Raw genomic sequence first — 144,179 nt, forward strand, 5'->3', positions numbered from 1 at the left:
AAATTTAGGTGAAAAACTGCAGAAAAAATAACTTAATATCATTAAAAAGACAATTTATTAATTTTAAGATGATGTAAAAATGTATATTATATAATAATATTTTACAATAGTTAGCAATTTCTAATTCAAAGAATTTGCATAATTTTAATTAATTAAAATTTTTAAAAAGTCTAGAAAGAATACATTTCTCTGTAGAACTGCGTAAACACACACACACACACACACACGCACACACACACACTGATATCTTATTTCTTTACTTTTATCTCATTGTTATGTTGAGGATTCAAAAAAGTTTTAATAAGAAATTCTTACTTGACTTTCATTTAAAACTTCAAATCATTATATTCTCAAAATGATAAACTGAATTTTATTACGAGCATTTATGAATATTTCTACATCAAAATTTCATAATCATAGCTGATAAATCTACCGCATCTTTGAAAACAAGTGATATAACGTGTGCCATTTAATGATGGCCTACTTCTTGACTTTCCTTTAACTCCATATTGTTTACCTTGATTACGATGCAAAGTTATTGAGGAATTTGAAGTTACATTTCGATGAGGAACTGGGACTATCATAAAATAACATAAAAAAATTTGAAAACAAGCGATATAACATGTGTCATTTAATGATGGCATACTTATTCACTTTCCTTTAATTCCACTTTGTTTGCCTTGATTACGATGCAAAATTATTGAGAAATTTGTTGTTACATTTCGATGAGGAACTGTGACTATCATAAAATTTTCCGTATTATTTGAGGAATCATGTAGCGACAATTACTTACAGATCTTTCTTTGAAAATTGCACACCATCATCTTTAATCAAGAAAGGGGGAAAATTACATTGATGCATGATTTAAAAAAAGAAAACTTTTGGAAATTATAAAGTCGTGGAAGTTGGCTGCTTGTGTGTTATAAAACAAACATTTGTGTGAACTTCATATACTTTAGTGGATTAACGGTAAGTTTTCATGATTGAAAATCTTGTTCTTAATACGTAAATTAAGAGGACGTTGAATATTTAAAACTATTTTGTTAATTATTAATAATGAAAATTTGCGAATGCATATATATAAGAAAATAACTATTTTCGATATCACTAATTTTTTTTTATTTTTACATTTATTTATGATATAAAACTATAAATAAAAATTAAAAATACATGGACGTTTCATCGCTAACAGAGCAGTAAAGTTTTGAATGTATGTAAAATAGTGAAAATATGGGATTTTCTAAAATATTATTAATCATCTGTGAATTATTCATATTATGCGAGGTATGCAACTCACTGTAAAAGTTATAGATGAAACCAGCAGGAGTGCCCCCCCCCTCAATTTTTTTCTCGCATGCTTTCTAATAATCTTGTCATTCCAGAGAACACCTTGCACGGCATTAACGTGCAATAATAAAGGAATATTAAGAATTGGCATGAATTTAGCATTTTTATTGAATCTATCGTGCCCCCTTGGCGAATGTTTTGGCGATTAATCCCTGACGGGCGGTATATAGCATCCGGAAATATGTGTGAATATGTGCTTTGGAAGTGTTTTTCTCAACCGTTGAGAAAATATTTGTTATAGAAATACAATTGCAGTTATAAAATGCCATGCAAATTTGAAATATTTAAGTCATTGCGTTTTAGAATTATTGGGTTTGCGTGTTTCTGAAAGAACAGATGATCAACTCTTTGCTGGATTTCTCTCCAATTTGACAAGTATCTACACTAGAAATGTTAAATATGTGTACCAAATGTTATCTATCTAGGTCTCTTCGTTTTGTAAATATTGTGTTAACTTATATTGAAACAGCCGGATAGACAGTCTTCATCTGAACAGATTTTACTCAAAATTTGATAGAAATCTACAAGTGTGGCGTAAAGACCGCATACCAAATTTCAACCATCTAGCTTAAAGCGTCTTTTAATTCTCTTTGTCGCAGACAGACAGACAGACATTTTCTAGGAGTGGGTTTCTCGAACTCAGGGATTCTAATACGAGGAGATTCCACAAAATCTCGAGTCTTCATCTGAACAGATTTTACTCAAAATTTGATAGAAATCTACAAGTGTGGTGTAAAGACCGCATACCAAATTTCAACCATCTAGCTTAAAGCGTCTTTTAATTCTCTTTGTCGCAGACAGACAGACAGACATTTTCTAGGAATGGGTTTCTCGAACTCAGGGATTCTAATACGAGGAGATTCCACAAAATCTCGAGTTCGTATTGTTTAGCAAGCACTATACTTTCTGTGTACTATATTTGCGAGAAAGTAAAAATATTGTGTTAACTTATATTGAAACAGCCGGATAGACAGTCTTCATCTGAACAGATTTTACTCAAAATTTGATAGAAATCTACAAGTGTGGCGTAAAGACCGCATACCAAATTTCAACCAACTAGCTTAAAGCGTCTTTTAATTCTCTTTGTCGCAGACAGACAGACAGACATTTTCTAGGAATGGGTTTCTCGAACTCAGGGATTCTAATACGAGGAGATTCCACAAAATCTCGAGTTCGTATTGTTTAGCAAGCACTATACTTTCTGTGTACTATATTTGCGAGAAAGTAAAAATATTGTGTTAACTTATATTGAAACAGCCGGATAGACAGTCTTCATCTGAACAGATTTTACTCAAAATTTGATAGAAATCTACAAGTGTGGTGTAAAGACCGCATACCAAATTTCAACCATCTAGCTTAAAGCGTCTTTTAATTCTCTTTGTCGCAGACAGACAGACAGACATTTTCTAGGAATGGGTTTCTCGAACTCAGGGATTCTAATACGAGGAGATTCCACAAAATCTCGAGTTCGTATTGTTTAGCAAGCACTATACTTTCTGTGTACTATATTTGCGAGAAAGTAAAAATATTGTGTTAACTTATATTGAAACAGCCGGATAGACAGTCTTCATCTGAACAGATTTTACTCAAAATTTGATAGAAATCTACAAGTGTGGCGTAAAGACCGCATACCAAATTTCAACCAACTAGCTTAAAGCGTCTTTTAATTCTCTTTGTCGCAGACAGACAGACAGACATTTTCTAGGAATGGGTTTCTCGAACTCAGGGATTCTAATACGAGGAGATTCCACAAAATCTCGAGTTCGTATTGTTTAGCAAGCACTATACTTTCTGTGTACTATATTTGCGAGAAAGTAAAAATATTGTGTTAACTTATATTGAAACAGCCGGATAGACAGTCTTCATCTGAACAGATTTTACTCAAAATTTGATAGAAATCTACAAGTGTGGTGTAAAGACCGCATACCAAATTTCAACCATCTAGCTTAAAGCGTCTTTTAATTCTCTTTGTCGCAGACAGACAGACAGACATTTTCTAGGAATGGGTTTCTCGAACTCAGGGATTCTAATACGAGGAGATTCCACAAAATCTCGAGTTCGTATTGTTTAGCAAGCACTATACTTTCTGTGTACTATATTTGCGAGAAAGTAAAAATATTGTGTTAACTTATATTGAAACAGCCGGATAGACAGTCTTCATCTGAACAGATTTTACTCAAAATTTGATAGAAATCTACAAGTGTGGTGTAAAGACCGCATACCAAATTTCAACCATCTAGCTTAAAGCGTCTTTTAATTCTCTTTGTCGCAGACAGACAGACAGACATTTTCTAGGAATGGGTTTCTCGAACTCAGTCATTTCTAATACGAGGAGATTCCTCAAAATATCGAGTTCGTATTGTTTAGCAAGCACTATACTTTCTGTGTACTATATTTGCGAGAAAGTAAAAAAGACAGAGTTCTTATATTCAGAAGATTTTATTGAGGAAATGCATGCGAGACGCATTATTTTCTAAATGTGTGGAAGATATGACTAATTAAAAGAACGCATCAATTTATGATGGTAGAAAGAATCAATATACTATTTTATGAATGGCTCTAAACTGTAGGGACTTCTATAAATATACTGCAGTAAATACCCCAGAATTTAAAAAAAGGATGAAGTTAATTTGATAGAATTGATCATAACATTAATTTATGATAGAAACCCGTAATGTTTTATTACTGAAGGATATTATTTGACTTTTGTTGACATAAATGAATTTAACCATCAAATTTTAAAGGTAAAAATATAAAGATTATTATTGGAATAAATCAACAAAATGATTCGTCAAAATTTCCCATTTATGATTTATCGCATTTGAGTATGCAGTAGAACCTCATTTAATAACCATTATTCTCCCCCATATCTTACTAGTATTGTGAAACATTCGTTAAGAAAAACAATTTTTTTTCCATAGAAATCCTGATAAAATAAAACAATTCATTCTATTTAGAAAAGAATGCTCAAGTTTATAATTATGTAATTTATTAATTATAATGCATACTTCTTACTGCTTTGCAAGAATATAATGTAAGGGCATTTTCCTTTAACTTCAAATTTCCTTACGCTTCAAAATTTCACGAATATAATACACAGCATTATTGTGTGGTTAAGGAGAGGCTTTTCAATATATGACGCAATAATTTATTATAGTTCAGCTCTTATTTCATTGGCAGGTTACTGCACGTCCCCATCTTCTCATCCACAAATTTTAAACAGAGTACAGCTTAATTAAATTTTCAATAGTTCTGAATCTGTGATATCTTTGCTAACCGATTCCAACCCCCATCATTTTTGTCTGAGACATAGTCCAGTATATTAAGGCTTCAAAGGCACTTATTCAAATCCCTCGGAGTCGCATTCGACAACTCTATCCAGCCAAAGCGTTTTTATTTCAACAGAAATATGTATCCTCTTCAACCACGGACTGATACACTCGCTCAAAACAGACGGATACCCGAAATACTTACCAATCCTCCAAGTGAAATTGCAATATACTCTCATCACTTACTTAAATGAGTGGTTTTAAGAGAGTTATCACTATCTTAAGAAAATATTTTTGTAAACATTTATTTATTTATTTGCCCGTTACTTGAATTATTATGAGAAAAGTTCATTAAACGAAGTATGATCGTTCCTATAATAAACATCCCTTTTAAATAGTAGTCCCTCAGAGGCGTATTCGAAAATGCTATCCAGCCAAAGCTTCTCTTTATTTAACAGAAATATTTATCCTCTTCAAACAAGTGTCAACACAGACTCATACTTGAAATACGCGCCAATCCTCCAAGTGAGATCGCAATATATTCTCGCTACTCACTAGAGTGATCTCAAGCGAGTCGTCACTATCTTACGAAGATATTTTTGTCGACTTTTTTTTTTTTTTTTGCTCTTTATGCAAATTACCCGTTATGGAAGATTCTCATTAAACGAAGTTGATTCTTCTTATAATAATTATCGTTTTTAAATAGTGCTATTGAAGAGTCACATTATTATCATTATTATTACGCATTAAGAGTCGCAGAGGTTTTTGCTCGTTATGTGAATTACTCTTTATGGGAGATGCTTAGAGAAGTTTGATTCTTCTCATAATAAACATCTTTTTTAAATAGTGGCATTTCAAATATTCGACACCGTTATCGGTGAAAGCTTCCTTTTTTTCAGCAGAAATATGTATACACTTGAAACAAGCGCTTAACACGGACTGATATCCGAAATACATACCAATCCTCCAAGTGAGATCACAATATATTCTCTTCACTTAAGAGAGCCACTTTAAGAAAGTCATCGCCGTTTTAAAAACACATCTTTTTTTTCCTACATTAAAAATTTTTTTTGCTCATTATTTGAATTACTCATTATGGGAGATGCTCATTTAGCGAAAAGATTGTTCTCATAATAAGCATTTTTTTTAAATAGTCGCATTTAAGACAGTCGACACCGTTATCGGTGTAAGCTTCCTTTTTTTCAGCAGAAATATGTATACACTTCAAACAAGCGCTTAACATGGGCTGATACACGAAATACATACCAATCCTCCAAGTGAGATTACAATATATTCTCGTCACTTAAGGGAGCCCCTTTAAGAAAGTCATCGCCGCTTTAAAAAAGCATCTTTTTTTCCCCCTACATTAAAAATTTTATTTGTGCTCGTTATGTGAATTACTCTTTATGGGAGATGCTCATTTAGCGAAAAGATTGTTCTCATAATAAACATATTTTTTAAATAGTGACATTTAAGACATTCGACACCGTTATTGATGTAAGCTCCTTTTTTCAACAGAAATATGAATACTCTTCAAACAAGCGATCACAATATATTCTCGTCAGTTTAGAGAGTCCATTTCAGAGAGTAATTTCCGTCTTAAGGAATCATCTTTTTTTACATTTTAAAATTTTTTTGCTCGTTACGCGAATTACTCGTTATGGGAAAAGTTCGTTAAACAAGTGCGATTGTCTTATAACAAACATCTCTTTTAAATAGTGGCGACTCGACCATTAGGATTGTAGAACAGCAGCAGCATTTGCATTTATTTTTAGAAGTTGCATTTTTAAAATTTCAATTAGTTTGCTTTTGCATTATGGAAAGTCACTACTGTTTGAATTTTACTTACTTTTTGATTTTGAGTGTTTTATAGTCATTGAAAAATGGAAAAAATAATAAAGATATAAAATAATACGCAGAAAATGAATTAGCTAGAAGGAAAACACAGATCGGTGGCCTTTCAACGAGCAGGCAATACTGCACCCTGTCACTGCTCACAAAAGTGAGTGATTTATTTGAAAACCACAATCTTTTCTCCATTTGAATGCTAGAGTTACAAACAAATCAAATCCAGCTGAAGCACTTCCAATCAATACCTTTTTTATATTTCCTCGTACACAAACTATAGAAAGGAAAAGAAAGTATTGTAATTGTGCAAGAATACGATCTCGATATTTTGATGAATCTTCACATTTTTCAACTTCCTTGAATCTGGAAAACACAATTTTTAAAATTATGTCTGTCTTCGAGTATGTCTGTCTCGTGTCTGTGAACATGGTACATCAAAAAAGAAAGCACGTCGCAATTTTTAATTTTGTTGAATACGATGAAATCATTATCGTCTGACAATGAGTCATTGCTTTATTCACAATGTCATAATATACATAAATATTTGTAATTATGATTATTTCCTGAAAATCAAAATTCACTGATGATTGAAAATATATGGATTTATGCCATGAGAAAATAACAATCACATTATGTATTCAATATTCATTGTCAGATTTTCCTTAATAATTAAAAGTTTTATACTAAACAACAATTGGATTTTACCCTGAAATGCTTTCTAAAAAATTTCATATCCTGAAATGTATTGTTAAGGATCTTTATTACTTCCTAGTACAATTAGTTCCATCGTAGGAAAGATCGCTTTAAGACCAACTGTATTGGATGCTGATCGGATGCCGAATCAATAATCCCCCCCCGGGATTGACGACAAACGTGGCGACCATTTGGCGCCTTTGGCGAAAAAAAAAGTGTTACTAGAATCTTCAAGAATTTTGTTGATAGGACCAATAAGAGCCGAGTTATGCTTGATTGTTCGAGAACTTTCTCTGATTTTTATGGAAACTGCAAAAGGCCGGCAGTCCAGGCCGAAGACAGTTGTACAGAGTCGTCTAGTTAGGCAGTGACGAATTAGTTGGATTCAAAGTGCAAGCACCCATTGAAGCTCAAGCGATTAGAGAATTCAGCCGTGCGTTGAGTCTTGGAGACAAGTATTAAAGCAGCATCGAGTAGCCAGTCGTTTAGTAGTAGGTCGGCAGTGGAGAAAGCAGACAATTAGAGATACTCAGTGAATAGCTTCGTGGAATTCATCCTCTTGCTGACTACTGTTTGGCTGATTTGTTTGCTAAGGTTGCAGATTGCTACTAATTACTACTTGTGGATTGCTGTTTGTTCAAATGCGTTGCTATATATTGCTTGTGTACGTCTCGGCTGTGTTTTGTCTTCTGTGTATTCGTGCCTTCGTGTTTCCGTGTTAATAAACGTCGTTATTTGTTATTGAGATCTTCTGATTGTGTCACCATACACCCACTGCAAGCAAATCCGTCGAGTTTAACGGGTATAATTTTCCTAGCAGTATATATTTCTGGTCAAGTTAAAAAAAAAAATCTTAATATTTTTGCAGGGGCTATATAATAATAAAAAAACAGATTTATTTCATTCTGTTATTTATCCAGAGTGCAAGAAGTGAAAATATTCAAATCATCAAACGAATCGATCTCGAAATCTTGATGCATCTCCGCATTTCAAGGCTTCCTTTATCCGAAAAACACATTTTCGAATTTTAAAAATACATTACGTCTGTCTATGAGCATAAAAAACTCAAAATTATGTTGTGTCATATGGATGAAATTTTCTATTTGATTTTAAAACAAAAGTTTTAAATTTCTATCAAATTAAACGCAATCCATATGCAGAAAGTATGTCTGCCTTTATGTCTGAAGATAAGTGAATACGATAGTTATAGAATAGAGAGAATTTGATTGATAAAATTGGGTACGCAGTTTTAGAAAGTAAAATGGAGGTCCTTATCACACTTTGCGCCAAAAGTATAAAGATCTCATAAACTGGACTGCCAAACTAAAAATACGAGAATTCGTGGAATTTGTAATCTTGCTCAGGACCACAATGTTTTTGTGGTAACTGTGGGATTTAGCATTTTTTAAAGAAGTATGCAAAAAATTTTCTGGAAGATCACTTCCACTGTTTTTAATTCGTATTAGTAATGATTTCATATTCAAAATGGTGCGTTTTGTTGCACTTTTCGGTGACATTTCAACTGAAATAAGTTTTGATTCATTGCAGAGAAAACTGTACTTTTTATTAAAAAATTCGAAAAAGATTTTAAGGTATATTATTTTTGAAGTGGGAAGGGTTGGAAATAATACAATAATTCAATCTAGAAAAAAAAAAGATCTTGAAATGATTTCGAACATAACTAATACTTTCTTATTTCTTAATTGATCTTTTAGTTTTTCTCTAGAAAGATTAGGTTAACCTTTTAATTTAAACATTTACTCCACATAAATGTAACTTTTAACAATAAAATTATAATTTTTGCTTTATATGAGGAATTAGAAGACATAGAAATAAAATGGTGCATAGAGAAGACATACTGATAAAGAGCAGACTTCCCCGCCAGAGGGCGTGGAACCGAAACTAAAAACTGAGTAACTGTGAACTGTACTTAGTGTTAATGCGCAACATTTTATCTCTTTCTTCTAACTGGCTGTATGTTTTTGAAAAGTGCTTATTGTTCGTTTTTTGTGTGTCAATACATATTTCTTTAAAGAACACCGCTCAGCGTCTTTCTATGTAGTCGAGCGAATTATACTAATGGATTTTATTTGCAGCTGTATTTCCAAGAACTGAGCAGGCTATCTCCTCCGAAAAAGGTAGAAACTTTCGATTCAATTATTTGAATAATTTTTACCTACATATATTTTCAAAATCAAAAAAAAAAAAAAAAAAAAAAAAAAAAATTGAACTACGATGCTTTATCACTTTTCCCTTTCAAAATTTTAACGTTGGCTCTAACTGATAAGTAACACAAATCTTTTATCTTTCCAATTTTCCAATTATATTTTTCAACATTTATTCTTATAAATAATTATCTTTCCTATTATAGTTTTCAAAATTCATTTTTATAAATTTTCATCTTTCGTATTATTTTTTTTCATAATTCAGCTCAACAAATTTTTATTCTCATTTCATTATATTTTTCAAAATTCACTTTTATCGTTTTTATCATTTTTTTCCCTTCAAAATTCACTTTTATCGTTATCATATTTTTTTTTTTCAAAATTCATTTTTATCGTTTTTATCATATTTTTTTCAAAATTAATTTATATCATTTTTTATCCTTTCTGATTTTTCAAAATATAATTGATAAACTTTCCGTTATATTTTTCAAAAAAAAAAAAAAAAAAAAAAAAAAAAAAAAAATTCAAATATATTTGATTAGGAAAATTCCTTTTATTATACATTTCAAAATTCCCTTTTATTAACTTTTATCGTTCTTATCGTATTCTTCATAATTTATTTATATCAATTTTTTATCCTTCCAATTACATTTTTCCAAAATACATTTTTTATAAACTTTTATCTTTTCTATTATATTTTTCAAAATTCGTTTTTTTTTATTCAAATATTAATATTAGATTCGAAAACTGTCAAAATATCAGACAATGGGATCTTTTAAAAATCTATTTAAATTGAAAATAAAATGTTGTTGTTTCTAATGGCACTTGTTATAACCGACTTTAAAAGTCAGTGATTTTAAACCAAGGGTGCTTCTCTTGCTTTTCAGTAGCGCCATCTAGGGCCAAGAGTACGACTTAATTATACACACGTCAGAACCCTTTTCACTGGGTGGATTTCATTCATGCATTTCATTCACTGATCGCAATTTAGACCTGCCCTGAATCAGAGAACGATCACCCCTAATCCCGTACCTCAGTGGTATTATTCTTGACATGGAGGACTTTGCGACCATGACAGGTTTACACGTGCGCCAGCCAAGACAGACAAGGAGAGTTTTCAGTAGGCGCGGTTCGAACTCGCAACCAAAGGGACGCGAATCTAACGCCCTACCAACCAGGCTATACCGGCCTCAAATGAAATGTATGCAACCTTTCTTTCTAAGAGATTTATCTTTTCATTACGCATTTGTAATATCTTAAATTGGCTTGTAAAGCAAAGTATTATTAAAAGGCACTTTAAGATCATATATTGTAGCTACTCAAGATGAGTTAAGCTATGATGGATTTGCAACCCGATATTTTTATCAGGCAGTTCGTTGAAAATATTTATCTGATATTACAGTACCTGCAATACCCATAACTAAAAGTTTAAAAGATATTCATAGTTATTCGTTCAATTTTAAAATTCTTCATTGTTGGTATTATGTATAAAAGGAAAAAATTAATATTTATTCATATTTTTACATGATCTTAATTAAACTAGACTTCTTTCATATTTATTAAAATGAAATTTTTAATTTTTTTTTTTTCACTCATTTAAAATGAGTGAAAAAAACATGATGAAACCTTGTTAGAATTTTGAAATTCTATACATTTGTGCACTTTTGCACAATACACTATTATAATATATTTAGAATTTAATTATAATTAAATAGATTTATAAAAATTAACTTTAATTAAAAAAATGGTAACATTTTATAGTGAATTAAAAAATTTATATCAAGATTCCTTATTATTTCTAATAATCTATACTTATATAAAGCTCAATGTGTATGTGTGTGTGTTGGTGCTCTAATGCCCATACCGTTTGATATACAGCTACCAAATTTGGTACATGTATACCGAAGTCGGGAATGTGCACCTAGGGTCCCTTTTTTGAATTTTGAATTAGAATTTTAATTATTAATTAAAAACTAACTTTCCCGTCAAAAAAATCTTCCATTTTCTCCACCGAAAAATGAGTAAGGCTTCAGTTTTATTTCCCACTCTAATGAGGCTAGGTTTAAGATTTTTCGGCCGATTATTTCAAACGATTCTGTTTATTTTCTTCATGTGTGATGCATTTAAAATTAAACATTGTTAATTAATCGATCTTTCAGATTCATTCTGAAGTGCTTTTAAATTAAACTAAAACAGAATAAAGAGAATTAAAAATTTCTAACCTGCATAGCGTTACCCCAACTGGCTTAGAAAAATTCACGCATTTGCGTTACCATAACGCGCTGAAAATTCACGCATGCGCATTGTGTTCTGATTGTTGACAACTATTATCAACGGATGCGGACTTGATTTAAATTATTTTTAGGTTAGTTGCATGCTTTTGTAATTAAATTGTATTTATGTTAGTTATATATTTTTTGTATATGCTTATAGTTTTAAGTACATCGTTTTTTAAGTAGTTTTTTAAACCTGTTTTCGACCGATTATTTTAAACGATTCATTTTATTTTTTTAGTGTTTGATGCATTTAAAATGAAACATTGTTAATGAATCGATGAATCTGAGAAAATTTTGTTGACAAATTCTTGAGATTTTACATAAATTAAGAAAGATATTTTATAACGTTTAAAGATATTTTATAACGTTATTTTATAACGTTTAACCCATAAAGTTTAAACGCTCAGTGACTCTGTTTTCAGTAATTTTATTATAAAAAAATGCTTTGTTTCAGTGAAAAATATTATTATATTAATTGCAAATTAATCCTTTCCACTTTAATTTAAAGCATAAATTCTACGGAAACTAACAGAAAATGAGAGAGATACATATTACGTTATGATTGAAGGCCTTTATAATATTATGAGTGAATTATATGACTATCAAGATTTGAAGTTTTAAAATATTTTGATGAAGAATCTATTAAAGTAGCGATTGCGTAAAATATTAATTATTGATATTTAAAAGAAACATTAAGATTGGCTAACCGGCTGGTCGCCAAAGGCGGCTAGTAAATTACAAATTACAAATTAAGTGGGAGAAAGTAATTAAATTAAAAATTGTACTTTTAATATATACTAATAAAAGTGTGTTTTTTAAAACCGTTTTCATTAAATTTATTTGTTTCAGAGCTTTTGAAAGTATTAAGATTTTATAAATATACCACAGAGAGATTCTGGGAAAAAATGAGGGAAGACACGAAGAGTGCAGAGGACATACATCAATCGAAAACATATAATGATACTGAAATCAAAAGGGATTGCAACAATTCGAAGATGTCTTCTATATCGGATAATTTAAAGTGCTCGAATGCTTCAGCAGAAGAAATAATACAAAACCCAGGTGAGTTCTGATCTTTTGTATATTTTAAAATAATTTTTAATTACTATTATATTATATTTTTGCCCCGAACAAATTAGAAATCACCTATCAATTATTCAGTACACAGTATTTAATATTGCATATTATTTTAACCCATTCTAGGGCCGTGGGAAGTATGCTTCCCACCAAATTTATCAATCTTTGTATGAAGATTGAATTTATGAATGTTTTTTGATTTTATGAATCTTTGTTGGCATAAGTTCTGACAAATTTTTTTAGTGTCAGAAACTTAGATGCTTCAGTTCTTTATCTCAGACAAAACGATGTGCTTTGATTTGTTACTTAATTATTAATTAATTAATCAAATTAAATTTATCTAATAAGCTAAATGAATCCCTTTTCTTATTCTAATTTCAAGCCTAAAAATATTTTAACATAATATGACTAGAAGAAAATGGCCCTTTAAAGGGTTAAAGATGCAATTCTTAAATAGTCTGCAGAAATATATAATATTCTTATTAATATATTACTCTATAGTGAGTGTGTTGCGACTTTCTACTAAACAGCCCGGTTTTTAAATACAATATTTTTAATCGGCACAAACACAGCTACACTACGAAATTTACACACACACACACACACACACACACACACACACACACACACACACACACACACACACACACACACACACACACACACACACACACACACACACACACACACACACACACAAAGACAAGTTAAAGTAAACAGTATGGTGGAGGGATTCCACCGTTTCCAACCGAAAGCATTCGGTTTTAGCGCAAGGGTTGTGCATAGAAAAACCCGACCTCAGGATCCAGGTCTCCCGTTCAACTGCTTGTCTGTAAAAGCCACAAGGGGTTTCTGTAAAACGCCACGAGGGGGCGCTCTCTGCTCAAGAGGAAAAAGAGGTGCTACAACTCTATATTATATATATTATATAAATACTAGCTGACCCGGCAAACGTTGTTCTGCCTTATAAATTATTTCTATTGAATATTTTGGTTGTTAACGAATGTATTGTAAGTGTGTGGAGATGGGATCTATGACTGAAAGAGGAATGGAGCACTGTAGACGATGATCGCCGATGAAAACTAAAACACACCAACCATTCATTTTCTCAATACAATGTATTTCATTAACGTAATGAACATATACATTGTTTGATCTCTTAAAAGTTAAACGTAAAGTGAAAAAAGTAATATATTTTTTGTCCTAAAGTATAAAAATGAAATAAAGAAAATCAATATTCATTTCGAAAAGCAATGGAGTGTACGATATTTTTTCTCAGTCCGTCTTTAGCCAACACAAATAAGCTCGATGGTTTGCCCACACGAGAACATTCCACGTGTGAAAAACATGTTGTGCCCAAATCTAAGCCGCAAACAGACATCCTTTGGCCTTGCGTTGCGACTTATTGATTTTCACTGCGAATGCGAATCTAATAGGAAACTGAACGCATTTGAATTCGATTGCCACGTCTATCAGAATCATTGGAATTCTTGGCAGCAAAACATTTTCGGCTCGGAATTTACCATTCAAAATGGTGGCTTCGATAACGTTTTTCATCAATTTTTTAATGACCAATCGCGTGTTATTGCACAGCCATGGTGGGTTCAAATTTTGAAGAAGGTGTGGTGACATGCCTGGCAAATCCAGACTCTGTTGGTTCAAAAACTCCAATTCAAAAACTCTGTTGGATAATTTACAGCTTCGCAAACTGTATCGATCAATTTTTATGGTACCAAGTCGCCTGGCAACGACTGCTGTATCTTGAAGTTTAAATCGTCGACGTCCACATTTTTTGCTGCCAAAATGGCTCTTTCTGACAGCCATGAATGATTTATGTATTATGTGCGTATATCGGGAAATATGCGGTCAATGAGAGCATTTTGCGAATCAACGATAGTGCAGAAATGAGTGGGCAATTTTATTCATGCAGTATTTTCATAGACAGCAACTTTTCCATCACCGATATCTAACAATTGGTCCGAGAATGTGTCAGCAGATGGATCTTGTAGCATTGGACGCGACACAGTGGCGATGATTTCAAGCAAGCGTTGATCTCCTCAGTGTACGGTGAACGTGGATAGGAGCCCCCTGATTACCTAGCGTTGTGAAATATACTTTACGACCTATTCTCATACCTACCAAATACACATAAAAAATTTCATGGAAATCGGTCGAGCCGTTTCGGAGGAGTTCGAACACAAACACCGTGACATGAGATTTTCATAGCATTGCAATTTAAAATAATTTGCGACTACATGTAAAAAAAATACAAAAAAAATGCAAAAAAAAATAAATTGCAAACTGCTTAAAGATGAAGCCACTAATTAATCAAACTTTTACTTTATTATCTTAACACCTTTATTACCAAATTTTACTTTAAAACTTTAATATTTTTATGAAATAACTAGCAAAATAATGAAATAAATAGTAAAATACTCATAAAGTAAAAAAGTTTAATTTGTTATTATAAGTGTGTTATGTGTTCATTAACAACAAGATTTTTAATACCCAGATGACAGGTAAATTCGAGCCAAAATTTCTAAACATTATACTCTTTGGCCTTTTTTTATGGGTATTTGTTGAATCCCGTGTTAACTATGGGTCTCGATGTAGAGAAAATTATTTTTAATTACTCTCAATGTGTTACGTATAAAAATAATTAGCGATTACATGTAGGAAAAAGTTTCAAAAAGTGTAAACTGTTTAACGATTAAGTTGTTAATTAATTGAACTTTTAATTTATGATTTACAACCTTAACATTTTTATGAAATAACAAGAAAAATAATGAAATAAATAGTTCAATACTTATAAGGTAAAAAAGCTTTATTTATTATTATAAGTGCATTATGTGTTCAATACCAACAACACATTTAATATCCAATTGACAGGTAAATTCGAGTCAACATTTCTAAACATTATCCTCTTCGATATTTTTCTTGTGGGAATTTTTCAAATCCCATGTTAACTATGGGTCTTGATGTAGTGACATTTTTTTAAAAAACTGTTCTCATTATTTTACGTATAAAAATAATTAGCAATTACATGTAGGAGAAAGCTTCAAAAAATGAAAGTAGCTTAATGATTAAGTCGTTAATTAATAGAACTTTTAATTTATGATTAAAAACTTATGAAATATCTAATGAAATGATTTTATGAAATTATGAATTTATGATTTTATGAAATATCTAACACAAATAACGAAAAAAATTATTCAAAACTCGTAAAGCAAATATTTTATATATTATTAGAAGGATATTTTGTGTTCTTTGTTATTATAAGGGCATTTTGTGTTTTGTTAACAGCACTTTTAATATCCAGACAGTAAGCAAAGTGGAGCCTACATTTCCATCTATATGATTTTTTTTTTGTAAAAATTCGACGAATCCCGTGTTAATTATTATTCTTGATATTGTTCAAACCTGCGGGAGATGGTCTCCCCAAATCTTTCTCGCAAACACTCTAATAAACTTGTCATGCTAGAGAACGCTTTACATGGCATTGATGTACAACTGATGCGAAATATTAACTTTTGACGTGATTTTAACACTTTTACTGAATCCATCGGGTCATCCTTGATGAGTTTTTTTCCCTATTAATCACTGATATGAGGTTAAAAGTATTCGAAAATTGAACTTGCGTTTTAAATGAGTTTTTCTCAATCGATTGAAATAAAGATCTGACACAAAACTGCACTTGTAGTCACAAAATTCAATACCAAATTTGACATATTTAAGTACTACCAAATTTGATATATTTAACTACTAAGTATATACTACGTTTTTGAATGATCGCATTTACGTAATTCTGAAAGTAAAGACCGACAGACAGTCAACTCTTAGTAGATTTTCGCTCAAAATTTGATGGGTGTCGACTGTTGATGTTAAATCTGTGTGCCAAATTTTATCTCCCTAATTCTCTTCATTTTGTAGTTATTGCGTTATCTTTTAATCTATAAACTGGACAGACGGATTTCTTCTGAGCCGATTTTACTCAAAATTTCATAGAATTCTCTAACATTGGTGTAAAGACCGTATAGCAAATTTCAATTATATATCTCAAAAGTTATTGAGTTATTTTCATCGCAGAGAGACAGGCGGACATTTCCCAAAAATGTATTTCTCGAACCCAGGAAAGCCAAAAACGTGGAGATTCGTCAGAATCTCGAGTTCGAATTTTTTGACAATTATTATACTTTCTGTATTCTATGTATTCGGGAAAGTTAAAAGGGATATCAAAAGCATGGAATTCTTCTGATATAATGCTTTGACAAAAATGTAAGGACAATTTTGTCACCTTCTGTAATCTTACTTTTGTTACCTTCTGTGCTTAATCTCACTGCTGATGATGGATATATATATATATATATATATATATATATATATATATATATATATATATATATAGAACAATCAAAGTAATCTCATGATCATAATGTATTTATATTTCAACAAATTATTGACCAGATCAGTAATTTATTTCAGATAAGCATACAAGATAAACGAGCATACGATAAAAATATGAAAATGAAAAAATAGAAAATATCAAAAGGTGACCATACAATAAATACTTCAAATACAAACCATCCCATCCACTAAGAGTATGATTGGTTGAAATCTTCAGAAAGGGTACGTTGGAAGGGCTGTGGGGAAGTGATTTATTCACGCCATTTTTTGTGTTAAAAGAGTTTGTTCGCTGTAATTCAATACTTCGTGAGCCGTGAACAATTTGCTTCGTAAATTTATTTTTCAGTCTGTTTGAAATAGCATACGAGAAATATATAAAGAAGTTCAATTTTTCTTTTTCTAATTTTATTTCATACAGTAAGAAATCTAACTTTCAAATAGGTGGATTTACACTCGACCAATCATAAGACGGCCAGTAAGACAACGTATGCGCAGAAAGGGCCTCATTTATGTTTGCCACAATTTCATAAGAGATAATTTCATTTCAATCATTCCGATAGCATTCCATACTTGGCTATAAATTGCCGTTTTGGCGTCCCCGAATTTTTTTTTTTCATTGCGTATCGTATTAAAGTGATGGATATTTACACAAATAAAAATGGTAAAATGAAAAAAAAAAGTCAACATACTTAAATTTGGAAAACTGTAGATAAGAAATGGCAAATAAAATAGAAAAAGAACACAATCCACACCCCCAAAAAAAATAACCGCCAAATTCTACAAACGTATGCGCAGTATGAAAAAAAAAAAAATATATGCAATACAGCAGCAGTATGTTGTTGTCCTTTCGGGTCAAGTACTTGCCAGGAACCGAATGGCACTTTTCAGAATTTCTTGGCATTCGCTGCCTACTGGTCATCTTATAACTGGTCGAGTGTAAACCCACTTTAAACATATAGAGATATGAAACTAACTAAGGTGTTATTAAAATAATTGATAGACTTGGCTAGATGGAAATTCTAATGTTTTCACTTTCCAATATTCTGTACCAACAAGAATACAGAAAAACAAGTTTAGTTTAGTTTAGTTATATTAACGTCCTGTTGCAAAGCAACACTAGGGCTATTTTGGGACAGGCTTCGTAATTTTGAACCGCAGTCAGATGTCGAGGACGACACCTGAGTTGTCAACAAATTCGCCAAGGATAACACGATAGATTTAGTAAAAATACTAAATTCATGCCAAAGGTGAATATTTCGTAATTATATGTCAGTGCCATACAAGCGTTCACTGGGATAACATCTTTATTAGAATGTATGCGAGAAAATTTGGGGGAGACCACTCCTGCTGACTCCTGTTAAACTCCTCCTATTTTTATGCAAATGATACAAGCGTTCACTGGGATAACATCTTTATTAGAATGTATGCGAGAAAGTTTGGGGAGACCACGCCTGCTGACTCCTGCTAAACTCCTCCTATTTTTATGCAAATGATACAAGCGTTCACTGGGATAACATCTTTATTAGAATGTATGCGAGAAAGTTTGGGGAGAACACGCCTGCTGACTCCTGTTAAACTCCTCCTATTTTTATGCAAATGATATAAAGAGTCATTAGGCAGATCCATATCAAAGGTTGCTTCATTGATTTAATTTTAAATTCCTGTTTAGTGAACCCCTATTCCCCTATTCTATTTTTAGCTTAATCGAATGGAATGACCCTATAACTTCTTGTTTCGGGGAATTTACTACACTTGCACTTTTTCAACCGGTTAAAACTGCTTTTTAAAATATTTCAGCTATTTCTTTGCGCGACATCTATGAGACCGCACCTCCCTTTTTGTGTTACAGTATTATACAAGGCTTAGCAAACGGCTCTGAAATTTGGTCCTAGAAATATCATCCAATTTACTGATCCCCCTTATGAAGCAGAGCTCCAGAGACTTTTAAATGAAGCAAAAAGTGATTTTAGTGATGAGGATAATTGGACAGAAGATTTTTTTTTGGTGAAAGTTCTCATTCGACTGATTCTGATATAAATATTTTCAAATATAATTAACTTTTCTAGTGATAATGTATTTAAAAAATTCTAAAATATATTAATATACCAAGAGAAATACATTTTCAAATATAATTAATTATTCTAGTGATAATGTATTTAAAAAATTTCTAAAATATATTGATATACCAAGAGAAATATACTTTCAAATATAATTAATTTTTCTATTGATAATGTATTTAAAAAATTTCCAAAATATATTAATATACCTAGAGAAATATGTTTTCAAATATAAATAATTTTTCTAGTGATAATGTATTTAAAAAATTTCTTAAATATAATAATGTAATAAGAAAAATATCTACAGAATACACAGATTGACTTTTATACTAGTATTTAACCAATATGTTTAGAATGCTCATAAGTTTCTGCGTAGAAATAATGTTGATAAAAAAAAAGAATCAATTTTACCCATTGTCAATTTTTTAAATTTTTTTTTTATTTTTCCTATAATTGTTGAATTTTCTATTATATTGTTTTCTATATACTTTAGTGTACTGGAAAAATAAATATGATTTTATAAAGTAAAAAGAAATAAGTTTCTTCAAGAATATTAAAATTTTTTTCTGCATAATATATTGCCTCATTTTCATACTAAAACTTGCATTAGAAAAATTAATTTGAGTGTAAAGAAAATGCAGTCTCGTAGACGAGTTAAGTCCTTAATATTCGTCTCCGCAGTTAAGGGTAAACTTTAACGTATTCCTATTTAAGAAATTTAAATTAGTGAATAATTTAATTCAGAGGTATATTTTTCAAACCGATAATGAGCAATATTCCTTTCAGGTATTAGGAAGTCTTTTTTCCAGTACCGCTACATAGTGGCATTGCTGGGATTTTCTACGTTCTTCCAAATAAACTTTTATAGAATAGCAACAAGTATTAGTATTGTTGCTATGGTCAACAACTCAGCCATAAGCTATGAATCAAATTCTAGTACAAACGTTGCATCTTGCTTGTCAAATTCATCAGCCGGGGAAGAATTTATTGATTTCCAAGTAAGTAAGCCTTCAATATTTGAATAAATATGAATAAAATTTGTTCACTATTTAAAAAATTTAAAAAAGAAACAAACAATTACTTCTGATGCTGTAGAAACAAGATTGAGTGGTCTCTTTCACTTTCACAACACTTTCTTTCTGATAAACTTGTCATGCAAGAGAACGCCTTAAAAACATTTCAGGAAGAGAGGGCTCTATTACGGGACGGAGAGTACGCAAAAAAAAAAAAAAAAATCATCCCACACGACGTGTTTTTTTTTTTTTTTTTTTTTTTTTTTTTGCGTCGCTAAACCTAACTTTGAAAATAAAAATCACAGAAATAAAAGTTTGTCCTATCTTCGTAATTTTTGGTACCTATTTAAATTATTAGTTCAGCTGCCAAAGTCAAAATTAGCATTCAGTAATCTTTTCCTTTTAATTTACATTAAAATATATTACTAACAACTCATTTACGGTATGAAATAATTTTTAGAAGTCATGTTCAAATTATTCTGAAGTTTTAAAGGACAAAAATTTGATTGGACATTGTAATATCATTAATAAATTTTAAAATATATATTTAAAAATTCAAAAATACAATTCAAAATAAGGCAGTCATGCAGTGATTTCAGCTTCTGATAAAATATCCATATCAGAATCACACAAAATCTTGATTTCTTATTCTTTAGACCATGAATCTCTGACACTAATTGCCTTATCCATAATGCGAGACTTTCCTCCTCTCATAAATAACGTTTTCTCTCCGTAACAAATCGAATTCAAAGCATTCCGAAATAATGAAAAAAGGAAATACGGGGAACGCATATGATACTACGTTAAATGCTGCAGAGCTGACTATGAAAACCAAACAGACCTGCATAGTAGCAAAAATAAAATAAAAAGTAATAATAAATAAAATTTGGAGTGAGATTAGAAACGCGAGAACGTTTCTATCACGTGGAAAGTTAAAGAACACTGCTCTATTTATTTACTTTACGGTTACCCCTTCCCTTCCCAAACGAATGAAACCCCAAAGTGAAGCAGAGTATGTTCTATCTAACTGAAGCCCAGGATACTAAAACTATGTTCATTTCAAAAGTAATGGACACAGGGAGCCATCTTGTGGCCTTTAAAAAATGCTTCCAGTATAAAATGCACGTATGCATCACTTGTCTCCAGAGTTCAATTTACAGCGATGTGTAGATGGTATGCTGGACTGTGTGAGACGTTCGTAGGTGATGCATATATGACACGCCAATCCCAAAAGGGGTGAATAGGTGTAAACTGCAGGAATTTTTGAGGTACTAATAAAGATGGCAAAAGGTGGATGATTCCGCAGTAACTATTGTGCATGGCCCGTTTAGTCATTCTGAAAGGTGAAAATTACATCCACTCACACAAAATTTCTGGCAAAAGCTATACAAACTAATGATTGATTGTCAGACGTGGTAGAATCATATCTTGCAAATGGTGTTACGTTAAAGAAGTAATCCAATAGGAAAATAGAATGAATTATGGAAATTGTATGATGCAGACTTATGAATCTCCAGAATCAAATTCTCCTCAGGAAATGTGGTCAGGATGCCTATAGGAATACTAATACCCGTAATGGCATTTAGGCAGAATATTGGTTTTAATCTCTTTGCTAATACAATACATTTCGAAGGGTGCATAAGTTATTCTTTTCTCCTCAGAATGTCCCAATTATTTACAAATAAACAACGAATTTATACTAAAAATTGTATTCTAGCTACAATAGCCTCAGGATTGCAATACATCAATATTCATGCAAAGAATATATTTAGCAATCATTCATTTGAAATCCATTCTCCTTGATAGACATGTTAAACATTGTTGAATTTTAATTCACGGTATCCTGAAATAGACTGACGATTTCCAAAAATGCACAACAAGAAAACGGTTGAGGTTTAAAAAAAATTCTTGCAGCAAATTTATGCTACAGGGCATAAGTATTTCCTCGCACAGTTTCTGGTTTTAATCAAAAAAGTTGTCGATAAATGGCGCTGCTGATTGCAAATATCTATATAAAGAAATAATGAAAAGCCAAATTTCAATTTTTCGAAATGTTTTATTAAATGAAAATCACAATATAATAGTTTTGAAAGGTCTACCATCAGCAGCAATCAAATGCCGTAATCGGAGGACGAAAACGATATTAATTTTCTGGGAAGTGGCCAATGGAATGTCGGCACATTCGTCATTGATTATTTTTTCAAGTTCCTCAAGTGTTCGGGGTTTTGTCTGGCTCACCGCATCCTTCAAAGAACCCCATAGGAAGAAATCGAAACATTAACCCTATTTTTCTATTTGATGCCTATTTAGTATCAAATAGGGTTAATGCCTATTGCCTATTTTGCACCAAATAGGGTTAATGCCTATTGCCTATTTTGCAACAAATAGGATTAATGCTTATTGCCTATTTTAATGGTTTGCATGCGGGAAAAACGATGAAAAGGACTTGCGACGGCATCTCTCGACAACTTTTTGAACTAAACCAAAAAACTTTGGGAAGAAAAATTTATGCCATGTCACATGAATTTACTGCAAGAATTATTTTTTTTTAACTTTAACCGTTTTCCTGTTTGTACATTTTTGAAAATCATCAGGACATCACGTATGAAGTTAATGATTAACGATTACAATAGTTATTAATTAATAAAAATTTATTTTATATCTCTAAATTTGATGCTTCATTTGCCTAAAAAATCAAATTCGTATCTCTCAGTTATTTTATAAAATTATCAATTCAACGCTTTTTTCTTTACAGATGACAGGAGAATTTAATTGGAGTCCTGACACCCAAGGTTATATATTAAGTGCAGGTTTTTTAGGCTATGTAATAACTCCGATACCAGGAGGAATGTTGTCGGAAATCTACGGCGGAAAAATTATCATCGTCAGTGGACTTTTTATGTCCACCATAGCTCATATACTTTCGCCTCTTGCTGCCCAGCACAGTAGCCATTTGATGATTCTAGCGCAGATTATTAGAGGAGCTGGCCAGGTAATTATTATATATATTTTTAAATTTTAACAGATACCAGCAGGAATATTGTCGGCAACTTACGGCGGAAAAATATTAAGTGCAGGTTTTTTAGGCTATGTAATAACTCCGATACCAGGAGGAATGTTGTCGGAAATCTACGGCGGAAAAATTATCATCGTCAGTGGACTTTTTATGTCCACCATAGCTCATATACTTTTGCTTCTTGCTGTCGAGCACAACAGCCATTTGATGATTCTAGCGCAGATTAATAGAGGAGCTGGACAGGTAATTATTATATATATATATATATATATATATATATATATATATATATATATATATATATATATATATATATATTTAAATTTTAACATGATAATGTTTGGCATGTAAATTACATTGTATGATATTCAATATTCGCGCACAACGTTTTACATCGTCTCCTTCGAAGATCCTTCTCTTAATTTTTCTCTGGGAAAAAATGCATTTTATTTTCATCAGATCTCCGCCGCCGGCTTCTCATTGGTGATTTTGAGTTCCTTATCACCAATAGCAGCTCAGCAACCCTTCTTCATTGATCTAAGGTAGTGTCTGTTAAGGAACCATCTTTGTGGCCGACTGCCTCTTGAGCACATGTTAATTACAAGCAAACCCGGCTGAAGTGCACTTGGATTGGATATTTCTTTCATTGACATTAATGACAATGATTGCTGGTGATCGATCGGTTCTTTATGACTTGAGCAGTCTCTTCATAAAGGAAAAAAAAAGTTTAGCATCTAAATTTTTCGACGTTCCTCTCCCTTTAAGACATTATGGTTCTACAGTAGACTCCCGATTATCCGCGGGCGGGTTATCCGCGCCTGCCGCACTTAAGTTTTTTTTTTTTTTTTTACTTCTAAGCAAAGAGAAAATGCTTCCAAAGCAAGAAGCAAACACAAATGACTGATTTCTTCAGAAAGGTGTAGTTTTACAGTTATGCTTTTGTAATTACATAATACATTACAGTATTAAAACAGTACATATGTATTAATTTTTCTGTGCATTCTTGACGCCTCTCGTAAGTACAAAGCACTTTTCTGTTTTCATTAACAAAATGCATTTTAAGTTAGTTTTGAGTGATATACTAAAATATTGAGCGTTAGTTAAACATTTCCTACTGTTTATTTTACATTTTATTGTACATAAAACGATTTTTCAAAGTTGGAATGACTTTTTTCTCTTTTGCTCTACCCGTTTTTAGCTTTTTTCGGATTATCCGCGAGTTTTGTTATCCGTGGCAGCCGCGCCACCCAATTCCGTGGATAATCGGGAGTGTACTGTATTTAAATATCTCATCTGGTTATAGTAACAATTGACTAGTCATAATAACTCTCCTTGTGAAAAGTATCCAAATCTGGAGGCCCGTCTGCTCTTAACTATGTGAGGGGAAACGGGAGACTAATAACTGGTTTGGATGCCCTTAACCATGTGAGGGAAAACGGGGGACGTTTTATATATATTGCATTATTATAAGAACTTGTATGATTTTACAAAAACATAGTTGGTGGAAATGTGATTGTGCCTATCTCGGTTTCGATTAAGAAAGCAAAAATGGACAATATTAATATAACATCTAATTGAAATTGACATAAATTTTTATAAGCAATCTTAAAGTTTTAATAGAATGTGTCAAGTAATCTGCTTTTCAATAAGTGTTTCGAATAATCTTATCAATCAATAAATATAATTATTAATAAAATTTTTAATTATTTTCACAGGGCCTTTTGATGGCTCCATATTCGATTATTGCTTCCAACTGGTTCCCCAGTGTAGAAAGAGGTCTATTCAATTCCTTAATTTTGGCCGGTATCGCTGTAGGAGCCCTGATAAGTGCGTTTTCCGCTGGAACTTTGTGCGCATCATCAATTCTTGGAGGATGGCCGTCTGTATATTATATATACGGTAAATTATTATAATTTTGGCAATTAAAATATTAAAATTGAAAATTTTACTTCAGTTTTTTTATTTATAATATTTCAAAAAAATTGAAATAAGGTTTTTCTGAAATCAAACCGTTTAAATTTCTTGTGACAAATAAATGACAAAAATTCTTTTTTTCTTCAATTATTTTCGTGTCACAAAAGATAACCTTGAAGAAAACTATTAATAATGTCCATATAAATATTTAATTTTTTGTAACAAATAAATGACAAAAAAAAAATCATTTTTTCTTTTAATTATTTTTGTGTCATAAAAGATAGCCTTAAAAAAACTATTTATTATAGACTTAGAAATATTTAATTATATGTTTAACTATATGAAAAATATTTATTTTTTCCTTCAGTTATTCTTGTGTCACAAAAGATAACCTTGAAGAAAACCATTTGTAATATGCATAGAAATATTTAATTTCTTGTGAAAAATAAATATTTAATTTCTTGTGACAAATAAATATTTAATTTCTTGTGACAAATAAATGAGAAAAAAATCATCTTTTCCTTCCATTATTCTTGTGTCACAAAAGATAATCTTGAAAAACACTATTTATAACATATATATAAATATTTAATTTCTTGTGACAAATAAATGACAAATATTTATTTTTTCCTTCAATTATTCTTGCATCACAAAAGATAACCTTGAAAAAGCTATTTGCAATATACATATAAATGTTTAATTTCTTGTGACAAATAAATAACACAAATTTCATTTTTCCTACAACTATTCTTGTGTCATAAAGGACAACCTTGAAAAAACTATTTATAATATACATATAAGTTTTTAATTTTTTTTGTGAAAAATAAATATTTAATTTCTTGTGACAAATAAATGAAAAAAAATCCTTTTTTCCCTCCATTATTCTTATGTCACAAAAGATAATCTTGGAAAAATTAAGAATTATTAAGTTAATTAATTAAGTACAAAAAGTGGAATGGGATCAGGAAATAAGAGAATATTTTAGAATGTTTTGATATGGGCTAAATTAAACTGGAAATTAATTAAGTTTAAATTAGATTTTAAAATATCATTACATATATATAAATAATGTTATTCTTTGTGAAAAATAAATACTTAATTTCTGGTGACAAATAAATGACAAGAATACATTTTTCCTTTAATTATTTTTGTGCCACAAGAGATAACCTTGAAGAAAACTATTTATAATATACATATAAATTACAAACTCCTAAATTCTTTTTGAAACGTATTTAGTTTTAGAATGCGAACTGGAAAAAATATGAAATATATTCTCAGTCTGAAGGACGAAAGCTAGAAAGAAATTTCAGCATCAACAATGTTCAGCATTCAAAGTTTCTTACAACTCGAATTTTAAAGAAGAAAGATGGAATTCCTTTTTCTTTCTATTCTAACAATTTGAAAATTAGGAATTTGGTTTCTCTTCTCATCAAGTTTTCAAGTCCTTTTTTTATTTACTTTCATTGACATTTTTTTCCCAAAGACCGTGGCGAAAAGAATATATAGTTTAGAATATTATATCTGGTAACTTCTTTAATTCAGATGTGATTTGAAGATTCATCGTCCAATAAATCATTTTTCTCCTCATCTAGCATTCATTCACTCACTTGCTGTTGTCACCTCAGATTCATTCACTCTTGCGCTTTGCTTGATTATCCTCATAAGGACATTTTTTGCCAAAGACCGTGGCAAAAGGATTATGTTCTTTTGAATATTATATCTCATAGCGTCCATCATCTTTTACGTCAGATGCTAATTGTGGACTCTTCTTCTAAACTATTTGAGTTAACAACAATTAATAATCGTCCATTGTGTTGTTTTCATCAGTGCTTTATATATGTCCTCTAGCATTTCTTGTTTCTTTCCACCAGGATTTTTTTTTCAAAGACCCTGGCAAAAGGATTATGTTCATTTGAATATTATATCTCATATCGTTCATCATCTTTTAAGTCAGATGCCAATTGTGGACTCTTCTTCTAAACAATTTGAGTTTACAACTATCAAGCATTCGTCCACTGGATTGTTTCCACTACTGATTCATTCTCCCTTGAGCTTTGCTTGTTTATCCTCATAAGGAGTTTTTTTTGCCAATGCCCGTGGCAAGAGGAATATGTGATTTTGAATATTGTATCTGCTAGCTTCCATCATCTTTTAAGTCAGATGCAATTTGTGGAGCCATCTTCTAAACTATTTGAGTTATCAACAATTAATAATTGTCCTCTGCATTGTTTTCATCAGTGATTTATGTCTGTCCTCTAGCTTTTCTTGTTTTTTTCCACCAGAACTGTTTTTTTTTCAAACATCGTGGCAAGAGCAATAAGTTCTTTTGAATATTATGTCTGCTATCGTCTTTTAAGTCAGATGCAGTTTGAGAATTCATCGTCCAATTATTCATTTTGCCATCAACTAACATTCATTTGTCCACTTCGTCCACTGCGATGCCATCATTGATTCATATCTGTCAGCTATTTTTTTTTTTTTTTTTTTTTTACAATTTTATTTTACCCAAGATAAAGGCAAGGGGAATATTTTGTTTCCAATATTATATCTGATAGCGTCTTTTAAGTTAAATGCAGTTTGCGGATACATCGTCCAAGCATTCATTTTGTCTTCAACTGTAATTCATTCGTTCATTGTGTCGTTGAAATTCGGGGATTCATATCTGTCATCTAACTTTTTTTGCTTGTCTTATTTGATTTTTTTTATCAAAGATGGAGGCAAGAAGATTATTTTGATTTCAACATTACGTTTGAAAGCGTCTTTCAATTCAGATGTAATTTGTGGAATCATCGTCCAATCATTCATTTTGTCAATATCACTCATTTGTGGCGAATTTGCGATGGAACGGGGATAGAACCTGGGACTTTGTGGTTCGATGACCAGTAACATGACCAGACGAACGATATGACTATTGAATGGTGATATATTAGCTGTTGATTCTAATGCGCCTGTACCCATTTGAGAGCGCAAAGCGTTATGGCGAGCGTGTGTCGTTGCTGATGCTGTTGCTGCGTCGAGTCTGACAACTTTGGGTTGCTGAGGGTAGATGGCGCTACAACCGCTGTACGAAGGTTGAAGGTTCATCGTCCGAGGTCACCAATGTGGCTGATTGTGATGAGCGATGATAGACCCTGTTACATTGTGGTTCGCAGCCGAATAACATGGCCACAATGCAAAAGCAATCGCTCGGGTAGCGTAGCTGTTAACTGGTTTATAAGCTTTCACCACACATTCATCGCTGTGTTATTGTTACCAGTGTTGCATTGCCTATCTAGCCTCTTCTCACATACACGCAAATAAAGTTTAATCTCGCTTTATGGCATGTACATAATGAAGTTTTTAAAACTCAGTAAAAGTTTCTAGTTGTCCGCCATTTCTTCGTTTTCATTGGATTTTTTACATTCTTTGACTGCATCTTGCTCCTGTGTTTTTAAACAACAAATGCCTAGAAATTGCCATCCACTGCACTTTCACTGCAGGATTCAGTTAAAAATACATTAGGCATATAACCCGTATAGCATATCCCATTGCACAATATTGTAAAATTTTGTGAAATATTACATGATATTAATCAATATTCAATCAATATGTCATGCTATATTGTACAATATTCGTGTGCTACTATGGAACTTATTTCCTTTAGAAATAAACATAATGTATAAAAGTGCATTTTTTTAAATTTTATCGCTATAGCCACACATACAAGAGTTTAGTTTTTTCTGCTTATTCTCAAATGTGAAGAATATTGAATATTGCAGTTTCTAACAGCTCATATTAATTAAATTTGTTTTATAACTTTAATAAATAAATAAAATTTTAGATTAGTTTTTTCATAAATAATGTTAAATAAATAAATAATGTTTATAACTCATAAATAATGTTTTCTTATAAATAATTATCGTTCTTTATTATGCAATTATCGTTTATGTGCAATTTTCTCATTATTTTTCTCACTCAGGTAGCATAGGATTAGTACAATGCTTTTGCGTTCAACAATTTTTGTATGAGTCTCCCAAGATTCATCCTAAGATTACAGAAGAGGAGAAGAGCTATATTTTACATTACCAGGAGGCTGATTTAAATAAAAAAGTGAGTAAAATAGGAGACAGTTTCGTAATTATAGATAACATACAAAGCTATATAGTATTACCGATAAAGCTTGAAAAACAATAGAAATTAGTTATATATTATACAAGGTGCGTTTAATAAGTTAATAAATCTTAATTATAATTAAGATTTATTTTCGTGGCATGAACACTTAAGAGGAAAAGGGAAATATAAAAAAGGTAATTAATTTCTTGAAACGTGCAGTGCTGTATATAAACATATATAAATTACTATTACAGAGCCTTCTATTTTAACTCGACAAGTTACCGGCAACTGGTTCACCGGGCCGCGTTCACATTCTACGTGGCTTGAGATAAATGGAGGACTCAGTACTTATTAAGAAGTGTGAAAATATGTATTATAACAGTGAGCTTTGGTATAAAAACTTTGTCTTCTGGTACTGGTGGGTAAAGAAATGAGTTCATAGAACTCTGGCCTATCCGGCTTTTTTGTTATCCGGTCTACCCGTCCGCCGGAAAATCGGGAGTGTACTGTATTTGATTCAAAATAACGTTATGCTTTTGAATATGACACATGCACAAATTTCGATGTATATATTACAGTGTCTATAAAATGTATTAAAAAATGTATTAAAAGTATTCATTTTCACACAGAAATATTCACGAAAAAATGACAATATCCTGCAGATAAGTATAATTATGAAAAATAATTTATATCTGTAAGAATGACAGACATCAGCAAAAACACATTAAAAAGAATGAATTCGTTTTTTTTTTCGTTTGTTGTTGTTTCTTATGGCACTTTCCATAAACAAGCCAGCTGTTCGAAGACAGCCGATTTAAGTCTGAGGGGGAGCGCCTCTTGTTTCTATAGTAGCGCCATCTAGGGCTAAGAGAACGACTCAGCTGCACACACGTCACAACCCTTTTTACGGGGGGGACTTCATTCACGCATTTCATTCACTCAACCACAGATCGTAATTTAGACCTGAATCAGAGAACGATCACGCCTGATCCAGTACCCCCAGTGGTATTACTCTCGACATGGAGGACTTTAAGACCACGACAGATTTAACGCGCTTCAGCTACCAAGCGCTCGGGGAATCTTCGGCCGGCGGGGTTCGAACTCGCAACCTAACGCTCTACCAACCAGGCTATCCCGGCTTTTTGTCGTTTTTATAATGGAAACAGAAGGCGAAATCTAACTTTCTAATAAACGAAACTGTTCATATCGTTTTGTTAACTTAAGAAATTGTAATACTTCCACAATGTTGTTCGATATTCTGAATGTCTATTGTGAGGATATCGAAAAAATGAGTAATTTGTGCTAATAGAGTTGTCAATTCAAGAAGACAACGATGTTTTAACTTGCTTTCATGTTAAAGTCACTATTCACATTTATAGAGTAGAAATAATACCATTTTCATTTGTATCTGCTTTATAAACATTTTGCAAAACTGTACTTCTTTAAAAAGATATCTCTCATGACTGACCTGAAGTTAAATAAAATTCTTACAATATTTACCAAATTTTAGTTTCATTATTTGTATTTTCCAGTAAAGATTTAAGAATCAATAAAATCTTCAGATTTTATTTCATTCTTTAAAACTGTATTGAGATTTTCTACATATTCTACAGCATTTTTATCCAATTATGATATAGTTTTTACACCTTTTCAGATATAATATTTAGTTTTGGCTTAATTTATGATACTTATTTCAAAATTCGCTACTAATTTTAAACTAAAAAATTAAAACCCTCTTCAAAATCCTCTATAACATCAATGCATATAATGATGTGTTCTGGCATGTGCATTAATTTACTGAATTTTTAATTTAAAATTTGTAATCAGGTAAAAGCATTAAGCAATTTAAAATGCAAAAATGTCTTTGAAAAGTTCAGTATCTCCAACGCTTTTTATATTATTATAAAAATAACTATAAATATGTCAAATAGATCATCTAATTAGGAAGTTAAGTAAACTCTTACGCTTAAAGGATGTTTTTGACAAATTTAAAGTTTTGTATATGAAGAAAATAACGCCCTCCTAATGAACTTCATTTTATTCTTTTGGAAAAAAAAACTTTTGTCATTAAAATGAAGAAAATGCTTTACCTCTTTTACAAAAAATTAATTTCACTTTTAAATTTCCTTTTAATTAATTAATAAAAAAACTATCTGATATGGATTCAAATTGAAGCAGAGAATATGAAGAATAAACTGTTTTTTATCTTCATGTATCGTCAGAAACAATAAATGGTGTGAAGAAAATAACCCCTCCCAATAGACTTCTACATTTCACTTTACTCTTTTGGAAAAATTTCTAGACATTAAAAAAGAGATAATACTTTACCTCTTTTATTACAAATTAATTTCACTTTTAAATTTCCTTTTAATTAATTAATAAAAAAACTATCTGTTATGGATTCAAATTGAAGCAGAGAATATGAAGAATAAACTTTTTTTTATGTTCATGTATCGCCAGAAACAATAAATGGTGTGAAGAAAATAACCCCTCCCAATAGACTTCTACATTTCACTTTACTCTTTTGGAAAAATTTCTAGTCATTAAAAAAAAAGATAATACTTTACCTCTTTTATTACAAATTAATTTCACTTTTAAATTTCCTTTTAATTAATTAATAAAAAAACTATCTGATATGGATTCAAATTGAAGCAGAGAATATGAAGAATAAACTTTTTTTTATGTTCATGTATCGTCAGAAACAATAAATGGTGTGAAGAAAATAACCCCTCCCAATAGACTTCTACATTTCACTTTACTCTTTTGGAAAAATTTCTAGTCATTAAAAAAAAGATAATACTTTACCTCTTTTATTACAAATTAATTTCACTTTTAAATTTCTTTTTATTTCATTAATTAAAGAAAGACATCTAATATATATTTAAATTGAAAAAGGGAATATGAAAAGTAACTTATGTTCATATGTCATCATGCCTGATTTATACTCGGCCAGTTATAAGACGGCCAGTATGTAGCGCATGCGTAGAAAGGAATTGATTTATGTTTACCACAATTTTTTAAGATAGGTTCAGGTATTCCATGCTTGGCTATAAATTGCTGCTTTGGTGTCTCTGAGTTTATTTTCACAGAATTGATCAATATTGTTTTCTTAAAATGATAGATATTTACAAAAAGAAAATATTTATTAAAAAAATTGTCAACATACTTAAATTTAGAAAAAAATATAGAAAAGAAATGGCAAACGAAATAAAAAAAAAACACATCCATTTCGCATCAGAAAGAACAAAGAGCAAAAAATGTCGGAATTAATCTATGATAAGTAATCAATTTTTTCATGCCAAAAAACCCGCCAAATTCCACAAACGCATGCGCAGTAAAAAAAAAAAAAAAAAAATGCAGTGGCATGTTGTTGTCGCGTCGGAAAAATTACTTGCCAGGGACCGAACAGCATTTTTCAGAATTTCTTGGCATGCGCTACCTACTGGCCGACTTATAACTGGCCCAGTGTAAACCCGGCATCAGAATAACGAGAAAAATCTTACAGTTGGTATCCAAATCCAAAAAATAGATGTTGATTTAGATAGAAATAAAGAAAACTACATAAAAAACATTGACCAAATTTTTTATCGTCACAGTACCTTGAAACCATATCAATAAAATAAATACTCATTGATCGCCATATCGATAAACTTTACGCCAGAAATCTCTCTGATACTGTGGAATTTTGTGGGTTTCTTTTTAATAAGAATAGTAAAAGAAAATATATTATATAAATGTATTTTATTTTAATTTGAAATTTAGAGGCCTCCAACGCCTTGGAAAGATATCACAAGATCAATACCTGTTTATGCGATGACTTACGCTATGTTTGGAGCTTACTGGGCTGCAACACATTTACTTACCATACATCCAATATTTCTTACAACTATGTTGCATTTTTCCTTGGAAGAAGTAAGTTACGTGCATTTTAATCAACCAAAATTATCAAACTGTATACAAAATATAAAAAATTATGTGTTTGTGTTCATGATGTCTTTTGTATGGAGATTTGTAGTAAAAAACAATTAAATTTTTATACGCCCCCTTTGAGCAAAAGTGTCAATTAGTAAAAAGTTTCTCTTATATTCATTTATGCACAAACAGTTTTTTTATGTTTATATCTAAAAAAAAAAAAAAAAAAACTCACGGTGTATGCTTTTTAAAAATTTAGGCGAACTAATCATAAGTTTAGATAAAAATATTTATTTCAGAAATCCAAATTTGATGAAAAGAGGAAAAATGATCGCATGTATCATCCGTTTATCATGACTACAAAGAAATTTGTTAATGAAGCAAAATGTTTTGTACAATGACTTTTTATTTTAACTTTGATTGATCGACAACTGCAATTTCAATTTTATATGAAATTGGAGAAAAACTGGAGAAATTGAACATTTAAGATATCTAACAGAAGTTTTGAAATGCCGAGTGCAACAAAAAAAATATTCGCTCGCATTTGTGAGCTTTCTAAATAAATGTCACGTTATTAACAAGGAGTGCCCGGATATGCCGACAATTTTGGCTGAATGTAATCGTAATACTGGCCTTGCTGCGGAAGAATACAGATATGTTTTCCGAATTCCTGGCTTCTTTCTAGGAAGTGTGTTTATAGAAAGAAAACTACAGGATCCTTACTCTTCCGTAGAACAGCGGCAGTATCAGATGTTATGCATGTGATGCAAAAATTCGCATTTTGCAAGAATATAAAAAAATCAACCAGAGAGTTCATACAAGTATACAAAGAGTCAATCCAAAACTCAACATTCTTAGAAAACAGAGTAGAGAATATTATGATGTTCCTGACTTCGAAGCCGAATTCCTTGCTTCTTTCTAGGAAATGTGTTTATAGAAAGAAAACTACAGGATTTTTACTCTTCCGCAGAGGAACGGAAGGATGAGATATTATGCATGAGATGCAAAAACCGGCATTTTGCAAGTATACAAATGTCTTTTCCGAATTCCTTGCTTCCTTCTAGGAAGTGGGTTTGTATAACGAAAACTACAGGAGCCTTATTCTTCCGCAGTGGAGCGGAATGATGAGGTATTATGCATGTGATGCAAAAACTGACATTTTGCAAGAATATAAAGAATTAACCAGACAGTTCATGCAAGCATACAAAAAGAATATTAATCAATCCAAAACTCAACATTCTTAACATTTAAGAATGTTGTCAATTATATGAATCCATATAAATATGTTATCTTATTATATCAATCCAAAACTCAACATTCTTAGAAAACAGAGTAGAGAATATTATGATGTTCCTGACTTCGAAGCCGAATTCCTTGCTTCTTTCTAGGAAATGTGTTTATAGAAAGAAAACTACAGGATTTTTACTCTTCCGCAGAGGAACGGAAGGATGAGATATTATGCATGAGATGCAAAAACCGGCATTTTGCAAGTATACAAATGTCTTTTCCGAATTCCTTGCTTCCTTCTAGGAAGTGGGTTTGTATAACGAAAACTACAGGAGCCTTATTCTTCCGCAGTGGAGCGGAATGATGAGGTATTATGCATGTGATGCAAAAACTGACATTTTGCAAGAATATAAAGAATTAACCAGACAGTTCATGCAAGCATACAAAAAGAATATTAATCAATCCAAAACTCAACATTCTTAACATTTAAGAATGTTGTCAATTATATGAATCCATATAAATATGTTATCTTATTATATCAATCCAAAACTCAACATTCTTAAGAAACAGACTAGAGAATATTATGATGTTCCTGACTTCGAAGCCGAATTCCTTGCTTCTTTCTAGGAAATGTGTTTATAGAAAGAAAACTACAGGATTTTTACTCTTCCGCAGAGGAACGGAAGGATGAGATATTATGCATGAGATGCAAAAACCGGCATTTTGCAAGTATACAAATGTCTTTTCCGAATTCCTTGCTTCCTTCTAGGAAGTGGGTTTGTATAACGAAAACTACAGGAGCCTTATTCTTCCGCAGTGGAGCGGAATGATGAGGTATTATGCATGTGATGCAAAAACTGACATTTTGCAAGAATATAAAGAATTAACCAGACAGTTCATGCAAGCATACAAAAAGAATATTAATCAATCCAAAACTCAACATTCTTAACATTTAAGAATGTTGTCAATTATATGAATCCATATAAATATGTTATCTTATTATATCAATCCAAAACTCAACATTCTTAGAAAACAGAGTAGAGAATATTATGATGTTCCTGACTTCGAAGCCGAATTCCTTGCTTCTTTCTAGGAAATGTGTTTATAGAAAGAAAACTACAGGATTTTTACTCTTCCGCAGAGGAACGGAAGGATGAGATATTATGCATGAGATGCAAAAACCGGCATTTTGCAAGTATACAAATGTCTTTTCCGAATTCCTTGCTTCCTTCTAGGAAGTGGGTTTGTATAACGAAAACTACAGGAGCCTTATTCTTCCGCAGTGGAGCGGAATGATGAGGTATTATGCATGTGATGCAAAAACTGACATTTTGCAAGAATATAAAGAATTAACCAGACAGTTCATGCAAGCATACAAAAAGAATATTAATCAATCCAAAACTCAACATTCTTAACATTTAAGAATGTTGTCAATTATATGAATCCATATAAATATGTTATCTTATTATATCAATCCAAAACTCAACATTCTTAAGAAACAGAGTAGAGAATATTATGATGTTCCTGACTTCGAAGCCGAATTCCTTGCTTCTTTCTAGGAAATGTGTTTATAGAAAGAAAACTACAGGATTTTTACTCTTCCGCAGAGGAACGGAAGGATGAGATATTATGCATGAGATGCAAAAACCGGCATTTTGCAAGTATACAAATGTCTTTTCCGAATTCCTTGCTTCCTTCTAGGAAGTGGGTTTGTATAACGAAAACTACAGGAGCCTTATTCTTCCGCAGTGGAGCGGAATGATGAGGTATTATGCATGTGATGCAAAAACTGACATTTTGCAAGAATATAAAGAATTAACCAGACAGTTCATGCAAGCATACAAAAAGAATATTAATCAATCCAAAACTCAACATTCTTAACATTTAAGAATGTTGTCAATTATATGAATCCATATAAATATGTTATCTTATTATATCAATCCAAAACTCAACATTCTTAAGAAACAGAGTAGAGAATATTATGATGTTCCTGACTTCGAAGCCGAATTCCTTGCTTCTTTCTAGGAAATGTGTTTATAGAAAGAAAACTACAGGATTTTTACTCTTCCGCAGAGGAACGGAAGGATGAGATATTATGCATGAGATGCAAAAACCGGCATTTTGCAAGTATACAAATGTCTTTTCCGAATTCCTTGCTTCCTTCTAGGAAGTGGGTTTGTATAACGAAAACTACAGGAGCCTTATTCTTCCGCAGTGGAGCGGAATGATGAGGTATTATGCATGTGATGCAAAAACTGACATTTTGCAAGAATATAAAGAATTAACCAGACAGTTCATGCAAGCATACAAAAAGAATATTAATCAATCCAAAACTCAACATTCTTAACATTTAAGAATGTTGTCAATTATATGAATCCATATAAATATGTTATCTTATTATATCAATCCAAAACTCAACATTCTTAAGAAACAGAGTAGAGAATATTATGATGTTTCTGACATCGAAGCTAAATTCTTGGCGTCCTTCTAAGAAATGTGTTTATAGAACGAAAACTACAGGATTTTTACTCTTCCGCAGAGGAGCGGAAAGATGAGATATTATGTATGATATGCAAAAACCGGCATTTTGCAAGTATACAAATGTCTTTTCCGAATTCCGTACCTTCTTCTAGGAAGAACAAAAGGGCCGCGGTGGCCTGGTGGTAAGGTCTCGGCTTCGGAACCGCAGAGTTTCAGGTTCGAGACCTGATTCCACCGAATAACAGTTGTGTAAAGGGGTCTGTTACACGCTAAATCCGTCCTGACCAAACGCCCTGCCGCTGGTGTGGTGTGGAAAGGGGGTGCCAGCTCAGGTGTCGTCCTCGTCATCTGACCGCGGTTCAAAATTACGAGGTCCGCCCCCAAATAGCCCTAGTGTTGCTTCAAACGGGACGTTAATATAACTAAACTAAACTAAACTTATAGAACAAAAACAACAGGAACCTTACTCTTCCGACGCGGAGCGGAATGACGAGGTATTATGCATGTGATGCAAAAACCGACATTGTCCAAGTATACAAATGTCTTTTCCGAATTCCGTACCTTCTTTTAGGAAGTGTGTTTATAGAACAAAAACAACAGGATCCTTACTCTTCCGAAGAGGAGCGGAAGGATGAGGTATTATGCAAAAACCGACATTTTAGAAGTAAGCAATTAGATTGTTCATGCAAGTACGCAAAAAATCAATAAAAAATCAACATTCTTAAAAGACAGCATAGATAATATTATAATGTAATAAATGGCATCCATGGAATACTCGTGCAGTCCATGGATCAATATAATAGTTACATGGAGGAAATGCATAATGGATGTCTAGAATTTTAAAATTGGGCCCTTATTCAGGTAAAAACAAGTACAATTTTTCTGAGAAAAACAGTTTGGACAGTTGTATATCGCTTTAATCGAAACAAAACCATTAATCTTCAAGTGTATTGGTTTTTTCCTCAGCGATGCCTTTCGGAAATATGCGATACCTCTTTTATAAAATTTAGAAAAAAGTTTTTTCTTTTTGTTTTAATATTTTCAATTTCATTGCCTTGTAAACTTTTTCCTAAATTTCGACATTTTTAATGCATAACGCTTAAAAGGAGTTAGTTTATGGAATGAAATTCAAAACGTTTTCAGTCTTTCATAAAATATTTAATCACATGATTTAATTTCATTGCAGAAAATTAAAGAAGACAGATTTTACAAATTATTTCAACCATTTATTTGAAGAATCAGAATTTATATTATCGGAAAGGCAATGTGCAAATTCGAAATATACCGGTTGGGCAAAAAGTCCGTAAAAACTTTACAAATTTCTAAAACACGTAACATTAAGCAAAATAAAAAACGGTTTGCAGATGTAGAATCGATAAATCATGGGATTTTTTTTAGGTAAGGAAAAAAAATTAATTCAAAAAACAGCCGATAGGTGGCTTTTCGCACGTAAGTGAAAGAAAAGAGACGCAAAAAACAAAATTAATATTATCAAACCATTAATTATAGCAATAACACATTACAGATATGTCACAAATACAGCAACGACAGAGTGCAGCATGTCCTGCTGTATGCATGATAGCTATCGGCGTATTGCTTCTTTCAATTCCAACAGATTAGATGGACTTAGGATCGATACACCCGGGATTTTAAATTTCCCCATTGCCAAAAGTCTGCTGGTGTCAGATCTGGGGCCCTAGGAGGCAATGGAAACTTTTCATCTGCCAGCTTCCCGTATACTGCTAGTTCCTGCAGCCAATTCTGATACTATTGTTTCCATTTCGGCTGCAACGCGTACCGAGCGCGTTAGACCTCTTCGTTTGGACCTTGCATGATCCTCCAACGATCCAGTTTCCTAAATCGCTGAATAAGCTTTATGAGGCTTTTCACTGTTAAAGGTCCTTTCCCACATTTCTTGACATTTTTCTGAAGTCGGAATTTACGCAGTGCAACAATTACTGGTCCCGGTTCAGGTAAAGCAGCTTCAACGAAGCTTTATCTTTTCCACATAGCATCCTCCTTTACTTACATAGCATGCATGCAATGGAGAATTGATTCTGGATCAAGAGCATAAATATGTATAATCGCCTGTCTCATTTGCATTTTTTCAACTAAGTCGTTCATAACAGTGCCACCTTTCGGCTGATTTTTTATTAAAAATTTTTTCCGACCTAAAAACAATCCGTGATTTATCGATTGTTAAATCTGCGAACCGTTTTTTATTTTGCTTAATTTTACAGGCTATATAAATTTTTAAAGTTTTTACGGAGTTTTTTCCCACCCGGTACTATTCAGACATTGAGTTTTTAATGGCTCGAGACTCAATTCCTTGAGAAAAAAACATATAAAAATGTAACAAAAGGTATCATAAGATTGTTTAAAATAACAAGGATATATACTTCTATACAATAAAATGATAAGGACTTCATGACAAGGCTTTAATGTGTGACACAATTTAATGCATTAAATTCATTTTGTTAAAAAATCCTGTACATCATGTTACACATAAAAATAATCAAATTAATACGTAACGTTTTATTTCTTAGTTTGCCATGTTTTAATAATTTTCAATAAAATTCTTTGTTTCGATTGGGCAAAAGCAATTTTATTAGAATCAAAATGATTAGATTGAATGAAATGGATTGTTTGGATAATTATATCTCAAAATCTATGCCAAAAACGAAATAATTAAACAAATTATTGTTATACAGATTTTAAAGTAGTTCTTTTTTCATTTCGATTGATAAGATCTTTACATTAAGAATTACATATATCAGATGATAGCATATGTTTTTCAAACTTCTGTGATGAAAACGTGCTTAAATTAGTTAGAATAAAGAAAAGAAATTGTTTTAACTTTTTATATTTTGATTTTATTTATTTATTCGACAGAATGGATTTCTCGTTTCTCTGACTTTTGTAATTCAAATTATTCTCTCGTTTGGCACAAGTTTTGTATCTAATTGGCTGAATAGACACAATCTTGTTGGAGTGGATAAGCTTCGAAAAGGGATCAACTTCCTAGGTAACTATAACCGGCATTTTTTAATTTTAAAATTACAGCTTTATTTAAGCATTTCTATATTTAATAATGCGAACATATATTATGCGTAATTAATGGTGTGCATCTTTATTTTTGAAAAATGAAATTGAACATTAACTGGCGATAAATATCAATTGAATAGGTGTTAATTTGTTATTAAAAAGTCCACATATATATATATATATATATATATATATATGTGTGTGTGTGTGTGTGTGTGTGTGTGTGTGTGTGTGTGTGTGTGTGTGTGTGTACGTGTGCGTGTGTGTATTGATCATTATACATTCAGGCATTTCCTTTGTAAACAATGAAAAAGATTATTTGCAGATTAATGATTTGTTTTATTGTTTATCTTTTAATAATAATACACTGAGCTATAATTTTATTGTATAATATTATATTACTGTAATACGTAACTAAAACTTTTCTAATTTTTCTCATTTAACATAAATTATTATTTTCCTTAATTACTGATGGCTTTACTCGGGTTTTTTTCCTCTCTCTTATCAAATATTACTCGAATTATCATAAGCTTACTAATTTATTTATAGTTTCAGCTAAAATGACTAGATGGCGACACAATACGATATTATAGTCCAATCATAATAGTGATGGAATATGAATATATTTATTTAGTTTCCGTTTAGATACATTACCAGATAAACTTCCTGGATACGAATTGCTTTGGGTAATTTCTGAAGATTTAAGGGCGCCAAACTATTGCACCTATCCATAGAAAGAAATCTGAACTACTCATAAAAAAATAATAATTTACACGGTTGATAAATTAATGACATACTTTTATTGATATTATTTATTAAACACATATTTTTCTAAAGTTTCTTTATTAATTTTATGTCTAATTTTGAGAATATATGTTTTTTCTTTAATTTTGCTATCAATAGTTTCTGAAAGTCATAAGCAGCTAGAACAGTTGTTATGTAATCAAAATTTAATTTAATTAATAATCAATTGATAATTAAGATATGGAAATATTAAAATTGCGTATTTCCATTGAGAATACACAATTGTACAACATTTTAATCAACGAATACATTTTTTACAAATATTAATCTAGTCAAATTTAATAAATTTTTTAAAAATTGAGATCATATCAAATGTTTATCCTTACATATAAGACTTCAAAAATAGCAATGCGTGATATATTACTTAAAACTCAAAAGATGTTTTCTTTATTCTTATTCTGGTTTCGTGCATTTAAGAGAAAAAATGGACTGTATACTCAAAAACTATGTTCATTGCTTTGAATTGTATTTATCATTGCTAATTATGTGACTTTCTGATGGGCCGTGGTGGCCTGGTGGTAAGGTCTCGGCTTGTGCGCCGTAGGGTTTCAGGTTCGTGACCCGATTCCACCGAATAACCGTCGTGTAAGAGGGTCTGTTGCACGTTAAATCCGTCAAACCAAACGTCTTCCCGCTGATGTAGTTCGATGTGGAGAGGGGAGTGCTAGCTCAGGTGTCGTCCTCGTCATCTGACCGTGGTTCAAAATTACGAGGTCCGTCCCAAAATAACCCTAGTGTTGCTTCACAACGAGACGTTAATATAAATGAACTAAACTAAACTTGACTTTCTGATTGACTCTGAGGTGTTTCATTAAATTTTACTAAGAAACTTTAATGACGTTAATAAAAAGTCAGAAAAACAATCATAACTAGAGGAGAGGTATTCAATCTGTATGCTTCTTTCAAATTGCTAGCTTTTGTTGACCGAGATTACTTTTCCTCCTATTGCATAAGGTATCCGTGATTTTTCAACACATTACAAAATTATATAAGGGAAAAATTAAAAATAATAGCGTTTCTTCGATGATGAACACAAGGCTGTTATAATTAAAGTTCGCCTGTTCAGTAGGTTTTAGAGCCTGTTCAGTGCTTCTAATGAAATACAATTTAGTTTTTTATACGAATGAGGAGCACAGTGAAAAAAGAGTGTCAAATCATCAAGAAGTAACGCTGTGTCTTATCTAAGACAGTTTTTCCAGATTAAAAAAAGCAAACAAATCAAATAAACGGCTTTCATTGTTGCTAAATATTAAAATTCACTAATTTAGTGATCTATGGCTTCACTAATTTAATTTATGGTTCACTAATTTAGTGATCTAAAGCGTGATCTATGGCTTCAAACAATACAGGAAAAAAAGGAGATAATGTCACGGGATGTAATTTGTGCAAAGAAATCAAAGAATAAACACGTCGCTCTGCAGTAACAAATAAACAAAAACAGTTTGAAACATGCTTTATGATAGTTCCATTATTTTCAATCTCGCTTTCACCTTTGAGGACTGCATTTTCTGCTGCATAGAAAAAAGTGTGATTGAATGAATGTGAAGCGTAGTTGTCCTCCAAATCAGAGATCAACTTACATTTGTTTTTCGACAACCTTTCCGAATTCCCCATAGATGAAATCGCATGAAGGAAGATCAGACGATTGTGATCTCCATATTGTTTGAAAGTAAAGATTTATTACACGGTCTTGTGTGAAATGACGTTTTAAAAATGTTTGAGCTAGCCGAGTAATGTGAAGTCGAGCATCATTTTGCTTAAAAAGATTTTGAAGGCGACCTGGATATTGCAGCTTTGGAATAAAAATAAGAATTAACATTATATTGCATTATCTGACACTGCGATAAGAACCTTTACTTACAAAGCTAACATTTTTCACAAAGCGTAGTTTTATTACTTTTTAAAATTAAATTAATTCTGTATCAAACGAATCACATACGTGTTGACAGACAAGATGGATATTTAAAGCTTTCGAAATTGTGACATCAATATCGCTACTTATTTCATCAGAAATATGAATAAATGTGCACCGTTCATAGTGTAACTAAGAAAACTCAAATGAGCTACTCAATTTTGCGCAGTGGTAAACAATCTGGAGAAATCGTGTTAGATTTTGTTGCAATGCCATCTATTGAAGAAAAATGTAATTATTTTCTTTTTCTTTTCGATTTTCAAAGAGAACGTCATTCGTATTACACGCTAATGAAATTATGTACCGTTGAGAGCCATGATACCAGCTCTATGGACATAAATTGCAACTCTGTATTACTATCATGGTTCATTTTTTGTCTACATTATTATTTCTAAAAACCGAAAGATGGCAGTATGCATGGCTTGATGAGGCTTTAACAAGAAAGTTTCACGCAGTTAACATATCAAGCAAATTACTAAATTAAAGTTCCTACATTTTTTTTGTGTGTGTTCCTGCATTTTGTTTGAGAAGGAGGAGCTAGGGAAGGATTGAGAGCATCGGATGCCACGCAATAATTTGCAGTGTTAAAATTAGCGTAACGCTGATTTTATTTAATTTGAAATTCCTCAAGTATTAAGGAGGGAATACTATCTTCTATCAAAGGATAATACACTGAGAATTTATTTACTTAATCAATTTCTGGTATAAGCAATCAAAGACATTTTTTTTATATCATAGATTTTTTTTTATTTGACATAATTTTACAACCACCCCAAAATAAACATCAAAACTTTATATATTTTGATCTTCATATTCTTGAGTGTTTTTATTGAAGTTCACTTCTTCACTGTTTGTAAATAAGGAATATCGTCACCAATCTTTTATTCATTTTTGATGTATTAGAGCTATGGTACTTTGTAATATTTTGCATTCCCGATGATACCTTTTGGTATCATTGGTATCATCGGCTAATAATACCTTTGGAACTCGGTTATTAGTCGATTCATTAATATGAACTTGGAATCTGGATCTCAAACGATAAATATTAGTGAATTTCAGGAAACGTTTTTACAATAATATTTATAAAGATGGAATATTTACTAGTAAAAATGGCGAATGTACGTATGTGTGTGTAGATGTTCTATAGTTCACGTTGATAGAACAAATCCAACAAAATTTTGCACAATGATACAAATTTAGATGTCATCTAATTTTATGTCTAATTTCTATGGAAAAATGCACGTCCATGGAGTCAATGAATAGGACAGTTGCGAAACTTCTAAAGAAATATGAGTTAAATGTTTACTTAGTTAAAAATTATTTTATCAAGGGAACTATGAACACTAAATTATGCATGACAGGTTTAAATGTAGATAAAAAAAATCAGCACTTTTGGTGAACAAACTGGTCGCCGAAGATGACTATTATGAATCTGATCAAAAATCAAAAAGTAGAAAAAATAATGAAAAATAAAAATATTTTTAAAATATGCTTTTATTTGAGCTCTAAAAACATGCTTTAAAAAATTTTCAACTTTAAGAAATGACATTTAAAATGATTGTTCAAACCGAAATTGTAAGAGCCTGAGGTGAACAAACATTATTATAATAAAATAAATCAGCAACAAAAATTATAAAAAAAGGAATTTCTTAACATTTATTACAATTTAATTTTGTAATAAATCTGATCTGAATCTCAGTTTACTTTGTATACTTCTGATTCCCTTCAAACTTTTATAATTTCATTTTGACATTTATTTTTTCCGATAAAAATTATTTACTACTTGTTCCATTGTTAAAAACGTAGTTATTTTTAATTAACAGAAAATATTTTTTCTGTATCACAAAAGTCATCACTTTTTGTTTTTCATAACTTTTCCGTATTTCATTATTTTAAAATGGCGACAGAAGGTTTTATGAAAATGCTTGTATCCTTACACGCATGTGAAAAAAAGAACGTAATATCACAAAAGTCATCGCATCCCGTTTTTCTCATGTTTCTTTCTTTTGAAATTATGACAAAAGATTTCATTAAAATACATCTATTCTACTTACACATTCACAAAAAGAACAGGATTACTCTGTAGAATTTAGTGCAATACACCGCACAGAGGAAACAGAACTCTTTCAAAATAACAATTGAAGAAAGCAACCCAGACAAATTACCCCATTCCCTTAGAGGTCGAAACCAATTACCTTCAGTGTTCAAGATTCAATCATTCGTAGCTGAAACACTGCGCCAAGCGTCTCTTCAATCATAGCCAACTCTTGCCAAATGTCCCACCTCTTGTCTGTGGAGACTTCTAAGATAGTAAAAGTTGTTTGGGGATTTAAAAAAAAAATGTGATTTCATATGTGCATGGAGGTATCTCACTGTCTGTCTTTCTTACTTTTTTTTATTTCTCTTAAGTCCTGAATGAACAAGTGAGTGGGTAGACGTCGATGGTTAAAAGAAACCATAAATCTTATCTCCCAAAGACGTGAAAAAGAAATAAACATCTTTCCTGTTTCTTTGCTAACCCTAATTTCAAGATGGTTATGATTTCGTATAGCCCGCAAACTTAAGACGTCAATTATCTAAAGTGTATGGGTTAAATTGTTTTCCAAGCATACTTTATTTCTTTTTCTAGCAAGCCTTGGATATTCTCTCGGTTTGCTGGGCATATATTTTGCTGGTTGTGACGCAACAATGAGCAAATGGCTTGGAATTATTGGAATGAGTTTCAGCGGCTTTGTTTTTGGTGGCTGCATGATTGTCCCGCTTGATATGTCTCCTACTTTTGCAGGTAATAATTTGCGGATAATAGTTGTTTCTTCTTTTGCTGTTAAAGTGACTTCAGCTGGTATATTTCTCCTGAAAGTTTTTATTGTGTTGTCGATAATTTTTATAATATTAGTATTACATTTTTATTTCTATAGTTTTTTTTAAATAATATACTATGCAATGAATTTTATAACAGCTTAATAATGAAATATTTTTCTTTAAATTCATTATTACCGATTTTGTCTTTATGGTATTCGTATCAGATCCAAATATATTTGAAACCTTATTCAATATATGCTTCTTAATATATTTCCTGTGAGGGCAATAAGCAATCTGTACTCGCATAATTTTTAACTTTGTCACGAGGTGGTACACTTTTTGTATGAGAAAAGAGCTAAGGCATATTTCTCAATATTGAACTCTTTCTGGATAAATCTAACCTATTACGTAATAAGAACTTATTGCCGTAATAGATTAGAATCTCTTAAACGAATTATATTTCAGTTTTTATGATTTTTTTGTATCCCTGGTTGCTATCTGTAAAAAAATCTTAGAATAATACTTTCATATTAAAGCTCTTCAATTCAATATTTTTTTAATCGACTTATTTTGGCAATATTAATGCCCCTATTTGAAAAAAAAAGCGAGAGCTATTTAGAGGCGAATTTGTTTAATATGACTACGATTGGAAAGTTTATTTGAATGAGATAATTTAGAACACCGTCTCATAGCTAAGACGTATAACCAATATAAAGTTCAGAACAGTTAAATAGACATGAAAATCACCTTCATTAAGAATCACAAAAAATTACATATTTAACTAAATTTTCAAGAAATTACGAATGAAAAACTACATAAATACAGAAAAAAAAGACACACAAAAGCATAAGAATATTTACAGCATTTGAGCTGAAAATATAAAAGTAGAATTAAAAAAAATGAAATTAGATATACCTATATACATTAAGTTGAATTAAAATTATGATAGAAATAAAAATCTATAGTAACACTAAAGCATAATTGACAAGAAAGAGATTTAGAACTAGAGAGAATCACAACCACAAACTGGCTACACTGAACAGCACACGGTGACAAAAGGCACACGAAAACTCTGAATGACCGTCGCAAAAGCAGCACTAGCGGGAACTGTGATTAAGTCCTAAGAGCATTCACCGGCCACGGTACAACACTTCCCTAAGGAAGTACACCCCGTCATCGATGGGAGGAGCCAAACACTTCCTTTTCGTGTACCCACAAGGGTGGCGAGAACCAACCACCAAACCGGAAGCTTCTCATTACGGGATGACCCCCCCCCGTGGAACCATCATATAAGAAAAAAAGCAAACAAAAAGTATTCATTTCTGACCTTAAAGTTTCAAATGGATATAAAGGCACTCGGCTGTTGGAAATTTTCATTTTGTGTTGCAGAAAGTAGATTATTTTTAATAAATGAATTAACTCTTTTGGCTCAGGTGGATTAAAAACTGCCCCACTATTTGTTTAACTTTTTTTTAAGTTGGGATATATTTTAATCCGACTCAAGAAATTAAAGTTACTCCTAGTCATACAGTTTAATATGTTTAAAGATTTTCATTCAAATGGCAATGTTACACACCAACAGTAAATGAGTAAACAAGTAAAAAAAATTATACAAATCAAAACGCATCTGTAAGTATTTGTGCTGTTTTGATTAAGATTGGTGAATTGTGTGATGCAGTGAATTTTTATCGTTCATTGCAGTATGCGTTGTTTTAGTACGGTGAATAAATTGTTTTATCGTTAAAAAAAATGTTATTTGATGTTTTGTTTTATACTAATTCTGAAACCATGATGTGATATTATGATATATGTCCCATCTTATAAATAAAGATGTATTGAAATGTTATTATTTTTTCTTAAAGTGTGTAATATTTTATGTTAAACAATGGAAATAAATAGATTTTTATATTTTTTCCTAAATACTTAACACCACACCACACCTCCGTTTCTAGAGCTTATATGGCCCCTTTCTGTTTTGGTATAGATGTAGGGGTGAACTTTACCAAAAAGAAAATACACATCAATCAATTGTAAACAAACAAACAAAACAAAAAATATGAATACAAATAACATAACAAGAAATGATAAAAAACTAGAATGAAAAATATCTGGAGTACAATAGAATTGGTCGAATAATCATGATAATGCACAGTTTGAGTGAAAATATCATTTTTCTCTTGCAACTTGGATTTTCGTTTCCTTTAAAATCGATGTCTCAAAGAGGTAAGGATTAACAATTTGGTTTTAACGGCGACCAAAAAGAGCCAAGAAAATATTTCGCCAAAATATACCAATATACTTAAGTGCATAAATATAAGTATCAAATCGCGTGCAAATCACATTCTTTATAGTTTGATGATTGACATCGCCAAATTGGCGAAATTTTTTCTTGGCGCTTTTTGGTCTCCGTTACAATCGGCAAATGCCGTCTACCGTAGCTAAGAGAAAACAATTATTGGAAAAATGTTTTCTTTTGAAGAATGAAATTAACTATTGGTGGATTCTTTGTCAGAATAGGTTATTGGATGGAACTCTCTATTGAATAAAATTAGGTACGAGTTTTTTTAGATGCCAAAAAAATTGTGTGCAGTTTGTAGTAGCCGCTGTTTACAAATCCTTTGTGTCAAACAGAGAATGGGAATGTTCTATAACCGGCTACACCTACCCGCCTGCAGGCATAAAAATATCTGAATGACCGGACCACCGCGACAGCAACAGCTGGTGGGAACTATGGTTGAGTTCTAAGGGCTATCACAGGCCATAGGACAACATTTCCCGTGGGAAGTACGTACCGTCATCGGTAGAAAGCAGCCAACCCTTACCATTTCTGTAGCCTAAAAGTGGCGAGAAACAACCACCGTACCGGAAGCTTCTCATCTTCACTTCTGAGGAGCCCTCCCGTGTGGGGCAGGACACGTTCAAATGATCAAATTCTCTGGATGAAGACTGGATTTTGTATAATATTAAATACTGCTTTTCCACTGCTTATTCCACTTTTCTTCCAATTTATATACCAAAATCCATCATTCGTTTCTGTAGAAAAAGTGGTTAATAAAATCACTTGGAGTGGATGTATTTATAATCAATTTGTGTAATGAGAAGAAATTTACCGAAATAATTAGAAATGTTGTGCCGGCGTCCTGGTATAGGGGTAGCGCGTCTTCTCCGCGATCTGGGCGTCTTAGGTTCGAGTCCCGGTTTGGGCATAGTTGTTCTATCTGTGAGATGTGTGAATGCGCCCTCGTGTAAAAAGGGGTTGTGCAAGCGAATGAGTGATGCGTGAGTAGCTAAATCGTACTCTTGGCCCTAGTTGGCGCTACTTAAAAAAACAAAAAGACGCTTTAAAAGACGCTCCCAAACCGGCTTAAAATCGCTGTCTTCGTAACAGAAGGCTTGTCCATGGCAAATGCCATACGAAACAACAACAACAACAGAAATGTTGTTCAATAAATTCCCAATTATCCGAATCATTGTGAAAAAATATTGTTGAAATATTTCGGTCACAAATAAAAACGTGTTCGATTTGACACAAACGCACACGAGCATAAAGATCAAGTTTTATGTAAAAAAGGAAACGAAGCTAACTTATTTTTAAGTACAAAAATCTACAGTTTAATAAGCCGGCGTACTGGCATAGGGGTAGCGCGTCTTCCCCGTGATCTGGGCGTCCCGGGTTCTAGTCCCGGTTTGGGCATGGTTGTTCTATCTGTGAGATGTGTGAATGTGCCCTCCTGTAAAAAGGGGTTGTGCAAGCGAATGAGTGATGCGTGAGTAGCAAAGTCGTACTCTTGGCCCTAGTTGGCGCTGCTATAAAAAAATAAGAGACGTCCCCCTCAGGCTTAAATCGCTGTCTTCGTATCAGCGGGCTTGTCAGTGGCAAGTGCCATAAGAAACAAACAAACAGTTTAATAAATCAGTCTTTTCTTGGTATAGGTAAATAAAAATTGTTCAAATGCCATTTTTGCATTGATTTATGTCTTTTTATGGCAATCTTGCGGATTATTCGCCAAATTGCTTTCTATGACTGCCGTTCCTTTCAATTTTGATTTTTTTTCCTTTGTTTCTGAAAATGCAATTATGAAAGTGTATTTTCTAAACAAGGATTCGTTGCTATTTTACTGACCAGAGAATTTCAAATAGCTTTTGTCTATATTCATAAAATTATTATGAATGTGAGAAATTGCGTAATGGATATGCAATTTGATTTATGGCAATTTTGTAATTACCAGACTCTTACTAAAACATTCTTTGTCATTTCTTTCTTATATATATATATATATATATATATATATATATATATATATATATATTTATATATATATATATATATATATATATATATATATATATATATATATATATATATATATATATATATATATATATATATATTGTAGGAACATTAATGGGGTTGACTACCACTGCAGCAAGTTCTGCAGCATTCATTCTTCCTCTTATTTATGGAAAAATGATTCAGGAAGAGGTAAGTTGAATTATTTTTCCCTAGATTGAATTTTATTTTTCATTATAATTTTCAGTAAATAAAGGTTTTAACCATAGGAAACTCCTAATTTTCCAGTAAATATGGTGGTATGACTGCGCGTTATGTTTTTAATTTATAAAAAATGGCTTTTGAATAATTTTATTATTTAAGAAAAGGACCTAAACATGCAGTTGTGATGTAATAACAAAAGATTTCTGTATGAAATTAGTCGTTAAAATTTTTTTAGAAAAAAAAAAGAGCTTTTTTTTTGAAGGGGTGGGATATTTTTCTGTTAAAGAAATTTTTATTATTCATTAAAGATTTTTTTTTTTTTTTTTACATTTTAGGATTAATAACCGCGGATAAAAGAGTGTTTACTGTAGCTGATTTTCTTCCATTAATTTAATATAACGTAGTAAAAACATATTGACATACAAAATTTCTGCAGAAATTTTGAAAATTTGTACATAAATATAGTTAAGCATATATAATACATATGCGTGCTACTTCGACATTGAAGTAACAGTTTTTTTTAATGAATATTTTTCTTCTATAATGAAAAGACGAAGGCATTTCGCCTCAAGCCATCACCCATTTGATAATGGTGCCGGGGCGGAGGGAAGACAAAGTATTAATTTTTTCGCTTCTTCATTGCATTTTGAAATGGGGTATAACCTCATTAACCCTTTAGTATCTAAACTGCAGTAAAATGGCATGCACATTTAATTTGAATAATTTTTTTTGCGCAAATTTAATATAAACTTTTCTAATCAACTCCTACAATACTTATATATGCTGATCTTGACATGCAAGCATTTAATTCTGAATAACGTTTAACATAAAACATTTTGGCCAAAATCTGACAATTCAATCAATGATTTTTTTTCTTTCCAGAATACGAAGTGTGCAAAGGGAAAATATTGTTACAGTCAAAAAATTCGAACTCCAGATATTGATGAATTTTTGCGATTGAGATTTTCTTGGGTCCGGAAAACAAATCTTCGAAATTATGTCTTACTAAAATCGCTTTTATCTAGTAAATGGAATTTAGTATGTGGTCTTTAGACCAAATGTGTAGATTTCTATCATATCTAAAATACATTCTTAGAAAGTTTATTATCTGAACTTTTGAATGAATACAAGCAGAGTAACTATAAAATCTGAAGAGCCAAATAAATATTATTTAATATAGAGATTTAGCACGTAAAACGTTGATTCGTATCAAATGCTGAGTAGAATCCGTTTAAGTGTTGATCGTCTATGGAAATATATTTTCACATGGATATCAAGTGATGATTTAGCTTAACGAATTTTGACAAATGATCTTGTTATAAAAATGATATTTACTTTCTTAAAATTAGATTTCAATTGGTTGACAAAAAGCCTTCCAAAATTCCTGTTTGGATATCTTCATTATACCCCAAACCCCGCCTCATTTGCCTCATATGCCTCATAGCCTCATTTGCTAGCCTCTAAATAAATAAAAATCTGAGCACTGGTCAAGTTTATGACCTAGTGAAAGATTCGCTTTCATTATGGAATATAGCAAAACATTTTAGGGAGGTCGTTTTCGTTGGTTGGATATTAAAATTTCCTGCCTACCTTTTTTGCATCATAAAAACATTAGTTACCTTCCCTATAAAAATATTTTACGTTTTTTTTTTTTTTTTGCAGCAATCTTTGGCACAATGGAATAAGATTTATTTTATAAGCATCGCAGTTATCATGAGTGGAGGAATAATTTTTTGTCTCTTTGGATCAGCAGAGATTCAACCCTGGAATTACACTTCAGAAGACCAAAGAAGAAATAACTGCTCAAAAGACGGAAAGAAGAAAGACAAAATTAATGAAACCGTCACGGCAATTGAAGCCGTAGTTCACCTTTAAATGTATGCACCTTGTGTTATTTATCTGCCGAATCACATGTATAAAATGTAAGCAACTTGTGTTATTTATCTGCCGAATCACATGTATAAAATGTATGCACCTTGTGTTATTTATCTGCCGAATCACATGTATAAAATGAATGCACCTTGTGTTATTTATCTGCCGAATCACATGTATAAAATGTATGCACCTTGTGTTATTTATCTGCCGAATCACATGTATAAAATGTATTCACCTTGTGTTATTTATCTGCCGGATCACATGTATAAAATCAAATTCAGCAATTCAATCTATCTCAATTCAATAATAAAGTCAGTGATAGTAATTTTTCTTTGATTCCTTTCTAATTATTTAATTCAAAATAATGCTGTTTTCTCGTATTCTTTCACAATATGACCATTTGAGGAACATAGACATGCCTACCTGCACGTGGTCTTACCATGTTTTATGATGTCGCATTCTTTTCTGCATGAAGAGCAAGGAAATCTAAAATTTACGATACAGGCTGTCATGTCTTATTTAAGAAAATAAATTTTGTTGATTTTCTTCCATAAACTTGTATAACTGTTTTAATGAAGAATTGCGATTGACTGGCGATATATTCACACAGTGCATCGTCAATGATGTATTAACCTTCGCTTGTGGTTTGAAAGTCAAAACATACATCATTACTACTTTCAATGTCTACCAGTCGTTGTTTGAAAGTCAAAATATATGTTATCGGAATGCTGATGTGTCATGCAGGTTTGATGTTTGAAGAGCAATGAGTTCAATCGGTTATTTTCCTCGTCGTCTGATTCTGGCTAAAAATTATGATCCCTATTCTTAAAAATATATTTACTTTACAAACAGGATACTAATACATTGCGCTGAAATAACAAATATATGAAAAACATGTCTCCAGACTAATTAATACTGTGAATACTGATCCCATCATTATTGTGTCACCTGAAATATTCTTTGTGATTCCAGTGATTTTTGTGAAATATACAACTGATTTTCTGGCATAAACTATTAAAAAATAAATATATGAAAGTTATCCCTCTTCTTGTTACTACCGTGAATACTGATCGTGACATTTTGAAAAAATAAAGGCATCACCTGAAAAAATAGTTATATGAAAGTCCCCCCTCCTCTAGTTACTACCGTGAATACTGATCGCATCATTATTGTGTCACCTGAAAAATTCATTATGGCAAACGTTGTGCAGAAAATTCATCCAGTGATTTTCTATCATAAACTATAAAAAAAATTACCTCCATTTATCAGAAGATCCCTCTCATCCATTAATTTCTCAACCAAAACAAATAATTTTTTAGCTAACATTTTTGATGGAGGGCGACCATAACATAAAATTATCAGTCTGAGGACATCTGCAGCTAAAATTATTGAACAGATTAAAGCCAAATTACATATGCGAACTGCAAAAGGCGTAGTAACATGTATTCCACAAAAATAATTAACAAAATAAATGAATAAATAACATATCAGAATTTACTGATGCAACATCTTGTATATGTTACCGTTAAAGTCAAGATTACCTTGCTAATCTGCAGATTAACTTATTTATTCCGTTAAATCAATCAATCAATCAATTTCCGCATTTTCACTAGGTAATAAACACATTAGCAGTTAACTTATTGTTAAAGTTTAAAAGTTGGTTCTTCGCAATTCCTTTCCCCATTGCTTCCTCGTTTTCAAAAAGTGTGATTCCAAATCTAAAGAAACTACCACAAATAGGTGCGCTTGTTGCAAAAACAGATTGCTATGCGACTTAAAATGCCACCAATGTTTAGACTGCACCAATAAGTAAGCATAATTTTATCATGTGTTTCGCAAATTCATTCCCTTAATTTAAACTTTTTGATTCTTTGCATTATAGTTTTACCAATTGATTCGTAATTGATTCTATTAATGTTATTATTTGTTCGATTGTATTAAAATGATTCCTAAAATGTAAATAAGTAAATAAATAACGTTATGTCAATTTCCTTAATTAAATTAATATTTTAAACCATTTGATTCTTTGTTTTGAAGTTTTCAATTGATTCTATAAATCTGTGTCGATTGTTCGATTGTCTTAACTTAATTCTTTAGATATAAAAAATAAATAAACAACATTTAATTTAAGAGTACAGAAACGTTGCTGTTGTACCAGCAAAACTCTTATTTGCACTTTAACGAGTGCCAAATAGGTAATGAGCAGATTAACGAATATCTAATAGATATTGTGTAGATTATCCAGGTAATTTGAGAAATGAAACCATTTTTCGCACTTTAATGGATAACAGTTGTTAATGTACAGATAAGCTAGCTGATCTGCAGATTAGTTGATTTCTGCACTTTAGTGGTAGTATATGCAGATATGGTTGAATCAGTAGAAATATTGGACACAGAACAATGGAATTTAAATCAAATAATATAGGATCATTTTCTGTTAGTTTTATTTTGTATCTCATTCATTTCTTTTATACACTTATCTAACATTCGAACATAAATGAAATTTGGTATGATCCATTTTTTGTACTTTCATTACGATACATTTCCGTTTCGACATTGCTGAAATTGCTCATATAGACGATATTTGGTACTAAATACTTATGCAGAATTCATATCCTCATTCCTTTTACAATCTTTTAATGAAGTATGGTTTCATTCCGTTCATTAGTTTTAGCTGACGAAATCTTCCAACATCGAAAAGTTATTTTATAGCTCTTTAGATCAAATTACTTATTGCGGTAATATCAGTCAGAATGAAATGGTATGAAATAACGAAGTAGTCACCTCAAAATTTCTCGCTTACTACTTAGTAGGGGTAGGTAGGGGGGGGGTAGGTAGAGCGTCTTCCCCTTTGTCTGGGCGTTCTGCGCTCGATTCCCAGTTCGGGCATGGTTGTTCTTCATATGTTCTATCTGTGAGATGTGCGAATGTGCCCCCCTGTAAAAAGGGGCTGTGCAAGCTAATGTGATGCGTGAGTAGCAAAATCTTGGCCCTAGTTGGCGCTACTAAAACAAGAGACGCTCTCTCTCGGCTTAAAATTGCTGAATTCGGAATCAGCGGGTTTGTCCACTGCAAGTGCCATCAGAAACAACAATAACAACATTTAGTAAAGATGTTACCTCTATATGAACCTTGGGTAAGACAGAAAATACCTTGCATAATACTAAAGTACAATATTTAAAAAATATTAACCTTTAACGTTAATTTTGTATATTTACTAAATATGTGGTGTGACTTTTGGCGATTAATACCTGGCATGCAGCTAATAGTATCCAAAATTCGAATTTACGTTTTAGGTGAGTATTTCCTATCAAATTGAAACCAAAATTTGAAACATAACTACAATTGAAGTGACAAAATCGCATACCAAATTTGATATATTTAAGTCATTACATTTTTGAGTTATCGCGCTTTCATGTTTCCGAGTTTATAGACTGATAGACGGTTATCCGTTGTTGGATTTAACTCAAAATTTGGTAGGTGTCTATTTTAAACATACTAAATCGGTTTAGTAAATTTTATCTCTCTAGTTCTCTTCTTTTGTAGATACAGAATTAGATTATACGAACAGTTGAACAGCCAGTCTTCCTCTAAATGAACTTTTCTAAAAATTTGATACAAATATACAGATTTGTTTTTAAGACCATATACCAAATTTCATCCGTCTAGCTCAAAGCATTTTTGAATTTTCTTTGTCTCAGACCGGCGGCAAATAGACATTTTCCAAAAATGTGTTTTTCAAACTCAAGGAGGTCTAAAATATGGACATTCGTCAAAATCTCAAATTAGAATTTTCTGACAATTACAATATTTTCTTTGTACTTCATATAGAAGAAAATTAATAATACAGTTAATACAGTTAGGTGTACATTTTTTTTTTTTACTTTTATTGAAATTGATTAATGTTTTATTTTCCAAGACAAGTAATTTTTTAAATAATAGTTTATTATGAGAGACATTGCCTTTTTCTTCAAAATAATTTCAAAACTGAAACGAGCATATAATCTTTTAAAATTAATGCGTTATGTCATTTACCATATTATTCTGAATCCTCATTATTAATATTCATTTTTTAAAAATAAGCATTTTATTCGTAGTTTTATAGAAACTAGTTTTCAACAATGTGTAGAAAAATAAATAAAATGACTCATAAGACCAGAACCACGATGCATTAGTTTTGTAGCATAATTTTTTGAGCATTCATTAGAACAGTTCCGTTCGCATATTCCATAAATTATTTTTTGGTGGCAATATAAAGGTTTTGATTTTTTCCCGGCATTTAAGCTAAAAAATTATTCAATTTTTAAATATAAACAAACGTTCTGGAGTCAGTTTTTGAATAAAAGTTAAGATAAAGCACTTTCTTGTATATCAGTTTTAGATACCAAGCAGAGGAAAGCTAAAATATCAGGTTGAAAAATCTTCCGGGATAGTGATTGGTTCTCTCAATCCGGGTGGGTACAGAAAATATATGGTTCGATTACCACCTACCAATAATGTGACATGCTTTCTACGGGAAAGGTTGCACCGTGATTGATGATGACCCTTAGGACTCAATTTGATTCCTATCAATCCTCTAGCTTTGATAAGATAATTTTTTCCTTGTGTCTCAGGGTAAGTCAGAGAAGACAATGTATGATATTAGTCTTAACAATTAATTAAAATTATATTTAAGCTAATTAAAATTATAAAGCTAACTAAAATTATATTTAAGGATTTATATTATTTCGTCTTTATTGTAAAGTTATTTCAATTCAGCTAATTTCAAAACAAGCAGTTTTTTTTTATTCCGATAAAACTTTACATCTTACTTCAATATATTCATCACATATTCGTTTTTAAAACATAATGATGCAAAGGAAGCACTAACGAATCCAATCACTGCGGGTTAACATACGATCTACTAGTACGTGTTTAAAGGAAAATCCGTGAAGAAATCAGATGCTTCATTTTAAATATTCAGTTTTATTAAACTAAATATCAGTAGCTAGACTTCAAAATTAATTTCATTTCAATTAATTTTTAAATAATTTTGGCTCATGTTGCTCCTTTATTTCAAAGCTTTCACCTTTGAGGTCAATGTAAAAGGCTTGGAGGGAATTCCATTGATATCCAAGGAAGCAGATGATTACCAATTTATAAAAGTAATTATTGTTTGAAATAAATTGGTAAACATAATCCAAATTCTACATTAAAAATAAAATGAATCCGACCAATAATTAGGCAATAAAACATTTATTTAACAGCACCAACATTTATTTTACAAATGAAAATAAATTAATCGCATTCCTATACCAATACGATAAGTCATAACTATTTGAACTTCAGCAAATTTGAATTCTAGTTAAGAACTGTCTTTAATGGACGAGAGCCTTGCCAAGTCCCAAGCCATATCCGAGACCGAGTCCGTGCCCAAGACCAAGTGGAGCAGCAAGACCGAGTCCGTGTCCAAGACCAAGGGCTGCTCCGTGTCCGATGACACCTCCGTAAGCTACTGGGGCAGCGACGGCCAAGGGAGCAGCATAGGCAGCAGCATGTCCAACAACAGCAGGTGCAGCTGGGGCTACATGGTTGACGACTGGAGCGACGGGTCTGGCGTAGGGACTGGCGATGAGGGCGGCTGCTGGGGCGCTGGCGGCGGTTCCGGGTTCGTTGGTCTTGACGGTGGCTCGGAATCCATGTCCGTCAGCGACGTAGTCAACTCGTCGAGCCCGTCCGTCGATGTCGGCAATGGTGTAGGTTCCCTTCTTGTTTCCGTGGGCATCTCCTACTTCAGCTCGGGAGTTGCTGGCACCGAGACCGTCCTTGATTCCGTAGTTGAAGGCGTAGTTTCCGAAAGCCTAGTCGTTAAAAGACAATGTAGTATATGTTTGGAAATCCTTATTTGTGATATAATGGATTAAAAATGAAGAGCAAAATATGCACTTACATCTTGAGTTTGAGCTCTGTCGCTGACTCCAGTGCTGACCAAAGCACCGTGTCCGAGAAGGACGGATGCGTGGGTGGCTGCAAGGGCAGCGAAGAGGATGGTTATCTAAAAGTGAATTTTAGCATTAATTGATATGACATCCCAATAATTTTTAAATTATAATTTAAATTTTTTTTCTTCTGAAAGAAAATTATTAAACGATTGAAATTATGTAAATTTTCATTTCAGAAAAAATATAAGGAGATTTTTAGATTGATATTTGAAACTGAATGTTAAATTTCTTATTTTTATACATTTTCTATCATTGCCATATTTTGTAATAGAAAAGTGTAACATTTTTAAAATATTATTTTATTTTTATTAAGTGCATTAATTATAATTAGTGAACTTCGAAAAGATTTTTTTATAAAGTTTGATTTGCCTTATCTTTCTTTAAAACAACATAATTCCTCCATTTTTTTTTAATTCAATGTTGCGTAATTTTTGAGGATATTTTTTTCCAAAGTTCTTCATATAATTCTTCAATCTCATATTGAAAAGTCCATTTTTTTCAAAATTTATCATTTAAAATGAAGTTGCATTATAAATTAAATGATTGTATATTTTTTTCCTTATTAGACAAGATTAAAGCGTTATGGAATTCATTTGGAAGTTATTTAAATATGTAAAATTATTATAAAGGAAAAAAAGGAAAAAATTGAAAACTATGAAAAAGTTTTAAAAAAGCTTATTGGAAAATACCATGTTTTAATACTTTACTTATATATATATATATATAAATCTTTTAGTCAGAATTAAGATAAATAAACAACTTTATCGAATCTTAAGTTTCAATAATGTAAATGAAATTTTCTTCGCTTGTTTGTCTTTTAACAAGGGATATTTTTTTTTTAAAAAAAGGCTAAAGTTATAAAATTCGGAATCACTTCATAAAATTAATGAATATTTTAGAAACGCTAAATAGGATTTTGAAATTCTATGAAAACATTATCGATAATAGACTGAAATCTGGAACATAATATCATACATTTTTGATAACCGTAACAGAAAAACATTCAGCATTGTGCAGTTAAAAACGTTTTTAATATCTTGGTAATAAAATATTACAAAGCTAAATAAATTTAAAAAAACCTCTTATAATTCTATAATTGATTGGAAAAGCATTAAAAATGGTCAGTATTTATATAAATATGCATACAAAAAAGACTATCTGAAACAAATATATATAAAATAAACAATATATATATATATATATATATATATAAGAAAACAAGAATTCAAATTAAAGCAGAAGATTCTGTTCCACTATTAAAGATCTTTATAAATCTCCATAAATAATTTTGGTATAGTCAATACTTAATTATCTTCAAACACTTAAGATCCAGAGCTGATAATCAAATTATCAGAATCTTTAAAAATCAATGGAATATCAAAGAGTTTTAATGTAACGATTAATTATGTTTCATAGATAATTTAAAATGCAGAATTGTCATTCTTAAAAGTTCTTGAAAAAAAAAGAATAAGGCATTTATCAGATACAAAATGAATCTATTCTATGATATTCGGTATCAACTTACCTTAGCAATCATGATGGATATGGAAAAAGTATCCTGACTCTTGGAATACTGAGTACGAGTGACTAAGTGAACCACATAAAGTCTTTATATACCGGCACTCGGCAAGGCCAGTCGCGTTCGAATGTGTAATGTGCCAGTTTATGAAAAAACTATCAGTTTCTGATCTGGAATGTGCGTTGACAAGCCCACCCAAGGAAAACCGGAGCGTACATTCCCGATAGTTTAACCTTCACTAAAGTGCGAGTAGGTAAAAAAAATCAGTAGTTTTGATGTAACGGATTGGAAAAAATAATTAATTAAGCTAATCAGGAATGCCCGTTGACAACCGCACCCAGAGAAGTCCTTTACGTCAAATTCCACTGCATTGACCTTCAACGATTTTTTTCAATGTTATTGGAATGTTAAGCGTTAAGTAATATTACGGAATAATTATATGCGTATTTGTGATATATTCATATGACCGAAAATGATATTTCAATTAAAGCAACAGGATAAAAACGTTCAGTTGTATTAATTTTTTGTTGATTATTAATTTATCTCCGAATGATGGTCATTTTATGATTCACTATTCTTGTTTTGCTCTTTTTTATGAATTTATTTATAGGATCAAGCGAATAATTTTTTTTATCAAGATTATTTAATTACTGTTTTTCTGTGGCCAAAATCACAGCAATTACTCTACAGATACAAGTCCCGCTTTTATTATCTTAAAACTAGGTCACATGAAATCATTTCTTTAACTCTAGACTATCTTAACTAAATACATATGCAATTCATATTTCTGTAAAGTATTTCCTCAAATCAAATTTAAGAGGAAATATTATATTTTGGAAGAAAAAAAAATGATCGTTGTTACAATAATTGTATTACTAAGCAATGTACGTGAAAGAATCATGTCAATTGTTAATAAATTATATATCTCGATAAATGTAATTAAAAAAATTTTTATTTTTATTTTCAGTATTAAATACAGAATGTCCTTCATATTTTGATCAACTAGCAAATTTTTATAACTTTAGAAATATGCATACTCGTCAAACAAACAAAAAATTGGATCTAAAAAATTAGGATCTTGCTTCTTTTGAATCAATCAGTGAGCTTTTGAAAAATTTTATAATGCTCTAGATTCTTAATACTCACAATTATTACAATATTTTTGGCACATCAAATTTTAAATGAAAAAAGTTTCTTAATTTTCAGATTTAAACTGATGACATTATGAAGCTTTGAATATCCGATTTTAAACCATTTCAAGGGTCACCTCGATGAAGAACAGCCATTAATGCAGAACACTTCCTCGACACAATTTGCACAACATTATCATGAATATTCAATGCTACTTTTGAAAACAGAAAATCGGAACATTACTAAATGGCAATTTGAACGGGGCGATACAAAATTTAAAGAATCATAAAATTGTCAAAAGAACTTCTATTGAATGAAATATTATTACCAGTATTCTTATTATTATTATATGTTGTAATTATTTATATTATTTGAAGCTTTTTCCCATGGGAAGTAAATGCTTATATCTAATCATTTAGAAATTAGCTACTGAGCCAGGACTTGATTTAAAATCCTATAGATTACTCAGTACCAAACTATATTAAGTAACATGACTAAATAAAGGTTTTAAACTGTTTCGGCTTTAATGGGCATATACGTCCCAGACATCAGATTTTATTCCTTATTATAGAAATAGATCCTACTTTAATACAGAAAATCACAGAAAGAACTATCTATTTTTAATACGGAGTTCAAATTTTGATCAAGTAAAAGTCTGGTTGAAGGAATTAAGGCAATATTTTCACTTAAAAAAATTTTCATGGGTCTATTACAATAATATATCTCTTTCATTTGTATGTTTTAAATAATAATCATAGCAAAATATATAAACATCTTACAATTGAAGGAAAATTTAAGTGAAAGGAGAGTTTAGATGACGAATGTGTAATCTAATCGACAATTACGGAGAAATTAAATAAAATAATGAAAAATTCAACATAAAATTGATGTTTTGAAAGTATATGTGTAGAAACTCAAATGTATGCAGTTTCATGTTGATACCTACAGTTAAGGAGTATGAAGAGCTTGAAATAATTTTTTCATTTCATTTGTGAAAGTAATGAGTTTTTAAAAAAAACTTAGCATTAAAATATTTGTAAATTATTAAGTCATTTATCACATTTTTTTACATAATCATCAAAATATAAAAATATTAAATATCTAATAAAAATTTAAATAATAAAATACATTTTTTAAATGGAAGATTTAATTTAATATTTAAGAAATTCTTTTAGCTAAATGATATATTTTGATTTTTATTATTCATTTTTTTTAGTCACTGTCACTTAAAAAAATATTGAAAAAGTACAGTTTATACTTTAATGATTCATTTAAAGTTATAGTTTCGAAAAATAATTTTACGTGTAAGAACTGAATTAAATTTTTTTTTCAGAACGAGAACTGATTGATAATTATTTGATTGATGACTTATGTATACATGCTAATATCTTGTTATGACTATACTTTAAATGTTTGATTTATAACAATTTTAAAAAAAGGCAAAAAAATATATTTGTTTAATATGCAATATACTACAAATTAAAATAAATGTTAGTCGTCGTTTCTGTAAATGAAACAAATGGATTTAAAAATCTAAACATTTTAAGAAGAATCAAACTTATATTCTGAAACATGATAATATTTCGGGCTTGATTTATTTATTCTATTTCTAAAATTTACTCTAAATCATATAGCAGCGAGAGGATGCATAGAAAAATATATTAATCATCGTCATGATGCCGTTAATATAAATCCAGTAGCTGAAAAATAAAAAAAAGAAGTATTTTTTTAAGCATATTTAAATATTTCAAAAATCTATTCAACAAAAACTTGAATCTATTAAAATTAAAGAAAACTATTGTGTAGAAAAAAAACTTTTATTTATCATTCAAAAGATTATTTAAAAATAAATTTTAAGTGGTATAAAAATGCTTCGTGAGAATTATCCGTAGTTATCGAGAAAAAAAAAGTTACAACGCTTGCTCATTTTTTTTATTAAAAATGTAATTAAAATTTTGTAGAAAACCTTTTTCTTTATTAAGTGACTACTATCCAAGAAATAATAACATGCCGCATTTAGTAGCTCTACATCGAATAGTCTGATATATAGAGCGCTTACAATAAATTACTCCTGTCAGATGACACAGTTTGTAACTGCTGTCCCAGCCTTGATTGTTGCTTGTGACCTTGACCTTTTGACGTGTGACTCTAACCTTGGTGGTTAGTTGCTTGTGAAGACTGCTTGACAATGGTTATGCTTCGCTTAAACCCTTGTCGTATTAAAATTTTATTAAAGTTAATTGAACATGGCAAAAGATATAAGTACCCCTCTGAATTTGCAGCGATGTTTTCTGGTTCTCATTTTAGTTTTTCCTAAATATCTTTAAAACTCCCCAATTCCCACACTACACGCTTATATCAAATTATAGAATATAAAATTCCGTACATTTTCCAGCTTCTATTTTTTTCAAGTTTTATTATTTTTGCAAATATGGGCTATAAACTACTTTTTCGTTTTCATTAATTTAAGATCCCCTACATCATCAAATACGCATGTCACCAACTTGAAAAAAATATTTTAAGAATATGCTTTCATTTAAAAAAAAATTGTAGTTGAAACTCCATTTGTTATCTTTTTATTAATTTTTTACAGTTTCCAGCAATTTAAGACCCCCTAGATCATCAAATCCGCATGTTACCAACATGAAAAAAATATTTTAAGAATGTGCTTTCATTTAAAAGAAATTGTAGTCGAAACACCATTTGTTATCTTTTTATTAATTTTTTACAGTTTCTAGCAATTTAAGACCCCCTAGATCATCAAATCCGCATGTTACCAACATGAAAAAAATATTTTAAGAATATGCTTTCATTTAAAAAAAAAATTGTAGTCGAAACACCATTTGTTATTTTTTTATTAATTTTTTACAGTTTCCAGCAATTTAAGACCCCTTGATCATCAAATACGCATGTTACCAACATGAAAAAAATATTTTAAGAATATGCTTTCATTTAAAAAAAAATTGTAGTCGAAACACCATTTGTTATCTTTTTATTAATTTTTTACAGTTTCCAGCAATTTAAGACCCCCTAGATCATCAAATCCGCGTGTTACCAACATGAAAAAAATATTTTAAGAATATGCTTTCATTTTAAAAAAATTGTAGTCGAAAAACCATTTGTTATCTTTTTATTAATTTTTTACAGTTTCCAGCAATTTAAGACCCCCTAGATCATCAAATCCGCATGTTACCAACATGAAAAAAAATATTTTAAGAATATGCTTTCATTTAAAAAAAATTGTAGTCGAAACACCATTTGTTATCTTTTTATTAATTTTTTACAGTTTCCAGCAATTTAAGACCCCTTGATCATCAAATACGCATGTTACCAACATGAAAAAAATATTTTAAGAATATGCTTTCATTTAAAAAAAAATTGTAGTCGAAACACCATTTGTTATCTTTTTATTAATTTTTTACAGTTTCCAGCAATTTAAGACCCCCTAGATCATCAAATCCGCATGTTACCAACATGAAAAAAATATTTTAAGAATGTGCTTTCATTTAAAAGAAATTATAGTCGAAACACCATTTGTTATCTTTTTATTAATTTTTTACAGTTTCCAACAGTTCTCCGACTCTCTATATTTTTGCGATTTTTACCAATTATACGTCGTTTGGGGCCCCATGTTGTATGGTGATTCTTTATCTTCCTGATGCCTATTATCATCCCACTGAATTTATCGATCGAATTCGGCAACACCCTGTATAAGTCATAGAAGCAACTAAAATTCCTTTTCAGTGGATTGAACTTTTGTTTCTATGGAATGTATGTCGTCGACGATATTAAACTTCACGCTTTATACCTTAGAAGTGTGAATTCTCAATCAACGTTGAAGTAATTGTTTGCCTCTAAGCAATATTAATTCCCAGTCTCCTTCATAACACATGAGAAGCGTGTAAATATTTTTAAGTTGTTTATAAATCATCTACACAGAAGCGAAGTAAATTCATTATGCTTCTGATTAAATTGGTTAAATTGAAAAATTAATATACATAACTGTAATACTGATTGAGATTTAGAATTTATATATAATTATTGTTATTATTATATTATTCCGAAAATTTCATTTCATTTACACAATTCTTTTGCCTTTATTGACAGTTGCTACGACAATACTTCGGAATTGATCCTTTTGAAGAAATCAGCCTTCAGTCTTATTTCTTAAGAAACACGCATTGATGAATATCCACTATAGCAGATAAAAGTCAAGAAATGTGGCAACTGATTTGAAAATATGTCATTCAGGTTAAATATTTTATGAGCGAAAAGAATATTTAATATCTTTTTCATTACTACGACTCCATAAAATGAATTATGATTCATATCCTTAAAGAATCTAATTACCTTCAGAACAGGACACTAAATCAACTAATTAAAACATTAAAATGCGTGAAAACACTTTTCCGGGTTTCTTTATCCAACTCTAAAGTAGAGATACATTAGCAAAATTTAATCGATGTTTAAACAGTTACTTTTCAATAATATTGTTATCCTGTGATTTTCAATGATATTGTTATGTGATTTCGAAAATTAAAGTGTAGTGAAAATCGATGTTGATCAAACAGAGAGAATTTTAATCATTGTTTTGTCTTAAAATGAAATTAATTTTAAATAAAAAGAAAGGTTTCAATTTCTGTAAAATAATTTTATAAATAAATCAAATGTATAAAAAAATTAATGATTTTTTTTCGCAAAAAAGCTAACATCAAAATTTTATATTATAAATAATGCCATTGGAAATGCTTAGAAATATTAAATATACAATTAAAAATTATTTTATGCCATTTATTATGAATCATTGTTACAAATTTTCATTTTTGTAAAACAATCTGTCAATTTCAGCTTGCGGTTTTGCAGAAGTTAGAATTCTACTTAGGAGCAAAGGCAAGTGAAATGAGGGAAAGGGAAAGAGATTAGAAAAATTAATTTCTAGCTTTTTAAACATTGATTAGTACAATCCTCGGATATTTCGAATAATAAATTTTTTCACAACAGTGTGCAGCTTTTGCACTTTTCCACAGCATCTTGTTTCAAATAATTTTAAATTTATAAAAGCAAAAACAAATATTCAAGTAATAGATGTTAAAATAACGGCTACACATTTTGTCTCATTTCAGCTTCAAAATGTTAAATACATTTAAATCCAAAAAGTATGACATTTTATAAGGAAAAAGTTTCATTGAATTAAAAACGGTTATTTCATAACGCTAAATCTTATCATGTTGCTGCTTCAGTGAGAATCAATACATATCAATCAATACATGTATACAAAAAAAATGTCAAATTAATTTTGAATTAATTTCGGTTCATCTTTATCTTTTATCTCACTACTTTTTACTTTGATTTTAGTGTAATAAAACTTTGAATATCATTAGGCATCTGAGTCAGAAGATGGTTAATTATTTGTAACAGAAATTCTTGTTTTAAATAAAATCATAAATAAAACACTAATTCTACATTAACAATAAAGCAAATCAAACTAGGAAATAGGCAATAAAATATTTATTTCACAATACCAACATTTATTTCACAAATGAAAATAAATTAATCTCTTCGTCCGGGAGTATTCGCCAATTTCTGTATCAAAAAACCATAACTCTTTGAACTTCAGCAGATTTAAATTCTAGTTAAGAACTGTCTTTAGTGGATGAGAGCCTTGCCAAGTCCCAAGCCATATCCGAGACCGAGTCCGTGTCCAAGACCCAGTGGAGCAGCAAGACCGAGTCCGTGTCCATGGCCAAGTGGAGCAGCAAGACCGAGTCCGTGTCCGAGACCAAGGGCTGCTCCGTGTCCGATGACACCTCCGTAAGCTACTGGGGCAGCAATAGCCAAGGGAGCACCATAGGCAGCAGCATGTCCAACAACAGCGGGTGCTGCAGGGGCTACGTGGTTGACGACTGGAGCGACGGGTCCGGCGTAGGGACTGGCGATGAGGGCGGCTGCTGGGGCGCTGGCGGCGGTTCCGGGTTCGTTGGTCTTGACGGTGGCTCGGAATCCATGTCCGTCAGCGACGTAATCGACTCGTCGAGCCCGTCCGTCGATGTCGGCAATGGTGTAGGTTCCCTTCTTGTTTCCGTGGGCATCTCCTACTTCAGCTCGGGAGTTGCTGGCACCGAGACCGTCCTTGATTCCGTAGTTGAAGGCGTAGTTGCCGAAAGCCTAGTCGTTAAAAGACAATTTAGTATATGTTTGGAAATCCTTATTTGTGATATAATGGATTAGAAATGAAGAGCAAAATATGTGCTTACATCTTGAGTTTGAGCTCTGTTGCTGACTCCAGTGCTGACCAAAGCACCATGTCCGAGGAGGACGGATGCGTGGGTGGCTGCAAGGGCAGCGAAGAGGATGGTGATCTGAAAGAAAGGATGTCATTAATTAACACTTTATATATAGTATTTCTTTATAACGGAGGGTTGTTGTTGATTAACAGAAATAAAATAATATAAAACGTTGTGTACTTTCCGTAATTTTTCATTTTAAATAAAAACTAAATAAAAGTGATTTTATTGAAAATTTAGGATGATTTTTTTTTTTTTTTGCTTATTTATTACTTCTGGGTTGTTAGTGTTCCACATTAAAATTAAACGACACTAAAATATATTTTAAGGAACAATATTTTGAGTAAACTTTGGAAAAATGTTTATCATATAGTTTTTGTGTGTGTGAGTGTTTTATCGTTCTTTAGTCTAGAATAATAAATCTTCCCTTTTTAACTATTCTAAATAAATGGATTTTAGACTATACCTTTTTTAATAGTTACTAAATTTTCTTATTATTTCTCAGTTTTCACTTTAAAACATGATATTTTTTGAAAAAATGTCGACTTTTGAAATAATGTGAAACGAAGGAATTCGAAGCGTTATATATTTATTACAAATCTAATGTTTGGATCATAAGAATAAGGTTTGTACCTTAAAAAAATTATTTATCGTAGAGTCTGCTTTTTTAATATTTCATTAAAATAGTATAATAACTCTTCCCTTTATAATTATTCCAAGTTAATGAATTTTTGAATCTACTTTTCTTTTGATGCTTATTGAATGTTTACAATATTTCTTAGATTTCACATTTAAACATGAATTAAAACAATTTTTAATAATATTTAAAATAATATTTGAATAAAGGAATTCGAAGCATTATATATTTATTACAGATCTGATGATTGTATCATAAGAATAAGATTAAAATCTTATGAAATTTATTTAGATCGAATTTATGTATGGGAAAACATAAATTGGGAAAAAAATCATATCAAAATTTCAAATCATGTTCTTTACAAATTTTTATACTATTTTAAAATTTATTATTATGGAAAATCCATTTTATAGAAAATTCTAAAATATTTCGTGAATTTTAAAAAAATATATATAAATTTCTATCAAATGCATTTTGAAACCTAAAGATTGTAATTGAAAAAGTTTTTGATTGCTTGCCTAATAAATCTAATTCATTGAATAAAATTTTTAAAAATTGATTGATTGATTATGAAAGGAAAAATTACTTCATAATTTTTGAATTTTTAAAAATATTATTCATAAGTGTATAGAATTTTGAAACAAAATTTCTGATATTTCGAAACAATCATATTATAACACAAAATTGATCTTTACACCACTTTAAAATTTTCGAAATTGCAATCTTGATGATACTAACTTAACCGCTAAACAAATTTCTCCTTAATTTTTGATATATAAAAAATATGAATTATTTTTAACAATACTAAAAGCTAAAATAAAAACTATTTTCATTATTCAGTCAAATATTTTATCGCGAGATTTCCGTTCAGTGTGGAAGACAAACGAAAAAGGATTACACCAGTGAAATTTACAAGAAGAATAAGAAAAATGAAATTATAGTACAGACATAATTGGAATATAAATTATTTTGAAAGTTCCAAAATAATAATACATTATGAGATAGCATTACATCATAGAATTTGACACTAATAGCATAGCTCATATATACAATAAATGGAACCGATATAAGACTATTAAACCGATTTAAGACTATTTGATATCTGTCACCGTTTAATGCTTAAAAATATTTTGTTCGAATTATAAACATTAAAATATGCGTAACAAATTAAGCTGAAAGTAAACACATCCAGTATCCCCGACGTACTAGCTGGCCGCTTGAAACAACCGGCTCCTAATTTCAAAATATTTGAAATAAAGGGATAATTAAACTAAAAAAAAATCAATGAAATTCAGAAACAACTTACCTTAGCAATCATTTTGGATATGAAAGTAGTATCCTTAGGTTTGGAATACTGAGTACGAGTGATTAAATGAACCGCGTGAAGTCTTTATATACCGGCATCCGGCAAGGCCAGCCGCATTCGAAAGCGTGATGTACCAGTTTGTAAAAAAATGATCAGTTCCGATCTGGAATGTGCGTTGACAACCCCACCCAAGGAAACCCGGAGCGTACATTCCTGATTGTTTAACCTTCGCAAAAGTGTGAGTAAGTAAAAAAGAAAAAAATAATAATTATAAGTGATAGTGATGTACCAGATTGGAAAAAATAATTAAGCTAATCAGGAATGCGCGTTGACAACCGCACCCACAGAAGTCTTTAACGTCAAATTCCATTGCATTAACACTCAAAGTCCTAGGGATATTAAGCGTTAAGTAATATTACGGAATAATTATATGCATACTTGTGATATATTCATATGGTCGAAAATGATATATCAATTCAACCAATATGTAAAAATAATTGTTACTTTTTTATTGATTATTGATTTTTGTTACTATTGATGATTATTTTATGATTCATTATTCCTGTTTTGCTTTTTTATATTAATTTATTTATAGGATTAAGCGAATAAATGTTTTTCCATGATTAATTAGTGTTTTTCTGTGATCAAAAGCATAGCAATTACTCTACAGATATTAGCCTTGTTTTTCTTTGTTTAAAACTAGGTCACAGGACAAGATTTTTTTTAAAAATTCTAGAATATCTTAATTAATTATATACACAATTCATATTTCAGGAAAGTATTTCTTCAAATTTAATTTTTAAATGGAAATATTGATTTTTTTTAATAAAAATTACAATTATTGAAAATTTGAACGTATCGTATACAATGCTTTATCGACTAGCAAATTTTTGTAATTTAAAAATTAAGCACGCATGTCAATCAAAAAAATATTCGAAACAAATGAATTAAGTTCCTGCTGCAATCACTGAGCTTCTGAAAAATTTACATTGCCCCTGAATTTTAATATTTACATTTATTAAAATATTTCAGACACACCAATAATTTAAATGAAAGACGTTTCGTACTTCTGAGGTATAAACTTATAAAATTTTAGATGTTGTTAATTAGCTGAATTTAAATCATTTCACTTCCAGGAAGACCGTTAATCAATGTGGAATACTTCGTCGTGACAATTTTTCAATTAGCATAAAATTACCATAAATATTCAAGTGTTATTTAATTCGGAGAGTTTTGTTAGCAGAAAAGGGGAATATTTTTTTGCTTAAAATTTCTTTTATTTATTAACTTTCACAATTTGAACCGGTGGGATACAACATTTAAAACAACGTAAAATTTGAAAAATAACTTTTATTGAATGAAATATTATTGTTTGTATTCTTTACATTATTGTATGTTGTAATTCTTTATATTGTTTAAAGCTTTTTCTCAAAGGAAAATGCATGCTTACGTCTAGCTATTTAGAAATTAATTTTAGTGATGATGACAATGGTGTCATGTCCTCGTTACCATGGAAAGGGGGGGGGGCAGTAGCTTCTGAGGGTAAAGACCCCTGGGCAACCGAGGGCAGAAGTCTGACTTCTATAGTTCATATGAAGATGACACTCACTCTTACAACCCCACCTCTTTTTACAAATGGGCACTTTCACACACCTCACAGATAGAACACAGGGCGAGGAATAGCCTTGTTCGAAAAAGGACTCAAACCCGGGACGCTCAGATCACTGGCGTAGATGCTACCTCAAAGCCAGGAAGCAAGTAAATAACTTCAGGCATGATTTAAGTGGATATATTAAGAAATATGACTAAATAAATAAATGTATTCCGCATTAGATATGTTAAGACATATGACAAAATAAAAATTTTCAAAATCATGCCTTTCATTACTATTGGGCATATAAGCCCAGAGATCAGACTTAATTCTCTATTGGATAAATAAATCCTTTTATTTTATGGGATATCATAAAAAGAAGCATCCATTTTGACACTTAACAGAAAATTTTGATCAAGTAAATGTCTTGCCGAAATGGCTAAGGAATATTTTTCACTTTTTTTCAAGAGATTCATGGGTCTGTTACAACAGTGGTTCTTAACCTTTTTAAGCCGCGACCAAAATCTGAGAAATATGTTCATGTCGCGACCCCCAAAAAAAGTCACAATTTTTGAGCTTACTGAGTCTGCTCGCACGCAAAGCAATGGCGTGCGTATTACCAACACCTCCTATACTCTGTTTCACCCCAACTTGGCAGTATTGTAAAAGGCAGAAAATGTGACGCTCCGCGCTGGGAAAGAGTTCCCCATCCATTTTGACTTTAAAACAACTAAAATAAGCTGAAATTTATCAAATTATATCATAAATTACAGATATCGTTCTTTTTTATCAGCATGTATTTAAAATTATTCTCAAGTTAGAAGTGCTTACCTGTTAAATATTTTGTAAATAAAGCGAACGAATAAAACCAAAAGATTGACATAATGAAATATTTGGCGCGCTTCTCTTGTACGCCCTCGCCAGCTTTGCTCCATTTAGTTCTCACCGTTATTATCATCACACGTACTTTTTTTGCTCTCGCTTTTTAATCAGCTGATATTTTTTGATCTTGTTAATAACATTCATTTTCGATTGTTGATATTTATTCAAGTCGTCATTTCTAAAATGTCTGAAATTTGGTGAATTACTAACTTTTTTGGTTCGACTCAGCGCGACCCAAGAAATATGCTTCGCGACCCAATTTTGGGTCGCGACCCATAGGTTAAGAACCGCTGTGTTACAACATATCTCTTCCATTTGTATCTATCAAGTAATACTCATTGCATAATATATATGAAATATATTAACAACTGAAGGAAAATTTAGATGAAATAGAAATTAAGATGATGAATGTGTAACTTAATTAACAATTAATTGGAGAAGATTAAATAAAATGATAAAAAACTCAATATAAAATTAATTTTCGGAAAATATTTGTGTAAAAACTCCAATATATGTAGTTTCATGTTGATACCTATATTTAAGGCAGCATGAATACTTTTTTTAAAAAAATTTCCTGTTCATTTGCTCATGTGTGAAAATTTGTAATTTATTTAAAGGCATTCATTGCATTTATCTTATATAATCAATAAAGTATAAAAAAATATTAAATTTCAAATAAAAATTTAAATAATAAAATTCAATTTTTTTCAAAATGGAAGATTTTATTTAGTATCTAAGGAATATTTTTATGCTAAATAATATTTTCTGATTTTTATTTTTTAATCACTATCACTTTAAAAGACAATGAAGAAAATACATTGTACTTTGATGATTTATTCCATATTTATCATCGAGAAATATTTTTACGTGTGAGAGCTGAATTTTTAAATTTTTTTTTTCAGAAAGAGAAGTGATTAATAATTATTTGATTAATAACTCAAATTTACATACTATTATCTTGATATGATTATATGGTGAATAGTGTAACAATTTTATATAATATGACAATTTATAATATAACAATAACAATTATAAAAAAAGCAAAAAACCTTATTTGATTAATATGCTATATATTTCAAATTAACAAAAAAAAAATAATAAAACAAATAATGTCTAAATCCCCGTAAATGAAACAAATGATGCTTAAGAAACTAAAAATTTAAAGTAGATTCGAACATATTCTGAAGCATGATAATAGTTTTGGCTTGTTTTATACGATTTCTAAAATTTACTCTAAGTCATAAGTATCTAGAATATATACAAAAGAATTAATTTAGAATTGTCACAACTAGGGATTGCAATACCGGTATACCGGGATACCGAATACCGGCATTTTGAGTCATTTGAACAATTTTGTAATACCGGTATTCACAAGTTTAAATACAGGTTTTTCAGTATTTACTAGAAATTTTTAAAATTGTCACCACTATATGTTCAGAGATCGCCAACATAGCAAAATACTATACGTTTTTGTTTTTATGTCTCCCTAACGGGCGAAATTAATTAGCTAATTAATGGCTTAATTAATTGCTTAAATCTAAATTACCGAAACATGGATTATCCCTGAAGGAAGATATTGTATCCATAACGACTGATGGAGCAACAATTAGGAAGAAGTTGGAAAGTTGATTGGTGCAGATCAGATGTGCTATGCACATGGAATTCAGTTAGAAGTAATAATTGTATTATACCAAAAAAAATAAAGAACAGAAGAATCCAAATACTGTGGATATAAAAATTTCGGATTCCAACTTTGAAGAGAGTAAGAGAAAGAGTGATATTGACAATGAAGATAATGACAATGTAATTGTTGAAAAAGATATTGCTAATGAGGATGAAATATTAATCTATCAAGAATTGCTTCCTATAATTTATAAAGTTCGAAAAATGGTTAAGATATTTAAACGTTCCCTTATAAAAAAAGGATATATTACTAAAATATATACTAACTGAAAATAAAACAGAATATATGTTAATATTAGATTCTAAAACACCTTGGAACAGTTTACTCCTAATGATGGAACGATTTTTGAAACTGAGAAATCCAATCCAAAAAGCAATAATCGACTTAAACCTGTAAATTAATTTTTTCAGATCGTGAATTCGACTTAATATCCAGAACTACATCAGCTCTACTTCCAATAAAACTGATTATGTCAGAGAGATTCTAATTTATTAACAGCTAATGCAACAATAAATTTCATGCTGCAGTCACTGAAAGAACAGCACACATCACTATCTAAAGAATTATATATTACATGCATAAATCGCACAGGAGAAAAGCATACCGAAATAGAAAATGTCTTATGGTATTTAAATCATTATAATGATTTTAAAAATGAAAATGAAAAAGAAGAAAAGAAAATAACCAATTCAAATCTGATTATGTTTAGGGTAAAATTTCTTGACTTTTTATCCACAAACCTATCCACATTCAGAATTCGGTTTAATTATCGAAGATTATGATGTCACTACTGTCGATAGTGAAAAGGAATTGTCTTTTGAACAAAAATTAAAATTAGCGATAAATAAAAAAAAATTTCAACGAACCAAAATACAATACAGAAATTAGCTATATCTAAAACCATCCGATGAGAAATCGATTTATTTGAAGATGAGGAATTTAGAGGTAAATACTTGAAAAAAATATATCGCGCATTGCTAACAGTACCACCAGCTAGCGTAGATGCCGAAAGAGCGTTTTCGACTGCTGGTAATTTTTACACAAAATTACTTTTCAGGCTTAATGACAGTATAATTGATGCATTATGTTTTTTAAGATCACATTTCAAAAATTTGTAATAGTGTCACAGACTGAATAGTGATATTTACACTTTTTTTGTGGTGATTTAAATAAATAAGATGTTCCTTTACTTTTTTGTGATTATATGCTGTTATAATTTATAAGTTACAAATTATTTTTTTTGATATTTACACTCTCTAACAAAACTGGCATATAAAACAAAAAAACACCTATGTTTTCTTTCTTTTTCTAAAATTTCTAATACCGGTATTAAAACCGGTATCCCTTTATTAAGATTTAAAAAATACCGAATACCGGTATTGAAATTTTGGTCCGGTATTGCAATCCCTAGTCACAACACAATGAGTATAAATCTAACAGCTAAAAAATAATTTTATATGTGTTTTATATGTTACGGAATTTTATATGCTACTAAAACGCTTATTTTGAACTTTTTAAGTAGTATAAAAGTGAGTTTCAAGCGAATGTACCAGGGTTGTTGTGAAGAAACATTGCAGTTTTTGTTAATTTTCAATTAAAAATGTAATTAAAATTTTTAAATTTTTTCTTTTTCTTATTTTTACCCAAGAAATAATAATTCGTTGAATTTCGTAGCTTTAGGTGGAACGGTCTAACATATAGAGCTCTTTGAGTGACTTTTTCCTGTCACATGACTCAGTTTGTAGCTACTATTCTAAACTTGATATTATGCTCCCTGTTCCGACCTGTCACTGTGCTGCCCTCTTGCGGCAAAGGGAAAAACACTTCAGTGTATCGTGTAGCGTTAGCGAGTGTGTGTGTGTGCGTTAGCAAGGGTAGCGCCTGCTATGCAATGATGACCAGAATAAAAGGAAAAAGAGTCCAAATTTATTCTTGTGATTATTTAATAATGTGAGAGCTATCGACGTAAATTTAGTGCTTGTGTAATCATATGGTCCGTCTCGGAGGAGTTGAAATAGCGATCAGCTATGGATTACGTTTTTTTTTTTGTGTGTGAAAATATGCGAAGTGGATTAGCGTAGGCTTAGGAAACGAAAGTTGTAGCTTGAGTGGTGTTTTCTGTTTCTGTTCTCTGTGTTTTCGCGTATTCTCTCGTCCCAATTCTCAAGGATAATTATTGTGGGTAAGTGTTCAATTACTTAAATTTTCATTATGTCTTTGTCTAGTTTGAAGAAAGACGAATTAAAGAGTTTGTGTACGGAATTAAATATTAAATTTGCATCTTCCGCTAAAGTTGTAGATTTGATAAGTATAATTGAGAATAGTGACATTTATAAGCAAAGAATTGAGGTTGTGAAAAATTTAATTAAAGAGATTTCAGACGAAAGAAGTAAAAATTCGGATCAAGCCGAAAACGAAAGGCGTTCATTAGAACAAAAATTGGAGATTGAAAGGCTTTCGCTTTTGCGTGTAGAGAAAGAAATAGAGCTTTTAAAACTCAAATCCTCATCGTGTGAGCTTAACGATAATGAACAGAGTTTTAGTTTAGAGAATTTAATTAAGAGTATCAAAGTTTTGACGATTCCTGTTCCCAAAAATGCTGAATGTTTTAATCTCTTTTTCAATTCGCTCGAAAAAGCTTTCAAAACAAAAGCAGTTAGTGATAAATTTAAAGCGGAAATTCTATTAAATCTTTTAGGGGATAGAATTGGCAATTTAATGGTTTATATCAAAGAAGAAGAGTTGAGTGACTATGAAAAAATTAAATCTATTGTCTTAAAACAATTTCAACCAACTTATCAAGAATGTCTAAAACAATTTAAAAGTGCAGTAAAATTGCCAACAGAAAATTATGTGCAATTTGCTTCAAGAGTTAGATCTGTTTTTGAGTATTACATTCAACTTCGTAATGTGAATGATTTTTCTAAATTGTGTGAGTTAATGGTTTCTGATCAGATTTTTAGCACTCTTCCTCAAGATTTAAAAAGTCATATCAGTATTAAACAAGGAGAATCTGTTTTTAATGTGCAGGAATTAAGTAGAGAATGTGATTTATTTGTGGCTTCTAAAACCGAAACCAAAACCAAAACTGAGTGCGTTTCGTTTTCCCGCGCATTCGTTACGAATAAAAATGAGCAAAGGAATTTCGGTAAAGGAAATTTTGAGAATCGTAATAGAAATGTTTCTAAAGTGTTCTTATCGAATACTAATTCTAAATGCGTTATGTGCCAGAACAACCACTCAATATTTAAATGTCAGGAATTTCAAAAACTTTCTGTTAGTGATAGAGTTGCATTTGTGAAATCCCAAAACTTATGTTTTAAATGCCTCTCACCAATATGCAATGTGAAAAAGTATTCTGCAAGAAATTGCTTTTGTAATAAACCTCATAATAGGTTACTTCATTATCCCAGAGAGTTTGATCATTTCAGTGGGAGTGGTAAAAACGAAACTAGTACCATAGTTAATAAAGGGGAAAGTTCAACTTTAAACCCGGAAGTTAATTCCTTTTATCCAACTTCTTGCGCAACTAATGAAAATGTGCAATCGACATTTTCAGCTACGAGTACGATTGAAAATAAACAAATGAGAACTGTATTGTTAAGCACGGCTAAATTTTATATTCGAGATAAATTTGGGAATCTGCAATGTGTTAGAGGGTTGCTGGATGTAGGAAGTCAGTCCGATATTATGACTTCGGAGTGTGCAAACAGATTAGGGTTAAAACAAGAAAAAATAAATGTAACAATTTCATGTTTAAATAATTCCTCAATGACTGTTACCAAATTTATTAAAGCTGAAATTTCAAATGCTGATAAGAGCTTTAAGCAAAATTTTGAGTTTCTTGTTGTAGATAAAATCACTGAGTTAACCCCAGTTAAATATTTAAGTGTTAAAGAAAAAATTCCTTCTAATATTAATTTGGCTGATAATTTTATGGTTCCCCAAAAAGTTGATTGTCTCCTAGGTGCTAAATCGTTCTATCATTTGTTGAGGCCAGAAAAGATCTACTCATCAAATGCAGAGTTGTTTTTTCAAAATAGTGTTTTTGGATTTTTGGCTTGCGGTAGTGTAATGGAATTTGATTCCCCAAAAATTCATTGTGGGTTAATTATTGATGAAGATTTAAACAATACCATGAAAAAATTCTGGGAACTAGAAACTGTTGAGTTAGAGACCCCTAAATCCCATGAGGCAAAAATCGCTGAGGAACATTTTGTTAAAACTCATTATAGAGAGCCTAGTGGAAAATATGTAGTCCCAATCCCACTTAAAGAGGAACCTAGTTGTTTAGGCGAGTCTAAAAGTATAGCATTAAAAAGATTAAATTCACTTTGGAGTAAACTATCTCGTGATAAAACTTATTTAAAATTGTATGAAGAATTTATTAATGAGTATGAAAAGTTGGGACATATGAGAGACGTGACGCATGAGACAGAACCAGAGACAGTGTATTACATGCCCCATCATGGAGTATATAGACCAGAGAAAATGACCACTACGCTTCGTGTAGTATTTAATGCCTCTAGTGCAACCACGAATGGAACATCATCCAATAGCTTACAATTTAATGGGGGAATTGTGCAGGAGGACTTAATTTCAATTATGATGCGATTCCGCAAACATCCATATGCATTTATTGCGGACATTGAGAAAATGTATAGGATGATTTACATTCATCCCAGTCAGCGAAACCTACAAAGAATACTTTGGAAGGACAGTGAGTATGGTTCAGTGAAAACGTTTGAACTGTCGACAATTACTTACGGTACTACTAGTGCCCCATTTTTAGCTACTCGAACGCTAATTCAAATTGCAAGGGATGAGGGACACAATTTTCCCCTTGCAGCGCCTGTTGTTGAGAGAGATTTTTATGTGGACGATGTGCTATCTGGTGCTAAGACTTTACCCGTATGCATAGAGATGCAACAGCAGCTCACTTCCATGTTAAAACGAGCTGGCATGAACTTGCATAAATGGCGAGGCAATCATCCTCAGTTGTCTACCACTTCTGGATGCAACTACGACTTTGCAGACTGTGATAACAAAACTTTAGGTGTCACGTGGGACCATACTAATGACTGTTTTTGTTTTAAGGTGTCCATAACTTCAACGGATGTTCATACTAAAAGAACAGTTCTATCCACAATAGCCAAGTTGTTTGACCCTCTGGGCCTCCTTGGTCCTGTGATTTCACTAGCGAAAATCTTTCTACAAAAATTGTGGCTTCTGAATCTTCAATGGGATGATCAGCTTCCTCCTGAAAATCATAGTGAATGGGAGAAGTTTTCAACTGAGTTACAGTGCATTAACAACATCAAGGTGAGCAGATGTATTCTTCCATTTTCCGACATCGAAGCTATAGAGCTTCATGGTTTCAGCGACGCTTCTGAAGCTGCCTTTGGAGCTGTTGTGTACTGCAAATCCCAAACACCTGCTGGTGAGGTTGTTGTCAAGATGGTGGCCAGTAAATCCAGAGTGGCTCCACTAAAGAAGCTCACGATCCCGAGATTGGAGCTCTGCGCTGCTGTGCTGCTGGTGAAATTGATGCAGCTTATCCAGTCGGCTCTTCGATTGAAAGTGTCCAATACCTATTACTGGAGCGATAGTATGATTGTGCTGTCATGGATTAAAAAAGAGACGTCCCAGTTAAAAACCTTCGTGGCAAACCGTGTAGCCACACTTCAAGACCTTTCGTGTCAGGAGCAGTGGAGACATGTTTCGTCAGGAGATAATCCAGCTGATCTTATCAGTCGTGGTGTAAATCCGTCCAAAATGCTCAAGAGTAACTGTGGTGGGAAGGCCCTGCCTTTCTAAAAAACAGTGAGTATCCGTGCAGAGAAATCTCTGACACTGTGATAAAGGACGATGTAGATTGTGAACTCAAAAAAGTTGACTGTGAAAGTGTTTTAGTTACTACATTGAACAATTCATGTGTTACTGATATTCTTAATTGTAGTAATAGTTATACTAAAATATTGCGTGTAATAAGTTATGTTTTCAGATTTCTCCACAACTTGAGGAGTCCAACTGAAAGGAGACTGGGTCCCTTGAAAACAGAGGAAATTAGGAAGGCTGAAACCTTCATAATAAAGGAAATCCAGAGTAGGGAATTTTCAGAAGAGTTAAGGTGTTTAAATAAAAATAAACCTGTTCTTGACAAAAGTAAGATCAAATGTTTAAAACCCTTTTTAGATGAGGTTGGTTTACTAAGAGTCAATGGCAGAATAAGACATAGTAATGTAAATTTTAACTGTAAGTTCCCAATTATTTTGCCTAAAGGTCATAAATTAACTAAGCTTATTATTGAATTCTTTCATAAAAGATATTTTCATTTAGGCCCTACTGCTTTACTACATTATGTCAGACAACGTTTCTGGCCAGTTCAAGGTAAGGCAACGTGTAGGAAAGTAGTGCATGATTGTATTAAGTGTTTCAGAGTTAAACCCATAGGAGTTAAACAATTGATGGGCGATTTACCGAAAGAGAGAGTGACTCCTGACTTCCCATTTAATTGCTCTGGAGTAGATTTTTGTGGCCCATTTCTTGTGAAATATAAACATCAAAGAAAGGGCACTTATCATAATGTGTATGTCTGTTTATTTGTATGCTTAGTTACTAAGGCAGTGCACCTCGAGATGGTCACTGATTTAACATCAGATGCCTTCATAGCGTGTTTAAAGAGATTTGTGGCTCGAAGAGGTTTATGTTCGAAATTATTTTCAGATAACGGCACAAACTTCATAGGAGCAAATAAGGAACTTTCTAAGTTATACAATTTAGTTGTAAAACCCGACGATAGTCTTGCTAGTTATTTGTCAACAGAGGGAATTGATTGGAACTTCATTCCACCTAGAGCACCTAACTTTGGTGGCCTCTGGGAAAGTGGAGTTAAAGCATTTAAATATCATTTCAAACGCATTTTAGGTAATTCCAAATTGAGCTATGAAGAATTCCTAACAGTTATTACGCAAATAGAAGGAATTCTAAATTCTAGACCACTTGCACCTCTGTCGTCCGATACCGATGTGTATGACGTGTTAACCCCTGCTCATTTCTTAATTGGTAGATCCTTAAATACTGTTGTAGAGCCAAATTTAATCGAAGTTAAAGACAATCGATTATCCAATTGGAAAAAACTGACAAAATTAATTCAAATGTTTTGGAGAAAATGGCATATACAGTATCTTAATAATTTGCAACAGAGGTCCAAGTGGAAAGTAGAAAAAGATAATGTAAAAATCAATGAGTTAGTGCTTCTTAAAGATGAAAACCTACCCCCTCAAAAATGGGCATTAGGTAGAATAATTGAGTGTTATCTGGGTGAAGATAAAAGGGTCAGAGTTGTAAAAGTTAAAACTCAATCTGGAGTTTATAAAAGAGCCATTTCAAAAATTTGTATTTTACCTATTGATGTGTAATCTTATATTAGTGTTCTTTATTGTGTGATTAATGTTATTACCTTGTAATGTGTAGTGTTTAAAATCTGAATTTGTGTGTTTTTATTCAGCATTGTGCATTGAATTGTGATATTTCATAGTTTTTCCTTGTGTGTGTGTGTTGACAACATTATGTCAAGGCGGGCGGTATGTTCCGACCTGTCACTGTGCTGCCCTCTTGCGGCAAAGGGAAAAACACTTCAGTGTATCGTGTAGCGTTAGCGAGTGTGTGTGTGTGCGTTAGCAAGGGTAGCGCCTGCTATGCAATGATGACCAGAATAAAAGGAAAAAGAGTCCAAATTTATTCTTGTGTTGTGATTATTTAATAATGTGAGAGCTATCGACGTAAATTTAGTGCTTGTGTAATCATTCCCTTTGGACCATTATCATGTTAAAATTTTTTTTTAAAGTTTACTGAGCCCAAAAAAGGATACGAGTTAATATTTACTACTACATATGTCAAAGAACAACTAAAGATTTATTTCTGTGGAATCAAATTTTGCTTGCAGGGATTTGAAGTTGTCAATGAAAATCAGATTTATTGTTATATTCTTTGAATATGAAATCTCAGTCAAAGTTGTAGTCATTGTTTTCCTCTGAGCAATATTAATTCTCTATTTTTCTCAACGTGCAAATATTTTTAAGTCAGAAAATTCTTGTGTTTCCGATTAAATGGGTTAAATTAAAAAATAATATACAGGGTGTTTTTTTAAAACTGATGGTACTGGGAGATCTCTGTAGCTTGAGCTATCAGCCATAAAGGCACCGAATTTTGTACAGTGACTATTGACGACATGGAAAAAAGGAATCCGAGAAAAAAAAATCAGTTCAAAAAGTTGCCTATAGAGGAAAATGTGGCGCTTTAACTTTAAGACAGCTAAAAATGTGCATAAAAAAGAGGAAAAATTGCAAAATGCAAAATTCAGATTACGTAGTCGACACCAGCGCCAGTATTTTGAGTTATAAAAAAGAAGCGGGGCATTGAAAATCATTTCAAGTACCAGTTGATTTGTAAAATGCGTCTCACTTTAGCACAGCGTGCATTACTTGTGAAGGTCTTTTATCTTAATCAATCCAATGCAGTGGCCTCTCTTCACGAATTTAGAAGTCGAAACAATTTACGTAAAGAACGTCTATCAATTAATTCAGTGAAAGCAATGATTAAAAAATTTGAAAAAGCCGGTTCTCACGCGATTGGCCTGGTAGAATACGGAAACCGGTATCGGAGGATACGATCACAGATGTTGTGACTGCAATCATTGAAAGAAAGAAATCAGACGAGCACTGCTGGTAATAGCAGCACACGTGGAGTTGCCCATCGACTGGATGTTGGTACTTCAACAGTACGGAAAGTTTTAAGAAAAGCTCTTCAATTTTATCCATATAAAATTAGCCTTTTGCATGAATTAAAACCTACAGATTATGATCTTCGATTAACCTTTACTTTGACATTTCTTGTCAGTATGGAGGTCGACGTGGCTGGCCTTGGACAATTCTCTGGAGTGATGAGGCCCATTTTATTTGAATGGGACTGTTAATACTCCGAATTCAAGAATTTGGGCATCTGAAAAGCCCGATGTACTTCAAGAAATCCCACTCCATTCTCAAAAAGTAACTGTTTGGTGTGGTTTTACAGCAGAGTTTACTATCGGACCCTACTTTTTTGAGTCTATTATCCAAACAGGACCACAGACCTGTTCCGTAAGCGCTCAAAGGTATCATGATATGCTGAGTATTTTTGTTATCCCACAACTTCAGCAAACGCAATGCTTAGATAAAATTGTCTTTATGCAGGATGGAGCACCACCATATATTGATACATCCGTACAGTAACTGCTGCGCCATCACTTTACAGAAGAAAGAGTCATTAGTCGCTGTTTTTGTGTTGCATGGCCACCTCGCTCTCTGGATCTAACACCATGTTACTTGTTTCAGTGGGGTTATTTAAAATCGAAAGTTTAACGTGGTCTCGAACTTATCAGTTTTAAAGGATAACTGTTATGAAGATACTTCCTGAAATATTGCGTACAGCTATAGAGAGTACGGTATACAGAATGCAAGTTAGATTGAAAATAGACTTTGTCTTCCCCGGAAAAGCTATTCTACTGAATAAAAACCTAAGAACAAGTTATAAGAAGGAGGTTGAATAGAATCTCCTCTTTTTTTTATTTGAAACCATTTACAGTAGTTATTTTTTCGAATAAAAAACATTTGTGGAAAAATTAATTCTTTGTTATTCATTTATCTGCTTACTGTAGCTTTTTAAAATTTTATCTTGCAGTGAAACTTAAAATTTAGGTCAAAAGCTCCATATCCCCACTATCGGTAACTTTTCGAATTAATCTTTTTTTTTCGAGGATTCCTTTTTCGCATGTCGTTAATAGTCCCCGTACAAAATTTGGTGGCTTTGCGGTTGATAGTCAGAGCTACAGGGGTCTCTCAGTACCATCAGTTTAAAAAAGTACAATGTATTTAGTTTTAAAACTGAATGAGACTTAATACTGCTTCATACAATCTAGAAAATTTCATTTTATTCCCTCAATTCTTTTGCCTTTAATGCTAAAGGCAACGGAATTAATGACTTTGACGAAATCTAAGTTGACTCTTATTACTTAAGAAATCATCATTCACGAATATCCACTATAGCCGATAAAAATATCGACAGATACGAAATTAAATGGAAAATATGTCATCCAGGTTGAATATTTTAAGAGCCAATTGCAAGAACGGATATCTTACTACGACTCCATATCAAAACAATGATTCACATTCTTGAAACTCAAATTAAATTCGAAATAGGATGCTAATTCAACGAATTAAAAACAATAAAAGGTGTGAAAAAACACTTATCCAGGCTTTATCATCCACCTCCAAGGTTTACATACTTTCGCAAAAAAAACTTGCCTAAGTTGAGTTAAAGCTAATTTTCAATTATATTAATGTTATAATGTGATTTTTCGAAGTGAAATGTTGTGAAAAATTAATACTATAGATTAGACAAGGAGGATTTAAATCAAATTCTTCAACATTTCGCTTTAAAAGATAATTAATTTTTAATAAAATGTTACGATGCCGGATGGTTTCATTTCTCTAAAATAATTTTAGAAACAAATTAAGCGTGAAAAATTTAATTAATTCTTTATTTAACAAGCAATTTAACAACAACTAACTACAAAATTTTATGTTAAAGAGAGTGTCATTGGAAATATCTAGAAATATTAAATATGGAATGAATTGTTTTATGACATTTAGCACACTATTATGAGTCATTGTTACTAATATTCAATTTTGTAAAAAAATATGCTAATTCTACAGATAAAAGCAATAATTATAGATTAGCATATGGTTTGCTTTAATATGAAAGCTTTAAGGAATCAAATGTTTCATGCTAACAACTCAGTTTTATTATACGAAATGTAATAAATCATGTTCAAATAAAACAAGTAAATTAATTTTGAAATAATTTCAGTTCACGATTCTCTTTCATCAAACCGTTTCTCACTTTCATGTCAATGTGATATAACTATCGATATCATAAATTATCTGAGGTAATAGATGATTACTTATATTTAACACTAATTCTTGTTTTAAGAAAAATCATGAATAAAATAAAAACTTTACACTAAAAATAAAACAATTCAAACTAGAAAATAGGCAATAAAACATTTATTACACAATACCAACATTTATTTCACAAATGAAAATAAATTAATCCCATTCTATGAGAGCGTTCGCCATTTGCCATTCCAATAAGCCAAAACTATTTGAACTTCAGCAGATTTGAATTCGAGTTGAAAACTGTCTTTAGTGGATGAGAGCTTTGCCAAGTCCCAAACCATATCCAAGGCCGAGTCCGTGTCCAAGACCAAGAGGAGCAGCAAGACCGAGTCCGTGTCCAAGACCAAGAGGAGCAGCAAGACCGAGTCCGTGTCCAAGACCAAGAGCGGCTCCGTGTCCGATGACACCTCCGTAAGCTACTGGGGCAGCGACAGCCAAGGGAGCACCATAGGCAGCAGCATGTCCAACAACAGCGGGTGCAGCTGGGGCTACGTGGTTGACGACTGGAGCCACGGGTCCGGCGTAGGGACTGGCGATGAGGGCGGCTGCTGGGGCGCTGGCGGCGGTTCCGGGTTCGTTGGTCTTGACGGTGGCTCGGAATCCATGTCCGTCAGCGACGTAATCGACTCGTCGGGCCCGTCCGTCGATGTCGGCAATGGTGTAGGTTCCCTTCTTGTTTCCGTGGGCATCTCCTACTTCAGCTCGGGAGTTGCTGGCTCCTAGACCGTCCTGGATTCCGTAGTTGAAGGCGTAGTTGCCGAAAGCCTAGTCGTTAAAAGACAATTTAGTATATGTTGGGAAATCCTTATTTGTGATATAATGGGTTAGAAATGAAGAGCAAAATATGTACTTACATCTTGAGTTTGAGCTCTGTTGCTGACTCCAGTGCTGACCAAAGCGCCGTGTCCGAGAAGGACGGATGCGTGGGTAGCTGCAAGGGCAGCGAAGAGGATGGTGATCTGAAAAAAAAAATTAATTAACATGATATAACAATTTTTATTTCTTTATAAAGGAGAATTGTTGTGGATTTTCAGAAAAAAACTCATTTCAAACGCTGCCAATTTTTCGTAAATTTACATTTCAAATAAAAAACTGAATAAAATTAATGTTTTTAAAATTTTTTTGAATGGAATGTATTTTTTATGCATTTTTTATTTCTGGCTTGTTAGTGGATCCCATTAAAAAAATGAAACGAATGCTAAAATTTGCTTTAAGGAAAATTACTGGAGGTTTTTCATATTTCTGATATATATTTTAATTATTAATTACTGTGTGAACTTTGTATTTATCATAGAATCTAATTTTTTAATCTTTCTTTAAAATAAAATAATAATTTATCCCTTTTTTAATTATTCCAAATGAATGGAGTTTTGGATCTACTTTTCCTTTTAATGGTTACTGGAATTTTTCAAATGTTTCTTACTATATACTTTTTCAATATTTTCTCATTAAAACAAGTATTCATTATTTAAAAATAACGTCAATATTTAAAATAACTATTCATTGATGGAATTCGTAGGACTATATAATTAATAAAAATCTGATGTTTGTATCATAAGGATAAGGTTATAAATTTATGAAATTTATTTTATGGATATGAATACATTATAAAGAAAAAAAAGTCATATCAAATTTTTAAACTTTTGGGGAGGGGCAATTTTAAAATTTAATGTTGTATAAATTCTTTCTTATGAAATTTTCTAAAGCATTTTGAGCACTTAAAAGAGAATTAAATACAAATTTCCATCCAACGCATTTTGAAACTTCCAGATTGTATATGGAGATGTATTTGATTGCTTGCCTTTTAATTGGAATAAATCAAATTCTTTGATCGAAATTTTTAATTATTGGTTGATTGATTTGAAAGGAAAAATTACTTCATAAGTTTTGAACTTTCAGAAATATTATTCATTTGCTTATAGAATCTTGAAACATTATTAAAATAAATGCTAGTTCGAAACAATCATGCTATAACACAAAACTGAATTTTGCCCCATTTTAAGATTTCAAAAATTGCCTTTTTGGTTATATTAATTTAACCTCTATGCAAATATTTCCAAAATTATGACAATATAAAATATCTTTTGAATAATTTTTAACAATGAATATGAATTTTGATGAATTAAATTTAACAACGAATATGGATTTTTATAAATAATATTTAACAATGAATATGAATTTTTATTAATAATTTTTAACAATTCTAGTGCAAAATTACACGAGGAATAAGAAAAATCAAATTATAATACCGGCATAGTCGGGGTATAAATAATTTCAAAAGTCTCAAAATAATATTCTACAATGGGATAGCATTACATCATGTGATTTGAAATAGCTTTATATCATGGGATTTGACTATGATAGTATGGTTTATATAGGCAATCAATGGAATAGATTTAAAACTGTTAAATTAATTGCGCTTTGATTTCTGTTACGATTTAATTAAAAAAAATTTGGTCGAATCATAAACATTTAAATTATGCTTAACAGATTTAATTGATGTAAACCCAGCCAATATCCCCTGCGGACAAACAGCTAACTACTAATATGAAAAGATATCATGGGAATTAATTATAATAATAATATTCATAGTGACAATGAATGGAATAGATTTAAGTTTATTAAAACAATTCCTTTTTGATCTGTTGCAATTTGATGCTTGATTAAAATGAAATCCAGCCAGTATCTCAGGTGCATTAGCTGATCGTTTGAAACAGCCAGCTTCTAATATGAAAATATTTTGAAGCAAAAGAATAACGAAATTAAAAAAAAAAACTATATTTCCATCACATTCAGAAAAAAACTTACCTTAGCAATCATGTTGAATTTGGAAGAAGTATCCTGACTCTTGGAATGGTGAGTACAAGAGCATGAAGTCTTTATATACCGGCATTCAGTAAGGCCAGCTGCATTCGAAAGCGTGATGTACCAGTTTGTAAAAAAATGATCATTCCGATCTGGAATGTGCGTTGACAACTCCACCCAAGGAAACCCGGAGCGTACATTCTCGATCGCTTAACCTTCACAAAAGTGCGAGTTGGTTAAAAAAAATAATTACTGATAGTGATGCACCAGATTGGAAAAAATAATTAAGTTAATCAAGTATGTACGCTGACAACCGCACCCACTGAAGCCCTAAATGTCACGTTTTTGCATTAACCTTCAAAATTATGAACCACTTTATTGGAATGTTAAAAATAAAAGTATACTACAAAATAAATATGCGCATATTTGTGAGGTAATAATAAGGCATAAAATGACATTTTTTTTAATGGAATAGGAAATGCATGTTAATTTTGATTATTTTTCTTGATTTTTCAGTTAGATACGGAAGTGTGTTAATTTAAGATTCATTATTTTTACCCAGGTGGTTTTTCTTCTCGTGGGAAGAATTTATTTAGAGGTTAATGAAACTTGTAAATTATTCTCTGATTAACAAAATTATTGTTTTATTTAGTAGAAAAACCACCTGGAATAACTACCTATTAATTATTTGACAGATACCTGTCCTTGTTGTCTTCTCTGAAAACTAGGTCATAAGATTATGAAAAATACAATGATCTAATTTCAGAGTTGATCAACCTATGCTGACTGTGGAATATCGTAATCAAGTATATGTACCATGAAATTTCATGAAAATATTTCCGCACTTGTTTTTAAGATTTAATTTGAAAATTTTCAAAACGTTAAGTTTATTGAAATGTTCAAAGGAATAAAGCAAAATATTAAATAACTTTAAATTGCATAGTTCAATACTCGTAGTTTAAAAATACATCCTTTCTTGTAATTTTCATTTTTACTTTCCCGTGTGCGAAATAAAGAGAAAATATTGCAATTTTTAAAAAAAAAAAAACATTGAACGAATCGACTTGGTTCAGACCACCTTGGGTTAAAAAAAGAGCACCTTTGAAAAATGTTTGTTTGTCTGCCTGCTTGTGACAAAGAAAACTCATAAACATTTTGAACTAGGCAGATGAAATTTGGCCTGGTATAAGGACTTTGTAAAAACTTTTGTTGATTACTATCAAATTTCGAGCAAATTTCGTTGAATGGAAGTTTGTCTGTCCGGGTATTCGAATGGAATTAACACAATATGTACAAAACGAAGAGAGTTTGGTGGGTAAAATTTGGCACACAAATTTAACATCTATCGTGTAGAGAAATTTTGTTCCAGATCGAGCAAGAAGTTGATCATCTGTCGGTCTAGATTTTCAGAGAAATGTAAATGTTATAACTAAAAAATTCAAAGATTTAAATATATCGAATTAAGTGTGTGAGTTTGTGATTATGAATGTAGTTTTGTGTCAAATTTTGTGTTTCAATCAATGGGGATAAACGCATCTAAAATATAAATGGATTTTCATAAACTATTAATTTCCTGCAAAGGATGAATCGCCAAAAAAACTAGCCAGGGATTCTGGAAATGTATAAATCAAGAAAAATGTAAAAGCTATAATTCAAAAATGCAAAGATTTATGGATATCAAATTAAGTATGCGGCTTAGTAATAATGAATGTAATTATGTGTCAAACCTTTGTTTCAATCGGTTGGGAAAACGCATCTAAAACATAAACCAATTTAAGAATATTGTTAATTTGCTGTATGAGATGAATCGCCAAAAAACTCACCAAGAATCACATCAGTAAAAATGCTAAATTCAAGACAGAATAATAATTCATAACTATTAAGAACCAATGGCATACGGGGTGTTCTTTGATACAGCACCTTTAATAGAGATTGAGCGAGAAAGTTTCGAGGAGACCACTTCCGCTAGTTGAATATAGAATCTCCATTCTTATTTTGGTACATTAATTATTTATTATACTTTTAGAAATATGTATATATTTAATGAATTATGTTTCCTCTTGTTTTAATTAGTAACTGTGCTTTTGAAAAAAAATGCCGTGCACATCTAATATGGGTCCAACGTCTTATTATTCATGTTTATTCAAAATATTTTCGAAACATCTAAATTTTTAAGTAAATTGGTTTCATAATTTAGGAGTTAAAGTTTCTTTATTTATGAAGATTTGAATAACACTAATTTAGAAGATTTTAAACTGTGGTGAAAGCTTATAAGCCAGTTAACAGCTACGCTAAATTGGTGACCCGGATGATGAACCTTCAACCTCCGTACAACTGTTTTGGTGCCATATACCCGTAACGAAAGTCGTCAGACTCACTTGACGCAGCAACAGCATCAGCAACCACTCATCCACACACGCTCGCCATAACGCTTGGCGCTACTCATATGGGTACAGGCGCATTAGAATCAACAGCTAATACATAACCACTCAACAGCCATATCGTTCGACTCACTGGAGGGAGAGTCTGTGGTGAAAGCTTATAAGCCAGTTAACAGCTACGCTACCAGAACAATTGCTTTTGTATCGTGGTCGTGTTACTGGACTGCGAACCACAAGGTTTCTATCTCCAGTTTCTATCCTAGCGTATCAATCCGCTAAAAAACCTTTTCAATGGCCACCTTCAGGAAAATCAGCTAATCAACACGTACAGCGTATTCGAGATAGCCGTTTATAGGGATAAAATTATATCTAAAGTTTCTTAAATAAATGAATTTTGTTCATTTTTTTTTTGTTTAAATTGTTATGTCAATCATATTTATTATGATTTCTTCACACTGGAGACGGAGATATAAAAATTTTAGACATGGTAAATTTTTTTCCAGAAGAACATTTTTGAATCATATCAATTATTACGTTATTAATGTAATTTTTTATGACATTTAGAGGTACTACATTCCCAACCGATAATGTATTATACCTATTTATAACTGTTTATAAATCCGTTATCTGCCAGGATTATTGTGAACAACCTTTACAATCCTCAGTTTATTGATTAACCAATCATCTGTATAATTTTTTGTGTGTTTAAATAAGTGAGATTTATTGTTCTCGAAATGACCAGTCGTTTTTTTACAGGGGTATTCAAATGAAAAGGTACGAAACGTTGTAACAACATAATCCTTAACATATTTGCCTATGCCGCTATGGGAGAACGTAGAGAGATGCGATCGGAGCATTCGCGAGCTTCCGCATGCTCAGGAGAGAGCAGATACTCTTATAAAAAGCGCCGTCCAATTGACGTGGCAGTGCATGTAAAGACAGGATGGCGTTCACATTGCAAAATTCGACGATTGAGGAGTACAACGGCGTTATCCGATTTCTGACAGCGGAAGGTGTTATAGCGGCCGCTATTCATCGCCGGATGGTCACTGTATATGGGGAAGACTGTGTGTCAGACAAGTCAGTGAGAAAATGGAGTGCCCGTTTTCGTGCAGGCCGTGAGAGTTTGTTGAATGATCCGAGGTCAGGCCAGGCAAACACAGTCATCACGGCCGATCTTATCGACAAGGTGGGCATCCTCTGAAAAACATCTGAAAGGGAAGCGCTTCAACTCGGACGGCGAACTCAAGGACACTGGGAAGGACTGGGTCTCGTCAAAGCCACAGGAATTCTATGAACAAGGAGCCAGTCTACAATTTAATCAATGGGATCGTTGTGCAGAGGCCCATGGTGTATACTTTGAATAAAGTCTTTATTTATACCTATAGTGTCGTTTCGTACCTTTTCATTGAAAGACCTCTTGTATGTTAGACAAACACTTGACAGTCACATGGAGAACATAGTGGTGGTTGTTCACCTAGCAACAAATGAAGATAGGTGAATCGGGTATGCATAATGATTAAACGGGCTAACACTGTACCTGCTTTTCAATTCGGTAATGAAGATCACAATTACACATCAGTTTTAATAGCATGTTGTTTATTGTTAGTTTCACGGTGGTCTCATTGAGTCTGCCATTTGACATAAAGAACCATTTCAGTGTGCTTCTTTATGTTGCTCACAAGGATAAAAATAGTCATTGGAATAGTTGCCAATTTAGCAGCCTTGTCTGCCTCCTCATTGCCAAGAATTCCCACATAAGAGTGTATTAAGCATAATAAAATAGTAAAATCGAGAGTAGATAGTTTGTTAAAAATGTCTCGTATTTTTAAAATCAAAGGATGATTATGAAGATGAAAATAAAATAATTTTAGCGATTATAAAAAATCAGTATAAGCAATAAACTTTTTTTTCTGGTCTCTCAGAAATTTCTTCTAATGCATATAAAACAGCAATTATTTTAGCTGCTTTATATACATTAGATTTAAATTATAAGCATTAACTTATGGCAATTCGATAACGAATGTGCTGTCGACATGAACAAAGGAAAATATTCAATATCTAAAACGACTTTTACGAATTTTTTTGAAGTTTTACATGTACTTTATCTTTACTTCTATACTATCATGTAATGCTCATGGCAAGTCATGTGAATTTGTAGTTATTGAAGGAAAATAAATTCTACAACGGAAGGACAAAATGGAAAGTAAGACGGAAGAAAATTTAGATGTAGTGTATAATCAAAATTTATTAATAGGAAACAATCAAAATAGTAATATATATATATATATATATATATATATATATATATATATATATATGTGTGTGTGTGTGTGTGTGTGTATTTGTATTAGTAATCTGTCGAAAATATCTGTAATAGTAACTGAAATGGTTTTAATACATTGAGAGTGGCGCCTCCTGTTCAACTAGTATGAATAACTTCAAGATTTATTTCTATTCATTCTTGGGAAGTAATAAAATTTCTTAAATAAAACAGATATCGATCGGACTATAATATTAAATTAGTAAATTATTAAGAGACATTTATCAAAATTTTGATGCAATCTCATTAAAATATAAAAATATTAAAGTAGCTAATTAGGTTAGAAGGAAATTTTTCCAAAAATTTTTTTTAATGTTTATATAATGCCTTTTTATTTATGTAAGTATAAAATGATGATAAAAATGGAAATTATTTAAATGCATGCATAGCGTTTGAAGGAAATGCGTATTTTGATGGAAAATTTAGCATTTATTTGCTACACCTAGATTGTTCTAGAGAAAAAAAAATTGTTGCAGTTTTTCATTTTTCTTTGTAACATTACATGTGTTGCGTACCTTAGAGTGTAGCTGCTATCTAATTATTGTATTAAAAAATAAAATATTTGTGTGTAATATATGAAATTTTGGAATATTTTTCAATCATATTTACATTAAACACTCATAAATCCACTCCTAGAACATTCAACATCATTTCCATAATTCATTACATTTTGCTTAACATAACGAGCTCTGATTATGAATTTCATTAAGATATCTTGGTTATTTTTTTTAAGATATGATGATATTCGTACAGTAGAATTATGAAAAAACTCGTCCTTCAGAAAAGGCATTTGAAGTTTTTAAATGCTTATAAATAAGCATCGCTTACACGCCAGTAGCTTGTTATATCTTGGCTTTTAATTGACATAGAAACAAAATAAAAATATCACTAGAAAAAAAATATACCTGTTTTTTGAAACTGCCAAAAAATAAAAATGCGAATTTTTATCCAATTTTAGAATTTTAACCTAGAGGATTCCTTAAATATTTAAAAATTCTCTTAAAGTTCTCTTTTTTTTTAAAAAAAAAAGAAGGTTTAATTTAAGATTAAAGAAATATTTTAAACCTATATTACGCATTTTTATTTTTAATTTTTTTTATCACTTCAAAAAATACATTTTTTAAAAACAGAAATTAGTACTTTAATGATTTATTTAAAAATTTTCAAAAAATATTTTCACGCAGGTGGGCTGTATTTTTAATTTATTTTTCTAAACGAAAATTGACTTATAATTATTTGATTGATGACATAATCAAATATATGTTCTTAAATCTTGATAGGATTATATCATGCATAAATTGTTTATAGAAATGTTAAAGACGCAAGAAACATTTTTATTCGTTCAATATCCGATACAGTATATCAGCTAAAAATAAATGGAATTCTCCGTTTCCATACCGATGAAACATTGTGCTTAAGAGATTAAGGATATTCTATCGTTCTGCCACTTGAGAAAGTAAAAATTCTATGTCTATGTTTACTTTCTTGCGCACGTAGTATAGAAGTTTAGTAATCGTCAAAAATTCGTCAAAACCATCTCCACGTTTTAGATTTCCCTGATTTCGAAAAACACATTTTTGTAAAATGTCGATCCTGTCTGTGACAAAGGAAATTCAAAAACTCTTTCAGCTAGATGGTTGAAATTTGGTATACGATTTTTTTCATGAAATTTGCAGATTTCTATCAAATTTTTAGTACAATCTGAACAGTGGAAATCCGGATTTCCAGCTGTTCGAATATAAGTTAACAAGATAATTACAAAATGAAAAGAGCTAGATAAATAAAATTCTGTACATAAATAAAGACAATTATATTAGTATTATTATTCGTAGTATATTCGTACATATTATTCGTAGTATATTCGCAGTATTATTCGTAGTATACTCATAGTATATTCGTAGTATTATTCGTACTATACTCATAGTATATTCGTAGTATTATTCGTAGTATACTCGTAGTATTATTCGTAGTATATTCGTACGTATTATTCGTAGTATATTCGTAGTATTATTCGTAGTATATTCGTAGTATTATTCGTAGTATACTCGTAGTATATTCGTAGTATTATTCGTACTATACTCATAGTATATTCGTAGTATTATTCGTAGTATACTCGTAGTATATTCGTAGTATTATTCGTAGTATATTCGTACGTATTATTCGTAGTATATTCGTAGTATTATTCATAGTATATTCGTACGTATTATTCTTAGTATATTCGTAGTATTATTCGTAGTATATTCGTACGTATTATTCGTAGTATATTCGTAGTATTATTCGTAGTATACTCGTAGTATATTCGTACGTATTATTCGTAGACAATTATAGAATTTTGAACAAATCCGGTCACGGATTGACTGTCAGTCAGTACTTTCCGAAACAATTAAACACGATAAAAGAGGAATCTTTATGGTCAAGAAGAGGAATGACTTAAATATATCAAATTTGGTATGGGATTTTGAGACTACAAGTGCAAGGGTTATTTTTTTTTTTCTAAATTTGTTTCAATGGGTTGAGATAAACGTGTCTAAAACACAAATCCGTGTTTTGGAGACTATTAACACATTCCAGGAATTAATCCCCAAATAACTCGCCAAGGATGACAAGTTTCAATAAAAAAGCTAAATTCACGGCAAAAGTTAACACTTCGTAACTATTGTACGCCAATGCCATTCAAGGCGTTCTCTAGCTTGACAGAATATGACAGAAAGTTTTTGGAAGACCAATAATTCTAGTTTGTTATATTACCGTATGTTATGTAACAGTTGGAGGGTTTTTTGTTAGGATGCATCTCATAATGTTTAAACAGATGGTGTCAGATGACCAAAATTAAAATTTGTAATTGAGAGAAATGACTATATTTGAGATGGCCGCGGTAATGCATGGTCTCAAAGCAAATGTAAATATAATTTATGTAAGACAGTTGGTTTGCATCATTCTGTCAGTGTCAAGACAACAGATTCTTTATTAAAAAAATGAAAATTAATAAAATTTTGAAAATAGCTGGCCCAAAATCAATGAATAATTTCAGAATCCAGAAATATTTTACTGCAACCAGAAAAAGGCAAACAAATTGGCTAAACAATGGCAAGTTGATTCATTGGAGCACTTAACGAAATAATAATGTAATCATTTATAGCTTGCACGAATTTATTTTAGTGAAGTCGAAATTAAAAACTATAAAGCAAAATTTTATTTCTAATATGCTTATATAATTAAAATCTTGAGTTATTTTACTTACGTATATAAATACATTAAGTTCTAGATTCAGTAAAAGATTTATCTGCCATCGAAAATATTCGATAAAAAGCAATAAAAATAATTTGATTTTTAAAAAAGTTTGAATGAGTTGTTAGGAGTGAATTGTTTTTTCTTCTAAAGCCTTATTTTACAAATATAGTGTTTAAGATGTTAAACGAAATGTTTTTTTTATTGGAATTACTTATATATTTATTGAAATTATTACTTTCAAAATTGGACGTTTATGAATTACTGGGCAGCTATTTTCGGAATTTGATATAACTGTTTATCAACTGTTATTATTTTTAAAAAGGCTCTTACAAGTTTGTATTAGCAATTTTCACTATTTTATTTGTTTAAATCATTTAATGTCATTAACCCTTTGCAATCGGTAAAGTAATTTGATACACCTAATACGAAGACCTATTGATTGATCCGAAAAATAAATACATATAATTGTTTTAAGTTGAATTCTCCAGTTTAATTAATTTACCTCTTCTTGCTACTTTGCAGGTATTTTTAACAATATAAACTAAATAAATAAAATGTTAAAATGATGCACCGTCTTGAACGACAAGTAAGTGTCACCATACGAATGCAAGGATTAATGTTTAAGATTGTTAAATAATGAGAATAAATTTATCAACCAAGATTTGATTAAGGTGTACGTACACACTGGAAGATTTATTTTTAAATTTTAACTTTAAAAATTCAGTTTTTTTACAGTAGGTTATTAATATATGTTTAAACTCATTTCAGTGAGAAAAAACCATATTACACTAATTATTAATTAAATACTCTAATTATTGATTAATTAGCATATTTTTTGAAACATGATATCTTAAATTCTAATTTGTACAGACACACAATTATAGTTGGAAATGATGCCTAATATTAGTCTTCATGTTGTCTGCCTCAAGCAAGTTATAAAAATGTATAGTTTTTTTAAACAATTTTTTCATCAACGATGAATAAGAAAAGCGAGATTTTTTCTGTAATTTTAACTTCTAAACAGCTTTTAAAAATTCATTTCTATAAATATAACTTTGACTGAGGCACAAAACATCCGCTATTTCATACAGATAATTTTGATATATAAATAACTGTATTTGGTTCATTTCTTGTTGAGTTATGATTGTTTGAATGAAGCAACATGGTGGAAAAATATCATTCTTCATAAAATGAGTTTTAAAAACACCGTAACTAGAGTTTTTAATGAAAGCACCTCAAGAAAAATAATTATAACTCGAGAAATATTCCGAATATTGACAACATCTTGGTATCGTTAAGAAGCTAAAGGATCAGAGAAAATTATTAAGCAATAAAAAAAATATTAGATATTTTGAATGATTTTCGAAGTTTTAAGTGTGTACATACACCTTTTTTTATTTTCTCTTACTCTATTGACTTTTAGCTTCTTTTTCTAAATTCAAATTTTTGAAAGATTTAAACTTGTATTGGTTCCAAAAAATTTGAAATCAGTCGGATTCCAATATGAAATTTACATAGAAAATATAATTTCGAAAATAAATAGTAGTAGTTGAAGATTAAGTGATTGGTATAATATTAAATTTCGCAATAGCTAAATAGTTTCACGGGCTGTATAAATGCGTTTTAAGAAGGAAAATAAAATTGATCAAAAAATAGCAATTTGCTAAAACCATTTATTTACAACACATACAAAAAAAATACAAATAAATATTATCACGGCTGAGAGTTGTCCTTATATCCAAATCCATGTTGTAGTCTGAAGTTGCTTCAAATACAACAGGTAATTTTCCCATACATATCCGGTGTTTTGACATCGGTAAAAGACTTTGTTTGGTGTAAATTGTTGCAGCTGTTGTAACAATTTACAGATGAAGTTGTTGGTGGTAACAGTCGTTTATTTGGAAAGTCTGAAAAATAAGACAAAACTTTAGTTTTATGAACTATATTTCAATAATTTATTTTTAAGGTAAAAAAAAAAAAAAAATTCAGTTTACTACTGGGTGATATGTCCCGCTTAAAAATACATAGGATAAACTAGCAAAGTTGCAGTTTATTTAGTACCTGAACAGGCAAAACGCCTAGCACATACGGAAAAACTAAATTAGATATGGGCAATTAAAATATTAAAATAATTAAAATATTATTTATAATCCCATACTAGCACAATATGTCATAGGCCTTTCGGCATACAATTTCATAATTTATTTCTAGGTGAAAGATTAGAATGGAGACTGATAACAGCGCTTTAAAAATGTTTTTATTTATAAATAAATATGTCTATCATGAATTAATAATTTCAAATAATTAATAATAACAATTGAAATGAAAAAGCGTCATACAAAGTGTTGTAGTAGATTGTTTAATTATGTTGATTTACATTTTTTTTCATATTCAAATTCATCATTATTTTCAATGTCGCTCATATTTCTCCTTACCATAAAAGCAGAGACTATTTTAACTGCTTTAAATAAAGAGTATAATATAGATACTTACAAAAACAAAGTAGACTTTTAATGGATGAGGGCTTTGCCAAGACCATATCCATGTCCGAGTCCATAGGGCCCTGCCAAACCAAGTCCATGACCAAGACCAAGTGGTCCGGCAAGACCGAGTCCGTGTCCAAGACCAAGGGCGGCTCCGTGTCCGATGACACCACCGTAAGCTATTGGGGCAGCGACGGCCAAGGGAGCACCATAGGCAGCAGCATGTCCAACAACAGCGGGTGCAGCTGGGGCTACGTGGTTGACGACTGGGGCGACTGGTCCGGCGTAGGGACTGGCGATGAGGGCGGCTGCTGGAGCGCTAGCGGCGGTTCCGGGTTCGTTGGTCTTGACGGTGGCTCGGAATCCATGTCCGTCAGCGACGTAGTCAACTCGTCGGGCTCGTCCGTCGATATCGGCAATGGTGTAGGTTCCCTTCTTGTTTCCGTGGGCATCTCCTACTTCAGCTCGGGAGTTGCTGGCACCGAGACCGTCCTTGATTCCGTAGTTGAAGGCGTAGTTGCCGAAAGCCTAGTCGTTAAAGGACAATTTAGTACACGTTTGGAAATCCTTAGTTGAGATATGAAGGATTTGAAATGAAGAGCAAAGCATACACTTACATCCTGAGTCTGAGCTCTATTGCTGACTCCAGTGCTGACCAAGGCACCGTGTCCCAAAAGAACGGATGCGTGGGCGGCTGCGAGGGCAGCGAAGAGGATGGCGACCTGAAATAATAATAAAAAAAATTGTAAAGCTATATAATTTTACTGAAGTTTTAAACTTTACTTCAGATTCTATATGGATCATTAATATAAGCTAAAGTGTGTACCCATTTTGTAAAAATATATTATTATTCATTCTTTCAAAATATGTTGAATGAATGCTCTTATTTCTTATCTATCCTAAATTAAGAAAACCGTCATCTCATATGCTGATGTTATTCAAGTGGCTCTGAAATAATTTGAGATTTTTGAATCTTATTGATTATGCTCTTTGAATTTTTGCAGAGCAAATTACTAAAAATATCTCTGCACAAGTAATATGAAAAAAAAAAGATAATGGAAAACATATTTATTATGGATTTTTAATGTTCTTTTTAGTTTATAGAGACTTATTCAAATATTGAAATCGTCCAGCATATGTATATATATTTAGGAAGAGAGAGAGAGAGAGTGAGCAAGGGAGAGATATAGATATATATATAATAAAAACGAAATCAGTAAATAATTAATATTATAAGTTATTTTATTTGCTTTCACTAAAATATATATACCAAGAATTTTTAGAGATATAATTATTATTTGTGCATTTATAACTTAACTCAAAATTTCAGCTGCCTCAGCAAAATTTGAATATTACAGTTTTAAATTTAAAAATGTATTATATAAGATTTTAAATTTATTATATCATATAGCTTTAAAAAACTTGAATTCTCTGTTTTCTATAAAAATATTTTTCGTCTGAAAGAACCAACTTATGAGACACTCAGAAAGAATTTCCGAATCATATTTTGATATATAAATTTAAATGAAATCCAGCCTTGCATCTCAGGTGCATTGGAATAAATGAATAATAAATGAAATCTAAGATGAATTGCCAAAACAGCCATTAGCTGACCACCATGCATTTCATTTGTAGGATTAATGGTCCATCATTTAGATGTGGTCAAAATAATCTCAGCATGAGGGGTTTACTTTCGGGAAAAACGTATCCTACTTATTAAGTTTTCACTCACGTACTCATGATGTCCATTCCGAAAAATCATGACCTAATACATAATAAAAAACTATTGGGAGAACATTATATTCTATGTACAGGATTCTTGTGTAAAAGTGGTGTACAATAGTTGGTAAAAATCAGCATTTTTAAATAATAAAATTAGCTGCATCTAAGCATTGCACGAAAAAAATACTGAATCAAAGTCAGATGAACATTGATTTTTCTCTCACGTACTCATGATGCCCATTCCGAAAAATCATGACCTAATACATAATAAAAAACTATTGGGATAACATTATATTCTATGTACAGGATTCTTGTGTAAAAGTGGTGTACAATAGTTGGTAAAAATCAGCATTTTTAAATAATAAAATCAGCTGCATCTAAGCATTGCACGAAAAAAATACTGAATCAAAGTCAGATGAACATTGATTTTTCTCTCACGTACTCATGATGCCCATTCCGAAAAATCATGACCTAATACATAATAAAAAACTATTGGGAGAACATTATATTCTATGTACAGGATTCTTGTGTAAAAGTGGTGTACAATAGTTGGTAAAAATCAGCATTTTTAAATAATAAAATTAGCTGCATCTAAGCATTGCACGAAAAAAATACTGAATCAAAGTCAGATGAACATTGATTTTTCTCTCACGTACTCATGATGCCCATTCCGAAAAATCATGACCTAATACATAATAAAAAACTATTGGGAGAACATTATATTCTATGTACAGGATTCTTGTGTAAAAGTGGTGTACAATAGTTGGTAAAAATCAGCATTTTTAAATAATAAAATTAGCTGCATCTAAGCATTGCACGAAAAAAATACTGAATCAAAGTCAGATGAACATTGATTTTTCTCTCACGTACTCATGATGCCCATTCCGAAAAATCATGACCTAATACATAATAAAAAACTATTGGGAGAACATTATATTCTATGTACAGTATTCTTGTGTAAAAGTGGTGTACAATAGTTGGTAAAAATCAGCATTTTTAAATAATAAAATTAGCTGCATCTAAGCATTGCACGAAAAAAATACTGAATCAAAGTCAGATGAACATTGATTTTTCTCTCACGTACTCATGATGCCCATTCCGAAAAATCATGACCTAATACATAATAAAAAACTATTGGGATAACATTATATTCTATGTACAGGATTCTTGTGTAAAAGTGGTGTACAATAGTTGGTAAAAATCAGCATTTTTAAATAATAAAATTAGCTGCATCTAAGCATTGCACGAAAAAAATACTGAATCAAAGTCAGATGAACATTGATTTTTCTCTCACGTACTCATGATGCCCATTCCGAAAAATCATGACCTAATACATAATAAAAAACTATTGGGAGAACATTATATTCTATGTACAGTATTCTTGTGTAAAAGTGGTGTACAATAGTTGGTAAAAATCAGCATTTTTAAATAATAAAATTAGCTGCATCTAAGCATTGCACGAAAAAAATACTGAATCAAAGTCAGATGAACATTGATTTTTCTCTCACGTACTCATGATGCCCATTCCGAAAAATCATGACCTAATACATAATAAAAAACTATTGGGATAACATTATATTCTATGTACAGGATTCTTGTGTAAAAGTGGTGTACAATAGTTGGTAAAAATCAGCATTTTTAAATAATAAAATTAGCTGCATCTAAGCATTGCACGAAAAAAATACTGAATCAAAGTCAGATGAACATTGATTTTTCTCTCACGTACTCATGATGCCCATTCCGAAAAATCATGACCTAATACATAATAAAAAACTATTGGGAGAACATTATATTCTATGTACAGTATTCTTGTGTAAAAGTGGTGTACAATAGTTGGTAAAAATCAGCATTTTTAAATAATAAAATTAGCTGCATCTAAGCATTGCACGAAAAAAATACTGAATCAAAGTCAGATGAACATTGATTTTTCTCTCACGTACTCATGATGCCCATTCCGAAAAATCATGACCTAATACATAATAAAAAACTATTGGGAGAACATTATATTCTATGTACAGTATTCTTGTGTAAAAGTGGTGTACAATAGTTGGTAAAAATCAGCATTTTTAAATAATAAAATTAGCTGCATCTAAGCATTGCACGAAAAAAATACTGAATCAAAGTCAGATGAACATTGATTTTAAATTTAAGAAGCTATGTTTTTGATTAAAATTCAGAATTAATCATAAGCAGTAAAGGTTTTTGAGACATTATTCGTAAGTCTATACAAGGGTAACTAACACCGTTATGCTAAACGCAAAGCAGAAATGTCTTTCTGGTTATTATGAAAATATTACAGAGATTAAATTATGTAAGTATTTTACTAAACTCACTTATAAAATTAAAAATATTGAAAAAATTTCAAACAAAAATCTTACGCATAATTGTGACAGCATGAGTTTTAAGTTTCTAAAATTACTTTAAAAATATGAAAAACAAGATTATTTTTTAATAAAAATTTAAAAAACAATTCTACAATTTTTGTAATCTTTATCACAAGAATATGGCGAGGAAAATTTCTATGGAACAAATGCCTTACTATTCTTCAATTAGTTTCCTATGAGGAAATATTTCGTAGATTTACAGAATAAGTAAAAAGTTTACAGAGCGAGTGAAAAGATTATAAAGTTTATCTACATTTATACACATTAAAGGTCTGTAAAAATATAATTAAATGCATAAGGTTAACTTGCGATTGCAAATATTATAAAAATTTCTCACCTTAGCAATCATATTTGATGGAGATTGATGTAGTTGATTCAACGAATTCTGAATATGCAAGAAATTGTACTCTCCTTATATACCAACCTGATCGAGGCCAACACCCTTAAAAATTTTAGCGTCCCCATCTGAAAAAAATTTAAGGAATGTTGGAATAACCCCACCCTTGTGTGAGGAAAATCACGCCATATGGTTTCCAAGACGTAGATTACCTTCGGTAAAATTTAACTTGAAGGTCAACTTTCTCAAATCAGTCTATTGAGATGTCTTTTTCTTCCTGGTTCAGGTTTAACGAAGGGTTGCAAAAGTAATTAACTATTCGGTTCGATTCGAAATAGAACGTTTTTTTTTAAATATTTGGAACAAGTAATTACGTGACATAACCTTCGTAATCATATAAATGTGCTATAAGGCTACTTCTCAGTTTTACTTATTTATTCTTTCATTTTTTTTTGAGATTATGATCTAATCATTATATATCGTGATTCGGAATTTGCGACTGATGAGGAAATATTTAGTATACTGTCCTGATTTTTTTTTTCTGGGTGACATTTTACAAGGTTAAGTTAAACAATGTTAATAAAATTGGACTTGCGCTTTTACAAATTTGATTCGACCTATGCAGAATCGTCTTAAATTTTAACGTTGCGCTAGAATATTTTTACAAGCTATCAAAGTCCGCAATTAGGAATTTGAACGCCTGAAGCTTCTGAAAAAAATATTGAGAAATGGATACAGAAAATGACATCGGTAAAAATATCTATTTAATATTGAGGAGAAGAAACAAAGATCCTCAGGTTACCTCTCAGAAAAAACCTTATATATATATTTTTTACTTACACTATCGTATACGAAGTATTAAAAAAGTATTGCAATTGTTAAAAAAAAGATCGAACTCAATATTTTCAAAATTCATGATCACATAATTTTGGGAATATGTCTGTCTGCCTGCCTGTCTGTGCACGATAACTGAAAATGCTTCGAGTGTTACAGGTGAAATCCGATATATAATACAGAATCAAAATTTGATATACGATCTTTTTACCAAGTTTCTAAATTTCAATTAAATTTGGAGCAGAATTCATTTAAAGGAAGTTTATCTACCCAGCTGTCGGAACATAAATTAATTATTTACTAATTTAATTTCGAAACTCTTTTCTTTTTAAAATTGTTTAAACTTTCTTTCTACTTTCTTCTTGAGAAACTTTAATCATTTTTTAAAAATTTTTTATAATATATGTTTTAATGCTTTTTACATTTTTTCAGTTTCTAAATTTTAGCAAAATCTTCCTACTAAAGATTTCATAAATTAAAATATATTTTATATTTTTTGATCAAATTTCGCATGATAATTTTTTTCAATATATTCTGTGTTTCCTAAATTAGTAAAATGCTCTTTTTTTTCAAAATTTTTACAGATGTTTAATTTTGCATAACATGAAAAAAAAATAAAAATTAGACGTTTTTAATCAACAAAACCTATATATTTAAAGACATTTTATTTTTTTCCTTTCAACCAAAAAGTTTATTTACCCTAATCAAAAAAAAAAAAAAAAAAAAAACATAAAATTTTGTTTTAACTTATATATTTTTGTTTCATAATTGATTTTCAATCTGTTTTATGTGAAATTTCTAAAATATAAATGTTTTACAGAATTTTTCTGGAAATTCATCCGGAACGCAGTAACTTACCTTAAAAATACTTTTAAAAATTGTAAGGAAATAAAATTTATATCATTAAAATGCTCTTTTTTAGATTTTAAAATAATTATATATTATGAATTTATTAAGAAAAACGTTAACATTTTCATTGATTTTTAATTAATTCAGATTTTTGAACTCTTTAATTTTTTAAACTTAATTTTGAAAACTCTTTCTTAATTAATAATTTACAAAAGACTCTTTTAGTTGCCGACTAAAAAGTAACTGCAATTTTGAATTTGTTACTCTGAGTCAAATGGTTTGATTTGAGTAGTTTTTCTTTTCTTTTTTTTATTATAAGTTCTGTATCATGCCGTTGATGCTGTATGCATGTCGTGATGTTGACATAATTTATGAATTATAATACAACAGATAGTACCTATAAACATTATCAAGTTAAAATAACAAAGTGTGCATTTTTGTAAAAAAAAAAAAAAAAAAAAAAAATTCTTTTCAGCTTTTGAAATTCTTGTTAACCATTTTTCATTATTATTTTAGTTCTTATTATTTTTACCAGTTCAGAAATCTGTTTGTTCTTTTATCGCGGCTTGTTATCACACGTCTTGTTATGTATTTGAAATATCTCAGCAACATTTAATTAACTCTTATCAGCTAAAATAACGCAGTATTTTTGAACTGATGAATCTAATTCAAAATACCTAATAAATGATCCAAGTATTTTAAAACGCCGCTTGGAGAAATTAGATTTTCTTTTTAATTATTGTTCATTATCTCTTTATCTACAGATTATCATTCCTTCAGTGCATTGAAACTGTTATGTAGACTGAATTCACAATTACCTTCAATGAATCAATTAGCATTCTGAGAAAGGTTAAGCAAGAATAATTCTGGTAATAAGTATTCAAATCTTTTAATTTGAAATGGTCACGGACATTTAAACAGCTGGTGTTTGTATAATAAGTATTATCTTTAGGATTCATGAAAGTGTGATATCTAACATGTATATTACATACAATTTGCAATCATGTAACTTCATGTAAATATCCTTTCTTTTTGGAAAATGGAGAACTGAATGTGTTTGGGCAATGGGGAGGGAAATGTGATGAATAATGGGAACTGAACGACTATAAAGAATAGGAAATTGAATGCGTATGAGTAATGGAGAAATGAACATGTATGGTTGATAGGGAAATGAATGAATATGAGTAATTGCTTATGGATAGAGAATGTGGAATTGAATGTGATGAGGAATGGAATGTGTATGACTGACAGGGAATCGAATGGATATAAAGAATGGGCATGGGAAATGCAATTACTCATTAAAAATGCAAATTGCATGAGTCATTTCTTTTAAATTTTTTGTGATTTCAAGTAAACGAAATATGCAAGGTTCCATTCCAAATGCCAATTTGAAAAACATAAGGAATATGCATACTTACAATAAAAATACAATACAATGCATGAAAAAAATATTTCAAATGACGTAAATATTTATATTTTATGTTGTTTCAATTAATAAACGAAATGCAGTGAAGGTCACGAATTTTAATTTTTATTCGCCTAACCCTAATTATATTAAATATATTTAGTAAAAATATTTTTGACGCAATAACATTTTAAGCAAAAAAAACAAAAACAAAAAAAAAAAAACATATGAAATTATAACTGTTTGAGATATAAAGTTTGGAATATTAAGATCCGTTAATTAAGGCACGGTGTCCCCAAGAGAAGAGGGTTGATTGGTCTTAAAATGATGAAAATCAGTGTTTCATAACATGGTCAAACTTGATCACAGAACGATGGCATCTTCATTCGTAAAGTCTATAGGAAAATCTTTTCCATAGACGTCACGGCTAAGTCGATACAGCATTCATGAAATCTATAGACTTTTACAACAGTTATATACATAACTAGACAATCGAAGTCTAGAATTTTACAATTTGGCTTGTACTTCAGATAAAACCTCAACTTTCGTTTCTGAGAAATGTAATTTAGACAAATTAGTGTTATTTTAACCTAGATAGAAATATATATATTAAAAGTGATTGTTTTTGGAATGATGAAATTTTATTCCTCATATATGAGGTTTATGATCAGGGCCAATTTTCTATAAAAATTTGGTGTGGCATTTTTACAAACTCATTGATTTAGGCCATTTTGCACAACAATATACAGAATGGTTATCGATATATTTAGTTAGTTCTGATTGGCAACATGCCTGAACTAATGGATGAATTGCCTTTGGCAGGGTAAGCTCTGTAAATCTTTGCCACAAAATCAAACAACTTGTCTAAATCCTAAGTTAATGTATACTCAAAACTCAATAGTATACTCGAAAGTACCTACTATAAAAATATACAACTTTGTATAGCTGTCGAAAAGTGAGCTGTTATTTTCTGATTCTGCCCTTTTAATTATCTTTTGTAATGTGTATATTAGTGATTTTCAACTTTTTTATTGTTGCGGCATACTTTTAACGATTTTAAAATTTGGCAGCACACAAAGAAAAAGATAAGTTTAAAAGTTGTTTACTTACTTATAATACACTTTGTAAAATAGTTTATGATGATAATTTTGAATGTAAAATAAAATAATATAATATGCACTACAAAAATAACAGTATGAAACAACATTTATTAAGGGATTAATTACAATTAATTACGTTGTTAAGAATACTTTTAATGAGAAATTTGAGCTTGATGTTATTTGATAATTTCATTTATATTTGGTCGTAAAAATGACAATACTGCTCTCACATCATCTTCTACATTTAACAGTCTCGATCTTTTTTTTTCTTTCGTTTTTATGTTGGTTAATACTAAAAATTCGAATTCAAACAAATAAGATGTAAAAAATTGTACTAATATTTTTAAAGCCTTTTTGGTTATCATGGGATAATTGCATCTAATGAATGATCTAATGAACCAAAATGAATTAATTGATTCTTCCAAATATTTCAGAATTAAATTTTGATTATTAGAAATTAGTTCTTTCTCTTCATTCAAAGTTAATTCCAATACAGATGTATTCGTTATCACAAATGGATTACGAACCCAATCAATTTTTTTTGTATCTAAATTTGGGAAATAATGAATAATCCTCTCCTCTAATGTTGTCAAATGGTTAATAACAATTTTATGAAAAGTTTCATTAAATTCTTTTGAGGCTGACTCAAACTTTCCCAAATAGTTTTCCTGAGCTTTATTCTTCCATAAAGCTACTTCTTTTTGGAATCCCAAATACAAAATATCTGTTGAATTTAATATATTTCCTTTCGGCCCTTACATATTCGAATTTATTTTATTAAAAAATAACAAAAATGTCTGATAGGTAAGCTGGTTTACCACACCATATTTCATCTTCCAATAAATGAACAAAATCATAATTTTTATTTTGTTCAAAAAACATTTTCATTTCGTCTTTTAATTCCAACACACGAGATAAAACTTTTCCTCAGGACAACCACCTTACTTCCGTATGCAGTAACAAATATTTGTGCTTAGCTTCTATAGCTTGCATAAATTACAGTGCACTTTAATTTAAAGAAACTTTACTCGTAATAAAAAAAACATTATAATTTTTACTATATACATTTCTAAAATTTGGCGGCACACTTTAAGAATTTGGTGGCAAAGTGGTTGAGAATCACTGGTGTAGATTATGTTTGTAAACTACAAAGATTCTTTCAAGTATTAGTCATATGTAGTCAATTAATTTCTTTTTAATAACTTAGAAAAAATGTCAGATAAGGCATAAAGCTTTATGTCTTTATAGATGATTGCAAGAAAAATATTTCACTCAGTCACAATTTTTCGCTATCGCGGATGTAAAAAAATATATTTTTTGTTATTTTCAATTTTACCCTCTACAGAAGCCAAAATCTTTTTCATACATTTAGATATCTCAGTTAATGAAACTTTGTAATTGGATAAATATGTCTGAATACAGTATTTAGAGAAATAAACGCTTGTTCCACTTTTTGGAACATTGTGTATAAGATGAAAGGACTAAACGTATCAGATTAGTTAGAATAGTTAAAGCTTTAGTTAGTTACAGTTAGTTTGTTTTATCTTTATTTAATTTGCATTTTTATTATGTTTGTAAAAATGAAATTTTGTTATCAAACTTTCAATTATTTTTTAAAACACTAGATTTCCAAAATTTAGTAATTAGATTATATTTGTATCTTTCTGAAGATAATTTCATATTTTAAATTTTGAAGAACTTAATCATATATTATTAGATTGATTTTATTAGAATTTTGATTCCGCATGTAGTAACTTTAACTGCTATAGAATTTGAATCGATATGATTATTATCATTAAATATACAAACGAATTATAATTTTTCTTAACGACTCAAAAGTAAAAAAAAAAGTAAAGAAAAACGTTTTTAAATATATATTCTTATTTTTTAAATAAAATACTAGATTAAAAAATTTGCAAAACCAGTATGTTTTATAAACAACACAATTAGAGGATTAAGGAGAAATGAATGTGAAAAAAATAATCAATGAAATTTTAAATATCATAAAAAATACATTATAAACAAAATAAAATGTTCCTTTTCATATAGTTTTAGTATAAGAGTTTATCGCATCATATATTTTTATGTAAAGAATATTTTTATTCTGATAATATAGCAAAAAAATCTTCCTTTTTATAATTTTGTTTTTTGTTCCGTATTTTAACTAAATATATAGTTTTTTTTTTTTTTGACATATTTGTACACTAAGAAAAAGGCTTAAAATAGTAATTTTTATTCCTTGATTCTTGTTTTTCTCTTGAGAAAACAAATCAATGTAGTGCAAATAAGAACAATTTAATCGATATGGCATCGTTCTTTGACTCCTCTTTAATATATATATTATCTAAACGAAAAATTAAATTAAAAAACATAAAGTCATAGAATTAGGATTTCCATATATATGCCCATTTACGGAAATCCTTATTGAAATCTTTGCTGCATCAAAACTTAACAATCGTTTGTAACGGAGGCAGAAAATAAATCACAACTACTCTAGTAAAACAGCAACAAAACTTTTCTGCAAAAGAAAAAAAAAAGACACTTTACTCTACCCAAACTTAATGAATACATTCAGTAGAAACGCTTTCTCCCGTCTTTATTTTTGTTCTGAAAAAACAAGTTTCCATCTCACTGTTACCCTAGTCATTTGCTGAATAACCTTGAAAATGACGTAATATCTCTCTTGATCACCGTCAGTGTCCATTCAACTCTTCGGAGCAGCTGGACGTGTTTTACTACAGTTTGATGTCGATTGTTTTTGTTTTTGGACAAGTTCAACGATATCTCAGACGGGTACAGACGAATAGGAGAGGAAATAAAGGCGTTTTCTAATTGAAATCGGAACATTGCTTGAATTATGTATTTTATTAGTTGTTTTTACAACGGTATTTCAAGGATTATTATACCCAATTCTTTTTTTTCGATGTTTGGAGTATTATTGGCAAGCTGTTGCCGCGATCTGAGTGACTTACTTATTTTAAATAAAGAAACCAAAATACAGGAATTAGTCTGGGTGTTCTTGATTTCAGTGTTTGTTCTGGATTGAAACTAATAGATTTGGTTTGGAATGTAAAGGAGATTAAGAAAGAATTTTCAGACTTGACTTCAATTAAAAATAAAATGACATCTTTAAAAAAAAATTTTTTTTCTGCACTTCTAATGATTGGAATTTTAAAAGAAATTTTATAGTCACTTCCTGATGTGTTAAAGCTTAAAATACTTTACATTTGCGTACTCTAAATGGAAATATAATGTTTTTATATGTTTAGATTTTAATAAATTATTTTAATAAAATTTGGAATTTTATACTTATTTCACCTCGTTGTCGTAAATTTGAGAAGAAATTTTATATCATGTTTTCATAATATTTATAATAATGATGTATAAATGAAAAACTACTTTTTTGCATGCTTACAAATGTGAGATTTGAGAGAAAAAAAAGTTTTTTTATTTAAATTTCTTTTCTAATTTTTTTCTTTAACTTAGATTGCTGGTATTAAGAAAATTAAAGATTTCTATTTAACTGACAAAACATCATGTGATATATTTCATTCCCAGAGGAGTTGATTCACAACACTTCACAATCATAAGAAAAATTTAACTATGAATTATATCTAAACATATTACTATATCTTCTACTTGATAACAAAATGTGCATAGTTTTGTCAATGATATATTACTATATATGGATATGTTACCTACAAAGTATGAAACTCCGACATTCTATAGAATGCCTAGGCATTCTATATAATACCTAGGCATTCTATGGAATGATAAATGCTATTTAGGCAAAGTATGAAAAAAGGTCCTGATAAAGCTATTATAAAAATGACTTGCATCTTCAAAAACACAAATTATTCTGAAAAAAGAAACAATGAGAGTGGTTAAAAAATTATTCAAAATACGTAAAGAAAAATGAAAGTTGTACAAAACAAAATTGATGCCTTTCGTATGAAGAGAAGCAAAATTTTCAAATTAAAAAAAAAAACGAGAAATTAAAATTAACCTACTTGTTGCAACATGATAGGCTTGAACGACATTCTGAATCACATTTCACTACATTTTTCGTTCAAAGACATTTCAAATTTTGGCACTTTTATTTACAATTACATTTGACAAATCCTTGGTCGCTTCCACTGGAAAATCAACTTTTAGAATTTATTCTAACTTCAATAGCATTTTCAATTTGAAACAAAGGGTGCATAAAATATCCATTTTATCATCTTTACTAGCATCACCACAGAAAATTAAGCACCTGTTTTAAGTCACGTGCCTTGTCCCATGATATTTGGAACGAATCGGACATGTATTTCATACTTTGCCGGCTTCTCATGTGGCGTTCTATAGAATGCCTAGAAATGTGTGAAATAAGTATCGTTTCATGCATTGCCGGCTAGTTTTAGGCATTATATACAATGCCGAGGCACTCTATAGCTGCAACAGATGTAATTTACATCTGGTACAAACTTTCTGAGTGGATGGAATTTGTTATTTTTTTAGACCGTTATAAGGCTATAGAAAAAGATAAATACTTGCAGTACAAAAATATTGTCTAACGTTACATTTAATAATTCCAAATTAACACGAATTGTAAAAGCTTGAAGGAAAGTTTTATATTATGCAGTATTGTGTTTAGTAAGAACTTCTTTTTAGTGCAACGGTGTATAAGGTTTTTAATTCACTGATAAGAAATAATGAAATAGGATATTAAGCAAAACTAAAGCAAACAAATAAATAAAGAAAAAAAACTGACTAAAACTCGTTAATACATTTGAAACATATGTATTTTAGACTCTGTTTGGATTCTCTAATCCATACTCTCTAATTTCCTCGTAAATGTTCCATCTTTAAGTTCAGACCAAGCTTATCACTAAAAGTGTAATGTACAGATGAGATGAAGGATCACCAGCCTACAGCTGATATACTTTAAAGTGGATACATTTTAGAGATGCACATAATTTAGTGATAGTATTACGCAATGTTGATTAGAGATGTGCACAAATTAATGACAGTTTTACGCACTGATGATCAGAGATTATCAATTAATGACAGACAGGCAAAAATTATTGACAGTAACCAATGAAGATTACTAAGAATGTAACATTACTAAGACAAATTAACATCACTTTGAGAAACAATCTTAACAATTTTTAGTAATTTTGAAAATTTAACTATTTATTTATTTACTATTAATTTATTCAAATTATTTAATTAATTAATTATTTTAAGAAAATTTAATTAATAATTTAGATTTAAATTACCTCGCACCAGTAAGTCTGTACGGAAGTTTCGAGCAACCAATCCTTTCCCCCATTTTTACAGTGCCTTCCACAAATAAGCCTGTTTCATTTGAATTTTTAGAATATTTTACCTGATGTAGGCTGAGTTTATCGAAAACTGGTCAAATTAAATGATTTATTTTTGTAAACTTGGTAAAATAGAATCAAAGGGTGAGAAGGAGCTGCGCATCCTTGAAGTTTCAATGTCTACAATGTTTCAATTTTCCCTTTAATTGAAATTTTCATAAAATGAAGAATTCTATTATAAAAACTGAGCATGCTGCATTAAAAATCGCTAAAATAATCCTTTCATTGATACCTTTTTAATTCATGTTGGCTTTACATAAGGTGAAAAAAGGGATATTGACAATAAAATTCATCTACAAAATTTTTGAACATGATTATTTAAATGGAATTTTTTTTAATTGTTTGGTGTAATTAAGAAGTTTTGTAACAATAATTCAACCCTCTGGAAACTTATTAGAACCGTTTTTCCGGATATTTTCTTGTTGTTTGATCAATGCTAACAGTATTTAAATAGTAGGTCAATTGTTTCATGCTATGCTACTGTTAGCTTTGGAGAAATTCCTTATTTGAAGGAATTTTTTGGGGGGGGAGGGGATTCATTTTGCACTATTAATATTTCCTTCTTCTGAATACATCAAATTCAATGCAAAAAATAAGCATTTTATTTTTGACGTGAGTATTTGGAATCGAATTTACACTTAAAGTAAAATAATTTATAACATAATTATTTATAAAAAGATTAAAATGCATAGTAATTTTTAATACGAATAAATTGAAGAATACACAAAAATTTAAAATATGACATTGGATATGAAAATTTTAGGTTGATAGATTTAAAAAGAATTTTTTTTTGTTTAATTTTCACAATCCTTTTTCTTTTAAGTTGAAAAGTTTAATTTATAAGTGTAGTGAAGTTTAAAATAATCTACGATATTTTGAACCACAGCTTGGTACCAGAAATATTTACATTATTTCTTCTAATTTTTGTAATTACCTTATAACTTGGAATGCTAATTAAAATTTTTTTAAAAGAAATTACTAAAAAAAAATATTTTCGAATTTAACAGAATGTTTATATAAGTTAAAATAAGTAAAATAATTGAGGTCTACAAAAAGTGCGTTTGAAAGAAAACATTTATTTACACGCAAATTCCATGCAAACATAAAAATTAAATATATTTGAATCTTTTATCACAACTCACTAAGCATAACAGTAACAACAACATGCAGAAACATCGTGAGTACACAGGAAATGTACTATTTTTTTCTACAGATTGTTATTTTTCAAATATGACAAAATAAATAAATAAGATTTAGCTGCAGAAAGGACAGATGGACAGATGGTTCTCAAAAATCCCTTGTGTCTGGAAATAGAAAACACCTGAGCAAAAAGATGTTGCAGATGGAAGTTCGCGCACCAGTAGAGAATGCAGAGAAGTAGAGTGAATAGTTCGGATGAGAGCTTTTGACAACACTTCCTTGACTTGATTGTTCCTGATTGGACGCAGTTTTCATTGGCATTTGAATCTAAAAATAGGGAAATTTCATTTTAGTCTTATATTAAAGTTGCTAATGTACATACGTGAATTCTATCGCACGGATTATTATTAATTTTTAGAGCATATATCTGAAACAATTTAAAAGAAATTCTCGTATTTCGTGCTTACATATTCTCTACACATATTTCAGAAACATTTGAATACCTAATGGATTCACGAAATGGATTTTTTTTGTAACTTTGGAATTATTTTAAAATAAAAATCGCTCAAGATCTAAATTTCCAAGAATTAAAAGTAAAAATCAGACTTTTATTATGAATTGAATCATTTAATTTTTCTTCAAAAATTATATCCAGTGTTCTTTTTTAAACTTATATCTAAACATTGTTTCCAAATGACTGAGTCCAGAGCATAATAAATTATATTTTAATACATGACATTTCAATAAAAAGTCCTAAAATTTAATATATAGTATTGGAGCCCTTTTTAAAGACTCGCTGTAAAATAAAATAGAAAAGAAATATTTTTGTATATATATATATTTTTTTTGAAAAAGGCCCAAAAGAATTTCTAGAACATTAATCAAACTAGATAGAAATATTAAAGACATGAGAAAGTTTCAGCGTAATTTTAATTGCTATCAATATACTAAAATAATTACGATCACATACCAATTAAATGAAAGTTAATTTTGATAGTTTATGAAAAATGTTTAACATTGTGAAGTTTTTTTTTAATTATTAAATCTTGAAAGAAATTCTGCAAACTTACTGAACTTAGGCATACGGCTTAGTGGTGCAGACCATGTCCAAGTCCATAAGCTCCATGTCCGAGAACACCAGCGTGTCCAAGACCATAAGCTCCATGTCCAAGAACTCCAGCGTGTCCGAGACCGTAAGCTCCATGTCCGAGATCTGCAGCGTGTCCAAGACCATAAGCTCCATGTCCAAGAGCTGCAGCGTGTCCAAGACCATAAGCAGCTCCGTGTCTGAGAGCAGCTCCGTAAGCTACTGGGGCGGCGACAGCCAAAGGAGCAGCGTAAGAAGCGGCATGTCCAACAACAGCGGGTGCAGCTGGGGCTACGTGGTTGACGACTGGGGCGACGGGTCCGGCGTAGGGGCTGGCAATGAGGGCGGCTGCTGGGGCGCTGGCGGCGGTTCCGGGTTCGTTGGTCTTGACGGTGGCTCGGAATCCATGTCCGTCAGCGACGTAGTCAACTCGTCGGGCTCGTCCGTCGATATCAGCGAGAGTGTAGGATCCCTTCTTGTTTCCGTGGGCATCTCCTACTTCGGATCGGGAGTTGGTGGCACCCAATCCATCCTTGATGTCATAACCAAAAGCATAGTTGCCAAATGCCTAAATTATTAATAGCAGATTAGATATAGCTTTTAAGATAAGACAAAAATTGTAATAGAATAGTAGATTTTGGGATAGAAGTATTTTCATGTATACTTACGTCTTGGGTTTGTGCCCTGTTGCTAACTCCAGTGCTGACCAGATGTCCGTGTCCAAGCACGCTGGCGTGTACAGCTGCAAGAGCAGCGAAGAGGATGGCGATCTGAAATAATATATTATATTTTAGATTTGCTGGTTATTGACACTTTTTAAAGGATGTATTTTTATATGTTGGTTGATTTTTTAATTAGAATATTGATACTGGTTTTTTATAAGTTCGATCTTCATAAAGTTTTTGTAAAAAATATTAGCGGAATGCTTTTGATTTTGAAGGATACTTTAGATTTTTCTTAAGGGGAAATAAATTTAAAATGTTTTTTCCGTGCAGATTAGAGAATGCTTATTTCGTAGCTGCATGTGTGTTAAATTTCAGATGGCATACTATGGTCATATAAAATTTGGTTTTCTATTAAAAAAATGATGGCGTCATAAAATTTTATAATTACAGTGGGAATTCGATGATCCGAAGCTGCAGGATAAATTAAACAAAATTGGTTTGTGGAATATTTCGCCATACCTAAACAAAATGACACAAAATTTCTTTCAAATTAGCTGGGAGAAATAATCATTTTGGTTTATTGAAGTTCGGTTCACCGAGTTTCCATTGTGCTTGAAAATAGTAAAATGAAAGCCCAGAATACTTTGTTCGAATTATTAGGTGAGAAATGTAAAGTGACATGCCTTTGAGAAAAGCAGAATGGTTCGGAAAAGAATAATTCCAGTAAAAATCATTAAATTTAAGAAATATTTGTTTTACAAAATTAAGTATAGATATACGTCATCCATTACTTTTAACTTAAACTTTACTTAGAGACCATAACAGGTCAAATATTCCTGATTTATTTAATATAGTTTTTTTTTATTTAAACCGATACTTTAATTCCTTGAGAGGAAGTAATAGTTTAAGAAGGCACACGGAAAATCCTGAATGACCAAAACGCAGCATTAGCAACACTGCCGAGAATTCTGGTTGAGTCCTAAGGGCCATCACCGGCCACAGTACAACCCTTCAATAAGGAAGTACGTCTCGTCATCGGTGTGAGGAGCCAGATCTCCACTTTTTCGTGTATTAATAAGTGTGGATACACCAAAACCACTTCCACCATACCGGAAACTTCTCATCCTAAATTACAAAGTGCCCCCTCCCCGCCCTCTGTGGGACAAGTATCTTTGCAACGCTATTTTCGGACAAAAAGAATTCCTAACATTTAACTTAAAATTTCCATCAGTGCTTTAAAACACTATCTAAAGAATTCTTTTTTCACACTTCAAAAATTCTGCTTATAACTTTTAGAACTATTCAATAGTTGAAATAAATAATTCACAGTAAATTCATGAATTTCATGAAAATGAAATATACTACACATGGTTTAAAACAAAATTAGTTAATTTGATAAAGCTAAGACAGAGATAGCGAAATAAATCTTACCTTAGCAATCATGTTGATTGGGAGATTTAGTTGTACTCAAGAAACTGAGAGAAACTGTGATGACTTGAAAAGGGAATTCCGCTTTATATATATTTCCTTCTCAAGGACACCACCATCTCATTCCGTGGCATACCAGTTTAAAAAATTAAGCATTTCGTCGAAAGTATTTCGCTCGACCGCACCCAAGGAAAATCTCAATCGCACATAATTCATTTCAACTCTCGCTTTTGAAAACCCTTTCTCACGAATATGAAAGATCGTTAGCTTATCACTTTGAAACTGAACGACAAATTTTGTTTTTGCTTCACTACAAGGTTCTGCCTGATACAGTTATTGTTTTATCTTCTTTATGACGAGGTAACGAAATCCAAATAAAAAAAAAGTAAAATATAAACGCGATTGAAATGCGATCATATGAGGAAGTAGGTGGGTATGATTTTTCTTTAGGAGGAGCATTTAAGGTGATAACTTAACCTTCGCCTGGATTTACATGTTGATTTGTAACGATTTCGAATCAAAATATTACCAGTTTATTTTTAATCTTTTTTTCTGTAAATATGCAATGTATATGATTTAAATAGACAATCTCGCTATTTTTCTTTGAAATATTTCGGAAAGCTTTAGGCGAAAAGGAATGCTAATATGTTTGCTTATAATATTCATAATGTCCTACATTAATCGGCATATTTACCTTGAAGCTAATAAATTGCAAAAATATAATCGTTTCTCTAAATCGAAATATGGAATAAGTAGTATTTAAGATTTTCTTGACTATTTAAATTCTCACCGGAGGTTTTTCCTTAGCCTTATTTTTCTTGTTGCATTTTTTTTTCCTTAATAGGTGCTGTCAAAGATAATTTAATTTTTTATGCTGGTATTCGTGGAATACACAGTAATAATTTTTAAGTCAAAACGAACCTACTATAATATTTCTTAAATTATCTTTATTATTAGTATTTCACAAATTTTTGGACGTGCAATTTTCCTTCAAATCTATAACATTTAAAATATTTAAAATGTTTTAAAATTATTTTTTACTAAAATAATGTTTAAAGGATTTTCTGTTTATAATTACTTCGTATGCTTTATTAAGCTATATTTCTTAACTATCATTAGTTTCTTAAATTAAATACTTCTTAACATTAAAAGTTTCTTTACATTTATTAAAATATTAATATATAAATTTATTTTTAAATTCAATAATTATTTATCTATTATTAATTTTTTTCTTTTTATTATTAAGATGTTAATTTTATTTCCTGTTAATCTAGAAAGATTTGAAAGCTATCCTTAAAGACGAATATCGACTTTATCTCTATATAAATCTGTAGTTTTTTTCATGTGTTGAATTTTGTCATAAAATAAGCATCAAAAGCAGAGAAAACACCAGCCTGCAAAAAAAAAAAATGTTGTTTGTAAAATTTTAATTGATTTATATCAGCAATGATGATGTCATTCCAAAATGCAAACTAAATTTTATGTAACACGTAAGGGATTTTTTACAAATGACGATGAAAAAATTAACAAAATGCAGTATAATGCATACAGTTGCAACTGTAGTTACTATTAACTAAACACAATAATGCTGTTCATTTACAATATTATGATAACTTTTGTGTTTTTCTTGAAGTCAAGAAGCTTCTTTTTCGAGTTTTTCGTTTATGGTCCACATCACTGTCTCTTTTTAAAGACCAACAGTAATCGGCCATCATGTTAACATCCCACCGTCCTTGATATCTGCGTTCCATCTCCTTTATATCCTGGCGGAATCTTTCACCTTGCTCGTCACTCATTTTTCCTAAATTGTCTGGGAAGTATTCCAAATGTGATTGAAGGAAGTGAATTTTAATGCTCATATTGCACCCCAAAAGATGATAAGTACGTAATAACTCAGTTACAAGTTCTTTGTAATTTTCTTTTCTCTCATTTCCCAAAAAACCTTCTACGACATCTTTAAAGGCAACCCAAGCCTGCTTCTCTCTATTTGTCATACATTGTTCAAAATCGGAATCTTTAACTAATTTCTTTATTTGTGTTCCATCAAATACACCTTCTTTAATTTTAGCGCTAGACAATTTTGGGAACTTCGATATAAGATATCCAAAACATTTTCCACCTTTATCTAAAGCTTGCACAAACTGCTTTTTGAGTCCCAATTTTATGTGAAGTGGGGGCAATAAAATATTTTGTGGATCTATTAAATATTCATTTAAAATACTCTTCTTACCAGGAATCCATTCTTGTCTCTTCGGCCATATCATTTTTATCCAATGACTTTCTCTGTCCCTGCTATCCCATTCACAAATAAAGCACGGAAATTTAGTAAATCCACTTTGTTGCCCAAGAAGCAGACCTATAACCTTTAAGTCACCACATATTGCCCACTTGTGTTCAGTGTATTTTATTTTAGTGAGAAGCATCTCCATTGTTTCATATGTTTCTTTCATGAAAACGGAATGTGCAACTAGAACTGATGCAAGTTTAGATTCGTTATGCAATAAAACTGCTTTTAGACTCCTCTTTGAGGAATCTATAAATAGTCACCAATCATTCGGATTATAAGGAATATTATCTTCTAATTCGTGTAACAAACCAGGTATGTCAGCACAATAAACCAAGAAATCAGATTTGAAAAATGATAAAAATTGCTTTTCTCGATTCCTGTACCAACTAAACGGCGTATGTGTCGTTAATAAATTTTTCTGTTTTAACCGAGAGCCTGATAATTCTGCATTTTCTTTAGTTAAACCTAAATCACGAATTAAGTCATTTAATTCGGCTTTATTAAATTTTTCAGGTACATTTTTCACGGTGAAATCCAACTGCCATCAATGTTTTGAATTTTAAAATAAAAGTTTTTTTTAAATACAATTATAAGTATTTATTCAATATAAATGTATTATTTAATTTCAATGAAGTAAGAGGTTTTCAGAATTTATTTAAACAAATAAACATACATACTTTATTAATTTATCCTATCCAAATCGCAAAAAATCTGTGTATTTTTACTTATTTAAAAAATTTACTTTTAAAAAAAACTGTACGTGATACGTAAAAACTGATATTATTTTTGAAATAAGCAGGCGAAAATACATAAAAAACAACTATTACTTTTAAAACAAGAAATTGTTGCAGGCTGGTGTTATTGTCTATTTTTCAAAATCCAAAAGTTAATTAAAACTTCATTAAAGTGATAAGAGTTTTCATATATATATTTCGGGAGATTTACAATAAAATTATTGTTTCAAAATTACAGCATTATTTCATGAAACTCTATCAAAATTAGCCCTTTAGAATAATGCCCATTTATTAACGACTTTATAGTAACTTATTTTTCATATTATTCTAAATACTTAACTTTTTATTTTTCATAATAATTATTTTAACTTTTGATAATGTGTTATGTTTTCCTATTTGAATTTGTTGGTTTACCAATAATTTATTTTTGTTGTTTGATGTTTTATTTTATGAATACATTTTTACTAATTTTTATTCCGTACTCAGATTTTTGTGAATATGTATTTAAAAAATATTAATATTTTAGTTCTATTATGGGCTTGCTGCCATTTTTATAGGTGTGCTCACTTTCTCGCAATTTGGTATTATACACTATTTATAATGGCTTTCTCAATTCAATCTCATTGAATGAAATGGTTTACATATCATTTGAAAAGCCACACTTTTCTTTTTTTTTCTTTACCCCCTTTCTTTCTTCTTTATTTTTTTTTCCATTTCGTTTCCTTCTTTTCTTTTCTTTTATTTTTTTCACCCTCAAATGTCTTTTTTTTTTTTTTACTTTTCACTTTTCAAGCATTAACTCGCCAAAGAAGTGAATTTAAAATGAAATATGAGATAAAGATAACCATATATGAGAATCTAAAACATTTCTATCTTAGAAAATAGAGATGTCTGATATTATTGGTGAATATATCCCTAGCTTAGTACAAAACGTATTTAATATTGAGTTTAATCAAGTTTTGCGCAGCAAAATATGATTCTTTTGAAGTTCGATGCGCTTTATACCCATATAAAGATCCTTCCTCTATATACCCATATAGAGGAAGATGTTTTCCCTTCTTTTTTTTAATTACAGATAATTGATTTTTTTATAAGTTCCCAATATTTATAAGAGCAAAGTGCAATATCACAATTTGTTATTGTCGGAATATTAGTATAATTTTAGCGTAAAATATATTTTCAAAAAAGAGTTTTTTGAATAGAAAATGGATACAATTAGGGATTGCAATACCGGTAGATACCGAATATCGGTATTTTACGCCATTTGTACAATTTTGTAATACCGGTATTCGCAAGTTTAAATACCGTTTCTTTCGGTATTTACTAGAAATTTTTAATATCGACTCCACTATATGTTCAGGGATCGCGAACATAGCAAAATAGTATACGTTTTTGTTTTTATGTCTCCCTAATGGGCGAAATTAATTATCTAATTAATGGCTGAATTAAATGCTTAGATCTAAATTAACGAAACATGTATTATCCTTTAAAGAAGATATTGTATCCATAAAGACTGATGGAACAACAGTTATGAAAAAAGTTGGAAAGTTGATTGGTGCAAATCAGCAATTGTGCTATGCTCATGGAATTCAATTAGGAGTAATAGATGTATTATACCACAAAAATAAAGAACAGAAGAATCCAAATATTGTGGATAAAGAGACTTCGGATTCCAACTTTGATGAGAGTAAGAGTGAGAGTGATATTGACAATGAAGATAGTGACAATGTAATTGTTGAAGAAGATATTTCTAATGAGGACGAAATATTTCCCATCAAGAATTGTTTCCTATAATTTATAAAGTTCAAAAAATTATTAACGTATTTAAACGTTCCCCTATAAAAAAGTGACATATTACTAAAATATATACTAACTGAAAATAAAACAGAGTATATGTTAATATTATATTCTAAAACACGTTAATCCTAATGATGGAACGATTTTTGAAATTGAGAAATTCAATCCAAAAAGCAATAATCGATTTAAACCTGTAAATTAATTTTTCAGATAGTGAATTCGATTTAATATCCAGAACTGTATCAGCTCTACTTCCAATAAAATTGACTATTGAGGCATTATGTCGGAGAGATTCTAATTTATTAACAGCTAATGTAACAATAAATTTCATGTTGCAGTCACTGAAAGAACAGCACACATCACTATCTGAAGAATTATATATTACATTGAAAAATCTCACAAAAGAAAGGCATACCGAAATAGAAAATGTCTTATGATATTTGCATAATTATAATGATTTTGAAAATTAAAATAAAAAAGAAGAAAAGAAAATAACCAATCTAAATTTGATTAAGTTTATAGCAGATTTTCTTAAAATTTTTTACCCCAAAACCTATCCACATTCAGAAGAATTCAGTTCAGTTATCGAAGATTATGATGACATAAATGTCGATCGTGAAAAGGAATTGTCTCTTGAACAAAAATTAGAATGAGCGATAAATAAAAAAATGTCAACGAACCAAAATATAATACAGAAATTAGCTATAACCAAAACCATCCGACGAGGAATCGATTTATTTGAAGATGAGGGATTTAGAGGTAAATACTTGGAAAAAGTATATCGCACATTGCTAAAGGTACCACCCACTAGCGTAGATGCTGAAAGAGCGTTTTCGACAGCTGGTCATTTTTGCACAAAATTACTTTTCAGGCTTAATGACAGTACAATTGATGCATTATGTTTTTTAAGATCATATTTCAAAAATGTGTAATAGTACCACAGACTGAATAATGATATTTACACTTTTTTTGTGATTTAAATAAATATGTTGCTCCTTTACTTTTTTGTGATTCTTTATATACTGTTATAATTTATAAGTTACAAATTATTTTTTGTGATATTTACACTCACTAATAATACTGGCAAATAAAATAAAGAAACTCCTGTGTTTTCTTTCTTTTTCTAAAATTTCTAATACCGGTATTAAATCCCGTATCTCGGTACTAAGATCTAAAAAATACCGAATACCGGTATTGAAATTTTGGTCCGATATTGCAATCCCTAGATACAATAGTCAATTTTTGAAAATATTGTAAATATGATGTTTAAATTTGTAAGCAGATTTAAATATAATATTTATAAAAGATTTTAATTCCATGCATGTTTTGTCTAGAATTTGAATAATCACTTTTCTTGAATAAAGTATTTGTCTTAAATTTATATAATATTTTAAGTGCTCATATAACTTCTTGAAAATATAATTCAAGTCAAAATCATGTTAGTTTAACCCATTAGTTATTGCATTTAAAAAAAATTTGTTCATGATTTTGAAACTAGGCTCATTCATATACAACAAAGTTTTTTTATTATATATTTTCTGCTTGACTTTTAATGTTAAATTGCAATAAAATACGCGAAAAATTTTCCGTAATCTTGTGAATTTCAAAATATACAACTTTATGAATTTTGTGCAACAAATCTATATACCTAGTTCATGGAAAAAAACTGTGCAACCCAGTTAAGTGGAACAAACGCCCATTTAAGTGGAGCAAATATCTTAATTGCTTGTTTTTATTATTTAGTGTTATAGAAAATATAAAAACAAGTGTGTATCCAAATTATCTTGATATAAATAGATAATTTCATTTAAAATATAAATATAACTCAATTTTCACTCAAATAAATATGAAATATTATGATCCACAATTAATCGCTTAGAGGCAAGAAAAATTGGATTTAGTTTGCAGGTAAAAGTTCAAGAAAAAGAAAAAGGACATTGGCTTCAGCGTAATGGCTGGAGAAATTCATTTTGCTTTATAAGTACTTTTTCATTCTGAATATTTCAAATTAAATGCAAAAGATAAACATTTATTTTTTACATAAGTATTTGAGATCGAATTTACACTTATTTACAACATCATTTTTTCTTCCATTTTAAAGATTAAAATGCATAATATTTTTTAATACGAATAAATTAAATGATATTCAAAATAATTTAAAATACGAATTTGAATATGAAAATTTAGGTTGATAGATTTAAAAAGAAATATTTTAATTACTTTTTATAACTCTTTTTTTTAAATTGAAGAGTTTTGTTCAAAAATATTTAAATTTTACCAAAATCTACCATACACTCAAATGTAGCTGGGTGACAAGAATATTTACAATATTATACACCATTTCATCTAATTTTTGTAATTATATTATGAATTGAAATGTTAACTGAACATTTTTGAAATAAATTACTAAAAAACTATTTTAGAATTTAATAGAATGATCGTAAACGTTGGAAGAACAAAAATAACTGAGGTCTACAAAAAGTGCGTTTGAACTAAAACATTTATTCACACATAAATTTCATGCAAACATCAACATCTATATATTTGAATCTTTGTTTTCACCATTCACAAAACATAACAGTAACAACAACATGCAAAAATATAGAGAGTACACAAGAAATGTACCATTTTTTCTACAGAGTGTTACTTTTAAAATTTTTAAAAAATAAATAAATAAGATTTAGCTGCAGAAGGACAGATGGTTCTCAAAAATCCCTTGTATCTGGAAATAGAAAACACCTGAGCAAAAGAATGGGGCAGATGATAGTTCGCGCACCAGTAGAGAATGTAGAGAAGTAGAGTGAATAGTTCAGATGAGAGCTTTTGGCAACACTTCCGTGACTTGATTGTTCGTGATTGGACGCAGTTTTCATTGGCATTTGAATCTAAAAATAGGAAAATATCATTTTAGTCGAATACTAAAGTTGCTAATATAAATAAAATTTTTTTAAATACTGTTGCATGAATTATTATTAACTTTTATAATCTATGTATGAAACAAAGAAATTCTACTATTTCTTCCTTACATGTTTTCAATATATATTTCTGAAATATTTAAATTCAAGACAAAAGGAAAATTTTTTTAGATGGTTCAGAATCATTATAAAATAAAAATCGCTTAATAACATTTATTTTCTAGAATTGGTAAAAAGCCGACTTTTAATATGAATTAAAACTTTCAGTTTTTGTTAAAATAAATAATTCCCGCACTTTTTTAAAAATGTATGCCTAAAGATTTTTCAAATTATAGAATCAAGAATGGAAATTATATTTTAATTAATGACAAATTTCAGTTTAAAGTCTTGAAATTTTATATGCAGCATTCGATACATTTTACAAGACAAAATCCTAAAATAAAATAGGAAATAATTATTTTAGTACATTTAGCATTTATCTCTTTAAAACATAGTTTCAAAACAATTTCCAGGAAACTGACTAAACTTGAAAAAATATTAAAGCTGAAAGAATATTTCAGTGCAAGTTTAACTGTAATCACTATACGAAAATAATTAAGACCAAATGCCACTTAATTGCAAACTAATTTTAGCGGTTTATGAAATATATTTAAGATTCCAAAATATTTAAAAATAATCATTTCAGGTCTTTGAAAAAGAAAAATTCTGCAGACTTACTGAAGTTAGACATACGGCTTAGTGATGGAGACCACTAATTATATTAAGTATATCAAAATAGAGAGTACCATGCATGTACATGATTTATTTAATAATTATGAAAGATGGACTAAGAGAAACGTAAAACGTAAATCAGTAAAAACATGAAGAAAATGTTTTTAAAAAAAACTTACCGAAGTTAAGAATACGGCTTAATGATGGAGACCATGTCCGAGTCCATAAGCTCCGTGTCCAAGAACACCAGCGTGTCCGAGACCATAAGCTCCATGTCCAAGAACTCCAGCGTGTCCCAAACCATAGGCTCCGTGTCCAAGACCATAAGCTCCATGTCCGAGAGCAGCAGCGTGTCCAAGACCATAAGCTCCGTGTCCGAGAGCAGCTCCATAAGCGACTGGAGCGGCTACAGCCAAAGGAGCAACATAAGAAGCGGCATGTCCAACAACAGCGGGTGCAGCTGGGGCTACGTGGTTGACGACTGGGGCAACGGGTCCAGCATAGGGGCTGGCAATGAGGGCGGCTGCTGGGGCGCTGGCGGCGGTTCCAGGTTCGTTGGTCTTGACGGTGGCTCGGAATCCATGTCCGTCAGCGACGTAGTCGACTCGTCGGGCTCGTCCGTCAATATCAGCAAGAGTGTAGGATCCCTTCTTGTTTCCATGGGCATCGCCAACTTCAGATCGGGAATTGGAGGCACCAAGACCATCCTTGATGTCATAACCAAAAGCATAGTTTCCGTATGCCTAAATTATCAATAGTAGATTAGATACATCTTTTCACAGAAGAGAAAACTGTGAAAGAATAATAATTTTGAGATAGAAGTATTTTCATGCACACTTACGTCTTGGGTTTGTGCCCTGTTGCTAACTCCAGTGCTGACCAAATGTCCGTGTCCAAGTACGCTGGCATGAACTGCTGCAAGAGCAGCGAAGAGGATGGCGATCTAAAATAATATATTATGCTTTAGTTTTGCTGATTATTGACACTTTATAAGGGTCATATATTTATAAATTGCCTAATTTTTTAATTAAAATATTGGTTTTTGTTTTTTTCTAAGTTAAATCTGCATAAAGCGTTTTTTAAAAAGTATTAGCGAAATTGTTCCGACAATTTAATGTTTAGATTTGAGAAATAAGTGTCCAATATTTTTTATTCCCTGAAGAGGAAAGAATGCTTATTTCATAGCTAAATGAGTAATGAATTTTCAGATGGCATCCTAAAATCGTATAAAATTTGGCTTTCTATTAAAAAATATATGCAATATTAAGTTTTATAATAATTTAAAACAGTAAATTGAAAAGTTCCAAAACAATTTCTGCGAATTATCAGGAGTGAAAGTTATAGGGAGAGAAATTTATTTATAGAAATATATATATATATTATATGATATTTTTTTGAGAAAAGCAGAATGGTTCAGAAAGGAATCACGTCCGCAAGAAACATAATTTTTTGCTTGTTTTATAAAACTAAGCATAGATGCGACATCTATTTATTTAAACTTAATCTTTGCTTAGATTGCATAAGAGAACATACTAAATTTATTTACCATGAAATAAATTTATTTTAACTGAAACTTTAATTCCTTGAGTGGTAGAAATAGTTTGAGAATATTTTTGATTCTAGTGAGCGAAAGGAAATAAAATTTCGGAACCAAGCTCAGCTATTAAAGACAAAGCAGTTTTCAATTCAAGGCGACATTTTAAGCTTCTGTTAATAACCATAAGAACTCAATTGAAATGTTAGAAATTTTTTTTGACGGACTTTTAAAAGTTTTCTTAAGAGAATTTGTAACACTAAATTCGCATAAAAAACATTCCTAAATATTAAATTAAAATTTCCATTAGTGCCTTTAAACACTATCAAAAGCATTTTTTCCCGCACTTCAGGAGTTCTGCTGATAATTTTCTTCAAATATTCAATAGCTGAAATAAATATTTCACGCATGAATTGCTGAATTTACAGAAAATAAAATTTACTAAGCCATGTTTTAAACAAAATTGGTGCATTTGACAAGGTTAAGAAATTTACAGAAATTACTAATTACAAAATTACTTATTTACAGAAATCGAAACTTATTAAGCTATGCTTAAAATAAAGTTCATACATCTGACTAGGCTAAGACACGGAGAGCGAAATAAATCTTACCTTAGCAATCATGTTGATTGGGAGATTTAGTTGTACTCAAGAAACTGAGAGAAACTGTGATGACTTGAAAAGGGAATTCCGCTTTATATATATTTCCTTCTCAAGGACACCACCATCTCATTCCGTGGCATACCAGTTTAAAAAATTAAGTTTTTCGTCGAAAGTATTTCGCTCGACCGCACCCAAGGAAAATCGGAACCGCACATAATTCATTTCAACTCTCGCTTTTGAAAACCCTTTCTCACGAATTCGAAAGATCATTAGCTTATCATTTTGAAACTGAACGACAAATTTTGTTGTTGCTTTACTACAAGGTGCTGCATGATACAGTTATTGTTTTATCTTCTTTATGACGAGAAAACCAAATCCAAATAAAAAAAAGTAAAATTTAAACGCGATTGAAATGCGATCATATGAGGAAGTAGGTGGGTATGAATTTTTCTTTAGGAGGAGCATTTACGGTGATAACTTAACCTTCGCCTGGATTTACATAATCATTTGTAACGATTTCGACTCAAAATATTGATTTATTTTTTTAATCTTTTTTCTGTAAATATTCAACGCATATGATTTAAATGGACAGGTCTCGCTATTTTTTTGAAATATTTCGGGAAGCTTTAGGCGAAAAAGAATGCTAATATGTTTGCTTATTATACTCATAATATCCTGCATTAATCGGCATATTTACCTTGAAGCTGTAAAAAAAAATAATCTTTTTTTTTTTTTTTTTTTTTTTTTCAAATCGATATATGGAATAAGTAGAATTTAAGATTTTCCTGACTGGTGTAAAATCTCATTGGAGGTTTTTCGTTAGCACTATTTTTCTTGGTGCATTTTTTTTTTCTTTAATAAGGGCAGTCAAAGATAATTTTATTTTTTACGCTTGTTCTCGTGGGATACACAACAATAATTTTTCTGGTCAAAAAGGATGACGCAAATATTTTGCAGTACAATTTTTTTTAAATGTATAATAATTAAAATATTTAAAATGCTTTAAAATTATTGTTAAGTAAATAATATTTAAAGCGTTTTCTGTTTATAATTACTTCGTATGCTTTATTAAGCTTTATTTCTTAAGTATCATTAATTTCTTAACTTAAATATTTCTTTATTCTTTATATTCAAATTTTCATTACATTCAATTAAATATAAATATGTAAATATATTTTGGCATTCATAATTATTTATCTATTAGTAGTTTTTTTCTTTATTATTATAATAATGCTAGTTTTATTTCCTGTAAATCTATAAACATCTATTCTCGATAAAGATGAATATTTATAATTAGTAAAATTATCTATAAAACTGAATATCGAAATTCCTCTATATAAAGCGGCAATTTGTTCATATTTTGTATTTTGATATAAATTGCGCCTCAAAACAAGAAATGAATTATTGTATGTTTTTCAAAATCCAAAAGTTAATTAAAACTTCATGAAAGAAATAAAAGATTTGTGCATACATATATACACACGCACGCACACACGCACGCACACACGCACGCACACACACGCACACATAAACACACACACACACACACGCACACATAAACACACACACACACACACACACACACACACACACACACACACACACACACACACACACACATTTTCTTTAAAAACTAATCATGACATTAAAATTCTTTGTTTGTTTAATTCTTCGAGTCCTTTTGACAGTAATATAAATAATTCTGGATATTTAGTAAGTGTCAAAGCGTAAATATTTATTCTATCAAAATTCATTTTGCTCTTCTAACATGAAATCAGAATTTCTCATGTGCGTTCATTTTTCATATATATATATATGTAGCTGATGAAAATTTTATCCCTGTGAATAAATATATACTGTGAGATTTTAATAGGGATTTCCATCACGTGTCAATCACAAGTAAAAGAAACACAGGGATCATTTAGAAGAATTTGTTTAGTCAGCAATATTTTATCCCTTCACTCGGAGTGTGGGAACGTGTCGGCTTTAGCCGATTCAGAAATTTTAGAACACAAGTTGAATAAATTAAATAGAAAAAGTGGAATGGGATCAGGAAATAAGAGAATATTTTAGAATGAAGTTGATATGGACTATATTAAACTGAAAGTAAGATATTAATTAAGTTTAAATTAGATTTTAAAATATTATTACAAGTCCCCCCTCCCCCACCGAAAGACGTTGACGTGCGCTGGAACCTTTCGACGCACAGCCATACATTACAGTGGAGTTCAAGTAAGAAATTTAAATTTAACTGCATATTAAAAGTGATACCTAAGTTTTCCTTACCTTTACATTAATATAAAAATTTATTTTGAATAAGATTATTTAAAATTAAAAAAAAAAAAAGATAATGTGTGACATCTGTGAAAATGTTAGATAAAATTAAGTATTCAACAACACCAAATATAATAATATTAAAATGTGCAATATAAAAATGATTTTCTGCAGAAACTTAGTCTATTGTCTGTCAGTCTGTAAGATTGTGTCTATTTGGTGAGGAATGTCTCTAAAGAATAGTGTCTTTTAAATAGTAGAAGGCTCACCAGTATCATCAAATTGGATGTAAAATAATGGAATAATAAATTGAAACTTATATAATAATAAAATATCAACATAGTTCTGATTTTGAACGGAACACTTGATTAAGAAAATAATAAATATGAGAATCAAAATACTCTTATTATAAACATTAATACTCAAACAAATGGTATAAAAATGTATAATTTTAAAAGAAAAATGTTTAACCCACTAGTTAGCCAATTAAAAGTGACTAGTTAAACCTTGTCCACTAAGTTCTAGTAATGGACGAAACTTAATGACCTAAAAATCTATAAATCTACTTCAAATTTTATGGTATTATCTTTAGCGAATTTTCTAGTTTCTTCTACTGGAGGATAGAATTGATTTTGAGTTAAAGGAGGAGGATAAGGTAAAGTGCCAAATAACAAATATGCAGGAGGAAATTTTGTAACAAAACGGGGTGTTAAATTATATTCATTGATTATTTGTTCTAAAAATCTAGACCAAGGAATTTTAGTAGGAGAAGAATTGACCTTACACTTTAATTTAGTTACTATTGACTAGTTAACTCTTTCACATTTCCCATTAATTTGTGGATGATGTGAAGATGTTAACAGATGCTTGATACTGTAATTTCTGTTAAAATGTTTGAATTTAGATGAGGTAAAAGCACCATTTCTATGAGTTAATAATTTGGAAGGTATTTGAATTTGTGAAACTTGCTTTAATATATAAATATAACTTTCAGAATTTTCATTTTTGGAAGGAAAAGCCCAAACATATCTAGTTGCATGATCTATTACAATATGATGAAATTTTTTAGTTGAATTGTAATAATTAAATCCACTCAAAGTATCGACAGAAAAACATTGAAAAGGACGATCTGTGGGAGGTATAGTCTGTAAAAGGCCAAATCTTATCTTTTTTTTCTTTTTATTTAATTGACAAACATTACAATGTTTAACAAAAAGTGTGATATCTTGAGTAATATGGAGCCAATAATATTGAGAAGTAATTAAATTTATCATTTTTTGAGTGCCTGGATGCCCAAATTGTTCTTGAGCATCTTGTAAAACATTTCTCCTAAGTAAAAAGGTACAATTATTTAAAACAAATTTTTCTTTTTAACTATAAATATATCATTAATATTTTTATAGTATTATCCAAATTGTCTAAATTTTGATAGTGTTTTATCTCATCCAATTCAAGTAAATGCACAGAATGTTGGAGATATTGAGCAGTAGAATGCCTTGATAACATATCCGTTTCAACATTAACTTCAACATCAGTTTCAACAATTATGAATTTTTTCCCATGCAAATAGTAATAAAATTTATCAAGAGCATCTACTATTGCTAAACATTTCCAACTCAGTTATGCAATAATTTTTTCATAAGGACGTAGAGTTCTTAAATGATAAGATTACCGGATGCAATTTGCCAGAACAGTCAAGCTATTTTAGAACAGCTCCAATGGCTACCCGTGATGCATTACAAAAGACATGTAAATGTAAATTAGAGTTATATAGTTGTAACACTATTTTAGTTATCAATTTATTTTTTAATATTTCAAAAGGTTTTTGACAGTCTTCTGTCCATTGCCATGGTGTATCTTTATAAGAAGATTATTTAAGGTTTCTCTAATTTTAGCATAAGAATCAATAAACTTATTTAAACATTTACAGAGCCAAGAAAACCTTGAAGTTGTTTAACATTTTTTGGAGATTGTAATTAATTTTAATGTTATTAATATTATGATCATCAGGGGAAATGCACCCTTCTTTGACTTCATACCCCAAGAAATTAATTTTATCTTGAGCAAATACACTTTTAGGCAATTTTAATTTACTGTTTTCTTTTTCACACATTTGAAAAATTTGCTTTAAATTATCATAGTGTTCGTCTAATGAGATAGAGAAAACTGCTATGGCATCAAAATATTGACATGCAAAATTTAAAAATTTATGTTTATTTAAAATTCTATGAATTGTTTCTATTGAATATTGCAGGTGTATTTTTAAAGCTAAAAGATAGTACTTGAAATTCAAATAAACCTTCAGTAGTTACAAATTCCAATTTTTGTTTATTTTGTTCATGCAAGGGTATGTGCCAATTTCCAAATGCAAGATCCAAAGTTGAAAAAACTTTAGCAGTACTTAATTTATCTAATAAAGTATCTATTTTAGGTAAAGGCTCTGCCTCAGATTTGCAAAGGGAAATAACTTTACAATAATCAATAGAAAGACGACTTTTTCTATTTTCATCTCTTTTATATGCTAATGTTACAGGGGAGGAATAATTACTAGTAGATTCCTTTATTAAACCTGCATCCAACAAATTTTTAATTCGCTTATTTATTTCAATTTCATCAGTAGCAGAAGTTCCATAAGCCCTTTGTGAAACTGGTAAATAAGATGTTAAATTTATTCTAGGGGATTCCATTCTTATTATATCATCATATTTATTATTTGCAAAAATATGACAATATTCTGACGCAAGTGATAACGCAGGTTCAGATAGTTTGTTTACAGTCAGAAGTGGAAAGATTTCCTGTGAGGTATTCACTACCTTGATCTTATTATCACCAGTGTTATTATTTTCAACACTATGTAAAGATATATAGTTTTTATTGGTATGCAAATTGGTAATAATTTTTCCATTTTGAAATATTCTATTTTTATTATAGTCTATAATTAATTTATATAAATTACAATCTGGAAGTCCTAAGGTGATATATGATAAAGGATTGTTCAAAATATATAATTTGATTTTCTTATTTATTTGGCCAATTTTTAAATAAATGTCACAAATTTGGGTTAATTGGAACGTTCCATGAGCTTGTTCGACTCTATTAGTGTTTACATTTTTTTTCTTGTCAAAAGTTTTTTTACAATATCTGCAGATATAATTGAAAGAGTAACAACTAATGTAACAATGTTTACATTGGTCTGAGGGTTATAAACATTGTTCAAGTTAGATAGACTTGGTAAAGTTGAGATGTGTCCGGACACTAGTAATTGTAACTGCACTGGGTCAGTCGCCTCATTAGAAGGATTTTGTCTCATTTTAGAATTTTGATAACAGCCAAGAGGGACTTCTGTGCGAAGTCTCTCTTGGGAAGTCAAATTAGCTGTTATTGGAACATTTGTCACGTATTGGGGTTGTTGAAAAGGACATACTTGTGTCCAATTATAGACATTTGGAATACCTTTTTGAGTACAAATTCTACGTGGAGAAGATGGTAATCTCTGTTGGAAATGCAAATTATGACTATGATTATTTAGGTTATTTAGATGTGGCCTTACTGAATTTTGATAATTTTGTCTAAAATTATTTTGAGCTCGAGGTACAAAGAAATTTTTAAATCTATAACTAAAATGATGGTAGGTATAAAAAATACTAGTTGCCTTCCTCGGATTCGGGTTTCATTAATCCTGACTGGGTTTGATTCTGAAGGTTCGTCCATTTTTAATAGTTCAGTTGTTATTGTAAGTCATTCTGTAGGGATAGAAGGGGCTTTGATGCTTACCAATTGTTTTAATTGAGTTGGCAGTCCATCAGTAAGATCTTCCAAAACCAGTTGTGGATTAAGACCTGACTGTCTGCCACAATTTAATTTTTTATGAAAATAATCAAATAATTTAGCATTTTTTATTCAAATTTAAGTTGTGAAAAGTCAGAAAAATTAACAATATTGGGTTGAATAAATTGTTCAGTTAACAAACAGCATAAATCATCAAAATTATCAATATTTAAACAACTATTTATATAATGAGTTAAAGCTGACCCTTTAAGAAATTGAGCAATATTTTTAATTTTCCACAAGTCAATTTTATTATTCTCTCGACAAATTTTATTGAAATATCGGAACCATAAATCCACTTTCATCCCATTTTCGGGATCAAAACAGATTATGGTGGGTTCTCGGGCTATTTGATCATTTTTTTCTTTATTAATTTTATTTTCTGAATTTTGAAGGTTGGAAACATTTATTTTATCTGGGTCATTCATTTTTCCAGATCTTAACAACTTTAAAGTATATTTCAAATAAAAACATAAATTTATGCATAAAATATAAAAAAATAAATTTTGTAAAAGACTAAAAAAATCAATATTTTAGATAATAATATAAAAATATAATTTGCGATAATTCTAAAATTTAAATATGAAAATCAAAAGAAAAGAAAATCACACAATAGAAATCTTGATTTTCACCCGTTGAGTCAGGAAGCACTAATCACTTTCTGAGGAGTCATGAAAGGCAATTTTGAACACGGGACTGATGAGCCGAGGCAATTGTGATGATAATATAAGAAGAAAATGACATCGAGATCGAAATGATTCAGCATAGGCAAGGAGCTTCCAACTTCTTGAAGATATGATAAAGAGCACAAACATAAGAGTATTCAGCAGCAGAGCCCGAGTGTCGGATGAGGTCACAGGTTACGGAAAGTACCGTCGGCGTTGCGGTAACAGGAACGGAGGCATCGGCGGAACTTCAGTAACGTGAAACGGCGTGGCCGGATCCGAAGGCACAGAAGAAGCTACGCCATGCGGAGACAGCGCTGCCGAGCCAGCACGGAACCATCTTCAGAGCAACGGCGAGTCAAGTCCTCTCTTCCCGGGAATTTAATTTTAATTCATTTGACAATTTTGCACAGAAAATTATCCTATCGACTTTTAAAATGTAAACATATAATTTTTGAAGCAGAAGGCAGTTTCGAAGACAGTGAGGACACTTTCGATTTCTTAATTTCGTTTTATTTCATCCAGAAAACCATGATTTACGAACAGGCAGAAGCGACGAGCGCACACACAACACAGAACAACACAAAGCGAAATGAGGAAAAGCTGATGGAAATTTTATCCCTGTGAATATATACTGTGAGATTTTAATAGGGATTTCCTTTACATGTCAATCACAAGCAAGGGAAACAAGGGATCATTTAGAAGAATTTGTTTAGTCAGCAATATTTTATCCCTTCACTTGGTGTGTGGGAACGCGTCGGCTTTATAGCCGATTCAGCAATTTTAGAACTCATGTTCAATAAATTAAATAGAAAAAGGGGAATGGGATCAGGAAATAAGAGAATATTTTAGAATGAAGTTGATATGGGCTATATTAAACTGAAAGTTAATTACGTTTAAATTAGATTTTTAAATAACATTATACACACACACACACACACACACACACACACACACACACACACACACACACACACACACACACATATATATATATATATATATATATATATATATACAGTGGCTCAAACAATTCAGAGTACACCTTACTTTTACTTGATAAATCCAATTTTCAATATAAACAACACACTGCCAATAAGTCCAAACTTATTTTTATTTTTACATATAAAAATGGTTTAATTTAAAGTAAAAAGAAAGAACAATCAACAAAATCTTCTAAATTAAAAAGTTTCTGAATCATTTGAAATAAACATATGCAAAACTTTGTCTAAAATAATTGAGGATACATAAATGAAATTTTTGTAATATCTCGCAAAGAAAGAAACAGTCAGTATTTAGTTACATGTCTTTTGGCTTTTATAATGGTCTCTAAACGTCGTGGTACCGGTTCGACAAACTTTTGTGGTATCTGAGGATATTTTAGCCTATTCTTCTTGCAACACATGTTTTAAATGGGTTTAATTTTGAATTTGGGACCACTATTTCGAGTGTGGCCCATAGGTATTCAATGGTATTGATGTCGGGGTACTGTGGTGATGTGCGTAGCTGTTGTTTACAATGAAAAAATGCCACATTTTGACGTTATGTGCAGCTTGTTTGAGGTCGTTGTCCTGCAAGGAACTTAAATTTCCATCTAAACCTAAATTTGTAGAACATTCCTTTAGATTTCTACAACTATATGGTTAATCCAACTTGCTTCCGAAATTTCTTAAACCATAGGCAGAAGTGTAAGTGTTGAATCTGTGCGAACTGTAATTAGACAAGCTGGATATAAAAGTCGAATTGTTAGAGAGAAACCGTTCACCAGCTTGGAAATTCAGAAAAAGCATTTGATGTTTGCAAAAACTCATCAATTGAAGAGCTGTAATTTTTGGAAGAAAGTTATATTTAGTGATGAAAGAAAATTCAACATTTTTAGCATTGACAGCCTTCGCACCGTATGGAGAAAGCCTAACACGTCTTTGTATCTAAAATATTTACGTACTACAGTTAAACATGGTGGTAACTCTGTCATGATTAGAGGTTGTATGGCTTCATCCGGAGTAGGAAATTTAGAACTTATAAATGGCATTTTAAACCATATGGTTTACTTGGTTATACTTCGCAGCAATCTAAAGGAAAGTGCCAAAAATTTGGGTTTAGATAGATATTTCATTTTCTTGCAGAATAACGACCTCAAACAAAATGCACGTAATGTCCAAATGTGGTGCCTTTTTCTTTGTAAACAGCAGTTACACACATTACCACAGTACCCCGACATCAATGTCAATGAATATCTGTGGGTCACACTCGAAACGGTGGTCCAAAAATACAAAATTAGAAACAAAACACACATAAAACAAATGTTGCAAGAAAAATATTGTAAAATATTTTCAGATACCAGAAAAATTTGTCGAACCGATACCACAACGTTTAGAGACCATTATAAAAGCCAAAAGACATGCAACTAAATACTGACTGTTTCTTTCTATGCGAGATACAGTACACTCCCGATTATCCGCGGAATTGGGTGGCGCGGCCGCCGCGGATAACAAAAATCGCGGATAATCCGAAAAAAGCTAAAAACGGGTATAGCAAAAAAGAAAACAGTCATTACAACTTTGAAAAATCGTTTTATGTACAACAAAACGTAAAATAAACAGCAGGAAATGTTTAACTAATGCTTAATATTTTAGTATATCACTCAAAACTAACCTAAAATGCATTTTGTTAATGAAAACAGAAAAGTGCTTTGTATTTACGAGAGAAGTCAAGGATGCACAGAAAAATTAATACATATGTACTGTTTTAATACTGTAATGCATTATCTAATTACAAAAGCATAACTGTAAAACTGCACCTTTTTGAAAAAAAAAAAAAACTTTGTGCGGCAGGCGCGGATAATCCGCACCGCGGATAACCCGCTCGCGGATAATCGGGAGTCTACTGTATTACAAAAATTTCATTGGTGTATTCTCAATTTTTTGAGACAAAAATCTGCATATGTTTATTAACGCCTTTATAGTAATTTATTTTTTCACATTATTCTAAGGCCATAAAATATAATTTTTTATAATGATTATTTTAGCTTTTTACAATATATTATGCATTCGTATTTGAATTCTTTAGTTTTTCAATTATTTATTTCTGTTGTTTGATGTTTTATTTTATAAATACATTATTATTATTATTTTTGTTCTAAGATCTATTTTTTTTTGTTCTAAGATTAATTTTTTTTTGTTCTAAGATTGTGATTATATATTTAATAAATGGTAATAACATTTTAGTTCTATTAATGGCCTACTGCCTTTTTTTATATGTATGCTCATTTTCTCGCTCGTTGGTATTATACACTTTTAAAAATGGCTTTCTCGATTCTAACTCATTGAATGAAATGATTTTCATATCATTTGAAAAGCCATTTCTTTCTTTCTTTTTTTTCTTCCCGCTTTTCTTTTTTCTTTTTTCTTTTTCGATTTTCTCTTTCCTTTTCTTTTTATTATATTTTTTTCTGAAGTGCTTTTTCCACTTTTTTTTCTCAAGCGTTCACTCACCAAATATGAGAATCTAAAACCTTTCTGTCTTATAAAATAGCAGATGTTTGATACCATTGGCGAATATGTCCCTAGTTAGTGGAAAATTTATCTTAATATTGAATTTAATCAAGTTTTGAGTAGCAAAATACTTTTCTCTCACAGTTCGATGGGTTTTATACCCTTATAAAGGTACACTGTCTTCCCTTTTTTTCTTAAATTACAGATAATTAATTTCTTTATAATTTGACAATATTTATAAGCGGAAAGAGTAATATCACAATAATTATAAGTACGAAAAGCACAAAGAGAAGTACAATATGGTCTAGATATTTTTGATGAATTTCCGTTTTAGACTAATTGTGTTTTTCGCTCTGTGATTTTGAACACGAAAACTAGAAAATTCAATAAAAAACAAAATATATTAAGATTATATATTTTAATTAAATTTTGCACGAAAAGCTATTTTTCCATATACATAGGAACACAAAAACTTAAAGGATAACGAATCCGGTATTTTAAATTTGATGAACAGTTTTATGCTAGAATTGCAGATTTTATGAGGTTATAATTCTCGTAAATTGAAAGATTAATACATTAAATTGCTAACTGACTGTTGAGAAACATTTTTATTGTTGTGCATTATTATTAGACGATTTCAATTTATTTAATAATATTTTTAAGTAAAATCTTTCTTTTTTTTTCTTATTCTATTCTGGAATCTTCTTTTTCTTATTCTGTATATTAGTATAATTTTAGCCTAAAATATATTTTCAAGAAAGAGTTTTTAGAAATACTGGGTACAATAATCATTTTTTGTACATATTATCATTTTGGATATTAGTATAATGTTAGCCAAAAATATATAAACTATATTTTAGCCTAAAATATATTTTCAAGAAACAATTTTTAGATCTATTGGGTGCAATAATCATTTTTTGTAAATACTGTCATTCTGGCAATGCTAATATTTGTAAGTGGATTTAAATATGATATTTCTAATATATTTTAATTGCATGCACATTTGATCTAGGATTTGAGTAAACACTTTTTCTTAAATAAGATATTTGCCTTAAATTTATATATTGTCACATAGGTAATCTAGTGTGGAACACAATGACACACACAAGAAGTAGAGCTAAACTAATTTATTAACTCAACTCTGAACTCAGAACACAGTGACTGACAAATCTTCTGCTTTTATACTAGCAGAGAAAGTTTCTGAATACTTTTCTGGAGACAGTAAGAAAAGTCCAGAACACTTGTCTGGTAAACTAAAGAAATGTCCAGAATCTTCTGGAACGTGAAATAAAGGAAAAAATAAAATCAAAGAGTTAAATATTTACACAAACGGTGAATCGCATTGTCTCTAGAGGGATTCGAATTTACGGTCTCTTGATTATGAGAATAGTGCTATGACCATTCGGCCATGGAGATTATACTGTCGCTTTTTCAGTGCGGCAATATTAATATATATATAATATAAATAATATCGCTATATGATTTATATAATGTCACTTAATTTTATTTAAGCGATCGTATATCTTCTTGAGAAAAATTGTTCAATCTTCTATTAATTATTGGATTTTCGCAAATTTATTTAAGATTTCGAAACCAGGTTCATTCATGCACAATAGTGTTTTTGATAGTATATTTCCACCAAGAATTTTAATATTAATTTGGAAAAAATACGTGTAAGTTTTTTCGTAAATTCGTGAATAACAAAATAAAAATTTTTATGAATTTTACGTAACAAAAAAATATATGCCTAATTCACTGGGAAAACTGTGTAACCCATTTTAGGTGGGGAAAAATCTCAGAATTTCTTATTGATACTTTTGAATTGTTTTGTCACTTAGAGATATAAAAATTATTAAAACAAATTCGAATCCAAATTGTCCCGATATGAAATAGATTATCTCATTACAAATAAAAATATATTTCAATTTTTTATCAAAAGAAAATTAAAATTGTTAAGAATCCATTATACATCACTTATAGTACAAGAAAAATGTGATTCAATTTTCCGTTAAATGTTCAACAGAAAAATATTTGTTTCTTGAGATTTTCTGGAGAAATTTATTTTGTTATATTAGTATTTTCCCATTCTGAATGTTTCAAAGTAAATGCCAAAAATATACATTTCTTTTTCCATAAGTATTTCGAATCAAATTTATCCTTCCAGTAAAATAATTTGCAACACAATTATTTATTTTTCCATTATAGAAATTAAAATCTTTAATAACTTTTTAAATACGAATAGATTGAAAAATATTTTAAAAAGTTGAAATATGCCATTGAATATCAAAATTTTAATTTAATAAATTTGAAAAGAAAGTTTTTCAGTAATTTTTACAGCTATTTTTTTCTTTTCAGTTGAAGAATTTAATTTAAAAATATAGAAAAGTTTAAAAAAGTCTTCCATAATTTCAACCTTAGTGTCGTAACAAAAATATTTACAATACTATACATCATATCCTTTAATTTTGAAATTATATCATAACTTTAAATGCTAATTGAAATTTGTTTAAATAAATTACAAAAAATTGTTTTCGAATTGAACAGAATCATGACTTGAAATGTCAACGGAAATTTTTAAAAAATAAATTACTAAAAAATTTTTTTTCGAATTTAATCGCAGATTGCAAAAGTTAAAAGAGCAAAAATAACAAAGGTCTGCAAAATGTGCGTTTGAACTAAAACATTTATTTACACATAAATTCTATGCAAACAAAAACATTAAATATATTTGGATCTTTTTTTTTCACCATTGACAAAACATAACAGTAACAACAACATGCAGAAATATCAAAAGTACACAGGATGTGTACTATTTTTTTCTACGGATTGTTACTTTTAAAATTTGAAAAAATAAATAAATAAGATTTAGCTGCTGATAGAACAGATGGTTCTCAAAAATCCCTTGTATCTGGAAATAGAAAACACCTGAGCAAGAGGATGTTGCAGATGGAAGTTCGCGCACCAGTAGAAGTTGCAGAGAAGAATGAATACTTCGGATGAGAGCTTTTGGCAACACTTCCGTGACTTGATTGTTCGTGATTGGACGCAGGTTTCATTGGCATTTGAATCTAAAAATAAGAAAATGGTATTTTAGTTAGTATTTAAAATGGATATTAGATTTGAAAATATTAATAATTACGTTAATTATATTGCATGAATTGTTTTTAATAGTTAAAATCTATGCATGAAATAGTTTAATAAAATTCACCGTATTTTGGGCTTACATACACTCTACCCATATTTTGGGAACATTTGAATACAAGATAAATTCACAGAAATGATTTTTTTTTCAGCTGTGCAATTTTTTAAAAACAAAAATCGCTCAATATGTGGTATTTTCTAGAATTAAACGTAAATATCAGGTTATAATAATGAATTTAACCATTCAGAAAGTGGATTTTTTTTTCTCATAAAAAATCGTTCCAGCGTATTTTAAAAGTATAACTAAAGATTTTTTCAAATGATTGAATCCAAAAATCAATTAAATTTTAATTAATGAATAATTTCAATTTAAAGCCTTGCAATTTTGTACAAAGCACTTGATACATTTTCAAAGACACACTCTTTAAATAACTTAGGAAATAACGATTTTGTACATAAAAGTATTTATATTTCTTTTAAAAACCGTGTCAAAATAATTTCCAGAAAAATGATTCAACTACAAACAATTATTAAAGTCACAAGTATCTTTAAATGTACGTTTAACAGTAATCACTATACGAAAATAATTAAGACCAAGTACCACTTAATCGGTTGCAAATTTTTGCAGTTTGCGAAACATATTTATGATTTTCAAAATATTGTAAAATTATTATTTCAAATTTTGAAAAAAAAAATACTCTTGAAACTTACTAAAGTTAGGGATACGGCTTAATGATGGAGACCATGTCCGAGTCCATATGCTCCGTGTCCAAGAGCACCAGCGTGTCCGAGACCGTAAGCACCATGTCCAAGAACTCCAGCGTGTCCCAAACCATAGGCTCCGTGTCCAAGAACTCCGGCGTGTCCAAGACCGTAAGCTCCATGGCCAAGAGCTGCAGCGTGTCCAAGACCATAAGCAGCTCCGTGTCCGAGAGCAGCTCCGTAAGCTACTGGGGCGGCGACAGCCAAAGGAGCAGCGTAAGAAGCGGCATGTCCAACAACAGCGGGTGCAGCTGGAGCTACGTGATTGACGACTGGGGCGACTGGTCCGGCGTAGGGACTGGCGATGAGGGCGGCTGCTGGGGCGCTGGCGGCGGTTCCAGGTTCGTTGGTCTTGACGGTGGCTCGGAATCCATGTCCGTCAGCGACGTAGTCAACTCGTCGGGCTCGTCCGTCAATATCAGCAAGAGTGTAGGATCCCTTCTTGTTTCCGTGGGCATCTCCTACTTCGGATCGGGAGTTGGTGGCACCCAATCCGTCCTTGATGTCATAGCCAAAAGCATAGTTTCCGTATGCCTAAATTATCAATAGTAGATTAGATACAGCTTTTCAGAGTAATGAAAACTGTTAACGAATAGTAGATTTTGGGATAGAAGTATTTTCATGTATACTTACGTCTTGGGTTTGTGCCCTGTTGCTAACTCCAGTGCTGACCAGATGTCCGTGTCCAAGTACGCTGGCGTGGACGGCTGCAAGAGCAGCGAATAGGATGGCGATCTGAAAAATTATATTACATTTTAGATTTGCTGATACATTTTTAAGAAATATATTTTTATAAGTTACATAATGTTTTACTCAGAATATTGGCACTCTTAATTTACAGTTTGATCTTCTTAAAGGATTTTATAAAAAAATGTTAGCGAAATGGTTTGGATACTTTAGTGTTTCGAATGGGGAAATAAATTTGAAATATTTTAATTGCATGCAGAAGACAGAATGATTATTTCAGATGGCATACTAAGATCATATAAAATTTGGCTTTCTATTAAAAAATATCAATGCAGTATAAAATTTTATAAATACTTTAGAGTAGTAAATAGAAAAGGCTCAAAACAATATCTCTGAATCGTCAAAAGTGAAATTTAAAGAGTTGTACTTTTGATAAAAGCTGAACGGTATATAAAGGAATAATGCCGTCCGAAAACTTAAAAATTTATGAATTTTTTTTTTCTTGCAAGGCTAAGCATAGAGGCGATATATATCCCTTTAAACTTAATCTTTACTTGCATAACAGATGTAAAATATACCTGATTTATTTACAATCAAATTATTTTTTAACTGATACTTTAAATCTTCAAGTGAAAATAATAGTTTGAGAGTATTTTATATTGTAATGAGTGAAAGGAAATAAAATTTCAGAAGTCAGCCTTCCTATCGAAAGAAAGCAGTGTTCAATACAACGCAAAATCCTATTCGTAAAATTTGAAATGTTAGAAAAATAATTCAAGTTGAAGAGTTAGAAAAGCTTTTAACGTATGTTGTTTTAAAAATTTTCGTATGTAACTTTATAACACTAAATTCGCACGAAACGCATTTACTTACTTAATTTAAAAATAATTAATTTATTTATTTTATTTAAAACTTAATTAAACTTTATTAATTTCTAAGTTAATTAAAACTTTAATTTAAAATTCTATTAGTGCCTTAAAATACCGTACAATTTTTTCCGCACTTCAAAAGTTCTGCTTATGAATGTCTGACATCCAAAGATATTCAGTATTTGAAATAAAAAACTCACACGTTAATGCCTGAATTTACAGAAAGTAAAGTTTACAAAGTTATGCTTAAAACAAATTCCACCTGTCTAGACTAAGACACAAAGAGAAGAATAAACCTTACCTTAGCAATCATGTTGATAGAGAGATTTAGTTCTACTCAAGAAACTTGACTAAGGAAAACTGTGATGGCTTGAACAGCGATCTCCGCTTTATATATATTTCTTCCTCAAGGACACCACCATATCAATCCGTGGCATACCTGTTTAAAAATCAAGCATTTTAGGCGAAAGTATTTCACCCGACCGCACCCAAGGAAATCTAAACCGCACACAATTCATGTAACTCCCACTTTTCGAAAAACCACTCTTACGAATTCCAAAGATCGTTAACTTTTCATTCTGAAACTGAACGACAAATTTTGTTTTTGCTTCACTACAAGGTTCTGCCTGATACAGTTATTGTTTTATCTTCTTTTTGACGAGGTAATGAAATCCAAATAAAAAAAATTAAAATATAAACGCGATTGAAATGCGATCATATGAGGAAATAAGTGGATTTAGTTTTTCTTTAGGAGGAGCACTTAACGGTGATAACTTAACCTTCGCCTGGATTTATGTAAACATTTGTAACGATTTCGAATCAAAATATTACTGGTTTATTTATTTTTTTATTATTTTTTTCTGTAAATACGCAACGCATATGATTTAAATGGACAGGTCTCGCTATTTTTCTTTGAAATATTTCGGAAAGCTTTAGGCGAAAAGGAATGCTAATAAGTTTGCTTATGATATTCATAATGTCCTACATTAATCGGCATATTTACCTTGAAACTAATAATTGTTTCTCCGAATCGAAATATGGAATAAGTGGAATTTAAGATTTTCTTTATTCGTATAAAGTCTCATTGGAAAATTTTTCATTAACTCTCTCGCGCATACTTTTTGTTTAATTGGTGCAGTCAAATCACAGATAAATAGGTTTATTATGCTGGCATTTGTGGGAAATACAACAATGATTTTTTTAGATCAAAAAGGACAAATCAAACATCTCGTGTTAAAATTCTCTTCGAAATCTATAATAACTAAACTTTTTTTATAATGATTTGTAATTATCTTTTTAAATAAAATAATGCTTAACGCATTTATCGTTTATTATTATTTTTATACTTATCAAGCTGCAGTTCTTAACTATGACTAGTTTTTTAATATAAATATTCCATTATTGTTTATTTCTAAATATTTGTTGTATTTATTAAAATATTAATATATAAATTTATTTTTTCATTTTATTGTTATTTACCTATTAACGCATTTTTTTATTTTTTATCATTATGATGTTAATTTTATCTGAGGTATGTCTATAAAGATCTTTATAAATTATAGATATTCGTCTTTAAAGATGAATATCTATAACGAATAAAATCTATAAAGATGAATATCTATAACCAATAAAATCTATAAAGATGAATATCTATAACGAATAAAATCTGTAAAGATGAATATCTATAATCAATAAAAATCTATAAAGATGAATAGCTATAATCAATAAAAATCTATAAAGATGAATATCGATTTTTCTTACATACAAATCTACAATTTCTTTCATGAGTTGAATTTTGACTCAAATTGCACTTCAAAATAAGAAATAAATTATTATCAATTTTTTGAACTCCAAAAATTAAGAAAAACAACATTAATGAAACAGTTTTAATATTTCTATATTAAAAAATGAAATATATTCTTTTATAAAAATCACATTTATACCGTTTCAGTGTTAAAAATGCATTAATTTTAGGGATTATAACTTAACTACAGTACAGTTTTCTTCCTACTTAGAATTAAAAAAAAAAATTTGTTGGGATTTACAATAAAATCAATATTGTTTCAAAATTATAATATTCTTTTATGCAAGCCTATAGTAAAAGTTTTCATATAAACCTATCTAAGTTGGCCATTTATAGCAACGCGCCTCCAGCATTTTCTCTATTGTTCAAACAACATAAAATATTATTTTTCATAATGATTATTATGCACTGACATTACATTATGTTCTCCTATTTGAATTCGTTATTTCTACAATAATTTATTTTTTATGTTTGATGTTTTATTTTATGAATACATATGACAAAATTTTATTTCGCTCTAAGATTTTTATAATTATGTAATAAATGTTAATGATTAGGTAATAATAAGTGTTATTTCGTTCAAAGATATTTATGATTATGTAATAATAACTGTTAATAACGTCTGCCATTTCTCTACGTTATGTTTTTTTTTTTTTTTTTTTTTTTTTATGGGGCAGTTTACTTTTCCACTACTTGGAATAATACACTGCCAAGAGTGGCCTTGTCGATTTCAAACTCATTGAATGAGGTGATTTCTTTCTTCCTCTTTTTCTTTTCCCCCGTTTCTTTCTTCTTTCTT

The 144,179-nt window shown here is 30.5% G+C and overlaps 8 protein-coding genes across 8 annotated transcripts; 1 reads left to right on the plus strand and 7 right to left on the minus strand.

The window, feature by feature from the left end:
• Positions 1-9,242: 9,242 nt before the first annotated feature.
• Positions 9,243-51,724, plus strand: LOC129971871 (putative inorganic phosphate cotransporter). The gene is made up of 11 exons (XM_056085849.1): positions 9,243-9,295; positions 12,448-12,660; positions 19,923-20,134; positions 22,905-23,141; positions 24,881-25,064; positions 29,038-29,168; positions 32,934-33,083; positions 39,684-39,816; positions 45,182-45,337; positions 49,752-49,837; positions 51,512-51,724. Exons 2-11 carry the CDS (start codon positions 12,504-12,506, stop codon positions 51,722-51,724), a joined length of 1,659 nt encoding a protein of 552 aa, XP_055941824.1. The 5' UTR covers positions 9,243-9,295; positions 12,448-12,503.
• Positions 51,725-56,972: 5,248 nt separating this feature from the next.
• On the minus strand, positions 56,973-59,357 carry LOC129972816 (adult-specific rigid cuticular protein 15.7-like). Its single transcript, XM_056087096.1, has 3 exons — positions 59,231-59,357; positions 57,654-57,758; positions 56,973-57,564 (listed from the first exon to the last, which is right to left on the minus strand). The coding sequence occupies exons 1-3, from the start codon at positions 59,240-59,242 to the stop codon at positions 57,082-57,084; spliced, it is 600 nt and encodes a 199-aa protein (XP_055943071.1). The 5' UTR covers positions 59,243-59,357; the 3' UTR covers positions 56,973-57,081.
• Positions 59,358-65,854: 6,497 nt separating this feature from the next.
• LOC129972696 (adult-specific rigid cuticular protein 15.7-like) lies at positions 65,855-68,635 on the minus strand. The gene is made up of 3 exons (XM_056086920.1): positions 68,583-68,635; positions 66,610-66,714; positions 65,855-66,520 (listed from the first exon to the last, which is right to left on the minus strand). Exons 1-3 carry the CDS (start codon positions 68,592-68,594, stop codon positions 66,002-66,004), a joined length of 636 nt encoding a protein of 211 aa, XP_055942895.1. The 5' UTR covers positions 68,595-68,635; the 3' UTR covers positions 65,855-66,001.
• Positions 68,636-83,863: 15,228 nt separating this feature from the next.
• Positions 83,864-86,581, minus strand: LOC129972742 (adult-specific rigid cuticular protein 15.7-like). The gene is made up of 3 exons (XM_056086985.1): positions 86,545-86,581; positions 84,591-84,695; positions 83,864-84,501 (listed from the first exon to the last, which is right to left on the minus strand). Exons 1-3 carry the CDS (start codon positions 86,554-86,556, stop codon positions 83,983-83,985), a joined length of 636 nt encoding a protein of 211 aa, XP_055942960.1. The 5' UTR covers positions 86,557-86,581; the 3' UTR covers positions 83,864-83,982.
• A 9,548-nt stretch (positions 86,582-96,129) lies between these two features.
• Positions 96,130-101,435, minus strand: LOC129972663 (adult-specific rigid cuticular protein 15.7-like). The gene is made up of 4 exons (XM_056086878.1): positions 101,403-101,435; positions 97,577-97,681; positions 96,970-97,487; positions 96,130-96,383 (listed from the first exon to the last, which is right to left on the minus strand). Exons 1-3 carry the CDS (start codon positions 101,412-101,414, stop codon positions 96,987-96,989), a joined length of 618 nt encoding a protein of 205 aa, XP_055942853.1. The 5' UTR covers positions 101,415-101,435; the 3' UTR covers positions 96,130-96,383; positions 96,970-96,986.
• Positions 101,436-112,041: 10,606 nt separating this feature from the next.
• Positions 112,042-115,328, minus strand: LOC129972437 (adult-specific rigid cuticular protein 15.7-like). Its single transcript, XM_056086573.1, has 4 exons — positions 115,280-115,328; positions 113,852-113,953; positions 113,167-113,751; positions 112,042-112,423 (listed from the first exon to the last, which is right to left on the minus strand). Exons 1-3 carry the CDS (start codon positions 115,289-115,291, stop codon positions 113,185-113,187), a joined length of 681 nt encoding a protein of 226 aa, XP_055942548.1. The 5' UTR covers positions 115,292-115,328; the 3' UTR covers positions 112,042-112,423; positions 113,167-113,184.
• A 7,257-nt stretch (positions 115,329-122,585) lies between these two features.
• Positions 122,586-125,917, minus strand: LOC129972555 (adult-specific rigid cuticular protein 15.7-like). The gene is made up of 4 exons (XM_056086733.1): positions 125,866-125,917; positions 124,562-124,663; positions 123,900-124,463; positions 122,586-122,979 (listed from the first exon to the last, which is right to left on the minus strand). Exons 1-3 carry the CDS (start codon positions 125,875-125,877, stop codon positions 123,918-123,920), a joined length of 660 nt encoding a protein of 219 aa, XP_055942708.1. The 5' UTR covers positions 125,878-125,917; the 3' UTR covers positions 122,586-122,979; positions 123,900-123,917.
• A 12,865-nt stretch (positions 125,918-138,782) lies between these two features.
• Positions 138,783-141,932, minus strand: LOC129972579 (adult-specific rigid cuticular protein 15.7-like). Its single transcript, XM_056086769.1, has 4 exons — positions 141,878-141,932; positions 140,654-140,755; positions 139,970-140,554; positions 138,783-139,185 (listed from the first exon to the last, which is right to left on the minus strand). The coding sequence occupies exons 1-3, from the start codon at positions 141,887-141,889 to the stop codon at positions 139,988-139,990; spliced, it is 681 nt and encodes a 226-aa protein (XP_055942744.1). The 5' UTR covers positions 141,890-141,932; the 3' UTR covers positions 138,783-139,185; positions 139,970-139,987.
• Positions 141,933-144,179: the final 2,247 nt, after the last annotated feature.

Source organism: Argiope bruennichi, chromosome 6 (assembly GCF_947563725.1).
Source record: "Argiope bruennichi chromosome 6, qqArgBrue1.1, whole genome shotgun sequence".
Taxonomy (NCBI): Eukaryota; Metazoa; Arthropoda; class Arachnida; order Araneae; family Araneidae; genus Argiope; species Argiope bruennichi.

What these genes read in the sequence shown, in the direction of transcription:
- LOC129972555 (XM_056086733.1), bottom strand. An exon ending in ACAGGGCACAAACCCAAGAC is followed by an intron (nt 124,464 to 124,561) that starts GTAAGTGTGCAT and finishes TTGATAATTTAG; the next exon opens with GCATACGGAAACTATGCTTT.
- LOC129972437 (XM_056086573.1), bottom strand. An exon ending in ACAGGGCACAAACCCAAGAC is followed by an intron (nt 113,752 to 113,851) that starts GTAAGTATACAT and finishes TTAATAATTTAG; the next exon opens with GCATTTGGCAACTATGCTTT.
- LOC129972663 (XM_056086878.1), bottom strand. An exon ending in ATAGAGCTCAGACTCAGGAT is followed by an intron (nt 97,488 to 97,576) that starts GTAAGTGTATGC and finishes TTTAACGACTAG; the next exon opens with GCTTTCGGCAACTACGCCTT.
- LOC129971871 (XM_056085849.1), top strand. Translation starts at nt 12,504, where the DNA reads ATGAGGGAAGACACGAAGAGTGCAGAGGACATACATCAATCGAAAACA. An exon ending in AAGAATTTATTGATTTCCAA is followed by an intron (nt 20,135 to 22,904) that starts GTAAGTAAGCCT and finishes TTTTCTTTACAG; the next exon opens with ATGACAGGAGAATTTAATTG. An exon ending in TGCATTTTTCCTTGGAAGAA is followed by an intron (nt 33,084 to 39,683) that starts GTAAGTTACGTG and finishes TTTATTCGACAG; the next exon opens with AATGGATTTCTCGTTTCTCT.
- LOC129972816 (XM_056087096.1), bottom strand. An exon ending in ACAGAGCTCAAACTCAAGAT is followed by an intron (nt 57,565 to 57,653) that starts GTAAGTGCATAT and finishes TTTAACGACTAG; the next exon opens with GCTTTCGGAAACTACGCCTT.
- LOC129972696 (XM_056086920.1), bottom strand. An exon ending in ACAGAGCTCAAACTCAAGAT is followed by an intron (nt 66,521 to 66,609) that starts GTAAGCACATAT and finishes TTTAACGACTAG; the next exon opens with GCTTTCGGCAACTACGCCTT.
- LOC129972742 (XM_056086985.1), bottom strand. An exon ending in ACAGAGCTCAAACTCAAGAT is followed by an intron (nt 84,502 to 84,590) that starts GTAAGTACATAT and finishes TTTAACGACTAG; the next exon opens with GCTTTCGGCAACTACGCCTT.
- LOC129972579 (XM_056086769.1), bottom strand. An exon ending in ACAGGGCACAAACCCAAGAC is followed by an intron (nt 140,555 to 140,653) that starts GTAAGTATACAT and finishes TTGATAATTTAG; the next exon opens with GCATACGGAAACTATGCTTT.